The 115,274-nt window shown below is 47.4% G+C and overlaps 6 protein-coding genes across 9 annotated transcripts; 2 read left to right on the top strand and 4 right to left on the bottom strand.

The window, feature by feature from the left end:
- Positions 1-9,393: 9,393 nt before the first annotated feature.
- On the bottom strand, positions 9,394-52,872 carry rhot1a (ras homolog family member T1a). The gene is made up of 19 exons (XM_084438474.1): positions 52,530-52,872; positions 51,333-51,391; positions 51,001-51,082; positions 50,809-50,852; positions 50,665-50,718; positions 50,373-50,425; positions 47,039-47,147; positions 45,238-45,339; positions 43,916-44,014; positions 43,411-43,519; positions 43,149-43,269; positions 42,809-42,893; positions 42,295-42,440; positions 42,032-42,132; positions 41,706-41,836; positions 40,041-40,124; positions 34,017-34,139; positions 33,431-33,633; positions 9,394-10,559 (listed from the first exon to the last, which is right to left on the bottom strand). Exons 1-19 carry the CDS (start codon positions 52,564-52,566, stop codon positions 10,442-10,444), a joined length of 1,860 nt encoding a protein of 619 aa, XP_084294600.1. The 5' UTR covers positions 52,567-52,872; the 3' UTR covers positions 9,394-10,441.
- A 429-nt stretch (positions 52,873-53,301) lies between these two features.
- adap2 (ArfGAP with dual PH domains 2) lies at positions 53,302-57,334 on the bottom strand (the record flags this gene model as incomplete). Its single annotated transcript, XM_084437752.1, has 11 exons — positions 53,302-53,700; positions 53,822-54,050; positions 54,276-54,353; positions 54,468-54,530; positions 55,385-55,468; positions 55,622-55,771; positions 55,944-56,056; positions 56,255-56,343; positions 56,710-56,801; positions 56,926-57,053; positions 57,247-57,334. The coding sequence occupies 11 exons, from the start codon at positions 57,332-57,334 to the stop codon at positions 53,669-53,671; spliced, it is 1,146 nt and encodes a 381-aa protein (XP_084293878.1). The 3' UTR covers positions 53,302-53,668.
- An 814-nt stretch (positions 57,335-58,148) lies between these two features.
- atad5a (ATPase family AAA domain containing 5a) lies at positions 58,149-71,814 on the bottom strand (the record flags this gene model as incomplete). The annotated part of the gene is made up of 23 exons (XM_084438997.1): positions 71,750-71,814; positions 70,260-70,322; positions 68,203-70,034; positions 67,748-67,898; positions 66,382-66,511; positions 66,154-66,223; positions 65,679-65,863; positions 65,398-65,555; positions 65,155-65,305; positions 64,325-64,672; positions 64,123-64,219; positions 63,483-63,562; positions 63,192-63,322; positions 62,648-62,804; positions 62,164-62,331; positions 61,510-61,806; positions 61,318-61,382; positions 60,639-60,828; positions 60,353-60,510; positions 59,087-59,982; positions 58,813-58,971; positions 58,399-58,465; positions 58,149-58,280 (listed from the first exon to the last, which is right to left on the bottom strand). Exons 2-23 carry the CDS (start codon positions 70,308-70,310, stop codon positions 58,149-58,151), a joined length of 5,673 nt encoding a protein of 1,890 aa, XP_084295123.1. The 5' UTR covers positions 70,311-70,322; positions 71,750-71,814.
- LOC311308936 (far upstream element-binding protein 2-like) lies at positions 71,723-80,026 on the top strand. 4 transcript variants are annotated; one of them, XM_084438030.1, is made up of 18 exons: positions 71,723-71,895; positions 72,479-72,584; positions 72,764-72,823; positions 73,016-73,052; positions 73,379-73,437; positions 73,720-73,791; positions 73,920-73,977; positions 74,174-74,345; positions 74,432-74,530; positions 74,796-74,909; positions 75,027-75,129; positions 75,229-75,350; positions 76,127-76,420; positions 76,968-77,080; positions 77,305-77,393; positions 77,813-78,019; positions 78,346-78,521; positions 78,767-80,026. In XM_084438030.1, the coding sequence occupies exons 1-18, from the start codon at positions 71,770-71,772 to the stop codon at positions 78,773-78,775; spliced, it is 2,016 nt and encodes a 671-aa protein (XP_084294156.1). In that variant the 5' UTR covers positions 71,723-71,769; the 3' UTR covers positions 78,776-80,026. The 4 variants fall into 4 exon arrangements, with proteins under 4 accessions (XP_084294156.1, XP_084294157.1, XP_084294159.1 ...); XM_084438031.1 differs by having other exon boundaries at positions 73,385-73,437; XM_084438032.1 differs by lacking the exon at positions 71,723-71,895 and adding an exon at positions 72,027-72,368.
- Positions 80,027-82,709: 2,683 nt separating this feature from the next.
- rfx1a (regulatory factor X, 1a (influences HLA class II expression)) lies at positions 82,710-99,181 on the bottom strand. Its single transcript, XM_084437639.1, has 18 exons — positions 99,077-99,181; positions 97,045-97,408; positions 94,573-94,682; positions 93,604-93,699; positions 92,683-92,771; positions 91,824-92,259; positions 90,904-91,085; positions 90,355-90,474; positions 89,636-89,763; positions 89,298-89,416; positions 88,905-89,014; positions 88,309-88,460; positions 87,507-87,604; positions 87,260-87,409; positions 86,630-86,838; positions 83,635-83,788; positions 83,497-83,542; positions 82,710-83,409 (listed from the first exon to the last, which is right to left on the bottom strand). The coding sequence occupies exons 2-18, from the start codon at positions 97,385-97,387 to the stop codon at positions 83,249-83,251; spliced, it is 2,703 nt and encodes a 900-aa protein (XP_084293765.1). The 5' UTR covers positions 97,388-97,408; positions 99,077-99,181; the 3' UTR covers positions 82,710-83,248.
- A 3,569-nt stretch (positions 99,182-102,750) lies between these two features.
- LOC311309417 (relaxin-3-like) lies at positions 102,751-104,104 on the top strand (the record flags this gene model as incomplete). The annotated part of the gene is made up of 2 exons (XM_084438698.1): positions 102,751-102,913; positions 103,812-104,104. The coding sequence occupies 2 exons, from the start codon at positions 102,751-102,753 to the stop codon at positions 104,102-104,104; spliced, it is 456 nt and encodes a 151-aa protein (XP_084294824.1).
- Positions 104,105-115,274: the final 11,170 nt, after the last annotated feature.

A 115,274-nucleotide genomic window follows, 5' to 3' on the forward strand; every position in this document is an offset into this window, starting at 1 on the left:
GAAATGGCAAGCGGACTTCTGGCGGATTATTAGCGTCAGGGACAGCGGTCCGCTAGTAATCCGAAATGCTCCCGCTATTGCTCCACCACCACCAACTACCACTGGTAGTTTATTGTCTATATCCCAGGCCCATTGGCCCTAGGCTTATGGATTTCTATTGCTAAATTAACTTACTCTGAACATTTTTTTGGTAACCCTTCCTTTCATAGTCCCCCAATTACTAAACATTTACCTGGTAAATACATGCAAAGAATAGCCGAATATATAATGGGTAATTACTGAGACACCTATACTGTAGGTATTATTTCAAAACAGGAGTATTTCAAATGTTCAATTACTGCACATTAATTCAATAACTGACATAGCACCACCAAGTAACCACATTTTTACATAGCTTCTTTAACATCCAGTGACAAACACAAATGACAAATCACAATGCTCATATTTATTAAAATGCTTTGAATTATATTAATTATAACTGGATCCACTCAGGAATCTGGGAGTGGGACCGAGAACAGGAGGAGCAGAAAACAAAGCACAGAGTTGCATACACAGAGAAACATAACAGTATGCACAAGCAAGGCTCCGAACCGGTTCAAGGAACGGAAACGAAAACCAAAAACGAACGGTATTTTACGAGGAACAGAAACAGGAACGAAAACGAAATGGTCTTTAATTGTTCCAGAACAGAAACGTTAATTTGAAATCTTTAAAACCGGTTAACGTTATTTTTTCGTTCTTTGTAGTAGGCCTATATAACTTAAAAAATAATTGTAAAAAAGAAGAAAGCTGAGCCTTTTATGGCCGAATAGGCTAAATTAAATTAATTAAATTTGTAGCCTACATCTTGTCCTGTTTTTGTAATGTAGCCTAGGCCCCTAAATCTGTTATTTCACAGTCAGGATCTTAAATGGTTGCTTAGCGAAATGAAGAGATTTAGATATTACAACAACACACCTAGTTCCGACTATGGATGTGCGCAGTGACTATTTTCACTGATGACTAGACGGTGGTTTTGTAACCGATTACATGACTAGTCTAAAAACAGGATTCCCAAGTTTCTACAACAAGTGCTATTTAGAAAAATTGAGGATGTTTGTCAAACTCTGCAAGCTAAGATGCATGACTATTCTTGATGTTTCCCAACCACTCAGCGGCAGCCAATTTGCACGCGTTGCGCAGGGCTGTCACACACTCTCCTTTGTTTTCCAGTGCAAAACAGTAGTTCAGCCTGTCCTTACAGCTTATTAGTTAGCAAAGATATCAATGTGATTTATTTTGTTTAATTGAAGAAGAGTAGGCTAGCCTATAGCCTGTAATGTTTCAGTAGGCTAAAACTAGATTTCACATAAAGACCGCGGATGTCAGAGAGGGCAATAACGTTCGAAGGCAAATTTATTCCAACATTGGTCCACAAAGAATGATGCAAATAATAAAGTGAAAGAAATAATAGCCTACTGTGCAAATATAATGTTTTATATGGACCTGCCTACTGTGCAAATATAATGTTTTATATGGACCTGCGTGTCTGCAATAAAGTTCCTCTATCTTTATAACCAACATTCAGCGGAAGCCAATTTTCACTCGTTGCGCATCTCGCTCCAAGTATGGTTTGGCTATTTAAAACCGGAGTACAGTTGCTTGGATGTATACTAGTATGCATAAACCTATGTTTTGCGAATTTAATGGTCTGCCTCCTTCAGAGTTCAACTCGGCAATTAGGCTGTGAAAGCGAGCGCGCCTCTTGGAATCTAGTCATATGCCTATTGTTGCACAGATTTCCGTCACGTCTTGACTTTCACAAACCAAATGATTAGGCTACATTAATTAATATGAGCACACTTTAGTGACAATGTGCCGTGCAACCCTGATCATTGAATAGCATAAGTTAAATTACTATAATATTAAAGACCGCGGATGTCAGACGATAGGCTACGTATTACGCGTATAGGCGCCAAATCCGGAGCTCCCATACAAAATGAACGCAGCATAAACAATAGGGATTGTGCAGATGAATGAATGAGGTGACTAATTATTTATAAATAACATAAAACATTCCAAAACGAAATAAAAACAAACAATAGGCCTACAGGCGCAGAATAAAATAGCTTGCAGCAACAGTACAAGAAAATATTTGTACAAGAAATAGGCCTACTGTAGGCCTATAGAGTCATAATAGGCTAACACCCCCGGAACGGTGAACGGAACGTTATTTTTCGTTCTTAACCGGTTCAGGAACGCTATGTTGGTGGCGGAACACGAGAACGGAAACGTTAAATATTCTGGTTCTGCTCAGAGCGAACCGATTGAAAAATAATTTCATTTTTAAGCCCTGTGCACAAGTCTCGTATATCAATGGGACTTGTAATTGGTCACTTAATTGGTCACCCAGTTTCTGCAATCAGTTTCACACAGTTAATTCATCTGCAAAACAGACTGTACATTTACTTAAAAATAAAAATAAACATTTTGTTCCCATGGGATCTCTCCCGTCTGTCTGAAAAAAGGGGGCAGAGAGGAGAGGAAGAAAGGTGGTGGCTAAAGTTAGGAATCAAACAGGTTCATCCTCAACCGGGGATAGAACCCTGATCTCCCGCATGGGAGTCGGACGCTTAATCCACTGCTTAATCCACTACACCACAGAGGAACTTGAAAGTGTGGGATGTCATACTGTCCCCTGTTTCAAAAAAAGGGGAAACAAGAGTGAAAGGACGGAGGGAAAGGGATGGAAAGGCCGAAAGTAAACGTAGGAATAAACCCACAGGCAGAGTTTGTGGGTATGGTTAAGGCAGGGCTCTAAGGTGCGACCATTTTACTCGCATTTGCGACTAAAAATAGTTTTGTGCGATCAGAAAAAATAATTTAGGAGCACACTGTGCGAGTACTGTTTTCAACTATTTCACTCGCATTTTTTGCCTAAAATAAATCCATGCAAATTGGATCAAACTAGAGTCAAAGTTTCGCGCACCCGTATACAAAACTACAAGTATTTAATTTATTTAACTTATTTTATTTTTTATTACTAGTCCCACGACTGCAACCTGCAACGTGCAGAACTCTCATAATGACGCGCGATGACAGCTCAGCTGCCCTCACTCAAAAACGACTGTGCAGCCGAATGCCCCTGCCAGTAACGTTAACAAAATTAAGAAAATGAAGTCGAATCAACTATCACTCAAAAATCGTTGTTAGGTATATTCTATGGAATACCAAATGTGCCAATATTAAATAAATAAATATCCCTTCATTATATAAATAATCATATCTATAAATACAGGAATATAAATAAATAAATAAATAAATAAATAGGTAAATTGTGAAATCGCTAAATAATTAAATAAAATACAAACAATTAATATGAAATATTATTTCATAATGTATGTTTTATTTCATATTTCACATTTTATTTTCAAATTGCACTTTTTATTTATTTCATAATGGTACTTTTCCGAAGGACACTTTATTTCATAATGTCACATTTATTTATTTCATGTTGACTCTTTTCATAATGACTGCTTATTTATTTCATGTTGACTCTTTTCATAATGACTGCTTATTTATTTCATGTTGACTCTTTTCATAATGACAGGACATTTCATAATGTCGTCATGGTTACCTATGGTACAGACCAAAGCAACAGCTCACCGAGACGAGTCGACTTCTGGTAAGCCCCCCCCCCACCCTGCGTGGCCCGCTTGTCGAATAAGCAAGTGAACTGTGTCGGTCTAACATAACTCGGTTAACAAGCAGAATCCTGTGAAATCCCATGGTAAATAATATAACATCGTGTTCAATATGTTGCATCAAATGTTGTATTTTGACTGGATGGTGCATGGGGTTAGAGAGCTAACGTTAGCTAGCTAGGCTAACGTCACTGACGTTTGGGGGGCGAGACTAGCATGGGGTTAAGGGGGTCACAGCCTCTAACGTTAGCTAATTATGATCTAATTTCTAGAATGTACAAATGTTAATAAATGTGTAATTTGCGATCCACCATTACCAGAAGAAGAAAGAGGGGGTATGGCTGCTGAGAAATCAACCCCAGACTTACTGCGGGAATTAGCCAACCGCTTGGAACAGACAACCTCCGCAGCTGTCCCTAGTACGACTGCCGCTGCTGTCCGTAGTCCGACGGCCGCTGCAGCTCCAAGCCCGAGAACCCCTGTTCAAGGTACAGTCTAGCAACAAATACTACTACACCATAGCAATATAATGGTTGGTCTAGACCTGTTCATTGAACATTCGTATCATGTACTTTTTAGAAAGTTAGTCTTGCATAGCCCTGTCTACACTGTGCCAGCATTAGATAGGTCTGGCTTTTGGAGACGAGTTTGACGTGAGGCTGTGCTGTGTGGACCTTGGGCTTGCTAGCTAACACTTTTCAAATGGGATCTTTACATGCCACTATTTGGGCTAATGTATCCATGCATAACTACAGTAGTACTGTACTAACTAACTTTCTAAAAAGTACATGATACAAATGTTCAATGAACAGGTCTAGACCAACCATTATATTGCTATGGTGTAGTAGTATTTGTTGCTAGACTGTACCTTGAACAGGGGTTCTCGGGCTTGGAGCTGCAGCGGCCGTCGGACTACGGACAGCAGCGGCAGTCGTACTAGGGACAGCTGCGGAGGTTGTCTGTTCCAAGCGGTTGGCTAATTCCCGCAGTAAGTCTGGGGTTGATTTCTCAGCAGCCATACCCCCTCTTTCTTCTTCTGGTAATGGTGGATCTCAAATTACACATTTATTAACATTTGTACATTCTAGAAATTAGATCATAATTAGCTAACGTTAGAGGCTGTAACCCCCTTAACCCCATGCTAGTCTCGCCTCCCAAACGTCAGTGACGTTAGCCTAGCTAGCTAACGTTAGCTCTCTAACCCCATGCACCATCCAGTCAAAATACAACATTTGATGCAACATATTGAACACGATGTTATATTATTTACCATGGGATTTCACAGGATGCTTCTTGTTAACTGAGTAATGTTAGACCGACACAGTTCACTTGCTTATTCGACAAGCGGGCCACGCAGGGTGGGGGGGGGGCGGCTTACCAGAAGTCGACTCGTCTCGGTGAGCTGTTGCTTTGGGCTGTACCATAGGTAACCATGACGACATTATGAAATGTCCTGTCATTATGAAAAGAGTCAACATGAAATAAATAAGCAGTCATTATGAAAAGAGTCAACATGAAATAAATAAGCAGTCATTATGAAAAGAGTCAACATGAAATAAATAAGCAGTCATTATGAAAAGAGTCAACATGAAATAATTTTATTTAATTATTTAGCAATTTCACAATTTACCTATTTATTTATTTATATTCCTGTATTTATACATATGATTATTTATATAATGAAGGGATATTTATTTATTTAATATTGGCACATTTGGTATTCCATAATATTCAACATTGCACCGTAGCCTACCAGTAACTTACTGGATCCACATCAAAACGCAATGAAATGCCGTTGACATCGTAAAAAGCAATTTTTTTTCCTGAAATGCGTGTCATAACGATCCAATGACATGTTCCTTTGCATCTACATTAAACTAAGCTTTTCCACAGATTTTACAATTTTTGAATGATTATTTACGAAGATATTGGGCTTTCTTCCCACGTTTTTTCACGGCACCGGCAGCTATGTTTCATATCCCTGCCTAAGTTCGCAAAGCATTGTGTGAATTTTCCTCTAACCCTTGGTTTCAAGTCAGCATCTGAAAACCCTCGTTTTGGAGGGCTGTTTGAACAGTTGAACTGTCCACTAGCCCTCGATAATCGATATGCCCCCTAGCCCTAGAAGCTAAAAGGAATGGGGCACACTAACCTACGCGTGAACGCGCAAAATGTAGGGGTGGGGCCAAGGTCTAGGGCTAAGGCGGGTATTGGGATTGGGCCATAGTCTTCATTAGGACCAATGCACATGATGCAGTGTGTGGGAATAGTATAGTCTTCATTAGGACCAATGCACATGATGAAGTGTGTGGGAATAGTATAGTCTTCATTAGGACCAATGCACCTGATGAAGTGTGTGGGAATAGTATAGCAGGAGAGGATGAGAGCTCCTATGGTGAGCAGGTTATCATTGTTTATTGTTGTTGGCAGTAGGCTTAATGTGTGTGTTGCTAATAAAAATTAGCAAAAAAATACATTTTTTCATTTAGGAGCACATGTGCTCCTAGTGAAAAATGTTAGCTTAGAGCCCTGGGTTAAGGGTAAGTCAATTTCTTTCACCGCTACTCTACTTGTGCAGTGGTGATCGGTGGATTGATTTTGGTGTCCTTTATTTTGGTGTGTTGGGACTACGGCCTCTCCCTCCCTCCCTCCCTCCCTCCGTTGAATGTTGACCTCCATTTCTCTGTTGGCACCACAGCCACACCACAACCGCACCACAACTACACCACAACCACACCACAACCACACCACAGCCAACAGAGAAATGGGGGTCAACATTCAACGGAGGGAGGGAGGGAGGGAGGGAGGGAGGGAGGGAGGGAGGGAGGGAGGGAGGGAGGGAGGGAGGGAGGGAGTGATAACCGGACAAACGCTATACTACTGTAGGTGCGCTGGCTTACAGCCAATTGTTGGTTGGGGTTAGAATAAGGGTTGGGGTTGGGGCTGGATCTGACCTATAAGGCAAGGGGTAAAGGTTGGAGTGAAAGGATGAACATGTGGTGGTTTGGGGTATAGTCCCATAAAATCATCCCCACCGGGGACTTGAACCCAGATCTCCGGCGTGGGAGTCCATTGCTTTCACCGCTACTCTCCTTGTGCAGCGGAGATTGATGGATTGATTTTTGGTGTCCTTTATTTTGGTGTGCTGGGACTACTGCCTCTTGTGGTGCCAACAGAGAAATGCAGGTCAACATTCAACGGAGGGAGGGAGGGAGTGATAACCGGACAAATGCTATACTAGGTGCACTAGCCATGCACAAAAACAAACATAACTTGATTCAAGTTTCCAAGATAAACCCAAATATCCATAGATGCTGCTCTACTCACAGCCCGAGAGGGTGTTCTCGTAGATGGTCTCCTCACTGCTGGGAAAGAGGCTCCGGCCCTTCTGGTCCTGGTCTGGGAGGGCGGAGATGGACTGGTCCCTACCCAGGGACCCTGTCACACTGTCACTGTCAGAGATGCCGTCACTCAACTCCTGCCTGAAACACCATCAACAGACAACATCCTCATACACCATGAGCGGAAAGCAGTGAATACATGTTAGGGCATTAAGACGAAAGAGATTACAGTTATCTTCCACATTACCAATACCAGCCATAACTATGCACAAAACCATGTATCTGCCATAATGATTCAAGAAGCCGGCTACCCCACAAAGGGTTCAGGCCACAGGCAGATAGAACACAGTGACATGGGCCACACTAGGTCTCTTCATGTCATAGCATCCTCACTCACTCCTCAGTATGAATACCGTCCGCCCGCACCATCAAAACGCTAGCTTTTTGGCAGCGTAGCCGACTAAAGCGATGTTTATGCAAGGTTGGCAAGTCAAGAGGACCCGAGACCGAACCTGGCATATGTGGGCAAGTGAGGGCGGAAGCGATACTGGCGAGCGACACAGTGAAACCTGTGACATACACAGTACTAGAGAGTAGGCCTAGCACCATGTTTAAAAGTGTGTTTGCATTAAGAAATTCAGGATCTGGCAGAAAGAGATGGTGTTTAGGTCAAGCTGAGCGGCAGGACTGTGATGCTACCACGTGCTGCCCGGGTCGGAGCCCCCCGGGGAGGTCAGGTGCATGGCCCTCCACAGGTGGTGGACCCAGTCCCTCCTCAGCGCCGCCGTCTCTGCAGCCTGCACACAGGACACAGGGTTTGAACCATTAGGTAGCGTAAGGTCTAAGAGTCCGTAGGGATAGGGGTTAGGCTTAAGGGTAGGGTAAGGGAGTAGGTTACAGGTAGGTGTAGCATAGCGATATAGCTAAAGATAGGGTTAGGTTAGGATTAGGGATAACCCTGATGATTGATTCTAACCCTCACAATAAATCTACCCTACCTTAAACCCGACCTGCATTCATTAAATCAGGTCTGGGCAGTTTCTTCAGGGAATTCCCCTTCTGTCCGAGGTGAAAGCACAACCCCAGGGACAGAGCCCCCCACAGCCCAGGGCCCTCGCAGCGTGCGACTGGAAAACTGAACGGAGAGGGACATGTATGGTAGCGTGTCCGAGAACTCACAAGCACTTTCTTCCTTCCGTTTTTCATGATGATCTCAAACACGTAGCGTTTCATCTCATCCTTCTGGATCTCCCGAACAGACTGCACCTGCACCCACAGGATACAGTCTTTAGATGTCAATCAAAGCAAAAATAGTTTGTAAATAATATATTTGACACTTAGATCTTGTATGAAACGAGATATAAGGTCAAGAGCCAGACCCCGTAGACAGGTAGCCTACAGTACAGCAGATTGAACGGTTTAACTCACAGTGCAGATGTAGTAGTGCCCTCTCAAGTGTATCTGTATTTGGGACAGTGAGGCAGATTTATTGCAAAAACATTACAACCACATATGTCTTTATAACGACCGTGCTGTGTAAACATTATTGCCGTGTAAATCACATTATAGTAGGCTAGTAGTAACTTTCCAGTTGGCTGTTTTAAACTGTTGATTCAGCACGCTCACGCTGGCCAGTTGGATTAGACACGCTCATTCCCCGTTTCTCTCTCTCACTGCCAAGACTACTTACAGCACTTCCATCTTTCTTAGTGTAGAAGAATAGCGTTGTGTTCTGGAGCCTGAACCAGTAGGTTGTCCACGTCATTCTCTAAAGATAGGATCAAAGTGTTTTAAAGGGAAAATCAATAGCCTACCTGATCCTGGATGACCATCAACTAGGCTACGCTCAGTAGGCTATGTCAGTTCCACTTACCGCTTTGACAGACGTTAACGGTAGATTCCAAAACATGAATGTTGCCTTACCATCGTGTCCTTTCTCTTCTTCAGGAAGCCTTCAAAAAGCAGACATTTCCCCTCCATGGATACCGTCCTTTCTTGAGTAAATCCAAATATGTTACGGTTGTGGTTGCTGTATTTGACTTCCCCTCAGAGAGCAGAGACATCACCTAGCCGCATCCTCCAATCACTTCTCTATTCTAACGTATTCACTTCAGCCTCCTCATAAAAACCTACGCCTTATAAGACAAAGGCTGTGTTGGAGTTCTGTATAGTTTGAATGCCAGTCGCTAAATAAAATTAACTTCTGTTGTATGTTGAAGAGGGAATTCGGGACACACTGCATTCGATATCCCTATAGGTGTGAAGGTGGATTATCTTATGAGAAATCAAAGCAAGCTGGTTCAGATACGGTCCATATCAAACCAATAAGAGCCCATAAATGTCGGATCACACAGTTCTTTATTGTAAATGCTGGAAAAGTCAGTTATGAGAAACAGTTCCATGGTTTACGGTGGGAGATGTGCACAGAATGGGAGTTAATAACGATCTTCTAGAAGCCCGATAGTCAGTACTGGATACCACGTGGTATCCAACTTCATAAAAATATTATCAGGGGAAAAGCTCTATTTGAAACAGGAAAAATAAAAGAAACATATAGCGCTGACAATAATAGTAAAGACAGCTTTGATAATACTAGATACAAAAATACAAGGAAAATCCATTGCAGTGCCAGTGCCTACTCCATGTCATGCCGAGCGAACCATTCAGACATACACAAAAAACAAAACCCAAAGGTTAATAAATTAATACCGATGAAACGTGCACGAAACCCATGACCTGTCTGAAGTTCCAAATGTCTTTGATTGGTAGCTCCTCTGGTAGGTACCGTCTACATTATGTGAATTGCTGAACCCTCTATTGACTGTGGGAAGCCTTGTTCTTATGGTGAGCTCATCACCAGGTAGGCTACTCCTACTCTAAGTAGCACCCCAGTAGTATAATATATACACATCTATAAACAACATTGCTCAATCCCTTTTGAAGTGAGTCCTGTGTGTGGCTGCCTTCTGCTTCCTTTGGTCTGGGTCCAACCAGCTAGCTAATACTGACCTGAGAAAAAGGACTGGGTTAACTAGCTACCATTTATTTAGAAAACAGCCAGCAACTACCACTGTCTGACCTGGAGAAAAACCCAAGAACAGACTAGAGCAATAGATCCCAGAATGCCCATGGTGATGGTGATGGTAATGCACACGAGCTGACCCCCCGCCCCCCCCTCAAAACAAATCAAATAAACAAAGTCGCAAAATGACACTCAGTTCAGTTCCAAATATATAAAATGCATCTATGATTTCTCTTGTGTGTCCTCTCCCAGGGGGCCATGGGGCTCGGGTCGGGATGGGGGGCCTTGGGTCAGGTGGGCCGGTCAATGGTGGGATTAGGGCGGGCTGTTGTGTGGTCTTCCAGGGACAGAGGGAGGTCAGAAGGACTGAGGAGGGACCAGGGTGGAGGGGCTGATCATCGCTGTCTGAGGAGAGCTCGGTACATGGCGAAGCCCAACACTGCGAACACGGTGGCGCCCACGCTGGCCCTCAGCCAGAACGTACCGCTCTTCAGGTCCGCCTGAGCCATATGTCTGAGGAGAGATACAGAGAGGAGAGAGAGATACAGAGAGAGAGAGATACAGAGAGAGAGATACAGAGAGAGAGAGATACAGAGAGAGAGAGATACAGAGAGAGAGATACAGAGAGAGGAGAGATACAGAGAGGAGATACAGAGAGAGAGAGAGAGAGATACAGAGAGAGGAGATACAGAGAGAGGAGATACAGAGAGAGGAGAGATACAGAGAGAGGAGAGAGAGATAGAGAGAGGAGAGAGAGATACAGAGAGAGAAATATATATATAGAGAGAGAGATACAGAGAGAGGAGAGATACAGAGAGGATAGAGAGATACAGAGAGAGGAGAGAGAGATACAGAGGAGAGAGATACAGAGAGAGAGAGAGCAGTTAGGACGAGAGAGAGAATGAGAGTTAAGGAAGGGGGGAGAAAGTAGCACAAACGTTGAATCAAACAACAATGTAGCCATTTTTCTATTTGCTAAATGACGACGAGGATCTGTTTGACAGATGACAAACCAAAGTCACACTCTCTTAGCCAGGGAACTTCCTGAAAATGGCTTCCAGAGAGAAACAAAGGAACAATGAGCCACTATTTGCCCCCTAGTGACAAGGAGGCGGGGCCACCTTTGGTTAGTCATGCTGCCCAAACCTGACGTTGACACGATCAAAGCAAACGGCGTGAGGGGAGATGGAGCAACGGACTTTGGAGAGAGCGCCGGGTGGGCAGGGAGAGGGAGAGAGGGGGACTTGACTGCTTAGTTTATCGGGAAATCAGGAAAAAAAAAAGTTTCTAGAAAGGGACTCCCTAGCAGTGAGACAGAGCAGATGCAGGTGGAGGATATGCAGAGAAGCAGGAATTGAGTGACAGAGAGAGAGAGAGAGAGAGAGAGGGGCTGGGAGGAACGCCTCCCATCAGCACCCTAGCCACCAACACCAGTCCTCTCAACAAGCAGGAAGACCAGACCAGACCGGACTGGCCCAGTGGTGAATTCGTGCCCAGACCAGACCTCACACCTCTGTACTTTCGACAGGGACAGCAGCACCTCAGCTGCTAGGAGAGGGCGTGGCCACTCCACCTTATACACTTGGCAGTTGACCTCAAGACAAATACACTGGGGGGAAACCATGAAAATCCCAACATTGAAAAAAGAGTCATAAAACAAACAAAAGAATAAACAAGCTAATGGAATCACTGAGAAGTGCTCCTTGGCCAGCAGTACACACTACAGCCTGGCACACTACCATGCTCTTACTCAATCAACCTCTCACTCTCATTCACACTTTTTGTCTTTCGCTTTCTCTCTCTCTCTCTCTCTCTCACTCACACACACACACACACACACACACACACACACACACACACACACACACACACACACACACACACACACACACACACACACACACACACACACACACACACACACACACACACACACACCTCCTGTGTGTTACCTGTGCGGGGGTTCATATGGGTGTCCAGAAGACTGCATGTGGATGGGCTCTTCTAGGTTAGTGACGGTGTGCACCTGCTGCACGCACACACACACACACACACACACAGAAGGGCCACTTCGGTCGCCACCACCCGGGACCAAAAAGACCAAAACACACCACCCAACCACACCTGGGTGCAATACACACTGCAGGACAAGCCACAAATATACACAAACACACCTCATCTCCCTCTGAAACACACCACACTGAAACAGCCTTGACAGATGGTTGGGTGAACACTGGGGCCCCGTGAGTCATGGCCTCATGTCCCAGAGATGATATTCATTCTGGCAACACATTTCCTATATGTTGACAGAAATAAAATGCTGCCAAAAATTAAATTCTGCTTTAGTAGGCTAAATGTCACATCTTTCTGGACAGCCGAGGCCTAAATCTAAACCCACAGACCCTGCACTCGATGTGGTGTGTGCCACCCCAGCTGTCCAGGTCTAGTTTAATATTTTGACGGCATGCTGTTAATGTGACGTTGTTAACCCTCTCTTAAAAGAAACATCAACAAAAAAGTTAGCTCAGCATGTGATGGGACACGACAGTATTACCCAGGAGTCCCTGCCTGGGTCCCTGCACACCTAGCTCCCAAGCCTTTGTCCAGCTACCTGCCGTTGAAAGCTTGCCCACCAACCAATACACGCATACACACACACACACACACACACACACACACACACACACACACACACACTCACACACACACACACACACACACTATTGTACAACCAAAATGTCATGTCAAAGCTAGAGCAGTGAGCCATTCAAACCATGCACTGAGATACCCCCCCCCCAACACAAACACCAGCCATTGGTTTCCAGTGCTAAAAGCAGCTGAACTGTGGACTGTACTACCCTGTTTCCACAAGGGGGCGATGTTGAGCTGAGCACCAAGGCAGGCTCTGAGGTCAGAGACAGACAGACACAGACAAGCAGGCAGGCACAGACAGACCAATTCATGCATGAGAGAACAGGGAGGGTTAGCAGAATGTAAACACATGCAAAAGGAAGAGAAACAGAGGCAGCCAGATATGAGTATAGGAACGCCTATAGGGTGAAGAAAACAAACGAGAAACAACAACAACACACAACAGAGCACCATGAAATGAACATGTGATTGATAGAGGTAACATGTCAATCTGTAATACCGGTCATAGAACCCTGGTACAACATTTATAAGAGCATTCAACATGTGGTTAGTTGAACTGTCTGAACCCACAAAAGACTGAACCACTACTGTAGATCGATATGAGAAAATAGCCAATAGCTCCAATCAAGGCCACATTGAGACACCTATTTTGGGGGGTAAAGAGGGCAATCAGACTAAAGTTGCCCTTCAGATTGCCGTCTCTTGTGGGTGTAGACATGAGGTTAGAGAATCACGTCACCCTTGCGCTGACATACTGAACACATCATAGACATCAGTCATGCATGTACCCTTTTTTCTCTCCTGATTTTGATCCCATTTTCACCCAATTTGGTAGCCAATCACACCCGACCTATTGTCCATGTGTCCCCTGTCACTGCTTTGGGGGGTCCCGTCGGACAACCCCGCGGTCGGCGATCCGGAAGAAAGAGCCAGCCACCTGACTCTATCAAGCCTGGGACCGTGACTCCCACCAGACCGGGATGAAACTAACCACCCTTTGGAGTGGCAGCCCGATATGCCACTACCCCGTGGGATCCGGCCATATTTGGAGCAGAACCCTGGCCCCCAGTGGGCAGCTGCACCGGAACCCGATGCTTAAACCGCTACACCACCCTAACCCTAACCCCGACATGACGCTGACCTGTTTCAATAACCAAAGAAAAAGAAGAACATGCAAGTAGCTCAAATCTCCACCCGCTAGCTATACAGTATCGGTCATTTTAGTCAAGAGGAGGAGATCTCTGGTCAGACAGCACATGCAGACAGACTTTTGTGAGGTTTGCTGAGGAACAGCTTGAAGGAACAGGGGTGAAACGGAACCACGCTGCTGTCGGAGAGTGTGCTTGTGTTTCTCCCTCACCATGCTAATGATGATTTAGTGCAGATTTACAGTTTGCATATCCACCTCACATGATAGGAAACACCGTTCTGATCCACGGGGGGCAAAGCTTTGGGAAGCTTCCAGATTCCAAGCTTCCCAAAAGCCCCAATGGGAATTTATGGTAATTAATGGTAATTAACAGGAATAAACTGGAAATCTATGGGAATTAACAGGTATAAATTGTTTTACAGTTTATTGCCGTCAATTCCTGTGAATTCCCATAAATATGTACAATACAGTAGGACCCCACTCATCCGAACCCAACGGGACCGAAGGTCGTTCGTATCTCTGAAATGCCCAGATGACTGAAACTTATGTTAAAATGCACCAAATTCAATAAGTGGTACTTGTTTCATATAGACTCATAATAGACCGATAAATACCCTAAATTACTTGTGAAAATGCATCCAAATTGCAATCAAATAGCCAACTAAACTCATATAGCCTAGCCTATAATAGACCTACAGTAGCATATAATAAAATAACCGAATTTCCACTTGAGTGCGTGCTTTGATCAAATACAGTACTTTATTCTCAAATGAGGCGTACGCTGCATCGATAGGCTACTGTATTCGCAGAACAACATGGTATAGCCTAAAAACAACCCAACATTAGAACAATTAGAGCAAATGATAATCAATAAATAAATAAATGAAATGACAGACAAGTTGTCGTGTCTTAGGCTATTGTAGCCTAAAATAAAGTCTCTAAAACAACCTATGTAGGCTAACGTGGCCTAGGCTGTAGGCTATTATTTAACAAATACAGTAGGTCTAGTAGGCTAATCTACATGCCCACAACATGTCTGTGTTCCTGAAGTCCATTAACTGGGAACGAAAAATGACTCGATGCTCCTCTGCTTCAGGTTGCTGACGCACTTTCTGGCTACCAAGGAATGCAGCTCTCGCGCAGCAGACTCGTTTGCGTTTTGCGCTCGACATTAGAGTAACAAAGAAATGAAACGTGACAGTAGGCTACAGCCTACAGGCAACATGTAGGTCTACATACAGTTCTGTTTTTATTCACAGTAGGGTACAGTACTGTAATGAAAATCCCACCAGTAACCAGATAGCAGGCAAAAAAAAACAAACAAAAAAAACGTTTTTTTAAGCCTGTCCGGTAGACTGGGAGGTTCGGATATCTGAAGTTCGGATGAGTGGGGTCCTACTGTATTGGGAATTCCCATGTGAAGTTTGTGAATATTCTCAGAATTTTGCAACCCTAGTCTCAACACCTGCCTCTTATGCAGCATGTGTGTGTGGCGACTTTTTAAAAGCGTCAACCCTGGAGATACCCCATGCGTTAGATACCCCATGCGTTAGTCCCTCACAGTGATCTACATGATGGCCCTCAGCACTCCACCCAATGAGCCACAGATGTTAGTCAGCGTGACAGACGTGCTCCTCGATATCGGCTCAAACGCAACACGAGCACAGCGTGGTGGGCGGGGCCCACGGTTACCTCCCTGGCTAGCAGCACAGGCGTTAGGCGCCGCAGCGAGGCGGAGATTTGGCTGAGCCGCTGCGTCAGGGACGGCTGTGAGGGGCTGGAGCAGAGAGACCGAGAGACAACGTCACAACCCTGACTCTACCTGAACCTCAACCTGACTCTACCTCAACCTGAATCTACCTCAATCTCAACATGACTTTACCTCAACCTTGACTCTACCTGAACCTGAATCTACCTCAATCTCAACATGACTCTATCTCAACCTGACTCTACCTTAACCTCAACATGACTCTACATCAACCTCAACCTGACTCTTCCTCAACCTCAACCTGACTCTTCCTCAACCTCACTCTTCCTCAACCTCAACCTGACTCTTCCTCAACCTCAACCTGACTCTTCCTCAACCTCACTCTTCCTCAACCTCATCCTGACTCTTCCTCAACCTCAACCTAACTCTACCTCAACCTATCTCAACCTGACTCTACACTTTGTGATCATGTCTGAGAAAAGCGCTTCATAAATACATTTTACTTACATCAACCTGACTCTACCTCAACCTGACTCTACCTCAACCTCAACCTGACTCTACCTCAACCCAGACTTGCGAGTCAGTCTCTTAACGCTGCGCACAACTAGAAACTGAGGATATTATCCAGATTTCGTTGCTAAGCATGGGTGGATTTTTTTTTTAGATTAAACAAAATCTGCATTGCATAACCAATCAAACATCTTTAGGGCGGTCCTTCCTCATGGGGCGGTGCAGAATGTTTTGATTCTCCACCATCTGTTTGTTTCACTAGGGATGAAGATAGGGGGAGGACTATTGGTGATGTAGGCAGTGGCTGATTGGCAGCGTTGGTTTTCGCCACTTCTAGCGATAAAGGTTAAAGGTTAAAGTCCCAATGATCGTCACACACCTGAGTGTGTGAAATTTGTTCTCCGCATTTGACCCATCCCCTGGGGGAGCGGTGAGCAGCAGGGGTGCCTCGCTCGAGAGTCATTTGGTGATGTAGCCCCCCAATTCCAACCCTTGAATTGTTGAGATGTCTCCAGATTTTCAGAGGTGGAGATCTCCAAGTCTGGTTTAGCAAGACTAACCTCAACCATACAGAGCTCTTACAGCCTATGAGGCAGCAGCACAGGGTGGAGCTCTTACAGCCTATGAGGCAGCAGCACAGGGTGAAGCTGTTACAGCCTATGAGGCAGCAGCACAGGGTGGAGCTCTTACAGCCTATGAGGCTGCAGCACAGGGTGGAGCCCTCAAGTTTGACTGAAGAGCGGAAGGCTGACTGGACACCATTTGAATCCCACTTCTGGTCCAATTCAAAATCCAATATGCAGGGTCAATGCAAGGTCAACGCAAAGTCAGTAGATGCACAGATCTGAGAGGATTGTCAGAATTGTCCCTGGTCTCTGTCATGGATATGCAGACAGCGTAAAACCTGACTGGGGAGGGCAGCTACAAGGGAAGAGGAGGAGAACCTTCACCAGTGTAAGAAACTAGGGGTAAAGGTCACTCTCAGAGCCCCCCAGAAGGAGAGAGGGAGGGAGAGAGAGAGGGAGAGGGAGATAGACGGGAGTTAGAGAGGACAGTCTAGGTTAAACCGCTACGGTGGAATACAGTAATGTGTAGAACCTGTGTAGAACCACCCTGTAGAGTTTGGCCTTTACAGCCCTCAGTAGCTGGGACCTGGCGGTTCTCTGACCCATGCAGAAGCTGCACTGGTTGCAGGAACACATGCAGCGGAGGCGGGCGTGGCTGCGGAGAGACGCGCGTGCACACACACACACGCACACACACGCACACACACACGCACACACACGCACACACACGCACGCACACGCACGCACACGCACGCACGGGCGCACACACACGCACGCACGGGCGCACACACACACACACACACACACACGAAGAGTGGGGTCAGAGTGTCACACAGGAGGCAAGGTCCCACGGGGCCTAGAAAGTGTGTCTCCAATGCAACCTGATTTGTAAGGAAGAGAGTCGTTGACTACTGACAACATTCTTCATTCAGACAGACCGCTTTTCAAAACTTCATTCTGTTTTCCTTCTCAGTTTCAAAAAAAGGTACAAAAGGAGAAAACTCCTACTGTACTCCGGTACAGTACTGACTACAACTACAGTAGAGCTTTGGGGAAAATGGGGGTGGGACTCACAAAGGAGTGGAAAGAAGAAGGAGAGGCAACGCAGAGGATACTTATTCCATAAATAGATGAATTGCTTGAACCGTCATCACAAAATCGAGCTGTTAGAACACATACTTCTCAAAACACATGACACCTCTCATCTGTTCCCTGCAAGCCTGGGTGAGTCATTCCATGGTTCCGTTTCTGCAGGTTCCTTTCCTGACACCATTAAAACACTGCTACTCCCACCGACACCATTAAAACACTGCTACTCAAACTGACACCATTAAAACACTGCTACTCCCACTAAAACAATTAAAACACTGCTACTCCCACTAACAGCATTAAAACACTGCTACTCCCACTAACACCATTAAAACACTGCTACTCTCACTAACACCATTAAAACACTGCCACTCTCACTAACACCATTAAAACACTGCTACTCCCACCGACACCATTAAAACACTGCTACTCAAACTGACCATTAAAACACTGCTACTCCCACTAACACCATTAAAACACTGCTACTCCCACTAACACCATTAAAACACTGCTACTCCCACTAACACCATTAAAACACTGCCACTCTCACTAACACCATTAAAACACTGCTACTCTCACTAACACCATTAAAACACTGCTACTCTCACTAACACCATTAAAACACTGCTACTCCCACTAACACCATTAAAACACTGCTAATCTCACTAACACCATTAAAACACTGCTACTTTCACTGACACCATTAAAACACTGCTACTCTCACTAACACCATTAAAACACTGCTACTCCCACTAACACCATTAAAACACTGCTACTCTCACTGACACCATTAAAACACTGCTACTCCCACTAACACCATTAAAACACTGCTACTCTCACTGACACCATTAAAACACTGCTACTCCCACTAACACCATTAAAACACTGCTACTTCCACTGACACCATTAAAACACTGCCACTCTCACTGACGATGTTAGTGTGTATTGTTGACGTTAAAGGTACGGTCTGAGCCAGCATTAGCACAGTGCTGGATCTACAGCTGTCACCTCTGGACCACTGGCTTTTCACAAAGACTTGACTCCAATCCCTTCAAGATGGCAAAGCTAAAAGCCCCGGGAGACCTATTGATTTTACTACCAGACTTTAAGATGAGTGATGACTCTGTGCTCTATTGAACAGTCATTAACAGTGATGTGTAATCTGATTAGTAACTCTAGCTCTATTAGCAGTTATTAACCTCCAGTGATGTGTAATCTGATTAGTAACTCTAGCTCTATTAAACAGTCATTAACAGTGATGTGTAATCGGATTAGTAACTCTAGCTCTATTAGACAGTCATTAACAGTGATGTGTAATCTGATTAGTAACTCTAGCTCTATTAAACAGTCATTAACAGTGATGTGTAATCTGATTAGTAACTCTAGCTCTATTAGCAGTCATTAACCTCCAGTGATGTGTAATCTGATTAGTAACTCTAGCTCTATTAGACAGTCATTAACAGTGATGTGTAATCTGATTAGTAACTCTAGCTCTATTAAACAGTAATTAACAGTGATGTGTAATCTGATTAGTAACTCTAGCTCTATTAGGCAGTCATTAACAGTGGTGTGTAATCTGATTAGTAACTCTAGATCTATTAGACAGTCATTAACAGTGATGTGTAATCTGATTAGTAACTCTACCCAGGTGAAAAACTAGTATACTTTAGTATGTTGGAAATATATTTCATGTTGACCAAATTCATTACAAGTATACCTTTCCTTTTTGTACTTAATTTAAAGTATATTTTAAATGTGTTTTTAAACAGTGTGCTTAAAAGGAGTTGTCACTTAGTTCAACTTAAATGTACTAAAAATAAATATACTAATTGTGCAATAATTAAAGTGCCATTTATATATACTTACCAAAAGTATACTTAACTTTAATTATATTTAAAATTTTATGTTTTTGTACTTTAAAAAAGTGTACTAAAAACCATATACTAAAAGAGGTAATTTAGTGTATTTTTGAAAAGTATATTTATTTCAAAGTCCTTTTTAATACACTATTAGTTAGCTTAATGAAAGCACACTTTAATGTAGCTTGATTAGAAGAGTACTTAAGTATACTTTTAAAAAGTATATTATAATTAAAAATACTTAGAATGGTAATGTAGTATACGTATGCAAAGTGTACTTACTTTCATGTTGTTTGGAATACACTATTAGTGTGCTTCATTAAAGTGCACTTTAATTTCACTTCTTTACAAATATATTTTTTACAAGTATATTTAAGTCTCTGTGGCCACTAAAATATTCATGCTCACTTCCAGCCAATCAGAGCTGCCGGTTTGGTACTATTTTCGCGCACCTTTTCTTTGAGTTTAATAAATCTATGCGCGTTGCACTCAACAAGACACGTAGCTCACTCGCGTATGCAGGCTAGGAGGACACGTTGTAGTTCCAATTTGCAATCTATTATTTATTCGACAAAACAATAAAAGTCGAAAGTACATCTCTCATTCTGGGTACAGACCAATTCAGTCAAGTCAAATCCCAGCCTGACCTCGAGGACGACGATAACTGGATCGAAATCAAGTGTCCCACGAGGAAGGATCCAGAAAAAACAGTGGCTGCACAAGTCCTGTTGTTTGGAAGTGAGTGGGACCGAAGAAAACAAAGCTGGTGAGTATCAATTTGAAAAAGTCATATTTTGACCTAGAGAACAAATGCGTAGCCGACATGCTAGCTCAAGTATTCACGTTCACTAATGTTAGCTAGCTGCCTTACCATGGTGGCTACAGTAGCTAGGTAACTAGCTAACGTTAGGTAACTAGCTAACGTTAGGTAACTAGCTAACTTTAGCTAGCTTGACATTACAATGCAGTGCAGGGACAGGACAGGGCCTCGTTTCCCAGAGCCATCATAGCGCCATCGTAAGAGCGTTGTTAGCTCCCCCTTTAAGATGGCGCACTGTTTCCCAGAGCCATATCGTAGCCAAGTTATACCTTGGCTAAGGAGACTCTGGGAAACAGCGCTTCAGAAGGTACATCGCTAATCGAGCAAACGATGATCTTGCGAAGATGCATCGTTAGCTCCCCTTCGAGCCGAAGAAGTGTTTCCCAGAGCCTCCTTGGCCAAGTTATACCTTAGCCAAGAGACACTTGGCGAAGGGCGGTCTAAACCGTCCCTTGGTGTTGCGCTCCGCTCACCCCGTTATAGTTTGGCTACCGATTACAGTAAAATTATACTTTTAAAAAGGAGAGTTGCAACATAGCGCACATCTATCTAATGTTACCCTACTACCTGCGCGAATTACATCACGAGTGCACAATGAAGTTAATGAAAATGTATGTTTTTTGTAGCCTATATAACACATCACCCCAGTTCTGGCAGTAACCGTGTATAGGCCTCCCAAACAATGCTCTGCCTTCTCTACAGAATTTTCAGAACTCCTGTCCATCATCCAAACAAATTATGATAAGATTATCATCACTGGAGATTTCAACATACACGTAGACACTGAGGCGGACTCGAAAGCTAGGGACTTTATCAACCTCCTAAACTCCATGGATTTTACCCAACATATCTCTGAGCCAACCCACAACCGCGGCCACACCCTTGATCTAGTTATTACTAAGGGCCTGACTATCACTGTTTCCTCTATTAGTGACCTCGCTCTCTCCGACCATTTCTGTATCTTCTTCACTGCATTGGTTCCTAAAGTCAAAAGTAGTACTGAGCGCTTTATCAAGAAACGTTATCTTACCTCCGCAGTAGCCGATAGTTTTAGAGAAATAATGACCACAAACAATTTATCAACTCCAGAAGTGGGGCCCTTAGGAAATATTTAGACTATATATTAGACTTGGCAACCACCTTTAACACCAGAGTAAGGGCAGCCTTGGATTCTGTAGCACCTATTAAACTGAAGAGGATCACAACCAATAATAAAGCTCCATGGCGAAATGAGGAAACATATCAACTAAAGAGAACCTGCAGAAGTTCTGAGCGTATATGGCGAAAAACCAAGCTACAGGTCCACCATAATATTCTCAAAGAACATCTCTCTGCTTTTAATAAAGCAATAAGAAATGCAAGGAAAGACCACTTCTCAAAATTGATATCTATCAACCGAAATAATTCAAGAGTGCTCTTCTCAACAATTGATAGCCTAATAAACCCTGCCGTAAAAACACCTGATAACCTGCTCTCTACCTCTAAATGTGAGGAATTTGCAGCTTACTTCAGAGATAAGATTATGAATATTAGGAGAAATATCACTCAGGAAAGGCCATGCATCCCGTTTACAGATCCTCTCCCTCCATGCAATGGACATATGAGCCTGTTTACTCTGATTGACACAGAAATGTTGAGAAAAGTAGTATCCAAACTCAAAACCTCCATATGCCTGCTGGATCCCATCCCCACCGATTTTTTCAAAACTATTTTTGACTCTGTATCCTATGACATTTTATCCATTGTTAATGACTCCCTATCTACAGGTGTCTTCCCACCAATACTTAAAACTGCTCTGGTGAGACCCGTACTGAAGAAAAACAACTTAGACACTTCAGTTTTTAGCAATTTTAGACCAATCTCCAACCTTCCCTTTTTGAGTAAAATTCTGGAAAAAATAGTTTTCAAACAGATTAATGATTTCCTAGCTACAAGTTGTACCCTTGACCTTTTCCAGTCCGGCTTTCGCGCCCACCATAGCACAGAGACGGCATTAGTCAAAGTTGTAAATGACCTCAGAATTAATGCTGACTCCAAAGAGCTTTCTGTTCTCGTCCTCCTGGACCTGAGTGCAGCCTTTGATACTATAGATCATGCAATCCTCATCGAAAGACTGGAAAAGTGGGTTGGCCTCTCTGGTCCAGTCCTAAATTGGCTTAAGACCTAACTAACCGCTCGGGATTTCTTCGTCGCCCTCGGGGATTATAGCTCAGGAAAGATCCCTATGACCTGTGGGGTGCCCCAAGGATCGATCCTAGGACCTCTACTCTTCAGCCTGTACATGCTGCCCCTTGGCAGTGTCATCAGGAGGCACAACATTAGCTACCATAGCTACGCAGATGATACCCAACTCTATATTTCTGTAACACCCAGTAACTACAGCTTGGTTGACTGCCTTGTCAAGTGTACTACAGATATAAATGTATGGATGTCACATAATTTCCTCCAACTAAACCAGGACAAAACAGAAGTACTGATCATTGGAGAAAAAGCTGAAAGAGAGAAACTAGCTGCACACTTAAAAACTCTGGAAATTGACACCAATTGCCAGGCTAAAAACCTAGGTGTCATACTTGACTCAGATCTTAATTTCGAAAACCACATAAAGAATATTACAAAGACATCTTTCTACCACCTAAGGAACATTGCCAAGGTGCAACCCTTTCTCTCTCAGGCTGACACCGAAAGATTAATGCATGCTTTCATCACAAGCAGGCTGGACTACTGCAATGCTCTACTATCAGGCCTACCAAAGAAAGCAATCTCTAAGCTACAAATGATACAGAATGCTGCAGCACGAGTCCTCACTAAGACTAGACGAAGGGCACACATCACACCAGCCTTAAAATCACTACACTGGCTACCAGTCAACTCTAGAATAGACTTTAAAATACTACTACTAGTCTATAAATCTCTCCACAATCACTCACCAGAATATATTTCAAACATGCTTGTTAAGTACATGCCCAACAGACCACACAGATCCTCAGGTACTGAACTTTTAACAGTTCCAAAAGCCAGGACCAAGAAACACGGAGAGGCAGCTTTTAGTTTCTATGCCCCCAACCTCTGGAACACCCTACCAGAGTGCCTAAGAAGGGCCGAAACAACGGAGGTTTTCAAGCGAGACCTCAAGACATACCTTTTCGACCTAGCCTACAATCACTAGCTAGGAACTTGAGACACAGAAAGGCAGCCTCAAACCTACCTGTGAATCCTCTGTATACATTGGTCCAGTAGATGCCCCACTGTCGCCCGCAGACAATAGATACCCCCGTGTCAGCTGTGGATGTTGTAGTACTTAGTTAACACACACACGTACACACAGACACACACCAGTCCACATCCAGCTTAGGCCTGGACCTGGGCCCAGTTCCCTTTCCCCTCACCCTACCCCGGGTCCGTATCCTTTTCCCAACCCTACCCCCGACCCCTGCCTCTAACTGGACCCAGGCACACCTACACTCACGCTCACACACATACAGACATACACCAGTCCTGGGCCCAGATCCCCTCCCCCTCACCCTAACCCGGGTCCGTATCCTTTTCCTACCCCCCACCCTACCGCAACCCCTGCCTCTATCTGGGCCCAGGCACGCACACACACACAGACACACATCAGTGTTTGCCACACCTCTCCCATGATGCTCTTATCCTTTCTTGCTCTGAAAATGTAGTTTGACGTAATGTATTGCTCTATATATGGCTCTGTGTGCTACTAACCCTGTTCTGCCTCCCCTCTCCCTAGTGCCTCTCTCTCTCCCTCCTATCTTCTAACCAGGTCCAGTGGATGCCCCACTGTCACCAGCAGACCACCCTGAGTCCGATGGATACCCCTGTGTCTGCTGCAGATGTCGTAGCAAATTAGTTAACACACACACACGTACACACAGACATACAACAGTCCACTTCCGGCTTTAGGCCTGGGCCCAGTACCCCCTACCCCTCACCCTAACCCGGGTCCGTATCCTCTTCCTACCCCCACCCTACCCCTGACCCTGCCTCTACCTGGACCCAGGCACACTCACACACACACTGACATACACCAGTCCTGGGCTCAGATCCCCTTCCCCTCACCCTAACCCGAGTCCGTATCCTTTTCCTACCCCCCACCCTACCCCAACCCCTGCCTCTATCTGGGCCCAGGCACGCACACACACACAGACACACATTAGTGTTTGCCACACCTCTCCCATGATGCTCTTAGCCTTTCTTGCTCTGAAAATGTAGTTTGACGTAATGTATTGCTCTATATATGGCTCCGTGTGCTACTAACCCTGTTCTGCCTCCCCTCTCCCTAGTGCCTCTCTCTCTCCCTCCTATCTTCTAACCAGGTCCAGTGGATGCCCCACTGTCATCAGCAGACCACCCTGAGTCCGATAGATACCCCTGTGTCTGCTGCAGATGTCGTAGCAAATTAGTTAACACACACACACACGTACACACAGACATACAACAGTCCACTTCCGGCCTTAGGCCTGGGCCCAGTACCCCCTTCCCCTTCCCCTCACCCTAACCCGGGTCCGTATCCTCTTCCTACCCCCACCCTACCCCTGAACCCTGCCTCTACCTGGACCCAGGCACACTCACACACACACTGACATACACCAGTCCTGGGCTCAGATCCCCTTCCCCTCACCCTAACCCGGGTCCGTATCCTTTTCCTACCCCGATCCTACCCCTGACCCCTGCCTCTATCTGGGCCCAGGCACATTTATGCACACACAGACATACACCAATGTTTGCCATGTCTCTCCTATGATGTTATTAGCCTCTCTTACTCTGAAAATGTAATTTAATGTTATTAATTGCTCTATAAATGTTCTTAGCCGGTAGACAAACATACTCCAGGAGCTTGCTCGATCGCCTCGTTGAGAGGGGTCAGGGAAGAATTTTTACAGCTCACTTATCTGGCCCCCGGGTGATTACTATATTTTTTGCTTCCCTCTGGGATATGTAGGGGTGGGATGTCTGCCCACCTCCCTTGTTCTCTGTAAAGCGCATTGTGTTGCCTCTGGGTATGAAATGCGCTATATAAATAAAGCTTGATTGATTGATTGATCATGGGAATGTTGTGTTTTACAATTATCTGCACTATTATCCTTCTACCACTGGCCATCTTTCACATTTTATTCATCGGTCCTGTCCCACTGACACAGCTCATACACTAACTATATCAAACAAACCTAACTTTGTTTTCCCACATGTTATTTAATTCACCTAGACCTTCCGGAAATGATGAAGTTAATGAAGGAGTGTGTACAGTGTGTCCGGGCATTGATGCCCTCGCCTGGAACCCCTTCATCTGCAATGTCATCATCTCTTTCTGTGGACAGTGAAATTGAAATGGTACAGTATGTTATAATTAAGGGATGAATGTATCTATGTATTACCTAACAGTCATATTTCATTTGTGGATGTTTAGAATGTTACATTTGAACTATGTACCTTTTGTGTTTGCCAGCATCATCTGGTGTTCGTGTTAAAATGGGTCATTGATAAAGTGTACATCCGTCATGCAAATTATTTTGCTGTCAGTGGGAACCTCTAACCTGACTCAGCCAGCCTGACTCAACTAACCAGATAGTTGTTACACATTGTTACTCAACCATCTGGGAACTCTACATTGGAAACAGGCAGGCACTTTCAAAAAACCCTAGCAGGTGATGAATCTGTCTGTCTATCACAGGCTGTTGACACACCTACTGTAAACCACGCCCATAGCTGACGCGGACGCTAATTGGCCCTATCATTTTCTGATCGGAGAAAACTGGTTCCTAGTGAGCGTAGCCAGACTGATATGCAGAGTGAACAGAATGTGAGATCACAAGATCAGGATGGTTTCACCGGGCTAGGGAACCTCCACACCATTGTCATACCACTCCACAGTGTTATACAGACTTGTAGCAGTGTTTTCCAAAGTAAAGGTGGAATTACGCACACTGTTTTCCTATTTAGATAATGTATTAATTCCTCATAGGTATGGATCTCACAACTAATTAATTTGTTCAATTGATAATCCCCCCACAACCCCCTACCCCCCTTATATACAGCACCACTTGGCTGGCAGCGGAGTGACTGTTCCAAAGAGGGCCTTCCAGAGGCTTAACAGGTCACGGATGTCCATTTTTGCCCAGGAGCTGGCTGTCCTGGGGTTCACTAAGGAAGCCCTTGCAGAGTTCACCCTGACTGGGAAGACGGGGAAAGGAGCCCTCCCAAAAAAGCAGTTGGACGTTGCCAAAGTGCAGGCCATAACAGGTATGTTTTGTTACTCTTCTGTGATTTTTATAGCAGAAGGATCACATGGCCATCGGAAAAAAATCACAAGTAATTATTGAATATATGTTGGACAGTGGAGGGATAGCAATATTCACATACAAACTGATTCAACTCCTCACTACTAATCCTGATTTAGTATTAGTTCAATACAGGATTTCCCACTAGTCAAAATAAAAGAAAATGTATGAATATACTGCGTGACCTTCCCTGGTGAAAATAATTATGCTATAAGTATCTTAAAGTGGTAGTCTTGAGGATTTTCATATGTCCCTTTAACCACTATCTATCAGCGATTATTCCCCATTCATGTAATCCTTTCCATTTGCTGCATTCTCAGATTTTATGAATTGGGTGTCTAGTGATATTCAGCAGAGGTTGAGTGGGTCGTGTTTGGTTTCGAATTTTCAATTTCAAACCTTTATTTAAATTCGGAAGCCCAACTGAGGGAGACCCTCATTTTTGGTGGGGCCGAGTGCACAACACATACAACACAAAGGCAATAATATAAAAAAAAACACAGTCATAGCTAATTAAAACATATACATGAGGACACACAAGAGTCTCTGATCATGGCCTTAAACTGATTCAAAGTGGGGAGAGTGCTAAATTTCAAAGAGCTTTGCAACAAGTTCCAATTCTGAACTCTGGAAAAAAACTCAGTTTTGCCGTTTGTTGCCAACAGGTGGAGCCAAAGAATTGATAGATTGATGGATTTTATTGATGGATTTAAAAGACACAACTAGGATCCAGAGGATCCAAAGAATAACGTGAGAAAGTGTAAACACTTATTTCCGTCATGGTCCCAGGGCTGTAATCCACAAACAAAAAACACATTACAATTACACAAACACATCCACTGCAAATTGCCCGTCTCTATCCACCCGCAGGCATTCATGGTGGCTCTCCTTTGTGTATAAAGCTTTGATTGGACTGGTACCCTCTTATCTAGGTGTTTTCATGTGCATTAAGCAACATCATCATGGCCTACGATCCCAAGATACTGTTCAGCTGGTGATTCCCAGAGCAAGAACTGAATTGGGAAATAAGGCTTTTAAATATGCTGCTCCAACGGCTTGGAACGAATTACAGAAGGACCTGAAATTGCCAGGATTAATTACACTGGATGAATTTAAATCCATTTTAAAAGACAATGAATCTAGGTCACACCTGTGTCTGACATCTTGTAACTTGCTTTGAAAGTATGTCTATCTGTATTGTCTGTTATGTTATATTTTATTTTAATTGTTTTAACTGTTTCTACTGCCTTCTTGGCCAGATCGCTCTTGGAAAAGAGATTTCAATCTCAATGATGCCTATCTGGTAAAATAAAGGATTTGACATCAAATTAAAGAATTAGAATAAAAAGCTAACAGAGCTAAAACCTGATATCAGGTTTGAGGAAATCCTTGAGATTGCCACTTTGAAGGGTCCATTCATACTCGACGCAAGCTACATAAGCGCAAGCTCTGCAAGGCTACGCAAGGTTTCTTTGTGTCCTTGCGTGTGTCATGCCAAAATTTTTCACTTGACGCTAGCACAAGTGCAATTCCTCGCGTTTCCGATAGAGAAGCTAAATGGTTTTCACCCAGAACAAGATGGAAGAAGAAAAGCAACGGAATTCTTCCGGCCAAATGGTTTTGTCCATAGACCTATTTGCCCTGTTGAACTTCAGATGTATTACATCTGACAATACACAAGGACGCAAGCTCTGTGTCGCATTGCAGAACTTGCGTCATAACATAGCTTGCGTTGCTAACGTCAAGTATGAAACGGGCCTAAATCTTAGTATATTTGTGTGTACTCTCAATCAAGTGTACTTGAAGCATGTACTTATATTGCTTGTCTGTTCTGTTCACAGATGCAGCTATTCAATTATCCCCACAACATACTGTGTCTGATGTGCGAGCGGCCATCCGGAGAAAGTGTAACAACGAGCACTTCTCCAAAACACAATGTGTAGTGTACTGTAAGTGGGTGGGAGTGAAATAGGCGCATGTTGTTGTTTTTGTGTTCTTTTGGCTTGGGGTGTTATAATAATGGGAGGTGGGGGGCGTTCATCAGAATTTATTCAGAAAAGTTTGAAGAAAGTCTTCTGACACTTTTGGTGTAATACAAAATGTAGCGGAAGCTGTTTAGTTTTAGCGTTTGTCCGCATTTATCTTAGCACCTGCAGAATTTTGTTTGTGATGTGCGTTTTAAATTGTGAATTTATTTTTTGTTTTGTGTCATAAATAAATTATTTTGACACAAACAGAATCTGCATATTTTTTCCCTTGGAAAGTGCATTCAGTATTGGCAAGTAGTCCCATAAGTAATTCAGCCTTTAGTGTACTGATAATCAATTTGCAGTATAACCTTATTTAAGTAGTATTAGCAAAGTATATTGATTGTTAACAGCAAAGTGTACTTTTTTATTAATTGGAATATGCCAAAAGTGTAACTGAGCATATTATTACTATAATAATAATGTATTATTGGTGTGTTACCTGTATATTTTTCAGACATTCTCAATACATTTTTAATGTACTTCAAACACAAATGAGGTACACTTTATTTACACTAATCAAGCATGTATATTAGTATATATACAGCCATATACTTAAAGTATATTTAGTAAGAATTAAGTTGTTCCACTTTAGTACATGAAAATACACTAAATATATTTCAAATTGTGCTTTTCTGCAATTTAATTACAACTCTAATATACTTATTATAAAAATAGTAGTCCCAAAAAGTCACACTTTAAGTTAACTAATCATTAACCTACTTCAAGTATACTGATGATTAGTCTGACTGCAAGTACACTCAAGTATGCCAAAGTTTAATATACTTAAGTATATTTATTTTTCACCAGGGTAGCTCTATTACAGTCATTAACAGTGATGTGTAATCTGATTAGTAAATCTAGCTCTATTAGACAGTCATTAACAGTGATGTGTAATCTGATTAGTAACTCTAGCTCTATTAGACAGTCATTAACAGTGATGTGTAATCTGATTAGTAAATCTAGCTCTATTAGACAGTCATTAACATTGATGTGTAATCTGATTAGTAACTCTAGCTCTATTAGACAGTCATTAACAGTGATGTGTAATCTGATTAGTAACTCTAGCTCTATTAGACAGTCATTAACGGTGATGTGTAATCTGATTAGCAACTCTAGCTCTATTAGACAGTCATTAACAGTGATGTGTAATCTGATTAGTAACTCTAGCTCTATTAAACCGTCATTAACAGTGATGTGTAATCTGATTAGTAACTCTAGCTCTATTAGACAGTCATTAACAATGATGTGTAATCTGATTAGTAACTAGCTCTATTAGACAGTCATTAACAGTGATGTGTAATCTGATTAGTTATGGTGCGCTCGTTTGTGGTCGGACGTGGCAAGTCGCAAGTGGCAAAATACCTACCTCCGACCTGTGTGCATTCGAGCTATAGCGAATGATATATGATATTGACACCAGCCGGCAACTGGGGGCAGAGAAACATATCCGAATTTGCGACGAGGAAGTGCGAGTTCATGCAGCGTTTTATTTAATCATTCCTGGTAGCAAGTCGCAATTTGCCACCTCCCAGTAATAAACGAACGCACCATAACTCTAGCTCTATTAGACAGTCATTAACAGTGATGTGTAATCTGATTAGTAAATCTAGCTCTATTAGACAGTCATTAACAGTGATGTGTAATCTGATTAGTAACTCTAGCTCTATTAGGCAGTCATTAACAGTGATGTGTAATCTGATTAGTAACTCTAGCTCTATTAGACAGTCATTAACGGTGATGTGTAATCTGATTAGCAACTCTAGCTCTATTAGACAGTCATTAACAGTGATGTGTAATCTGATTAGTAACTCTAGCTCTATTAAACCGTCATTAACAGTGATGTGTAATCTGATTAGTAACTCTAGCTCTATTAGACAGTCATTAACAATGATGTGTAATCTGATTAGTAACTAGCTCTATTAGACAGTCATTAACAGTGATGTGTAATCTGATTAGTTATGGTGCACTCGTTTGTGGTCGGACGTGGCAAGTCGCAAGTGGCAAAATACCTACCTCCGACCTGTGTGCATTCGAGCTATAGCGAATGATATGATATGATATTGACACCAGCCGGCAACTGGGGGCAGAGAAACATATCCGAATTTGCGACGAGGAAGTGCGAGTTCATGCAGCGTTTTATTTCATCATTCCTGGTAGCAAGTCGCAATTTGCCACCTCCCAGTAATAAACGAACGCACCATAACTCTAGCTCTATTAGACAGTCATTAACAGTGATGTGTAATCTGATTAGTAACTCTAGCTCTATTAGACAGTCATTAACAGTGATGTGTAATCTGATTAGTAACTCTAGCTCTATTAGACAGTCATTAACCTCCATTGATGTGTAATCTGATTAGTAACTCTAGCTCTATTAGACAGTCATTAACAGTGATGTGTAATCTGATTAGTAACTCTAGCTCTATTAAACAGTCATTAACAGTGATGTGTAATCTGATTAGTAACTCTAGCTCTATTAGACAGTCATTAACCTCCATTGATGTGTAATCTGATTAGTAACTCTAGCTCTATTAGACAGTCATTAACAGTGATGTGTAATCTGATTAGTAACTCTAGCTCTATTAAACAGTCATTAACAGTGATGTGTAATCTGATTAGTAACTCTAGCTCTATTAGACAGTCATTAACAGTGATGTGTAATTTCCTGATTAGCAGGTCTATCTTCCAGTCCAGGTGTGTAGGAGAAGAGCACTGGCGGCTAGTCAACAACACAGTGCTACACAGTAGACTGCAGGGCTTTGACTCTAAACAAACAACACAGCGCTACACAGTAGACTGCAAGCCTTTGACTCTAAACAAACAACAACACAGTGCTACACAGTAGTCTGCAGGGCTTTGACTCTAAACAAACAACAACACAGTGCTACACAGTAGACTGCAGGGCTTTGACTCTAAAACAAAACAAAACCATCAACTTGTACTGTGAATCAGCTGTCATATTCCTCTCCTTCAATTAACACAATTAATTAGGCTTAGAACCACAAATATTAACATTAATAATAACATTTCTGTCCCAAAAGGGTCAGAGCTGACACAGCTAAATACGTCAAACATTAGTATGTCTCTAGCCAGTAACTGAGGCTGAGCCAAGCCTTGTAGCCAGAGAGACACAAGGAGAGAACGTGGGAGGTCTAACCTGCACAGGAGGGTGGGAGAGGCGCTTAATGGGGCATTTGGGACACGTCATGCTGGGGGGGGGGCAACATGGGACCATGAGGGGCGAGAGGCCGGGGGGGTGGTCTGAGGTAGCCTGGAAGCCAGACTCGTCGCGATAAAAAAAAGGACTTTTCAGGATAGTTCAAGATAAGATGGTTAAGTCCAGCCGCCCAGAACGATTTGAGTTTTCCCAGAAAGAGGGGCACCAATCAGGAGACTGTATTTAACTACTGTTCCGCCCCCAGTCCATGATTGGTTCCCGTAGATAATGACGGGAAATACAACAGGAGTCCACTAGTAGAATGAGGCAACAAGAGTCCGCTAGTCCACAGGAGTCTGCTAGTAGAATAAACACAGCCATAAGTGCAGTTATTGCAGAAATAGACTCAATAGCAACAATTAAAGAAAAACAAGAGTATGCACTAGTGGAGTTTCTCAGCAGAAAAGATTTTTTCGCCATTTTTCTGACTGGATCAGACAAAAGTTTGATTTATGTTTTGTTAGGCTGATTGGATGAAGGAGTTCGTCTGGCAAGGCAAGTACTCCCGCCCACTCAAATCATTCTGGGAGGCTGGAAGTTCACTCATGAAAACAAAAAATGTTGTTGTCTGGCTTCCAGGCTAGGTCTGGGTGGGCAGGAGCAGGCGGGTGGGGGCTGGAGAGGTGGGTGGGGGCCGGAGAGGCGGGTGGGGGCTGCAGAGGTGGGTGGGGTCTGGAGAGATGGGTGGGGTCTGGAGAGGTGGGTGGGCAGGAGCAGGCGGGTGGGGGCTGGAGAGGTGGGTGGGGTCTGGAGAGGTGGGTGGGCAGGAGCAGGCGGGTGGGAGCTGGAGAGGTGGGTGGGAGCTGGAGAGGTGGGTGGGGGCTGGAGAGGCGGGTGGGGGCTGGAGAGGGGGGTGGGGGCTGGAGAGGCGGGTGGGGGCTGGAGAGGTGGGTGGGGTCTGGAGAGGTGGGTGGGCAGGAGCAGGCGGATGGGAGCTGGAGAGGTGGGTGGGGGCTGGAGAGGCGGGTGGGGGCTATAGAGGGGGGTGGGGGCTGGAGAGGCGGGTGGGGGCTGGAGAGGTGGGTGGGCAGGAGCAGGCGGGTGGGGTCTGGAGAGGCGGGTGGGGGCTGGAAAGGTGGGTGGGGGCTGGAGAGGTGGGTGGGGTCTGTACTCACGATAGTCTCAACGCCAGACCCATGAGAGCTCTTTCGCTGATACACTACGTAAGCTACGCTAACTACGTTACTGCATGCTGCAGATCTCTCTATGGGTCTGGGACACTTCGTGCTAAAATCTGGTGTTCAGATCCTGGCAATTAATTGCTAGTGACAGAATCCCGGCAACACCAATCAGTAACGACTTCCGTGATCAGGCGTTCTCACCTAATCTAACCTGGGCTAGCGTCTCTCATTTGCTGCTACGACCTGTCACTTTCAACTTGGACCCATCGATGCGCCCTCAGAACACCAGCTTGGGCGGAGTGGGCAAAGTGGCACAGACTCTATTATGTAGTAGGTCTATGCGGAGTGCTGGGGAGAGACGGTACTCACGGATACATGGCCATGGTGGTGAGTTTGGTGTAGATGTCTCTGCTGGGCGCCTCGGCCGTGCTGCAGGTGAAGGGCTGTGGGGGGTGGAGCTTGTGCTTGCGGCAGAACTCCAGCGGCGTCAGGCCATAGTGCTGGCGAGCCTCGTGCAGGTCTGACTTGGCGGCGATCACCATGCATGGCGTCTTGCTGTCCATGAAGTATTGCTGCCGGAGGCCACAGAGAGGTCAAAGGTTGGTTCTAAAAACACGTGGATTAGGGCTCCACGAAGACGACAAAAATTAATAATTGCGATTATTTTGCCTGATATTGTAATCGCGATGATTAACTGTGGTGCCACTTTCACATAAAACAAGAAGATTCAAGGTGCCGCAACAATAACTCTACACTGTTTGCACAGTATCTGTGCTTCAAGGTCCACCGACAGATTTTTGCAGCCCTAATATGGACTGGTGTAAAAACACTGACTCTTGACATACTGTTGTGGAGAGAGGGAAGGGCTAGTATAATAGCCTTACTATCTCCTTACTCTAATACAGCCAATCCAAAAGTCACCGCTTAAATATGAGGGCCGTCAAAATCCACACACCTTATAGACCTTGGCGCAGTACTCAAAAGAGCGTGGGTTGTTAACGTCATACACCAGGCACACGACATCACACGCCAGGTCCGTCTCTGAAAGGCAGTCGAAATCTGGCATGACCTCGTGGAGCTATGTGAGAGAGAGAGAGAGAGAGAGAGGGAGTTGAGAGAGATACCAGATGTAAGGATTATAGACCGCTAAAGCTAATACAACGGTAGTGACTATATTTACAGCGGCCGGAAATAACGATTTCAAGCATTTTAGTCATAAATACCTCATATTTAGGTTATGGTTAGAGTTATGATTAGGTAAGAGTTGGTTAGGTTTTGAAAGCAGAATTTCCCAAAACAAGATTCAGCGCCGTAAGAATAGTGGCTTCTATTCTTACGGCCGCTGTGATTGGGAGGCGGTAGATAGGGCGCCGTATGGACAGACTGTGCCTAATACAACAGCACAGCGCTTATAAGAGAGTAATCCCTGCTGTGTGCAGACAGAGGAGCTGCCTCCCAGCCATGGGTAGTGGGCGGGTTGTCCAGGAATTTACATCCAAACACCTTAAACCTTTGTCCTGGTAATTATCACCTCCCCCCCAAGTCCCCTGCAAACCCCAGTTTCAGTCTAATGTAAAACACCAACTCTCCCCCCTTTGTAATTGTAAACACACTCTGCATAGCTCTTCCTCATCTCTTTGTTTAAGTCAGAAGGGCCCCACCTTAGTCTTCCTCGTCCTGATTCAGACCTTTGTTTTCTTTGTTTTCTCATGTCACATGTCTTTACTCTTGGCCACGCCTGCCATTCATGTACAATGCAGTAGCCAATCACATCCTGGAAACACTGTACCTTTGTTTGGACTGTACATAAGCCACAGCTAGAAGAGGCTGACTTCACTTCTCTGACTTAACCACCCTTGCTGTGTTTTGCAGGAAGTCCTTGCGCAAGTATTGTGTTTCACAATAAATCAGATTTAACCTTTTGAACGAATCTTGGTAAATCCTTTAAAATCCACTACAGTTTGGCGACGCGGATGATCTGGGAGGACTACCTGCGTGTTGCCGGGATTCCAGTGGATGAACTGATCGACAGACGTGTCGGTCCATATGGGCTTGGAAAATCAATTTTCTCTCTTGCGCCAGAGCGCTAGCCGAGATTATTTCCTCAGTTCTGCCACTGGATTCCTGAGGCTCACAGGTACGTTTAAACGAACCCTCTTATGGTTCTGAGTTGTATTTGCCTTGATTTGGTTCAGTTGTGTTGGTCTGGATTGGTGAAAACAGGAACCCCAGCGTGGGTATTTAGTCCTACCGACGGTAGGAAGAGCATGGTTGATGTTTCGTTTCAAGAACGATACCAACTAGCTTAAGCCTCATTGTTGATGTTTCGTTTTCAGAACGATACCAACTAGCTTAAGCCCCGTTGTTGATGTTCGTGTTAGCACGATTGCCAACTAGCTTCGAAGTGATTGTTGATGTTCGTTGAAGAACGATTACCAACAAGATGGTAGCTACGGGAGTGATTGGTGTTTCCAATCCGCGTTTCTTGGAGAAACGTTGTCCCTTTGTTCCCGGGTGACTTGGTAAACCTAACGAGCGTTAGTTTTCACCAAGTGGCTGTACAATTTGGTAGGATCTAAACGGAAGGTTTAGCCTGGACCAAATTGCTAGTGCAGCCGAGCATGCTTGTTGTTTGTAACGTGGGCCTTTGTTTTCGTCTTGTTCGTCTTATGTGTTCACTGTTTGAGCCTCGGCTCTTGATTATTGTTTGTTATGCGCGCCATGGATCCAGGTAAAGTATTGTTTTGTACATTTTTACACTGTTAAAAATTCTGCTAGATTCCCAGTAGGCTAGCTAACTGGTTGCCTAGGAGACGCAGGAAAACTCTCGCGGTGTTCTGCCATTGAGCCAGAAGAGAACAAAGCACTTCGCTGACTAGGTGAGTACTAAGCGAATTTAATGTGTCTTAATGTGTGCTTTACCGCCGTGAGTTAACCATAAGGTTTCCTTTCATTGCTGTTTTGGGGTTAGGCTGCGTCGTAGTTATTAGGGATTTTGTTTCTTTAAATTTCCCCGCGCTGCCAAAGACAACTTCCGGGTCATACATGCAACATTTTGGGATCACCACTAGGTGTCAATGTAACCCCGGCTAATAAGATATGGCTAGAGAATGTAACAGAATTCTACTGCTAGCCTGATGAGATTGATGTGCTAAAGCATTTTCGATTTCTTACATCCACATCTGACATTTTAGTGTTAAATTCTAAGATTCGGGCTCAGCTAGAGGGTTGGGGGAGAAGCCTGTTGATTCTCTAGACTGGTCTGTTTTTAAGATTTGGGAGAGTAGAACGAGAGTTTTTTTTTTTTTTTTTAGGTCAGGAAGGAAAGATAAGGAGATTCAGCAAACAGTCTCTCCGCCATTTCCCCAGCAGAATAACTCTGATTTAAAATTAGATTCCCCCCTCGACTTGTTGCGCCATTAGCCACGCCCCTTCTTTCTACGAGGTATTTGTCCGAACAGGGCCGGAAGGAAGAGCCTCCGATTTTGGGGTCGAGCGCCACCTGCTGGAGTTCCCTTGAACAACCCATAAGGGAGATTTTAACTAGCCAAGATTGAGAGATTTTTTTTTTAAGATAATGGTGGCAGGATGAAATAGATGTAGAGCCTTTGAGTCTTAAGTTGCTGTTAATGTTTCTGAGCAGATCTTTTAGGTAATAGTGGAGAACTCAAAAGTCTGACAGGGTTTTGAATGTGTGTTTGATTCAGGAGTTGTTTCAATAGTCAATGAATGGCCATAAGCTGTTCGTGTTATGCATTCTACTGTATGAATTTTCATTCATATAATGATAATGTGTTTTGAGGAGTTGGCTCTAGGCCTTCTCCTCTGCTATTGAACCCAGTCTGTGTTTTGAGTCTTAATTTTCAGGTGCTATGGACCCTGGGCGGCAGGTCTTTGAGGAGCCTGGATCATGCCTTCCTGGGGACATTGGAACCTGCTGTTGGTCTGTTTAACTGTTGTTTGTTTTGTCTCTCTTTCTGATATGTAGCTTAAAACATAAGGTTTGTGCATAATAGTGGGGGGAATAGATAAGGGTTGCCAGTGTCTTAATCTGAATGCAGCATCTCATAACCCAATTTATATATATTTTAAATGAGTATGTTAAATATCTCATGTTTATAGTTTGAGGCACATTCATCGGGCCTGAGTGTTTTTTCTGAGTGGTTTTTTACAGACAACTGTCGTTCCGGGAGTGATGGGTGAATGCCGAACCAGGAGACGGGCACGTACACCGGAGGTTACTGGCCTGTTTCCCTACAGATGGGCGATCTGGGGTTCGTGAGATGCAGACCAACGCCATGTCACCAACTCACTGTGAGCGATAGATAAGTATGAAACAGGAGCAGTGCCCAAATACTCTGTCCTCAAATGCAGAAGAGGGAGGCTTTAGATATACAAATTTTAGCTATACAAATGAAGCTTTGCTGGAGTTTTTTGATTAGTTAATTGTAAATGAAGCCAGTTCATTTTAGTGTCATTTTCTTTGCCCCATCTCTATTTTTATCCTGACTTCAGGAAATTTTTGCTTTCACCCTTAGGGGGTGTTGTTTTGTTGAGACGAGAATATGGTTATTTTATTTTCATAAAATCGCGAGAGAAATGCTAGAGCCAAACCCAATTGCCTTGATCATGACTGGGGACTGGGCGTGTTAAAGTCATTCTAACACTGCCCTTGATGTCACTATAGGCTACTGCAGACTGGCTCTAAATGACACTTGAACAGTCACCCTGTTTAAGTTTTCCTGACAGAATAACAACATTTTTCCCCAAAGCAGGAGCTTGCGCTTAACCATATTTCTGAGAATCTCCAACAGATTTTGAATAACCGTTCCTGACCAAAGAGGGGAACAGGGAGACCAGACCAGAGGACTCTCTTTTTGCTCTTCTGTTTTGTCTCTGTTTGTCTCTCTCATCTGTGGATCCACAGACGGAGCCCTTCATCAGCCTGTGCTGGGGGAGCGGGAGCGCCGAGGTGAGCCCTCCAGCAGCACGACCCGGGCCGACCCTACGTGGAGCAGTACAGGGATGGACCGGGTTCAGTTCAAGAGCCTGTACGTGCTGCTGGCGCCCTGGCTGTGTGGTGTCCCACCGCACCTTCACCCTGCTGAACCAGGACAGGGACTCCCTCCTCACCCTCCGAGAGCTCGCTGCAAAAGCTGCGGCTGTCTCTGCTTCCTCCCCTGTGCTTTCTATACTCTCTACCATCCACAGACCCTGACAAGATTCCTCCACTGTCCCCGGCAGACATTTCTGACCTACAAGCATCTGCTCCACCTGCGGAGAAAAAGAAATGAAGGACTAAGTGCACATTTCCACCACCAAACTAACCTGTATCTAGGGCCTAATGACAAACCTGTACTACCTCGTTCATGTTTTCATTATGCTTTCAAACTAGCCCACGGGCCAGATCATGTTTCAAAAACAGGGGTGGCGGAGGATGTTAACAGATGTCTCCAACAGAGTGAGGACCGCCATTTCCTGAGGCTAAGGAGGGGTTCCTGCATCACATCTCTCCTGGGGATTGGGTCCTGGTCCACAACCACAGACGAAGGAGCTGGAACTCGCCGAGGTGGCTCGGGCCGTACCAGGTTCTACTCACCACGCAGACAGCGATCTGAAGAGGACTTCGTGGACCCATGCAAGCCATTGCCGACGGGTCCAAGCAGCAGAGGACGGTCCACCAGGGGATCGCAAACACCAGGAGATCAGAATGCAGCTGAACCAGAGGGCTCAGAGGCCAAAACCATGGGCCATCACACTGTCCTCTCCTCTGACGAGAAATCGGAGGAAAAATGACCTTGCTGGTCACCTCCTCACAAGATGCACCACACACGCACACACACCTGCACACACTAACATTGAACATAACTGATTTCAAGCAACGCGACATTGAAGTTGCGATCTAGAAGAGAAGACGCCTTGCATTCCCCAGATGACATTCTCCTCTGATGAGCAATCGGACTGCACCTCTAATCGCACACACTGGAACCTACATTAAACATTCAGAGACGCACACATGGAATCTATGTTCCATGGGACATCACATGCGATTATTCACAAGAGTGAATGAACTTTGAAATAATCTGAAAAATATCATATTTGTTTACAAGAGTTACAATGGTTGAAACATGAGTTGATAAATAAGTTTGGGTTTTTCCTCTAAATTGACCAAGAGGTTTTTTGCCCCTCTTACACTGGTAACCATTTTATCTTTTTTGCCTTGTAAAATCAAGTTTTTTGGTGAATGGTTGTCCACTCTTAGACTATTAATAGTATATAATCATGTCATTTTTTTTATCTTGTTTCCTGTCAAATTTCTGAAGCAAGGGGTTTTGGTGTGTGATTTTGCACGTTGAGAGAAAATAATTAAAGTTTCCACCTAGTGGAGAGATTATTTCCTTTCCACATGTATAGCATAGCTGACTGTTTACACTGTGTTTGGATTTTATATTTTATTTTTGTGTGCCTGTTCAGGCACAAATGAGGGATTGTCCAGGAATTTACATCCAAACACCTTAAACCTTTGTCCTGGTAATTATCACCTCCCCCCCAAGTCCCCTGCAAACCCCAGTTTCAGTCTAATGTAAAACACCAACTCTCCCCCCTTTGTAATTGTAAACACACTCTGCATAGCTCTTCCTCATCTCTTTGTTTAAGTCAGAAGGGCCCCACCTTAGTCTTCCTCGTCCTGATTCAGACCTTTGTTTTCTTTGTTTTCTCATGTCACATGTCTTTACTCTTGGCCACGCCTGCCATTCATGTACAATGCAGTAGCCAATCACATCCTGGAAACACTGTACCTTTGTTTGGACTGTACATAAGCCACAGCTAGAAGAGGCTGACTTCACTTCTCTGACTTAACCACCCTTGCTGTGTTTTGCAGGAAGTCCTTGCGCAAGTATTGTGTTTCACAATAAATCAGATTTAACCTTTTGAACGAATCTTGGTAAATCCTTTAAAATCCACTACAGGGTCTCACCAGCAGGTATTTCTCCTGGCCGTAGACGTAGGTGGTGCTGATGGCGTAGAACGACTTGTGTTCTTCCCTGATCTTCCTCTGTTTCTGTGGGGAGGGAGGGAGAAACATAACTCCTAAATCAGGATTATTTCACGGATGATAACGTTAAAGACTCAAAGTCTGGCTTGCTGGCCTGGTTTTGCTCTAGACAGATTTGCAGCTACCTCTGTTCTCTGCCTGCCCTAAGACACTAACTGATGTATAACGTGGGTTGACAGCTCTCACACATTTGTCATGACTCTTGAAGTGTATAAATTCTGGATCTCAAGATGTCCCTCTAGGTTAGGTAGGGGGGGGGAGTCTAGTCTGTGTTGTATTTGTACTGTATTTTGTATTGCATGTCATGTCTTTGCGCTCTCCTGTCCTGCACCCTGTCTATGTCGTCTTCATCAGCGTATGCCTTAAACCTAGTCACATTTCTAGTATGTGTAAACCATATACATGGCTAATAAAGGTAAATAAATCTTGAATCTCTTGAATCTAGTCCAGTCCCCAGGAAACTGGAGGGTCAAAAGTGCAGTAGTGAGTCAGACAGTTCTCTTTTTCTATTGCCAAGTAAACAACTCTTGGGGTGTGCACGTGCGTTTCCTTATCTTGGCGCGGCGGAGCGTCCCTCTATCACCTCTGTTTGGCACACTGCCCATTCTGCTACAGCGAGTCTGTGGTTTTCCGCTCTCTGTCTCAGACTTGTTGCTTTTTCTTGGTGTTATCTGTCTTGAACTTTCTGAGACCTTACTTGTGCCTTCACCCACACCCCTCCCATCCTTGCATGAGCAACTCCTAGTTTTATCTTAACCTGTCTTAGGCACACGCAGGCCTCTATCAATTCTATGCAGCAAAAACAAATGTTACAGATACATTTATAGCCCTATCTTCTTCATACTCCTGCTTTGGGCCTCCTTAATTAGTCTGTCAGATATTAATAGTCTAGTTATTTATAAATGCATGCGCGAGTGTGCGCCCAAAATGTCTCTTGGTCAACAGTTGGCAGCCATGGCATCAAAGTTTCACACCCACACTATGAATGCAGTGAGCGAGTTAGCGGTAGCCGGCGGAGGTGACAAAGATGATGTCATAGGGAGCCATTAGTGGCAGAGCCCCAGAATATGAACGAGGGAGGGGGAGAGAGAGAGAGAGGAAAGGGAGAGAGACAGAAAGAGAGAGATACAAAGAGAGCAAGACAGAAAGGGAAATACAGAAAGAGAGAGATATACCAAGAGACAAGGGGATACAAAGAGAGAGAGAGAGAGATACAAAGAGAGAGAGAGATACAAAGAGAGCGATACAAAGGGAGAAGGAGGGATAGAGAGAGAGAGAGAGAGAGAGAGATACAAAAGGAGAAGGAGGGATACAGAGAGAGAGAGAGAGAGATACAAAGGGAGAAGGAGGGATACAGAGAGAGAGAGAGATACAAAGAGAGAGAGAGATACAAAGAGAGAGAGCGATACAAAGGGAGAAGGAGGGATAGAGAGAGAGAGAGAGAGAGCGATACAAAGAGAGAAGGAGGGATACAGAGAGAGAGAGAGAGAGAGAGAGAGATACAAAGAGAGAAGGAGTGATACAGAGAGAGAGAGAGAGAGAGAGATACAGAAAGAAGGAGAACGTTCTCTGGTAGTGTGAGCTCACCTGCAGGTTCCTGCCCAGGAAGGCTTGCAGGAAGCCACTCTTGCCGCTGCCCCTGGCTCCCAGGATGTTGCACTGGAACACGCTGCGCTGCGTCTGCTTCTTCTGCAGGTCGATGCGCTTGTTACGCGTCACTGAGGAGGGAGGATGAGGAGTGAGGTGACGTCCGGGGGGGGGGGGGCACACACTGCTGAGCCAGCCAGTCACGTTAACACTAGGGGTCGACCCATTAATCAGTTTTGCCGATTAATCTGCACAGATAGTACTTTTAAAACTATGGTTATGGACTGAGCAGTCACGTTAACACACCACTAGGGACAGTCACTCACCTGTGATGGCTGCTGCCTGGGACTCGTGCTCACAGATGATGGAGTAGCCCAGGTAGCCCAGGTACTCCAGACAACGCTGCACGTCCAGGTATGTCGTTAACCTGGCGAGAGATACACACATCAGTGTGTGTGTGTGTGTGTGTGTGTGCGTGTGTGTGTGCGTGTCTGTGTAGGACTCACATCCACTGAGACAGGTACAGTGTTTTTGGTCATTCTGTGTGTGTGTCTGTGTGTGTGTGTGCGTGTGCGTGTGTAGGACTCACGTCCACTGGGACAGGTAGCCCTGGTAGGTGATCCAGCCCTGGTCGTTGGTGCACACTGTGTTGTTGACGTCGGGGCCCCAGGGCATGTAGGGAAAGACTTTGAACAGGTCTTTGACCTCATCTGGAGACAGGGCGCAGTCTCTGTCCTGGGACACATGGGACACCAAAAGAAATCAGACGTGCGCGCACAAACCCGCACGCACACACACACACAATTTAGCATTTATATCCTTGTGGGGTCCCTAAACGTAAACATAGCCCTAAAATGTAAACCTAACCCTAAATTGTAACCCAAGCCCTAAACCCTAACCTTTTACCCTAAAATGAACCCTAACTTAATGGGGCCAAGCAAAATGGCCCCAAAAGGACAATTTTTGTCTTGTTTTACTATCCTTGTGTGGACATCTGGGCCCCACAAGGATAGTTTTACAAGCAGACACATAAACACACACACACACACACACAGAGTGAGATGCAACAGAAGGGCACAGAAGCGCTCATTCCGGGTACTGACTTTGTCATGCTTGTCGAAGACACTCTGGAGGAAGAGGTAGGCATTGTGGTTGAGCTCTGTGGTGCAGTCAGGAGGGATCTTCATCCTGGAACAGTCAGTCACACAACAGTCAGGAATCATCTATTAACCATGACTGAGGCTACACATGCACCGAGGTCACTACTATACTCCTAGCAAAAGAGAAGGACCATAATGCAAAATTGATGTCTATAATGAGTCCTACAATTGCAGCGTTTCTCCTAAAAAGTATCCCCTCAATGCCAAGGTTCAATTCAACTGAAAGAAAAATGTATTTATCTGCTAGGCAGGTGTGTGTGTTGGCTGGGGATCCCGCACTCACAGGGGGAACAGGTAGTCCTGTGTGAGCTCCAGGTCGTCGTCATAGCCGAACCTCCGCAGGACCGTCCAGGTGGTCTCGTGTCGGCCCCTCTGGATGAAGAGCGTGTGTAGGAACAAGAACCCTGGGGGTGAAGGGGGGCGCACATTAGTGTGTGTGTGTGAGAGAGAGAGAGAGAGAGAGAGAGAGAGAGAGAGAGAGAGAGAGAGAGAGAGAGAGAGAAAGGAGGGTGATGAAAGAGAGCTGACATGAGGAGATGTTCCACCTTTGAGTGTGAGGCCGTTGTCCTGGACGCCGTCCGCCATGTTCTTTCTCACCACGTTCTTCACGTCCTCCAAGGCCTGGGGCGCCAGCGGCGTGTTGAAACACGTCCTCTGTGACACACACACACACACAACACACACACCTTGATTCTCACATACCGGGCGAGCAATTATACCTTGTGACACCCATCTGCTGCTGCACTGACGGTGCCGATCCAGTTTCTGTTAGATAAAGGACCTCTTGAAAGAGGTGCAGAACAGCAAGCGTTGCAGAATGAACTGGAGCTACATATACTGAGTCCCTCTCCAGGGTTTTCAATCCCACAACAGCACTAGATCTGCAGTGCTGGCAGGAAACCTGAACCTCGAGCGGTAGCCGACTGTGCTGTGAAGCATGAAGCAAATCAGGTTCTTTGGTGATGTTTGTGTCGGGGCTTGTAGTCAGCAGTTTTCACTAGAGAGAAGTCGTTCCATGTTCCCGACGCAACGCGGCCCGTTGTGGCACACCTGGAAGAAGTTGAGTTCTTTGTCGTTGAGGATCCCGTCGTTGTCGAGGTCCGACACTTTGAAGATGCGAGTTAGAGACTTGATGCAAGCAGGCTTCATCTGTAGGACAAAGGACAGCACACGACAGTAAGATACTAAAGAACCTTCTCTGGGCCCAGTCCCAATGTCCACTCTTACGGACTCACAGACTTTGAGGCGCGTTCCCGCTAAGTGCGTGAGGGCTTAGGGCTGTCTCATTGTCAAATCATCAAGTGCATTTCTCTCAGAGGTTTCTCTGGCAGACATTTTGAGCCCTTTATGCCCCCTTACAGTAAGTCTGCACTTCTGCAAACTTTGCCTAAGGGAATTACCCACAGTTCATATCATTGTGATGTGAAACACAGGGTTACCTGAAGAACGGCCAATAAACTAACACGGACGAACCAACCAACCCTAACGTTCACGTTACTAAACAAAATGTATTTTCAGCTGGACTTGCTTATCTGCACAAGTAGTCTTCGGTTTCAATATTTTGACATACTGTATAGGTTATCAACCCCATGGATTTCTATAATTTGATTTGTTTGAAAATACGAAGGCTATGGTTAGAAATTAGGCTACGTAGATTTCTGTTGCCATAAATCATGATTCCCCAGTTAAAAGCTGCATGACTTCAATCTCAATGCAGTGTTCTTTGAATTGAGATTTCCAACATGAATATGGAAAGAGTTGTGAACTGCAGAAAAGCCTACTTTTGGATTCATCCCAAACAAGAATCACAGGCAGTAATGTAGTGAGCTTATGACCACAAAATGAAATGATTTCAACAAGTTGAAAATAAATATTTTCGATGGTAACACAGAGGGTTGTGATAATGTAAAGGGGATTTAACTCAGCCCAAAATTAATTTACATGTAGACCTACAAGAAAAACATTACGTAAAATTTAAACCTAAAATAAAAAGTCCCAAACCCACAATAGGAAGAAATATGTTTTGGTGTCAATGTAACGTGATGTCGTTAAGTGCTGTCCCATTCTTTTTTATACCATTTGGAACCCTTGCAGTCTCTCGCACTCAACCACTTTATCAAGTGACGTCACTAAATCTGTGGGGGTTCAGGGCTTGAGGGTTTAGGGGGGACATTGGGACTGGGCCATGGTGTTGCCTGTGGTGTGGCAGGCAGGTATGCCCCCTGGGCGGGGCCGTGGTGTGGCAGGCAGGTATGCCCCCTGGGCGGGGCTGTGGTGTGGCAGGCAGGTATGCCCCCTGGGCGGGGCCGTGGTGTGGCAGGCAGGTATGCCCCCTGGGCGGGGCCGTGGTGTGGCAGGCCAGTGGTCCTCACCTCCTTCTCCTCTGGGCAGTACAGGGGTCCTGTGGGGTGGAGAACGGCCTTCTGGGCGTAGTAGAACAACTCAGAGATGTTCTTCAGGTTCTTGGCTGAGCACTGAGAAACACAGACACAGACGTCTTTATAGCCAGACAAGGGCAATATCAGGGAGAACATTTCATTTGCAGTCAGTCAGTCAGTAAACCTGTCAGTTACTCAGTACACCATTAACTTCTCTGTCTAGACTTTCAACTGGGTAAGTTAGAGATATGCTGGTTGTTGTATGAGGTTGAGTAGGATTCTCATAGCGCAGCCGGACCGACCTCTTTGGAGGTCACGGAAAACACAAAATGTCAACCCTCAAATATAAGTCACGGTGCAATGAGGACGACGGTACGTGGAACGGAGACTAACTAGGCTAAATACTGAAACAGCTCTGCAACCACATGCCCCTCGTACAGTACAGTGTAGTACAGTACACGCACGCAGACACGTATACGCCCTGAAGTCTCTCACACACCTCCAGCTCTCCTCTGTACAGTGTGCATCTGTCGCCTAGCAGCACGTCGCCACTCTGTGTGTGTGTGTGTTCTGCCACACGTCGCACCTCTCCTCCTTAATTTAGCCTGTAACTGATCCAGCCGGAGAGGCCATGACTGGGCGCTCACAAGCCTCTCAGAGAGTGACGCCAGCTTCCTCCATGGCACTCGTGGGTCTCTGCTCACGCTCAGTCCAGCAGGCAAACAGAGACATTAGGTTAGTCCAGCAGGCCAACAGAGACATTAGCTCAGTCCACCAGGCCCACAGAGACATGAGCTCAGTCCAGCAGGCCAACAGAGACATTAGGTTAGTCCAGCAGGCCAACAGAGACATTTGGTAAGTCCAGCAGGCCAACAGAGACATTAGGTTAGTCCAGCAGGCCAACAGAGACATTAGGTTAGTCCAGCAGGCCAACAGAGACATTAGGTTAGTCCAGCAGGCCAACAGAGACATGAGCTCAGTCCGGTAGGCCGGCAGAGACATTGGCTCAGACCGGTAGGCCCACAGAGACATGAGCTCAGTCCAGCAGGCCAACAGAGACATTAGGTTAGTCCAGCAGGCCAACAGAGACATTAGGTTAGTCCAGCAGGCCAACAGAGACATTAGGTTAGTCCAGCAGGCCAACAGAGACATGAGCTCAGTCCGGTAGGCCGGCAGAGACATTGGCTCAGTCCGGTAGGCCGGCAGAGACATGAGCTCGATCAGTCATTCAGTTCTAACTGGGAGTCAGGAGAAGCTGGTGGAAACCTAAGGAGCTGGCTTGCCACCCGTTTGTCCAGCAGACCACATGCTAGCAGTCTGGGCAGAGAACGGATGCATCACTTGGATTCTCAACGGTATCGATTTCACAAGCAGGGTAGAATGGCAGATCTTTGAGCTGTGTGAATGTGATCAATATGTGGTCTAGTGGCTACAATTGCTTTTGCACACATTTCTCTGGATGATTACTGCAGTAGTACATCCCCAGATAAGTCTGTGTGCCATTCCCAGGTACAGAACCTGGGAAGGCATCGTTTGAAACTTTTTGGAAAAGGGCAGGTACTTTCAAAAAATACTTGGCAGGTGATTGGATGAACCATCTGTCTATCACAGACTAACAGTCCTGTCATAACACCTGAACCACGCCCATAGATGCCAGTAGTTAAACCTCATAGGACGCTGAATGGCACAAACAGATTTATGTTGAGCCTGGCCAGACTGATCTGTATGAGAACCTGAATGCGAGCTGGTGAGGTCAGGATGGTGTGACAAGGATAAGGGTGGACAGGTGTCTCACCTCCACGCAGGTCTCGATGTCAGAGTACTGGTTCATGATTGGCAGGATGGTCTCCATGCTGCTGTGCTCCACCAGGTCTGACTTGTTCCCCACCAGTATCAGAGGCACCCTGCAGCAGACAGCAGCACGTTAGCATCCCGGCTAACGCAGCACGTTAGCATCCCGGCTAACGCAGTACGTTAACATCCGGGGATAACACAGCCGAGTACATGAAGCAAACAGCAGACGTACAGAGGTACAATAAGGCATTCAAAAGGCACACTCAATACTGTTAATAGTATTGAGTGTGCCTTTTTATTGCCTTGCTATGCCTTTGCTGTTTTTATCATGCTTATGTGTTTTTATGCACTGCTACAGGGAAGGAATTTCTACTCAGGGATTATTAAAAGTATCTATCAATCAATCCATCCATATATCCATCTATTTATCTATTCAGTCATACATATTTCCTTGAAAGAGTTATGGGGAAGGCGACCAGCCGACCGTGATCTGCTGGAGCGTATCAACTATCCGATCGTCATTCATCGCAGCAGACTAGACAGCTGGTAAAACCATCCAGGGTCAAGTGAGGTGAAGTTCTCTCTCAGCTTCATACTTCTGCTGCTGTACACACTGACATTGACCTACATCATTAACCCAGTACCAGAACGGGATCTACATCATTAACCCAGTACCAGGACGGGAGATGGAGAGGGTGGTGCCCTGCTACTTGCAACTAGGCACTAGCTAACAGCATATGACTGTTGCCTTCTGTTAGCCAACACATGATTCACATCCCCCATTCAAACTTCAATATGCAATAGCAAGTACAGATGAACATGCTTGACGCTCTGCTTGTCAGGCACTTTTCAACCCATGAAACGCAGCTACAGTAATATGGTGGGTCAAACATAATCCGTTCAGCTCCTTGCTGCTGTTACACTTCTCAAACCGGGGCAGACCTCCGGACACGACCCAGCAGCTGTACTCAGCACAGAAGCACCTTACATTCATGAGTCTAGTGGTGAGAATAAGCATGTACATATACAGTACATAGCATATATTTTATACACAATGTACATAGAGTATACTTAACTCAACTGCATCTTTGTATTCCTATAGATTTAACATCCCCATATAGATTTAACCCACCTGCAAATTATCCCATGCATATCTTTTCAGCTTTCAATTCTTGTACATGGTATATTTTGTGTTATGTTCTGTAATGTTACTTGATTTTCTTATTTACTTTTTTTACTCTATTATTAAAGTCCAGGTTAACACAGTTCAAATTTTTGTTATGAGCTTCATACACCACAGGAAAACATGTCATTAACCACCCAGCCAAATCTGAGTGATTAAAAATGTCGCTAAGTATATAAAATAAGGCTTCAAAATCGGTTAAAAATCAGCAGCATTCTCTGGTCTGAGACGGTGGGGGCGTGTCTGCTGAAGGCACCGAAGCCACACCCAATTGCGTGGAGAGGGGGTGTGGAGGGAAGAACCTGTCAAATAGTACCGTTCTCTGGTCTGCATATTGTCACACTGGCACGCCGTCTCTTTTGTGGTAGGAAGGCACAGCTTTGTGAAAACAGAGAGGAGTTGAAATTACACTTGTCTAATGAGTCAAAGCACAGATGCTTCCTCCTAACCTACCTCCTGACAAACAACACAGGTAAAACTGTAGCTACTCTATACCAACGCGCCAGTGTTACTGCCCTTAGATGCAAAATACAAGAACAGGCAACGCGGAATGTATGAGTCTGTCCCTATTTTCTCCCTGCCACCTCCGGACCCATTCCTATCCCTCCCAGGCGATCCTGTCGTCCCTTGGGATCAATGGAAAAAGTTTAGTTTAAAATGTACCTTTTAGTCACTGGCTTGAACAGCGCTGATATAGCGCGAAGAAGCGTACACTACCGGAGTTGATAATCGGGACAGACTCATCCACTCTCGTTGGCAATGTTATGTGTGAGAATAACGAGCACTCGGCTTCAACTTTCCCGCAACATATCCAACAGAACTGGAATGTTCAGCCAGTAGCCGCCGAGCACCGCTTCACTGGGAGAGGGTGCGTCTTTCTCCAGCTGCAGCTGGTCTACCTAACCATCCCCCTCGCTCCCGCCTCCCGGTCTCCCGCTGGAGAAATATATTGTTACCATTACCGGTGAACCCATACGCACATCAGGTGCCACAAATATGGCAGGAAGTTTCTGTATAGTTAACGCTTATAGTCATAATATATCATCCGTAACGTTATTTGGTGGGTGGTCGCCTGGTCGGTGCTGCTAGCTATGTTAGCTAGACTAAGGTTATATACACACTCCCATCTGCAACAAACTACATAGCTAATGTTAGCTAGAATTCCTCCTAAGATTACATATAATTCATCATAGCTGACATTACCACATAAATGTCAAGACACATATTTTGTAGATTAACGTAGCAGTGTATTTTCCTATTGCTTACGTTACCTAGCTAACGTTATAACGTTAATTAGCTATAAGCACACAAGGCAGCGGTGTCGGCACCAAAGGTTGATGCGACAGGAGGAGAATGGAGGCCGGGGAGGGAGATAGTTGGCTCCGCCGAATTCACCAGGACCAGTCGTGAGTCCGTGAAACCCCAAAGCCTCATATTATAATTGCAGAAGCTTTCGGGAGTGAAATGTTTGCTGCAGAGGCGGGCGCTAGCGGTGACAGACTCCTCTGTAACACCATGGCTCTTCAAAAATGCTAACCATTTGCTTCTCATTTCAGCTTTACTCGGGAGTTGAAAGAAGGAGACCTTATCGTCCCATTCCTGCTGGCATCCAGGAAGGATGCATTTTCGTTTAGTTTTATGCATAGGCATTGCTAATTAAGAAAAACTAGCTAATTCTAGACTGCTGGTTAAAACTAGCTAATTCTAGACTCAAGATTGAGCAGGAGAACCGAAGATTCAAATCCGTTCTAGCTTTATATAGTGTTAGGGCGGGGATATGCTAAGAACACCGCTCTACGTCAACAAGTACCATTTTAAGCCCGCCCAGAAAATCCAGAAATCAAAACTGTTCAAAAAACACAAAACTGGTCTAACTTCACAATTCAGTACTACACATGGTTCATCCCATTTTTACATGTTATCAGCAATGCATCACTAACACATAGAATGTGTTTTCAAGCAAATCTCTGATTTTGGTTAACTGGGACTTTAAGCACACTTAGGAGCTGGCAATTACATTTCACTGCATTTTGTGTATGTGGCAAATACATCTGACGACTTTCTGAGCCTGAGGCTCGCTACCAGACTTAAAAACAGGCCAGACAGACAGACACACACACACACACACACACACACACAAACAAACACACACCTGCTATCCTTGTCCGTCCTGTCATTTATGAGGGGAATCCAGTGGCTTGTCACCTAGGAGAGAGATAGAGAGAGCGAGAGAGAGAGGGGGGACACACAGATCAAACAGTGCAGCAAGGCAGAGGATGAACACACTGGCACTCTCATTCATTTGTATGACATGCAGAGTGAACTAGAGTTGACAATGGCCAGAGTGCTGTGTTACTAAATCACCACCCAGCAACATTAAACATCTACTGAGACCTTTTCTCAGTGATTCGTCTTGATTCCCACCCTGATAAAACTGAACTGACCTTCTCAATGGATTTCTTGTTGTTGACAGAGTAGACTATGCAGATGACATTTGCCTGTAACGACGAAAGGAACATTTGACTACTTTGGTAGCTACTTTTTCCTAATTTAGGACTGGTAAAGAGTTTCAGTGACGTCTAACCCACCTTCGATATTTCCTGGTACAGCTGCTCATCTGACTGCTCAGCTTCTGCAGAGACAAAACAAGTCAAAACACATTTGCAGTTTACCAGTAATGGCTCTTTACGTCATGCTGTCATGTCTCTAACTCTGTAACTGCGAGAACTCTGGTTCATTAAAGGCACTGATGAGTGGGCTGTGTGGTCAGGGGGTGTTACCTGAGTAGTCCACTATGTGTGTGGGGACTCTCTCTGGGGTGACGTCTGCAGGGATGGTGATCTCCTCAGCTCGGAGGGGAACCTGGCACACAGACACAGCGAGACGGTCTCACATGACTAGGGGCTCAAGAGGTGGACCGCTTTGTTTGGTGTTCTGCAGACCAACTGTCCATCTTAACCGTTACGTCATAAACCAGTCCGAGAGGACAGGAGGTTAGTATGCCGTAAGGGGGAACAAAATAAAAAGCAGAGGACAGACTGAAGTCTCTTGGCACACATCAAAACCGGCAAACAATCCTGACAAATCATTGGTGAGCGAGCCTGTACTATACCTCATCAGGAAACTCCTCGCTGACCAATGACATGATCAGGGACGTCTTCCCCACCTTGGCTGATGGAGACAGGGGAGGAGAGTTGGTATATCAGTATGACAGAGCTTTTACAGACTGGAAGACATTAATCTATTGACCTCACCTATCGCCTCTTGACATTACTACAGAGCAACAAAGTTTGTGGAAATAATTGCTCTCTAATTGAAGTGAGAGGTCCTCCTTTCCTTCCTACAACCCTTTCTCTCTTCCATAAATCATTCATATAGCTAAAATCATTGATATAGCTAGGCTAACAAAATGAGTGGCCAAGCATGAAATCCACATTATCAACTCATCTATATCCAGTCAAACTAGTTAATTTACAGAGGGCACTTTTAAGAACTTAATTTCAACACACACACTCGCCAGAAGAAATAGACCCTTCCTTATAACCTCCTTGGAAAAGATCCACTTTAGTTAACATATTATACAGGTAGTATTTTGGCTGCCCTCTCATAAGAACTGTCCGTGCCAAAGAGAATGAGACTATGTAGGCCAGTCAGCATCGCAGCATAACTGCTATATAAATAGTCTTGATAAACACTGTGAGAGAGGCAAGCCAGACAAATAGGACAACCATCTGTAACTTTTAATATTTTCCAAATTCACCGCCCTAATTTCCAACTATCAGAGGAGTCACTCATTTAGGTTTAATTTTGAGGTTGTAGGGGAAAATACTTGCATACTTGCAAAAGAGGGGAAGGTCACAACAGACACAATTCGCTTCAGTAAGTTGCAACATTGTGATTGTAAATAGCTCTATGGAACGCGACGTTTGTTGGAGTGGAATGTTCTCACAGAATAGAATGACTGAGCAAAGCTTAGACAAAATATCGTGAGCTTGATGCAGAAATCAATCATTTTCCCCATAATCATTTATGTCGGTCAATGATTTATAGGAATAGAAAAATGCGGCACAACAAGACAGGTCAGGACAGGTGCAGTGAATACCCCTCATTTGCTGCCATTCTCCAGTTAACGTTAGCTTACTAGGCTATCAAGGGAATACAAGTAGCTAGATAACGTTAGTTCACCGTTATATGATTGATTCATGCAGCTAGCGAGCTTGTTAGTGTGACAGTGTGCGTGCTAGCAGCTAGGCTAGCTAACGTTACTGAACCCAACCGGCTTGCAAGATTTGCCCGATAAACCACTTACGCTCCCCGACGAGTAATATTCTGACGTCCTTTCTCATGTTTGCAACTGTTCCTTTATTCAGAAGTCAAAGTCAGCGTTATTTCATAAAAATCTCATGTATTATTCCAGGTACCGTCCGACACACAGTACCCAGCTAGCTGAAGCAGGCCTGCGCAGTGTCAGTGTGTTCTGCTCTCTGTCAGTCGGCGCCTGTTTGTAGGACAAAACGGACGGAGATTTTTCCCAGCTCCTTCGTGGGCTCGGTTCTTCTTCCTCGCACAATTCCAGTTCCCCGCTCAACAGCCGCACATGGTAAACCGTCGGTTAGAGGACATCGTTCTTGAAGTTACTGTTAATCCCTCACTTTCCATTACTTTCATGACATGTCGTGGTGGATGCTTGAAGTGCACGCCTCTTCCACTGCCTGACCTCCAGTACCCGGTATCTACGGCAAGGCGGAGCGGTCAAAATGTAGCCTGCAAATGCGGTCTGCTGCCGCCTGGGCTCATGTTGTGGAATAGCTCAGGGTAAAACAATAATATCCATTCATTCCTACTTCTTTTTGTATACAAAATTTAAAAAAAGTGAGATAATGTGGCATTGTGAGTAACTCAACAATAAGTGATTGACTGCTTTATTGATTTTAATTGCAGACAGACACCAAGTGTCAATGTGGTGGATACAAAAAGTAAGAATTATGATTTAGCTTTTCAGGTACTGTACAATATGTGTGCAGCATATGAATACAATACTGTCATATTCTTCACCATCACAATACTAATTGCATGCACTGGTATTATCAATAATATCACACCATAACTCCCCCCAGCAGAACATTCCCACCAGTCCCACCATCCTCCGAAGGGCCTGTGATATCAGCGCTCCACTGTCCTTGGTGAATAATAGCACCGGTGGGGGGAAATTATGCTGTCAGCTTTCTATCCAATTTGTGGATGATGACTATCCAATTGTTCAATGCTACAGATAAGTGTGTTTCTTCCATTTCAAGGCAGGTTGAGGAGCTGGTTTGCAGTGGCTCAGTCAGGAGAGGCATTGGTAGGAGGAACTATCCTTGAAGTGGTGGCCATCATGGACCACTTTCGCTCGCTTAAGTCCTCCTTGCTGCCAAAGTTGGTGGAAGGCATTTTCTTCTATCTCTGTCAGTTTTTTGCCGCTCGTATGTTGGCTTCAGCTGAAACCAGATCAGTTAGGTTAGGAAAGGTTAGGTTGGCGTATATGTACAGTTTATAACTCACGACTATGTGTGTCACACACGACTATGTGTGTCAGTGTGCTAGTGGGCTGGCTCTTACTGGTGTACTCCTGGGGCTGCATCGGTTTACCAATGATCTGTTTGAGGGCTTCCACCCAATCTCGCTGTTCCTTCTCCTGTTCACACATGAAGACAAACTGCCGGTCTGGGGTGACTAGCGTGATGCCGCACTTCCAGTTGCTCTTCCTGGTCCCCTTGGGAATGCTGTCCATCACAGAGTAACCGTTGCTCTCCATGCCGATGAACACCACCCCCTGCTCCGTAGCATCCTGGACACACACACACACACACACACACACACACACACACACACACACACACACACACACACACACACACACAGAGTTGACATAAATACTGGGACCCCCTCGAAAATTTGATGATTCATCTCAAGGTGTTTCTCTTTACTGTTTGGATACTTTTTAATTGAATAACATTTGATGTAAGAGTTTTCAGCAAGAAGGACTTTGAGACGATAAGGAGGTTTCTCTTACTAGTTGGCCTTTGAAGTAGAAGAGCTTTCTGTCCTGGCCGTCCAAGATGAACCATCTCTTTTTGAATGCTTCCTTTAGCTATCCAAACATACAAATACAGATGTTTTAACACATACTGTGTTTGCATTGTACATCATAGGTACAGGAGACAGTTTATTAGAGGTATGTGTGTGACATAGTTAAACTGCTTACCATAGGGCCTGTCTTTTCCATATATCCCTGTTTAAGGTAGTTTCTGGTAATCTTGGGTAGCAGCTGTCAAATTTAAGATAATTAGAAATAATGCATAACTGTTAGCTATATAGCCTACTGCTGAATACTATTTTTGAAAATGTCGTTGTTTGTACATTCTAAATTCAGCAAAACTCTTAATTTGCATGAGCAAACCAACAGTTACTGGAAGACCGTTGCGTGTCAGCAGAAAGCATAACTTCCTTCAAATGCATTTACAAGGTGGAGACACAAGAAATCAAGACCTTTTTGCATGGAATTGGAGCAGTTAACTTAAGCAATAATTCCAGAGAGCGTGTGATTTATCAGCTTATAACTGTTGCTGTTATGTGGCATCGTTAGGCCTGAAGTACAGCAGAAGAAATTACCTGTTTTTAAAATGTGTGGTGACACAGGTGAACTACCTGTTTTATAAATAAGGATGTAGCGATAACCGACATAATCTTGGAGCCGGCAACATTTCACTGTGACTGTACACAGTACATTACGAATAAAAGGAATCTTGAATATTGATAAACCACGATAAAATCTTCATTAAATTGTTTGCGAAAAAACGTGTTTGATTTCGGCTCCTTGAAAAACTCACTGTAAATACTGTCCAGCATCAACCAAAGTTAGCAACAGTCTCCAAGGCCCATTATTTTAATGTTTATGCAATCAAAAAGTGCATAGTGCTGCTAATTGTATTTGTGGTTTTCAATATAGAACTTAGTGAAATTATTTCAGTGTGTATCAGTAGTTTTTGAACATTTTCAGCACCATGTTAACCGTGATAATTTTGGTCACTGTAATCATGATGTGAAATTTTCATACAGCCCGTCAGGATATGGGCTAAAATGCCCGTTAGAACCTTTCTGTTTTTGTACAAGGGCACTTACTTCTTTGTCACTTCCTGTGGGGTAGGCTGTTTTTAGGTAGGCAAAGCGAGCAGCTCGAATGGCGTTAAACCAAGTGACAATCTCCTAAGGGGACAGGCCACAAGATTACGCTTCCATAACCAGATATACTGTATGTATGCAGCTGTTGTTCAGGCCACAGCACCCATCTGGCAGCCCAGAGCAAAATGTCCATAAGAGAAGACTAGGGGAGAGCAAGGTTGTGGAGACGGGACCCACCTCAGCGCTCTTGTGGTAGACGTACATGTTCCTGGTGTGGTTGTCCTCCAGGTAGCTGAGCTGCAGTCCGTGGGTGTGGCCGATCTTCTTCGGCTGGAAGGTCACGTTCAGATCTTTGATCGGGATGCGCCCTTTAGGGCCTCTGGACTCCTGAGGATGAATTGTGATGATGCACATGTTCTTTTGTTACAAATATTCACCACCCTTGGACTCCCTCAATGCAAGCGACAAGACATTCAACAGGAAGCCGTTGAGCCAGTCAAGCAGGAGAGTGACCCATGTTGCCTATGCCTAAGAGGAGGGGCCACAGGGCCTCACTTACATCGTCCTTGTTGTAGTAGACCAAGGTGAACTCCCTCTCTGACAGAACAAACTTCCTCTTTAGAAACTGTCCACTGTTCTTCTTCTTCTTCCACAGTATCCCTTCATAGAAACCTGGAACAGAACCAAGAAACATTCACCCTGTCACATTTTCTCTCCGACACATGGATGGGTCTGTCAGGTTTTTCTTGTATGAGGTATGAGGAAAACACAAATTTCAGAGCTGAAAGTGCGTCACTATCAGATATTGTTGGTGGGAATCAGAGTCGGTATACAGGAACAGAAGGAAACACGAGAGAGAGAGACAGTCACCCGTAGTGTAGCCCAGAGGTGGATACTTGGTGTGTCCGTTGAATTCCATCCTCTCATATTTAGCGTGTATCCATTGCTCCCTCAAGACACTAGAGAACAAGAGGAGTTGAGAGGTTATTATATCAAGTGTATGGCAATATGAAACCGATAAAGGCTCACTCTGTTCATGATGATGACGATAAAAACCTAAGGTTACGTTACCAAACAACAACCGGAAAAAATTGAGAAAAACTGAAACCAAACTAGGCTTATACAACGAACAGTCGATATCAGACAAAAAGCTGTAATTTACTGAAACGACGATTATACCCTGTCAATTCAACAAGCCGCTACCTCCCAACGATACATTAATTTCCAACACTGGTCGGTGGGCGAATTAAATGACGTCCAAGTGTTCGGTCCCAAAACCACCAGCCTCCATTGCGGGAGCGGTGATCTCTCCAGGTAACACTTACGCACAGTCGTCTTGCTGGGGCCGGTAGTAGTACACTGGGACTGCTTTCTCATACACCGCTCTGGCGGGAGCATTCCCCTTGGCTTTCATGAACTTAGGTTGGAACCCCATACATAGGCATAAACAGGGATAGAAGACAGAACATACAAAAGATGACACCTAGTTCCAAACTAAGAGATCCCAGAGAAATGAAGGGGAGGAAAACAGTAGTCCATACCTCTACCAGATCATCCTCCCAGAAGTCCAGACGTATGGATTTGATACGACCTGAGGAGAGGTTGCGGTGGGCACCAGAGCAGTTCAGACACACAAACACCCCCAGCTTGGAGCAGGCCCAGTCAGGCTCTGGAACATGCAAACGGACCAAGGAGTTTACCCATATACAATGTAGACTTGGAACTTTAATTGATCCTTCTCTCTTAAATTGGCACACAGGCACCACCATTATTAGGTTAAAACTCTTATTATAGCCTAGTTACGTTTGCTTTTAAAATCGTATACATTCCAATTATCAACTAAACTGCAGTTTTACACTCACCAGGCGCGCCACAGTCAGCGCAGTGATTGTTGTCCGGCCGTTTCACCAATTCGAGTAAAATCTTTTTGTTTCTATCCAGGTTTGCCATAATGGTGCGTAAAAAGAGCTTACTATATATAATATTGAAAATCCTAAAAGCATAGTGTTTTATATCATCTCATTTGAGATAAATAAAAACGCGCGATTATTCTATAACAGGTGGCCGATACGGAACTCGTGTGCGCTGTGCCGCTGTTACAATGAAGTGATAACATGTTTGTTCTGTTATGTGACCTCCCACTAGAATAACATGACGCGATATTATCAGAATAAAAGAAAAGAAATGCACTACATAAAACACGCTAAAACGTGATAAAGCCTTTATTTACTCAAAGTAAGTTAACATGGTGATTCGTGTGGAAATTATAAAGGTGCCAAGAGCTTATAGGATTTATTTGAACATTAGAAAAGTGAGGTCCAGAGGGCATCAACAGGATTAAGTTATAACTAGCCTATAGCCTAGTCTTCTGAAGTTGGACAGGGACATATACAATTCATCCATTTATACAAGTGTACTTTACAGGTGTTAATTAAAATCTTACACATGGTCATAAAAACAGATAAAGCCTACACATTTACTTTCCAAGAGCAAATTCTAATTTATTACTTGATGAAACGCTTTGCAAAATACAAAGCACTGCAAGCAGACACAGGCCCGTCTGCATAAAAACCACAACACCCATAAACACAACACACAACACAACCATATTTACACCAGACATGTCAAATCACACTCCTATACTGTTTTTATCATTACTGTACAAATGCATGATGAGAGTTTAGAGCCATTTTAGGAGACATGTTGGGGAACCAGCTGCTCCAACTCATGTTCTGAGTGATCCTGGGTCAGGACTCCCCCCGGGTCAGGACTCCCCCCAGCCGGCTGTCTGAATAGTCCATTCTGATATCCCGCCCTTCTGCATCGACTGGGCACTTGCAGACAGCCCTTTCTGAATTTCAGAGGACAACACCGGGGCAGGTTCTGGTCTCTGGGTCTGCATGACGAGGAGAGCGCAGGACAGAGAACGGAGACACCTGCCAGGGTGAAAACGAGCTGCGTGTCTCTCAGCTCCCGTTCCAGAGCCGGCAGCGGTCCCTCGCTCAGGGGAAGGCCTCGGCCAGGCTCTGCAAGGTGCTCTTCGGCAGGCCGAAGGAGACGGACATGAGGTAGTGCAGGAATCTGAGGAGAACAAGAAACGTGTCTGTGAGATGTCAAACCTTCTGCATTTGTACATTGCACTGTACTTTGTTCACTGTTTTTTGTATTTGCACAGTTTTCTATACCGTTTTGCACTGTCATGTCTTTGCACTGTCCTGTCCCATTTCGTCTCCAACAGCGTATGCCTTAATCCTAGTCAAATTCCTAGTAGCGTGAACCCCATACATGGAAATAAAGAGATCTTGAATCTTGATATAAAATGTCATAAACAGTACATTGAGCTCTGCGCTGACCTTGTTCTCAGTTTAGTCAATACAATAAACAACAGTCACGGAACAAATCCCACAGCTGTAGATCTATGAACTCGCCTGCGTTTGGTCTTGCCCTGCTCCTTCAGCTGCTCTGTCCTGCAGATGGCTCGCAGGGTGGGCAGGTAGTCCAGGGCGGCTGCTCGCCGGCTCCCCAGCGTGCCGCACGCCCGGCTGGACAGCACAGTGTTCATGACGTCCCTCCTCCTCTGGACCGTCCTGGACAGATGGGCGGTGAACACCAGTTAAGAGTCAGGTCTGGGGTATCTGGTAAGGTGGATTACAGGCACTGACATTCGTATGCATGGTGGAAGTGATTTAATGTGAGACTTACTTGGGCTGGCAGGGGCTGTCCCTAGTGAGGCTGAAGCCCCGTCTATGAGGGGCCACGGGGAGGGAGAGCTCCTCCTCCGGCCCCCCCCCCAGAGCCTGGGCCCCGGCCCACGCCGCCTCCGCCCTGGCCCTGCACCTCTGGAAGCTCAGCGCCTCCAGCGCCGCCTGGATCTCCAGCCCCCTCTCTCGCTCCGCCCATCGCCCCCCGTCACACTCCGCCCCCTCCCGGGGCTCGTCCGTCATCCCGTCCTTCACCTCGACCCCGCCGGAAAGGCTGAGCGACGTCCACGGCTCTCTGGCGGCACCCCCCGGACACAGCGGCGGCAGGAGCAGCGTGGCGTCCAGCACGGACATGTGGTCCAGGAACTCAGCCAGGGATTCGAGGCAGCGGGACACGGGCTTGCTCTTCATCCTCTGTTCCGGAGTCAGCGGCGCCCTCCTCATCCTCGCCGGAGCGGCGGCGGATGACGGCGTAGCCGTGCTCCCCTCGCCAACCGGGCTCCCCTCTACGACGTGGTCCGTGGCGGCGCCGGGCGGCCGACAGAGAGAGAGGAAGGCGTCGTCCGAGTCGGAGTGGAACGGGTCCTGGTCGTCCGGGCCGCCGCGCTGCCTCCTCTTCCTCCGCCTCATCCCGGAGGACAGCTTCAGCGGACTGCCGTCGTCCGAGCCCTCAGCCGCCCGCAGCTGCCTGTTGTGGGGCGGGGCGTCTCCGGCGGTCTCCTCCTCCTCCCCCCCCGGTGCTCTGGCGGCGACCGCTTCCTGCGTCACAGGCGTGGCGGCGAGGGTGGTGACGGGCAGGGGCAGGAGGGCCTCCATGTTGGAGTAGAGCAGGTCCACCCCCCTCCTCCTGCTGGCACTCAGCAGGTCCCAGCAGCCGGGGTCGGCCGTGGAGCAGCTCTGGACACACGCAGACACACGCGCACACGCACACTTAAAGCCATGATGCTCTGATGAAGGCCAAGACGATGCTAGTCAACAAAAAATGGTGTAAAAGAGGCCCTTCCCCTTCTTTGTCTAATTTATTTTATTAATATATTTTATGCTAGCTATGGTTTCGCTCGATACAGCACAGCCACACTTCGGTATTTATTGCGCTTTACACCTTGGGAGGAACTGAAATCTGCTCAGAATTTCGCCTCCGTGTCTTTGATATGCATTTAAACAGCCACAATAAAAACATCAACTATTTTGTACCTGGCAGCGGTGACCGTTATGTTGGAGGTTATAAACGTGCGATGGTGAAGGAGGGGGAAGGCGGCGGACTAACCTTGAGCAAGTCCAGCACGTCCCTCTCTGGCTCCGCGTTCAGCAATCCCAGCATGCTCTCTGTGCAGGCCGTATCACAGGGGGGCAGGGTGGGCGTGGCCTCCACCTCGCACACAGATGCGTCCGCTGCCTCTACAGACTCCTCCTTCTTTAGTGTCTCTGAGAACGAAGTCATACAGAATCAAAATGGAACACGAGAAGACGGACAATGGGAGTAATTTATATCGTCTGCACTCATTTTATTCACGTGTGTGTGGACCCAACTCTCCTATACCCATCCCCCCTACCTGCATCGACCAAGGGTGGGAGCGGACGTGGGGTCTGGCGCCCCCCGGAGCTGCGCGTCCAGAACTGCAGGTGCAGGAGGCTCTGTCTGATGTTGCAGCCGGTGAGGCTGAGCAGGGAGGAGATGTCTCCGGCGTCGGTCCGCATGTTCTCAGCCAGGCACACCAGCTGCAGGTAGCTGCCCACATTGACCTGGGGGAGGGCAGGGAGGGTGTGACCCACTACACTACAGCCATGACAGGCTCGCTTGGATCAGTCAAGGTTTAGTGAGTGCATATAGGTAGGTAGGTAGGTTTAGTGAGTGCATATATATAGGTAGGTAGGTAGGTAAGTTTAGTGAGTGCATATAGGTAGGTAGGTAAGTTTAGTGAGTGCATATAGGTAGGTAGGTAGGTAAGTTTAGTGAGTGCATATAGGTAGGTAGGTAAGTTTAGTGAGTGCATATAGGTAGGTAGGTAGGTAGGTAAGTTTAGTGAGTGCATGTAGGTAGGTAGGTAGGTAAGTTTAGTGAGTGCATGTAGGTAGGTAGGTAGGTTTAGTGAGTGCATGTAGGTAGGTAGGTACTTTATTAACCCTTGAGGGGAAATTGCACAATGTGAATAATGAGGTAAGTTACTGGTTGGTGTTTGTGAGCCGTGATCATTCAACAGAACAAATGTCACAAACAACCGGTTTTCTCACCACTGACGGAGTTCTGAAAGGGATTTCTTCAAAGTAACCATCAAACATGGCACTGAAGGTGGGATCTTAAGGAAGAGATGGAAAACGTGTATTTGTTATTAGATGATGCTCCAACAGTCACTCATAGCGGGCATTGTAATGTGTGTACTGTGATCATGTGACACGAGGACCGCAGCCAGGCCCGGGACTGACCGCTGGTGGTGAGGACCACCGGCCTCTTGGTGGTGGCCATGAAGGTTTTGATGGCAGCCAGGAACCCCCAGTCGTCGTCGAAGATGACGTCCACCTCCTCGAACAGGATGAGCGATGTGGCCGCCTTCTTGCTCTGCTCCTGGCTGGAGGGTGCCTTGACGCCGACGGACGATTTGGGAGGCGGGTCTTTAGTCTTACTGCTGCTAGTCTCTTTAGCTCTGGCGGCTGGTTTGGGAGGGAGGTCCTTGTTCTTAGTGGTGCTACTCTCCTTTGCTTTCGTTGTTTTCTTGGGAGCAACTGTGTTGAGGAGGTGGAAGAGGAGGGTGGGGGGGGGGTTGAGGCAATGGCGTTAAAACTGGCATTGCGTCTGCTGTCTACGCAGTGTGTACACATCTCACTCCTGTAATTCAGCCCCACCGCCACTCATAGGTCGGCAGACAGACAAGTTATGGCAGTCTGCCAGGAGTGTTCAACGATGCCTCCTGGTGGTCAGTGCACAACTAATTAAAAAAACAACAACGGTGTTACAATGCTCATATAACTCTTTGCCGCCGTTCCCGGTGCGTAGAAATTAGCCGAGCGACGTCTGTAGGTCGGGTGTCACCTACACAGGGCTGGGAGAGAACGTCTGACCATCTACGTGGGATCAGGTACCTGTTTGTTGAGCCTTGTCGGGGTTGGCGCGCTCTCTGCCCGGGGGTCGTCCCATCTTGAAGAAGCTGGCCAGGGAGGTGGGGGCCAGGCCTCCTCTCCTGGGGCCGCGGGGGGACTGGGGAGCTTTCCTAGGGGAGGAGGCTGCCCTGCGAGGGGAGTTCACCCTCCCTGGGAGCACAAGAACCGTTCACTCACACAGCTGTGGATATCCTAATGCATACACACATGTGGAGCTGACTCACAGCCAGGGATGAAAATTAACACCTGCCACCGGCCAAATGCAGGTAAAATTTCCAATTGGCGACTAGATTTCGGAAGGCTAGTCGGTACATTTTTTCATCTACAGTCCCCTTGGCAGGTGACTCACCGTGGGCCAAAAAGTTAATTTTCACCCCTGCACACAGCTGTTCCATTCATGACTGAAACATTAATTCTGGTCTATGCGTGTGTGTACGTGTGTGCGTGTGTTCTCAGCTCCACTCACTGGGTGAGGAGCCCATCCTGGCGGAGCTGCTGTTGAAGTAGGCGGGCTTGTGGGCACTGAGCCCCTGGACGTCCACCTGGTGGGACTGGGTGGCCTCCTTCAGCTGGGACAGGATCTGCCGGCCGCTACGCTGGGAGGACGCGTTGACCTCAAACACCTGGAGGGGGGGGGGGGGGGGGGAGAGGAGGGGGGTTAGCTGTACACCACACAGGCACGCAGAAGTCTCGGACCTCGGGCAGGAAAACATGCGCGATAGAACGAGTGTATCCGTCTTTTAAAACATGAGCGTATCGTGGCTTCAGATGGAAACACGCATTCCCCTCGGCCGTGTGTGGGGGTTCAGATTCAGAACACCTTATCTGTCATGACAGAAAATCATCAGACGTGGCTCGATAATCAACATACGTACAAAACACAACTCAGACAAATAGTCCATGGTAGAACATGATGCCACTGTGTGCAAAGCGGTGCAGTGCGTGTGTAAGGAGTTATTTGTGGTTGTGTGTTTATAGCGTTCATGGCGGCGGCGGTAGAAGGGAGGGACCTTGAAGCCGAGCTCCAGGGCGCAGGCGTAGACGGCGGCGGTCTTGCCTGCCCCCGGGGGTCCGGTGATCAGCAGCGTGTTACACATCAGCTCCTCCTCCTCTCCTCCTCCTTCCCCGCAGTCCCACGAGTCTGTGTGGACCCCGCACACACACACACACACACACACACACACACACACACACACACACACACACACAAGCACAATGTCACCGCCTGCTCACAGAGACGACCTATCTACTGTGAATGAGGGGGAGTCCTAGTCAGGCTGTAGAGGGGATAGTTGTCTCACCGCTGCTGTCCTCCTCCTGCTTCCTGTCCTGCTGCTGCTTCTCCTCACGATCGACCCGCAGCTTCCACTCCTTCAGCCAGCTGCAAATCAAGTTTCATCTCCAACATTTAGAACACATCTGGACACAGATGGGTATTGTGTTAAATGTTCTAGAAGTCCAGGGTGATTAAAAAAAATAAAAAATAAAATAGGTTTGGAACCATTGCCAATTGTATTATTGCGTAACCTGTGCGAACATACGAAGACAGGATTTTGGTGCTTTGTGATATTGAATTGGTAAAAAATATATATATTTAAAGTAATATTTGTATTTCTTATCTTTATCTTCTTTTATTGTGTTTTATCTTCCATCTTCTTTTTCCTGCTTTTTGTTCATTTTATGTCTATTTATGTGAAGCACTCCGTGCGTGTACATTCTCTGTTGTAAAGCACTTTGAACTGCATTTATTTGTATGAAAGCTATACAAATAAGGTTTTATTATTATTATTATTATTATTATTATTATTACGGGGGATCTCAATGAATGGATGAAACCTAACAGAACGTCCCATCAAAGCTAGCTGACAGAGCCGCTGATTGGTGGGTCAATCTGTTCCAACTGTAGCCCAGTCAGTTCCGGTCAGAGCGGAGAGATCAGACCTGTGCAGTCTCCTGACTGATGCGGTGTTCCCGATGACGTCTCCAGAGTGCTGTGGCTGGTACTTCTCTGTCCACAACATGTCCTCTCTCACCAGGTCTGTAGACACAGCAGCAGATGGCGGCGGTTGAGCAGGCTGGACACCAGCATACAGGGAGTGAGGGACTGTCCAGTAAACAGCTGTGGCTGTCGTTAGCCTCTGACCTGGCGAGTCCCCCAGCACGGCCGCAGGTGAGTCCCCACGCGAGGAGAGTGGCGTGGTCTGCACTGCGGGTTCGGCCACCACCTCCATCTCCTCCTCCTGCAGCTGCTGGTTCTGTCTCTGGGCCCGGCCGGGGCGGCCCCTCCTCCTCCTGGGCTCTGGGCTGGGGGTGGCGGCCGGGGAGGGGTCGTCTAGGACCACCACCACCTCAGGCTTCTCTTCCTCAGACCTGCTGGACCTCGGCTTCTTGGCCACCTTCGCAGCTTCGCCCTCGTCCACCCTCTTCCTCTTCCCCCCCGCCCCTTCCACCGACGCTGGGGCAGCGGGGGCCTCGGGGGAGGGGTCTGGTTCTAGACAACGTAGAGACAGGAGGGTTTAAAGAGGTAGTACCGTACCGTACGTGAGAGCAATGGTCACGGCAGTTAACCGCTGAAGTGGGATTTAATCAAGCGGTTCCTAGACGGATCGGGGGAGTCCGTAATTAAAAGTGTAGTATGTGGTTTGTGATTTCCTGTTAAGACTTGGTGGCAAATTTCAAAAGATTTTGAAAAATGCAACCGACACAAAATCCCTGCCCCTCCCTTCAGGCCTCCCTCCAAAGCCACTCCTCCAAACTGGAGGAAAACAAATAACACTCTCTAGGCAGGTAGGTTCACAGGCAGGTGAGCCATCCGATCATTTCAAGTTGGCAACTCAAAATGATTAGACGCACTTATTACAGTCCTGCGACCTCCAGGCGCTCTCTCTCCGTCTCTCTCTCCATATCTCTCTCTCCGTCTCTCTCTCTCCGTCTCTCTCTCTCCGTCTCTCTCTCTCCGTCTCTCTCTCTCACCTGAGGCGGTGCACTGCAGGAGGTGGTCGGCGCGTCTCTTCAGGAAGCGCGTGAGGAACCTCTGGGCGGGGAACGCGGGATTAGAGCTGCTGATCTCCTGGGCCAACAGCCCGCGGACCTCATCAGAGAACTCCTCCCTCCAGCCAGAGCCCTGAGACAAGAGCCAATCACAGTCACTGAGGATCACCTGAATACAGCAGCAGAGAATTCTGTCACTGAATCAAACATAAAAGCTGAACTCACCCTCTCGCTGTGGACTCTAGTCGCTGGCACAGTCTTACAGCTGGTTGAGAGACCCGAATCCTTGAGAGAAGGAAGTGGGTTTGGTGCCAAGCTCCTGAACTCCTTCAGGCATTGTAGGAGAGGACTGACAGGCCATGGGAGAGTCCAGAAAGGACAATCTGACAAATCAAAAAGAAAACGACACCTATCAACCATTACATAAAGTATATGATGTGAGCTGTTTCTTTCCTCTTCTGGTGGTGAGAGGTAATAGTCTAGAGGGGTGTGAGCTGTGTGTTTACCCTGTGCTGTCTGTAAAACATGTAGAACAGGCTGGAAGGAGGAGCAGGACAGAGAGTAGGCCTCCTTGACGGCCACGGTTTTGGCGATCTGCTTCTTGAAGGACTCGGGAAGGCCACTCTTCAGGAACTCCCTGCGTGCTCTGGACTGCTCTGAACCGTCCTGGGAGTTCTCAGAGCCTTCGAGGCTAGACGAGAGAGAGTATGACGTCAAATAGGAGGAGATGGAAATGGTCTAATAGTACCATAACATATGCAGCAGCACACAGAGGCAGCTTGTTAAACACATAATGAGAAACATACTGTAGATATTGAAAGATGGTCTAAGATGGTAATTTGGTCAATAGAAGCACCCATTTCGCATACAACAAACATTAGAACAGTCTAACAAGAACTTCATGTGACACACAAATTCCCCACTTGCAGGTAAATAAAGTTGACCCTGAGAAAAAAACACAGACTAGAGATATATATTCACCTGCTTTCATCAAAGATGGATATGACTGATGGTGTCCTCTGTGCTTTTTTCCCCAGGAACATGGGTGTCACTTTGGAACCTGGCAAAAAAAAAAAAATATATATATATATATATGTGTGTAAACAAAGTCACACAGCTTCTTTGAAGCGGAGCATGGTGAAACAGTGACTGAATACGTGGAGGTGAAACAGTGACTGAATACGTGGAGATGAAGCAGTGACTGAACACCTGCGGAGTTCTTGGCCTCTTTGCTCACAGCAGCAGGTTTCCCCAGGACATCGTTCAGACTTCGTAGCCCTTTCTGAGCTTTGCTCTTCTCCTGCGCTGTCTGGTCTTCCTCCAGGAAAACCACAGAGTCCTGCACAGACAGCAGTCCGTGGGTTAAACACACTACACAGCCTATAGAGGGGGTTAAACACACTACACAGCCTATAGAGGCCTGAGAGGAAGCAGGAAGAGGTTAAACACACTACACAGCCTATAGAGGCCTGAGAGGAAGCAGGAAGAGGTTAAACACACTACACAGCCTATAGAGGCCTGAGAGGAAGCAGGAAGAGGTTAAACACACTACACAGCCTATAGAGGGGGTTAAACACACTACACAGCCTATAGAGGCCTGAGAGGAAGCAGGAAGAGGTTAAACACACTACACAGCCTATAGAGGCCTGAGAGGAAGCAGGAAGAGGTTAAACACACTACACAGCCTATAGAGGGCCTAAGAGGAAGCAGGAAGAGGTTAAACACACTACACAGCCTATAGAGAGCCTGAGAGGAAGCAGGAAGAGGTTAAACACACTACACAGCCTATAGAGAGCCTGAGAGGAAGCAGGAAGAGACGTCCCATGGGACCTTATTTCGGAAAAAATATGTACAGTAGTCAATGGCGATAAACAAATGATTTCTTGATCCCATTTGAATTGTGCCATGACCATACACATATGTTTGTCAATTTAAAACATAATTTTGTAAATCAAGAAATGTGCAGTTTGTCACATTTCAGTTATTCCAGAACAAGTTTACAATGTGAAAATCACTATTTAGTCTAGCCATGTTGAGAGCTGCAGCTATGCAAAAGGAGAGTTAGTCAGTTCTGTAAGAGTTGGCATGCGAGACTGGCTTTACAAGGTTTTGGTGAGTGTTAAATGAGTGTAATGTCAGATAGCTAATATCAGCTAACTTGCGAGTTAACCGAGATGAGTAAAATGCATGTTTTTGAATTTATTTGAATTTATTTATTGAGGATAGCCTCAATAGATGTTTTAAATGGATAAATATCATACGCTGTATGTGATGGTCATGGCACAATTCATTCGGGATCAATAAATTATTCTTCTCATGCCGTTCACTACTGTATTTTTTTTTTTTTTTTTTTCAGATTTAAGGTCCCATGGGGGTTCTCTTCCTGCTTCCGCTTAGGCATCAATCAATCAATCAATCAATCAAAGCTTTATTTGTATAGTGCATTTCATACCCAGAGGCAACACAATGCGCTTTACAGAGAACAAGGGAGGTGGGCATACAACCCACCCCTACAAATTCCAGAGGGCATTCTATATACATATATCCCAATGTTAGTTTAAGGGCGATACTGTACCTCATCTTCGCAGTAGCTGGTCTTGGTGGAGGGCTGACTCCGTGACGACCTTCGTAAGGAGCCCTTCTCCTCAGTGGCAGCCTTCTTGTTCTGCTGTATGGCTCTGGCTTTCTCCACCAACTTCTTGGCTTGCTTTCTCTTCTTGGAAGTATTCGATCCCGGAATGAGAAAAAACAGCAATGGCAAATAACAGCAATTGCATTAGTAGAACACACTGAACGTTTGTGCTAAAATAAATTAATATAGCACATGCGATTTACCTTAGTAGCAGGAACAGAACTCGGTAAGTCGCTTGCAGCTTCAGACTTTGATGTGGAACTTGGAAAGACCCGTGTGAATTTCATTCTTAGAATAAACAAAACGTACATGAAGGATATTACAAGACATTTCCAACCAGCAGCAACGAATACAATTTACAGTCGCTACAAACAGCCACACGTGGGGTTAAGCCTCACCTGATGGGACTTTCGCTCTCGTCAGGAGGAGCGAGCATGTGAGCCCGGAACACTCCGTGTTTGGACCCGGGGGTCTTTGGGGGGGACAACATGACCGGCTGGCCGTCCTGGGGGGCCACAGCGTCTTCTCTCCTCCTCCTCCTCCTCATCTTCCGGGGAACCGGGGTCATGGTCTCTGCCTCGTCCTCGACGGCCATGGGTGCCCGTCTGGGGGTGAGCTCTCTTCTGGACCTCCTGACTGCCGGTGTGGTGCTGGTGGGATCCTCTGCCGGTGTGGTGCTGGTGGGATCCTCTGCCGGTTTAGCAGCCGACTCCTCAGTTCCTGTTTCCGTGACTGGTTCTTCCTGTGTTCCGGGTGACGGGGCCGGCTGTTCCCGCTGGGCCTTCTTCCTGCCTCTTCTTCTGGGTTTCTTCGTACCCATTTCTCCGGCGCCGGGCTGCTCCACGGCCGGATCGCCAGAGTTTTCCCCGGCCTCGCCAGCCTCCTCCTCATCCGGGGCCTTCTTCTCCGCTGCAGGCTGCTTCTGTTTGCCCGGGACTTTCTCCGGCTTGGCTTTGGCCCCGGCCTCCAGACTGGGCTGCTTGAAGGCACTCATGAACTGCTTCCGCTCCGCCTGGCTGCACTTGTGCGCGGATTCAGACTCCACCACCACCGCCAGCTCCAGGTCTTCCTCCTGGAGAACCACGTTGGACTTCCGCTTGGCGGCGGACAGCACCTCAGCGGGTCCGGCCTGGGGACGAGGACAGGAGGCGGGCTTTGCTTCCGCCGAGCTCCCCTCCTCTTTCCGCCTGACGAAGATGGAGGCAACCTTCTTCTCCCTGGCCGGTTTGCGGTCGGGGGAGATGGCGTGCACCTCCGCCTGGATGGTGAGGGTCCTGGGGGACACCTGAGGAGCCCCACCGGGCTCGCTGGCTTTGGGCATGTCCAGGACGTCCGCCTCCCTCTCCTTTGGCTCCATGCCGACTCTGCTCTCCTCCTCTTCATCCTCCCCTCCCTGGCTCTGTAGGAAGTCCTCAAAGGAGATGGTGACGGTGCTGCCGTTCGGACAAGACGCCTCATCCAGGCTGACGTCACACAAGGTCTGCTCAGCCTCCCCCCCCTCAGGCCCACAGCGCCCCTCCTCCTCCTCCTCCTGTGCCTGCTTAGCTTTACCTCTCCTGGGCTTTGTTGCGGCAGGTTTGGCCCGTTTGATTCTGCCGCTCTGAGCTACCTTCGAAGTGGGGCCGCCCAATGTTTCCCCTCGCTTTCCCTCGGTCGAAGGCACACCTTTTGAGACTTCCTCGCGCCGTTCGTCCTCATCGTCCTGTTCGACGGCGACGGTCGTCCCGGAAGCGTTCTTTTCTGAGCTCTCATCGGCCATGCGAGCGTCTGCGCTGATCTGAGCCAGCAGGGCGGCGGTGTCGCTCCCCAGGATGCCAGAGCCAGTCACTGCAGTCTCCCCAGACACTGCCGCCTCCTCCTTCTCCTCAACCTCTCCAGGGCCTTCTTCTACGGCCATCATGCACTCCTCTGCCGAGGCCTCTGCCCCCTGCAGCCGCTGGGCGGCTTTGCTGGGCTTCCTGCTCCGTCTCTGGGGCGGCTTCGCTGGCTGCCGAGCGGCGTTCTCCAGGGCACCAGGAGTCTCTGGAGGCCCCTGGTGGTTGTCCTTTGACTGCTCGGGGCTGCTGCCTTTCTCCCGGGCAGGTGGGGTTTTCCGACTGAAGTAGTCCATGATGTTGTTAGACCTGGGCGGAGAGAAAGGCTTCTCCATGGGCTTAGGCACAGGAGAGAAGTAGTTTGTGATGGTCTTGGCAGCTGGACCCTCTGAATCTTTGCGTGATTTTTTACATGGCTGTGGAAAAAAAACAGCAACAAGATTACCATCTAGGCTTCAAACTCCACAAATTACACATTCACAAGTCAATGTGTTGACATATGCTGTCTCTCACACACACACACACACACACACACACACACACACACACACACACACACACACACACACACACACACACAAAACAATGTCTGCAGACTGTACATGTGCTAAGTGTAGGTTTTTATGACATGTGAACACTACCTGTGTCTCAAAGTCTTCAATGACAGATGCCATTGCAACGACGCCAGCCATAGTTAACGAGTCCTGCGAGAATGAAGAACAAGGTTTTGTTTAACCTGACATTGACTGGAGACATGGCATTTCGTCAGGGAACTGACTTTATTTCAGACAACGTTACGTCGGTAGTCCTCCTACATAGCTAGCTAGCTCCACAAATATCCATAATAACAAGGGAACTCGCAGCAGCTCAGAACCGTCGAGGCAAATTACAGTTAAACCTCAAACAACGTAACCTCCAAACAAAGGGCACTTACCAAGTTGTGATGTCGGCGCACATATACAGTGAATAGCTATTCAATACTCCCTCTAAAATGCTCTAGACAAAGCCACAACATGTACTGCCATTGTGTACAGCGTAGCTATGTAGCTGCCAAGAAAACTATGATATAGCTAAACGTTAGCTAGCTAATACAGACCAATTCTATGGATGACATGGTTCACTTTAGTAGACGGTCGGCTTGAATCACACAGCGTAACGTTAGTCACAATACACTACAAGCCTATTTACAGCATATAGCTACAAGATATTGCTGCCATTATGCAATAAATTGCATGCATTTGTAACGAACTATCCCTAACACATACGTATAATTGTAAGCTGGACTGGCTACCTAGCTATCAAACCCCGCCTTGCTATGCGTCTCAAAAAACCCGCCTGTCTCTTCTGCACAAAGAGCGCCAAATACAGGGGATAAACGCTTTGTCCGCCGGGGCGCGCCGCAAGTCCGTCTCGAGAGGGCTCATCACATTGAGTTCACACAGAGCTAATCGTTCACGACAGCAGACAAAAAATATGCAATCCCACCGCTGTCGTTTCTCAACCAATGCGTGGACCTGTATTGATCTATAATCGGACTGAGGCATCGTCTGATAAGGTCCTTCCACCGTGTGCACTATACAGTATAAGCTCCGCTCACGCAAGCCGAGAACGGGGTGACGCTGGAAATTATAACATGTAAACCCATGGCAGGCTGGCTAACCTTTAACATTACGGACTCTACCAATCAAGAGAGCAGAAAAAATGACGACATAAACAGATGTTTTTTTGTTTTTTTTTAACAATGCTGTTGGATGATAGCCTAATAAGAATTGTCAAACAAATAAATATTTCCAAAGTTCTGAATTTCACTGTGCGTCCCTGGCAAAGATGTATCAAAGAGTTATCTAACTTGTGTGTTAGATGGCTATGCTATGCCTCTAATAATTTTGCACTGATTGAAAATCATTGTTTGATTCATATGAGGATGACGGAATTTCTGAGGAATTTCTCATACATTTGGGAGACTTCAGATCAGGGTAAAACCATGGGTAAAACCCTGAGTGAATCTTCTAGCCTCCGGTTCCTCTCCTAGCCCCGCCCCGCTCGAGGCTCCGCCGTCTGACTTCCCGCTTCTGCGCAGCTCTGCCCTGGCCTAAACGCCGCTTTAACTTTCGTCTTTTCACCACCGTACCGTTTCTCTCGTGGGCGAACATGTCCGAGTACGGTTCGGTACCGCCGCCCGGCGCTGGAGCACCTCTTGGCGGACAGGCAGCTATCGGAAACGGTGGAGCGATCAAGAAAGATGCGTTTGCCGACGCCGTTCAACGGGCCCGGCAGGTGAGAGACACCGGGGAGGGGGAGTGGAGCTATGCGCGTGAGTGCAATTCTGTGACAAGGGGAGGAGAGTGTTGCTAGGCTAGTTGGCTCACTGGCTAGCTATGCTAGCAAGGCTAGCTACTAATCAACTCAATTATCTCACCAGCGAAAATGTGATCTAGCATTATTGTGTTGGCATGTCAGTGTGTTGGTAGTGTGAATACATTTTTCAAAGGCATGGGTAACAAGCTGCCAGCTAACATTAATTAACGTCAGATAAGTAACGTAACTGGCCAGTAGCTAGCTAGCTTGTTTGCTAACGTTAGGCAATGCAATGTCTCGGCTAGGTAACGTTAGCTGTAGGCTTCTTTTATTGCGATATTCGCCATTAGTTAACGTTAACCAACCAGTACATGGATGATTCATAGACGGGCCTCGAGTCGACAACCAACGCGGCGAGTCCATATAACGCTAATTGAGACTACACTCAGACAGTTATGTCAAGCTTATAACTTAACGTACTAATTAATTCTGTCAGAGTGGGGTTTCGCTAGCTAGGTTGGCCATGTCTCCAAAATAAAGACATTTTGCATTTGTCTACCAGATTGCAGCAAAAATTGGTGGCGATGCTGGGGTGCCCCCTATGAACAACAGCAACGCGTCAGATGACTTCCCATTCTCTGCACAGAAACGACAGCTGGAAGACCCAGGTAACACGGATTCATTCCTACTCACAGACATGCACACAGATATAGGACAAGCTTTCTGCCCCTGCTTTATATGCACAATGGCAAATAGTTCACACACACACACACACACACACACACACACACACACACACACACACCTTTGCCAACTTTGTGACTAGTAACTTGTTTATTTGTGACAGATCAACCAGAGAGTAAGAAAATGGCCACGCAGAGTGACCTGGACTCAGCCACAGCACTATGTAAGTATTTACCTCACCATATTATCAATCAATCAATCAAAGCTTTATCCATGCCACAGACCTTCAATCAAACAGTCTCTCTAAAATATAATTGGCATCGATTATGTCACTTTGTGGCCTTGTGTCATGTTCTGGTCTTGCAGTGTGTCAGTAATCTGAACCCTCTCCCTTTCTCCCTCTTCCTTCACACAGCTATTGGAGCCCAGCTGGCTGCTCTTGCCCAGCAGAGGTAACAGCAGAAATAATTTCACCCAAATAATATATGATGGTGTTAGTGTGTGGCTCTGACCCCGCCTACTCCTCTCTGATCCCCGTCTACTCCTCTCTGATCCCCGCCTACTCCTCTCTGATCCCCGCCTACTCCTCTCTGATCCCCGCCTACTCCCCTCTGACCCCCGCCTACTCCCCTCTGACCCCCGCCTACTCCTCTCTGACCCCCGCCTACTCCTCTCTGACCCCCGCCTACTCCTCTCTGACCCCCGCCTACTCCTCTCTGACCCCCGCCTGCTCCTCTCTGACCCCGCCTGCTCCTCTCTGGCTCTCTCTCCCTGGCAGTGGCAGGCCCTCATCCACCTCCGAGGACTACAGTGTCCCTGACAGCATGGTGGGACTCAGTGAGTACATCGCTAACAACATGAGAGAATTTCCCTAAGGGATAAATAAAGATCGAGGGATCGATCTCTATCTATCTATCTATCTATCTATCTATCTATCTATCTATCTATCTATCTATCTATCTATCTATCTATCTATCTGTCTACCTCTCTATCTCTCTATCTATCTCTCTATCTATCTATTGCTGCCTGTATTATCTATATTACATGACTCCTGACCATGAACAGCCGACTAGAGAGAGAGCTGACCCTCTCTCTTCTCCTTTCTCTCCTCCCTCCCAGTCATCGGTCGTGGAGGAGAACAGATCAATAAGATCCAGCAGGAGTCGGGCTGTAAGGTTCAGATAGCTCCAGGTACGTGCTTCTGTCGGAGGGCTCTCCCCATGCGTGCCGAGGATTACTGTTGGAACTTGTTAAAAAACATTTTGAATAAGTTGTGCAGGTTGGCCCGGTGTGTTAGTGACTGTGTGGTCTGTGTTCAGACAGTGGAGGCCAACCAGAGAGGAGCGTGTCTCTCACAGGATCCCCAGACTCCATACAGTGAGTGTCAGACCACAACCACATACCTAGAATAATTATGCCCATTATTCCTTGCTTGCTGAATATAGTAAGCCTGCGGAGGAGAGATGGAGCGTAATCATTTGTTTGTGTGAGTTTGTTTGTATTCGCGCACCTGCTCGTTTGTAACTGCGTTCCAAACGGTCACCGCCATTCTATTGTCTTCCTCCCTCATAAGGAAAGCCAAGATGCTATTGGACGAGATAGTGTCTCGAGGGAGGGGCACGCCCCCCTCTTCCTTCCACGAGGCCACCAACGGCCAGAGCGGCTCGGTGCAGGAGATGATGATCCCTGCCGGCAAGGCCGGCCTCATCATCGGCAAGGGAGGGGAGACCATCAAACAGCTGCAGGTACACAGCCAGAGAGGCCAGAGGTGTGTGTGTATGTTGTGTGTGTGGGTTGAGCAGAACTGAACATGCCGTCTGTGGCGCCACAGGAGCGAGCCGGAGTGAAGATGATCCTAATCCAGGACGCGTCTCAGGGTCCCAACATGGACAAGCCGCTGCGCATCATCGGGGAGCCGTACAAAGTCCAGGTACTCCGCTGTGGATGACAGGTAGCTGGAGACGGGAGGTCCACCTATAGGTTTTCAAAGAAACATTTCCTCATTAACCCAGTTTTCAAATCACAGTTGGTTTTTGACAGTCTAAAGATGGCGCTAGTACAATCCCATCTGGCACCGCCATTGTTCCTCTGTCAAGCCGTGGCTGGGACGCGGTACTGCTGACGCGGGTCTTTTGTAGCAGGTGTTTGTGTGTGTGTGTCTGACGCGTCCTCTTTTTCTGTGGGACCTCCCTCAGCAAGCCCAGGAGCTGGTGCAGGAGATCCTGAGGGAGAGAGACCACCCTGGCTACGGAGACCGCAGCGAGTACGGCTCCCGCATGGGTGGAGGAGGAGGAGGAGGCGGAATGGACGTAAGTCTGAGAGTGTGTGTGTCTGTGTCCGGCAGCTTCTTTCAAGCACACGGGTAAATCCTTCATTTAGAAAAAAAGAAGAAGAAAAAAGGCAGTTATTGTTGTCTGATTGGCTAGGTTCCAGTGCCTCGACATTCTGTTGGCGTGGTGATTGGTCGCAGTGGGGAGATGATCAAGAAGATTCAAAACGACGCCGGAGTCAGGATACAGTTCAAACCAGGTCAGGATATAGTTCAAACCAGGTCGGAAACTGATAGTTCACAACTCTGCGTGCAAAGAGTTTTACATGCGCTTTAACCTGATCGGTCTGTCCTTTCAGACGACGGCACCGGCCCTGAGAAGATGGCCCACATCATGGGCCCTCCTGACCGCTGTGATCACGCAGCCCAGATCATCAACCAACTGCTGCAGAGCATCCGAGTCAGGGAAGAGGAACAAGGGGTATGTAGTACCAGCTGCTGATGTCAAATCAAGATGGCTGCTCTGTGAATCAACAATAAGTGAAAGCTGAAACGAGACTGTTTATTAGTGCTTCTGTTTTATTTGTGTCTCATTAAATCAGTCGTACACACAGCACTGTCCAACGTCTATCAGTGGACAATGTTGCTACGGTGTTCGTATGCGCAAAATGGCGCATACATCAACTGGTATTGCTAACTGGCTGACTTGGCTAGAACTAAAAAGATCAGGCTAAAGAAGAGTTTTTGCCTTTTGTTTCTGGAACGTGGTCAACTCGGGAGTGACGTCAATCACAACTTCAAATTCCTACTTCCCAATTCCTACTTCCCAATTCCTACTTCCCAGGCGACTGGAACGCAGCATCAGATTGACCCGTGTACGTTAGAGCGTACAGCACCGTTTGTCCGTCACACATGTACCAGAGTCAGGGGAATCTCGCCAACTACATTTCGCTCTTTACATTAAACTACTACTTTCATTAAATCTACTTTCTAAATCCACAGACTTCAGAGCTTGAGGTATAAGATCTGATCGAAGCAGTCACTGCCCACAAACAACCATAAATAGCTTAGCCATGAAGCTTTTGAAAACCTTTTAGAATATTCAATATTTTCAGCTAATCACATCACGCTGTCCAGAGAAAATGGATGCAAAACACCTCAACAGCGAAGCCCTGTAAACTGGGGTTTAATAATGAATACTGGGCATTCAGGAACTACTGTATAATCTAAAACTCTTAACTTCCCTGTCCTTGTCAGGGACCCCCTGGTCCACCAGGCATGCCCCCAGGCAACCGGGGCCGCGGCCGAGGCCAGGGCAGCTGGGGGCCTCCCGGAGGGGAGATGACCTTCTCTATCCCAGCCCACAAGTGCGGCCTGGTGATCGGCAGGGGCGGGGAGAACGTCAAGTCCATCAACCAGCAGACGGGGGCCTTTGTGGAGATCTCCCGCCAGCCGCCCCCCAACGGAGACCCCAACTTCAAGCTGTTCGTCATCCGGGGCTCCCCCCAGCAGATTGACCATGCTAAGCAGCTCATCGAAGACAAGATCGAGGTACAGAGTCCCACTGCATTCCTCTAAAACTGATACGTTTTTGATGGAGAACACCACGAAATTCAGACGAATGTGCCATATTTTATGGTGAGAGTAGAGACAGAACAAATGACTTGTGTGGGTCAGTGTGTTGCTCAATGTACATTATAAAATGTTATATACATTATAATACATTATAAAATGTATTATTATTGTTTTTAGAACCATTGTCATTGGTGGGGGATGAAAGATCTCTAATCTGGCAACCTTAACTGACGTTGCCAGTTGTATCACTTGCTCCCGCTAGCATGAATGGTCAGCCCAAACAATTATGAGTAGACTACTAGTAATATTTATTGGTGTAACAAGAATGTTTAAATATAAACAAGTATATATTTATATTTTTCTAGTTTAAATTAAATATAAATAAAAGGTAGTCTACAAGTAATACTCAATATTACCAGTACCAATCCTTGAACATCGTTCAACACTTCACATGTTACTGCCCAGCTCTGGTCCCCAGTGGTCAGGTTAGGATCTAATGGCTGGTTCCTGCTGTGTGTCGCAGGGTCCTCTGTGTCCTGTAGGTCCAGGTCTGGGTGGGCCGGGCCCTGCTGGTCCCATGGGGCCCTATAATCCTAATCCCTACAACCCTGGACTGCCCGGGGCCCCAGGCCCACAGTGAGTTCTGATATTTACACACACACACACACACACACAGAATGACCACCAAAAACTGTGTATCCAACATAGTATGCTATTCAAGATTTTCATGATGAATTCAGTTTCATATTTGTTCTTCAGAGACCTGCTATTGTGTGTCCGATGATGGTTAGTGGATGAGTAAACACGTCCAGTAACTGATTGATAATGGGGTCTGTCTGGGTCCTCTTCTCTCCTTCCAGCGGGGGTCCCCCAGGCCCTCACCAGTACCCCCCACAAGGCTGGGGCAACACCTACCAGCAGTGGCAGCCACAGGCACCCCATGACCCCAGTGAGTCACGCATGACCTTCTACCTGACTACTGTTAACGCTGACATGGTAGACCTGCAACTCCAGTTTAATTAGGCCAATAGATTTTTCCCTGTGTCCTCTCCGTTGTGACCACTGACTTAAAACAGCTGGGTAGAGGAACCAGAGTCAAACGCCACCCCCACATAATCCTTGGTCTTGGTCTTAGAATGCGCCTCAGTCAATTAAGATCAGTGGTCACAATAGGGAGGCTTTTTGCCCAGTGACTGTTATCGCCTGTGGAAAAGCAATGTTGGGAGAATGACCATCTTGTCTGTGTCGGCCAGGTATTGATAACCCTGTCTCTGTTTCCCTCCTCCCTGGTTTCCAAGGCACAGGCCACTAGCAGGGAAAGCCCTCACCCCTATGAGGACCTCACTCCCAACTGCCATCTTTTTTTAGGCAAGGCAGCTGCCGCCGACCCCAATGCGGCCTGGGCTGCCTACTACGCCCAGTACTACCAGCAGCCAGCGGGCGGCGCTGTCCCCGCCCAGCACCAGGCCAACCCGGCGGCCGCCTCCGCGCCCGGAGAGCAGGCCCCGGCCGGCCAGGCCCCCGGGGGCCAGCCCGACTACACCAAGGCCTGGGAGGAGTACTACAAGAAGATGGGTGAGTCCTGCCGTCCAGCATGGTCAGCTAATACATTACTTCAGTCATTTAGCCAACGCTTTTATCCAAAAGCGACTTAGAATAATTGCATTTAACGTAGGTATGCTGCTACACGCCAGAACTCAGAAGTGCATTTCCTTTCTAAAACAAGTGACTAAGAGCATCATCTAGTGCTGGAGCCAAAGTGGAAGAGCAGCAAAATATAAAAATGAACCTGGCAAGGATCCCAGCCTGTGCACGGGGATGTGGATGACATATGTCAGGCTGCTAGTGTAACAGCGCCGTGTCGGTAAGCACACCCCCCCTGCTCTGCCCTCTCCTCCCAGCCCAGGCCGGGGGCCCGGCGGCAGGGGCCGGAGCAGGAGCCCCAGGGGTCGCGGCCCCAGCGGGAGGCCAGCAGGACTACAGCGCCGCCTGGGCTGAGTACTACCGACAGCAGGCCGCCTACTACGGCCAGCCAGGACAGGCCCCGGGCCAGCCGGCAGCCCCACAGCCAGGACAGGTACGAGTGAATACGCCGCGGCGCCGACATCGCACAGGTGTTGACGTAACCCCAACACATACATGTGTCGTGCCCTGCGCACTGTATGCATGTGATGTTATGTTCAAATTAATTAGTGTGTGAGACTGTTTCTTGCGCCACTGTTAATATGTGTGTTTTAAGGGGGAATCCTCACGGGTTTGCCAGTTTGTCACAGCGCGTCCAAATCGAGGTGGTCTCAGTTTGTGACGATTCTTTTGTTTCAGACGCAGTGAGAAACTCGGAGACGTCCAAGGTTGAACGTGAGAGAAAGAGAGAAGGAAAAAGACAGAAGATGACTTAACCCAGACAGCTAGCTAAGAAGCTAGCTAGACAGAAGCGAACAGCAGCTGGGCATTTTTAAAAATTAGTTTCAATTTTTTGTTTTTTTCTTCTGAGGGATGCTGTGCTACAATGGCAAAGTTCCTTCCCCATTATCCACCTCCTCAACACTTTTTAAAAAAAATAAAAATGTGAAAAGAATGAAGACACTGGTGGAATAACAGGACTGATTTTGGGGTCGAGCTACTCTTCCATTTTTACCCTCTGAAACCTTCCCTCACTTCTCTCCATCTGCCAATCAAAGGAAATGAACATGGAGGCTAGAAAAAGCTAACCTGATGAAGCCCAGATTCTCCTCATCCTTCACCTAATCTCCCCATTGTTAACTGCAAAGAAACCTCTTTATGAAAACAACTTCTAATCCTACTACTGCTTACAGCAATTCACATAAATTTATAAAGATTATTATAAAGTAGTGAATGAATGGAATTCACTTTTAATAGCTGAAATCATTTTGATTTTGCTTCCCAGCTGTTTCTATTTTAATTTGGAACATTCCCTAACCCAGATTGCTTGTTCTCAATCCTATATATGACCAGAGTCACATAGAATTTTCTTAATCTCACTGTTAATCTAGTCTCCCTTTGTGTGTTCGTGAGACCAACTGTGTACAGTGTCTGAATGTGTCTGTATGAAAGGTTCATTTGTGTGCGTGTGATCACACAGGAGGAGACTTTGTTGATTGTAGAAAGCTAGTTAATAGCCACGGGTACATCTACAATGGGAAATCCACTCCTGGAAGCACCACACAACCCTGTTTTGTGACAGATGTTAACCTATATGTGAGGCTACCAGTGTCATATTTCTTCTTGGTCAGCAAACTCGTTTTATTGACTGCTTGATTTTTTTTTTATGGCTCGTTTTTAAAAACATCACAATAAAAGATGTCCTTACCTGCCATCCTGTCATTTAAATCACTTTCTGATTAATGTGGTCCGTCGATGTCAAACAGCTGCACTGAAAATGGCAAATTATGGACTTGTTATACTGCATCCCTTCATAGAGTAGTTCTCTATTGGTGTTGACTTTGTCAGACTTGCAGACGTATCACTGGGGATGAATGGCAGCTAGGCACTGAGGAGCCTGTATTTGACACCACAGTGTGTATTGAGCATAAATGACCACCAGCAGCAATACTGAATTAAAAAGGGCAAACGTCAACATATTCTTAAACTTGTGTGTCCATTTCTTTTGTGACTGCTTCCTGTGTGTGCACATCTCCCTCTCTTGTGTCGGCACATCAGCGAGGGTTTTGGTCAAGCGTCGTGGGAGTGATAGGAAATCGATTTTGACAAAATATAACTAGTTATGTGACGTTAAACCTCTTAGAAGATACTTCCACATTGCAGTAGAACATTTCATAGTTGTAGTTTTGGTTTGAGTGCAAGTCAGTGTGATTAGTACAGGATGTGGAAGACATGCACCCCAGACAAGCTAAATGTGGCAGATTATCCCCATATCTGCACCATGGTCAATACACTTCTGTAGGCTTCATTTGAGACAATAAGGCCATGGGACTCATTGACAATTTTATAAATTCTTAATTTATTTATATCTTTAAAATTAAAAACATCTGAATTGCATTCTACAACCTCCAAAGGCACAGTCATTCTTGTAGCCGACCAGATTCATAAAACACTGCCACACACACCGTTTTGTTTTTGTACATTAGAAACTGAACACTATAAAAAAAGACTATTTTAATCTGGAAAAGAATGACCGTTGTAGAACCCCAGAACATGGAAGTGATATGTCACAGCTGTGGTAGCAGTAGACTCCCGGGTAAAAACACGCTGGTCTGAAGTTCACAATGCATGTCTCAAGACTCCGCATTGCAATCACTGATAAATTCGCAATGGGACATCAAACGGGGAGGTGGTGTGTGGGTTGGTAGACAATGTTTTATGAATATGGCTGTTTGGAAGAAAACAGAAACACTGACAGGAAGGACAGGTGGTTGAGATAGAAGAGAAGAGAGGGAATGGGTGGAGGACTGCAGAAGAAGAGAGGAATGGGTGGAGGACTGCAGAAGAGGGAATGGGTGGAGGACTGCAGAAGAGGAGAGGGAATGGGTTGAGGACTGGGCAGAAGAAGAGAGGGAATGGGTGGAGGACTGCAGAAGAAGAGAGGGAATGGGTGGAGGACTGCAGAAGAGGGAATGGGTGGAGGACTGGGCAGAAGAAGAGGGAATGGGTGGAGGACTGGGCATTAGAAGAGAGGGAATGGGTGGAGGACTGCAGAAGAAGAGAGGGAATGGGTGGAGGACTGCAGAAGAAGAGAGGGAATGGGTGGAGGACTGCAGAAGAGAGGGAATGGGTGGAGGACTGGGCAGAAGAAGAGGGAATGGGTGGAGGACTGGGCATTAGAAGAGAGGGAATGGGTGGAGGACTGCAGAAGAGGAGAGGGAATGGGTGGAGGACTGCAGAAGAGGAGAGGGACTGGGCAGAAGAAGCGATCCTCTCATTTCACATCAGTCTCTTTAACCACAACACAATGGCACCTGCAGAAAGGGCCTCTCACATGCAATCTGACACGTGTGCTGGCATGTCTGACACTGATACTGTACATCGGAGAGTGCTATACTGTATAGGGATTCTTTAGACAAAGAAAGTTCAGCTTGTGACAGATAATCTCATATATGAAAACCTAGAGGACAGTCATCGAGAGGGACTGTGCAAAGAAGCAGGGGCTTACAGCCGGTGTATGTACATGTATATATGCACTAGATCAGAAGGAACTGAAAAATAAATCAAACAGACTCGCACTCAATTACACAATAAATACACAGGATACTGGAGAGTGTGTGACACCCACATCACCATACATACACCAGACAAAAGGTTCACTTGGTAACAAGAACAGAATTATAAAGAGTGGACACGTGTTCTGGTGGAACTCCCGTCGAGCAGTCCTCCTCGGAACACGGAAACACAGAGAAGGGAGAACCAGGGACGTTTGGCACGGAAATGAACAACACTAAGAAATAAGGCAGAGACGATGAAATGTCTGGACAGAGAGAGGCAACTTGGGGACCAATAAAGTAGACGGGTCTTCAACACGAACACAAATATTGAACAAATATGTTCTTTCGAGAGCTACCTTGTCGCCTGCAGCAAGAGGGTGCTGTTTTGTGCAGTTAAGAAAATTGGGAATACTTTTCCACAGCTATAGGGTTGAAAATAAAACACCTTTTCAAAGACTTTTTCTTTTGAGTGTGTATGTGTGTGAGGCTGGGTCAAGGACTCCAAGACTCTTAAACACTCTAACAGGAAATAAAGGCAAACCAAATGAACCATGTTCAACACGAAATCTAAAAACACTCTCCCAAACTCATATTGAATGCCTTTGAAAATATCCACCACAGTCAACACTTCTTATGAAGTACAGACTTTGTTATAATCATACAACCAGACACACTCACGGGACACACATACACACACGATCACAAAAACCACACACATTCAAATACAGCACAGCAGTGAGACCCCAGTGCACACACGAGCACACAGATGACACTACGGGGGATTAAACAAAAACAAAAACAAAAAAATACACACGCACGCGCGCGCACACACACACAACACACAGAGAGAGTGAGAGAGACTCCATTACAGTCTGCTGTCACCCGCAGGCCCATCTCTCTCTGATTGGGTCGGGGCTATGATTGACATGGGAGTGACAGCGAAATGGGCCACTTAGAGCAGCCGCTTACTCTAGACATCTTCCCTCTGCCCATGCTTAAACCTCCATATATCTATGACCACTTTGTGACGGCAGGGACAGATTTCTTTTCTGGAGGGGGGGGGGGGGGGGGGCCTGGCTTGTGTCTGTACTGTACACTGTTCTGAACACAGTCAGCTCTTACTGAGCAACCTGGCAGGTTCTTTGACGCTGTAGCAGGTCCATCCGTCTTAGCTCCCGCCCGACAGAGAGACGCCCAGGGGGATTCCTCTGGTCTTCCTGGGTGAGGCGCCGGGGGGGGGGGTCAGTGTGCGGGTCGCTGGTGGCGAGGCACCATGTTGCCAACGCTGATCATGCCGTCCATCCGTCTGTGTGCAAGAGTCTGTGCTTAAAGCAGTGACGGTGGGCATCCGGGACTGTTTGTGTGTGTGTGTGTGTGTGTGTGCACCGGTGGATCAGTTTTTGCATGTTAGTAACTGCAGCAGTGTTCTCTCTTAGTGTTTGTGTGCGTGCGCGCGTGCACGTGTGTGTGTGTGTGTGTGTTTACAGCCTCTGCATGTGAGTGTATATGTATGTATAAATCAGTGTACATCAGTGTGTTGAGTTTTGTTTAACTACATTAAAGTGAGTGTGCAAGTGTTAGTGTTAATCAAAGAGAGAGAAAGGGTGTGAGTGTGTGTGTGTGTTCAGTTATCGGACGAGCCTGTGGAGAAGAGCACTCTCTGGTCGGTTCTGGCCAGCTTGGCGGGGGGCTCCAGTGACTCCTCCCCTAGCCCCGCCCCATCCGAGGGAAGTGACAGCTCCTGGCTCTCGTCATCGCTCTCCTCTTCCTCCTCCTCTTCCTCTTCTGAAACACACACACACACACCCAGAGGGTTAGCCAGGGCGACTATCAGTGATAACATAGCGGTATTATGGGGAAGGAGCTAGTTGCCTTTGTCGGGGTCCAGTGAGTTCAGACTCCTGCCCAGACTGGCAAACTGTGGAGGAGAGAAGCACAGTGTTAGTATCTCATCAGAACTATCCAGTGAGCGAGCTATTTTCGTTCGTTCGTTCGTGTGTGTGTGTGTACCTCTCCCATGACGGCGATGGGCGTCTCCCCCTTGGCCTGGGCGACGCGGTGCTCTATCAGGTAGTACATGTACTCGTCGTAGAGCAGGCGGATCAGGTGGAAGGACCCGAAGCTGGCGGCGCTGCGCAGGGTCAGGTCTCTGATCACCATGGAGCTGGGGGGGGGGGGGGGGGGGTAGCACAGAGGGAGAGGAGGAGGAGAGAGCGTGAGGGAGAGGAGGAGCACAGAGCGTGAGGGAGAGGAGGAGAGAGCGTGAGGGAGAGGAGGAGAGAGCGTGAGGGAGAGGAAGAGGAGAGAGTGTGAGGGAGAGGAGGAGCACAGAGAGCGTGAGGGAGAGGAGGAGAGAGCGTGAGGGAGAGGAGGAGAGCGTGAGGGAGAGGAGGAGCACAGAGAGCGTGAGGGAGAGGAGGAGCACAGAGCGTGAGGGAGAGGAGGAGAGAGCGTGAGGGAGAGGAGGAGAGAGCGTGAGGGAGAGGAAGAGGAGAGAGTGTGAGGGAGAGGAGGAGAGAGCGTGAGGGAGAGGAGGAGAGCGCGTGAGGGAGAGGAGGAGAGCGTGAGGGAGAGGAGGAGCACAGAGAGCGTGAGGGAGAGGAGGAGCACAGAGCGTGAGGGAGAGGAGGAGAGAGCGTGAGGGAGAGGAGGAGCACAGAGAGTGAGGGAGAGGAGGAGGAGAGAGCGTGAGGGAGAGGAGGAGCACAGAGTGTGAGGGAGAGGAGGAGGAGAGAGCGTGAGGGAGAGGAGGAGCACAGAGTGTGAGGGAGAGGAGGAGAGAGCGTGAGGGAGAGGAGGAGAGAGCGTGATGGAGAGGAGGAGGAGAGAGTGTGAGGGAGAGGAGGAGAGAGCGTGAGGGAGAGGAGGAGCACAGAGAGCGTGAGGGAGAGGAGGAGAGAGCGTGAGGGAGAGGAGGAGAGAGCGTGAGGGAGAGGAGGAGCACAGAGAGCGTGTGGGAGAGGAGGAGAGAGCGTGAGGGAGAGGAGGAGCACAGAGCGTGAGGGAGAGGAGGAGCACAGAGAGCGTGAGGGAGAGGAGGAGAGAGCGTGAGGGAGAGGAGGAGGTGAGAGTGAGGGAGAGGAGGAGAGAGCGTGAGGGAGAGGAGGAGCACAGAGAGCGTGAGGGAGAGGAGGAGAGAGCGTGAGGGAGAGGAGGAGCACAGAGAGTGTGAGGGAGAGGAGGAGAGAGCGTGAGGGAGAGGAGGAGCACAGAGAGTGAGGGAGAGGAGGAGGAGAGAGCGTGAGGGAGAGGAGGAGAGAGCGTGAGGGAGAGGAGGAGAGAGCGTGAGGGAGAGGAGGAGAGCGTGAGGGAGAGGAGGAGCACAGAGAGCGTGAGGGAGAGGAGGAGCACAGAGCGTGAGGGAGAGGAGGAGAGAGCGTGAGGGAGAGGAGGAGCACAGAGAGTGAGGGAGAGGAGGAGGAGAGAGCGTGAGGGAGAGGAGGAGCACAGAGTGTGAGGGAGAGGAGGAGAGAGCGTGAGGGAGAGGAGGAGGAGAGAGTGTGAGGGAGAGGAGGAGAGAGCGTGAGGGAGAGGAGGAGCACAGAGAGCGTGAGGGAGAGGAGGAGAGAGCGTGAGGGAGAGGAGGAGAGAGCGTGAGGGAGAGGAGGAGCACAGAGAGCGTGTGGGAGAGGAGGAGAGAGCGTGAGGGAGAGGAGGAGCACAGAGCGTGAGGGAGAGGAGGAGCACAGAGAGCGTGAGGGAGAGGAGGAGAGAGCGTGAGGGAGAGGAGGAGGTGAGAGTGAGGGAGAGGAGGAGAGAGCGTGAGGGAGAGGAGGAGCACAGAGAGCGTGAGGGAGAGGAGGAGAGAGCGTGAGGGAGAGGAGGAGCACAGAGAGTGTGAGGGAGAGGAGGAGAGAGCGTGAGGGAGAGGAGGAGCACAGAGAGCGTGAGGGAGAGGAGGAGCACAGAGAGCGTGAGGGAGAGGAGGAGCACAGAGAGCGTGAGGGAGAGGAGGAGCACAGAGAGCGTGAGGGAGAGGAGGACAGAGAGCGTGAGGGAGAGGAGGAGCACAGAGAGAATCAACCACACATGCGCATGCGCCCCCCCTCCCTCCCTCCCTTTTTTTTAAATACATTTATTTTGGGATTTTATCCCATTTTAATCCAATTTGGTAGCTAATTGACCCTGAACTAGTGTCCAATTACTCCCTAACAAATTATCCCCTCCTTTGTAACCCCCCCTATTTTGTACTAGGGGGTGATTACCCCCAAGTGTTCGGCGATTCGTCACACAACCCCACCGGTCGGCTGTGCGAAGGGGAGAGACGACTCCTGGACTTGCCTCTCATCCTTTAACCAGAAGGGGTCGCTGTGGCGCGTAGAACCCTCGAGATCAAACCAGCCGCCCTCAGGGGGCGGCCGCCCAATATGCCGCTTCCTCCAGGATCCGGCTCTGCTCAGATACACGGACCTGAGCAGCCGCGCCCAAACATGACGCTTTAGGCCGCATCACCGCCGTGGTCCCCCCCGCGCCATCCTTGAGCTCATCTCTATCCCATTCAAGGTGACTGAAAATGTGACAAATGCTTCTCGACACAGCTGTTCCCACTACATCCACTCTGGGATTTCTCCAAGAAAGGGAGATAAGAATGTTGCATTTTAGAGAATTTGAACTTCCACTTCCATTCTCCATATTACCCAAGACGTGTGCTTGTCAACCACAGTGTTTCCCAAACATAGACCAGCTGTGGCCGCGCCAGACCACAATGAACAATTTCCTGCCACAGTTTCGTAATGAAGCCTTCCTCTTCCCAAATCTGATCGCATCAAATCTTGACATCATGTGCTCTGCAGCGCCCGTCTCCTCCCCCTAGCACTGACGGCCTCGTTAGCCCCACTTGCTGCTAGCTAGCTTCCCGTTGTCTCATTTTGACTTACCATACGGATAGCTAGCGCACGTTATCCTACATCAGACACTTCTTGCCTTGTCACCCACAGCCACACCCACAGCTACACCCCCATCCCCGTGGGATACAACCCCCCCGGAACCAGCCAGACCCCCTCACCTGTAGAAGGACCACTTCAGCAGGAAGAGCTTGGCGGCCTTGGGGAAGGCGGCGCTGTGCTGGTAGGGCTTTAGGACCTGGGAGACCACGCCGTCCAGCCAGGCCGCCCACTGCTCCAGGGAGCTCTGCTGCTGCAGGGTCAGCTTGAAGTCCTGCTCCAGCCGCTGCACAACGCGGTCCTCGCACCTGCAAACCCACGACGCCTGCTCCTGGAGGGGGGAGGGAGATGCGGGTCGGGAGGAACGAATGAGGCCCACAGACCAATAACCTGCGTTTGTTTTGCGGGAGAGCTTCATCATTAACAGATGTACAGACCATCCTAACCAGATTTTGTGCGCATGATGTACATCACTTGCAAGTTACACAACGTCATCTATGTAGTGCTGTGGATTCAACCCTCTTTTGATGTAAAAGTCATGAAACACAGTCATAAAACAGAGATTACAAAACAGTGACACATCTGTAAATGTAAATGTCACATACTGTATATGGTTATTTGTCTGTAGGATGTTAAACCGCGTCCTAAAATCAACCAGGTTCCAGCCCTGGGAGACGGCAGTGTGCCCTCTGGTTGTAGTGAACGAGCTGAAGATGAGGAAGTGGAGACACGGCCGGCGTGGGCTAACCAACCTGCACGTTGGCGAAGTCCACGCGGTTGAGGTCGCTGAGCATCTGGTTGATCTGGGCGGTGTTCTGGAGGACGGCGCGCGCCGCCTGGGCCAGGTGGTTGAGGGAGGTGTACCTCCGCAGGGTCTGGGCGAACGCGCTGGCAGACGTCACCTGGAGATGGTGGGGGGAGGGGGGGGGGGGGGGGGTGAGGAGGATGGAGACACCCGGCAGGCCGTACAAAATGGGACACACACACACACGCGCGCACCTTAATGCGGACCATCTCCTCTGGGATGTTCATCATGGCGTTGGTCAGCCAGCTCTCTAGGCTCTTGGCAAAGTTGCGGATGGCTTGGGTTAAGGCACCTGTGGAGAAGGAGCGGAGTCTCAACGCAGGACACGTGGTGGATGTCCTCTACACTGTCCGGGCTAGAGGAGCTTCCACCTTCCTCTTACTGTACTGGGTTTGTTTTTAGCTGTTCTTGTTGAGCTCTTAGATGGGACAAGCGCGTGTTTTGCGGCGTGTTAATTTTGGCGTGCCTGCACAGCCGACCGCAGCCGACGCCCCAAAGAACGCAGGAGACGCGTAGTAGACATGCACGAGTAGTTAGAAACAAGTATATCTCAGGCTTAAGTCGCTTTGGATAAAAGCGTCTGCTAAATGACTGTAATGTTAAATGTAATGTCTACAAGATGTAATGTTACAGTGCTAAGTACTGTTATTTAATATAGTGTTATGCTGTGTTATGTAATGCAGTTTAATATAGTGTTAGGTATTGTGATATAGTGCTGTGTAGCCTTCGAGTGTGTGGTCTGTTAGTGTCAGCGTCAACCCTCGCCCATCAGACGCCCAGGAACTGAATCCATCGTCATCAACGCCAGCGGCTCCACTGCAGCCGTTGCATCACGTCCCGACCTCTAGAGGATCGCCCAGGTTCATTTCTTGATTTTTTGGGACGGACGGCGATGGCGGAGGGTGCCGACCCACGCAGTGGAGCTGAGGGGGTAACGCGGCATGGCGAAGCGTGGTGCGCTATGATGTGATGTTGCTTGGCGGCGGTGTGACTCACTGGGGATGGGCCGCAGCACGTCGGGGATGAGGATCTCCACCAGCGCCTGGTACAGGGCGTTGTCACAGTCACGGGTCCAGCGCAGCACCGGATCGTACTTACACAGGATCACCAGGCAGGACTTGGGCAGACGCTTCTCCGACTCATCGTGCCTGGGGGGGGGGGGGGGGGGGGTACGAGTGTGTGAAAGAAGCGTACTTTGTATTTGAGTATATATTGGTGTGTAACCATTTAATAGTGTGTCTGTGTGCGCGCCTGTGTGTGTGTGCGAAAGAAAGAAGCGTACTATGTATTTGAGTACATATTATGCTGTGTTCACACGGGGTGCGGCGAGAAAATCCGCGCCGCCCAGTTCGCCGCGGGATCAATAGGTTGCCGTGCGGGTCGGCCGCAGAAAGTTACAAAACTTGAACTTTTGCAACCCTGGCTGCCGCGCCGCCGGGTTCGGCGATTCGCGCCGCCTGCCGCCCAGGTTGCGCAAATTGTATTGACTTTCTATATAAACTCGCCGCGCTGCAGGAAAAATCTGCGCCCGGTGTGAACACAGCATTAGTGTGTAACCATGTAGCAGTGTGTGTGTGTATGTGTTGACTCACACGGCCAGAGTGCCCGTGTCCCCAGCCTGGTTCTGGCTGAACCTCCAGAAGGTCTTCCATAGCGTCTCCACCAGGGTGAACTGCAGGTTGATCATCACATCCAGAATGGCCTGTGACAGAGGAGACAGAAGTCTCAGTATATCTCTCTCTCACACACGCGCACACACACACACGGATGTGGTTTAACAGTCAGACAAACACAAAGTGGGTCAACCGGTTTCACAAGTCACACACAAAACAGACAAGGGTGCTGTGTATTCTTGTAATGTCTAACAGATAATCGGTCTCACGGTGATATGCCTCGACCAACCAACCAGCCAGCCATATAAACAAACAGTCAGTCAGTCCGTCAGACAAACAGAGGAACGAACAGTGCGACATACAGACAGGCACCTCACAGTGTTCCCGATAGAGCAGCTGGAAGTTCTTGATGTGCTCTGGCTCTATGTCCTCGGGCAGAGCTTTCCCCTGCAGGTCGATGTCCGGGAACTCTGGGAGCGCCCGCGACGCGTCTGCCAGCCACGGGAGACGAGGTGTCACTAACACACACTGAGAACATCCCCTCAACGCACATTCCACATCTGGTCATAGTTGAAAAAGTCGTAGTAGAACACGGGAAAACTGGTTCTAAAGCAAAATGTACAGTTTGGCGATGCTCTGGAATGGAGGTAGAGGTTGCTTATTGTCTAGGTCGTGTCTCTCTATGGACTAGCGCAGCTCCGCCCCCTCACCCAGGAACTGCTGGTACTGCTGCACTTGAGCGCTGATGTCGGAGAGCCCCGCCCCCTGCTGCTGCTGCTGGCCCGAGCCCGCCGCCGTGCCATTGGTCATGCCCTCCACCTTCTGCACAGGCTTCAACCTGGAGCAGGGGCGGAGTTCACACACTAGGTCAGGGGTCACAGAGGGAGGTACAGGCGGGGTCACAGTTGTCTGAGGTAACAGAGAGTGGTGGAAAACAGGAGGGAGAGAGAGGGAGCCGAGAAGGAGTGAGAGAGGACAGAGAGGTAAAGAGAACAGAGAGAGAGAAGAGAGAGAGGGAGAGAGAGAGAAGCAGAGAGAGAGGGATGGAGGGAGGGAGAGAGAGAAGCAGAGAGAGAGGGAGGGAGAGAAGCAGAGAGAGAGGGAGAGAGAGAGGGAGAGAGAGAGAAGCAGAGAGAGAGGGAGAGAGAGAGAAGCAGAGAGATAGAAGAGAGAGGGAGAGAAAAGCAGAGAGAGAGGGAGAGAGAGAGAAGCAGAGAGAGAGAAGAGGGAAGGAGGGAGAGAGAGAAGCAGAGAGAGAGGAGGGAAGGAGGGAGAGAGAGAAGCAGAGAGAGAGGGAGGGAGAGAAGCAGAGAGAGAGGGAGGGAGAGAAGCAGAGAGAGACAGAGAGAGAGAGGGAGAGAGAGAGAGAAGCAGAGAGAGAGGGAGAGAGAGAGGGAGAGAGAGAAGCAGAGAGAGAGGGAGAGAGCACCTCTGTTTCTGGGAGAAGGGCTGCTGCCTCATGGCCAGGTGCTGCTGGTCTTCCATCAGTCTGATGAGGGAGGAGCTGGCCTTGATCCTCAGGCCGTAGTAGTGGTACTTAGAGTTGCCCCTGGAACGAACACACACACACACACACACACACACACACACACACACACACACCTGGGATTAACTACCTGCCTATGTGTTTGGTGAGGCCTAACTTGTGTGTTTATGTGCATCATATTTTTCTGTGTGTGTGTGTGTGTGTGTGTGCGTGCCTGCAGCTCTGCGTACAGTATAAGTTTTGTGTGTGTGTGTGTGTGTGTGCGTGCAGCTCTGCATACAGTATACGTTTTGTGTGTGTGTGCGTGTGTGTGTGTGCGGCTCTGCGTACAGTATACGTTTTCTGTGTGTGTGTGTGTGTGCGTGCAACTCTGCGTACAGTATACGTTTTCTGTGTGTGTGTGTGTGTGTGTGTGTGTGTGTGTGTGTGTATGTGTATATGTGTGTGTGTGTGTGTGTGTGCGTGCGTGTGTCTCGTCCCCCCCCGCCTCACCGTGTGCCCAGGCGGCGCGTCCGCAGGCCCATGAAGACGGAGCGGATGAGCTTGCCGAAGGAGGCGGCGTTGACGGGCTCCAGCTTCTGGTCCTGACAGTGCAGCAGGTAGTGGCAGTACAGCGTGGAGCGAGGCAGACTCACACCCTCCGCCGTCTCATAGTTCTCCAGTAACCACTGCACCTGGCCAGGAGGCACACACACACCAGGACTGGAGGGGTTAGTCACTACACACACGCATGCACACACACGCGCACGCACACGCACGCACACGCACGCACACACACACACACACACACACACACACACACACACACAGTACACAAGCACGCAATCACACAACGCACAGGCGCATTAGTGATTATACTACTTTCCTTTGTATAAATAACACGTACTGTATGTACAAACATGATACATGTCATATCATGTGACAATCACAATTCACGTACTGCACACATGAAATAACGTGAGAAAACACACACACACACACACTGACATACACTGCGTGCCGTGGCATACAATCTGGGTATGCAATGAATCATGACTTGAAATACTGATGGGATGCTTGGTCTATCAACAACTATAAAAAATGGGGCAATACGATGAATTCGGGGCAAAGCAAGTAGAGAAGATGACCTCCCCGTTCCAGATGCTCCACTGTCACATGCAACCTTATGATATGAGACACGGTGAAGCCATGGCTTTCTTTTAAAAACTGTCTATGAAGACGAAATCACAGTTAAAGTTTCTCTCTGTGAAATGGAATGCTAATGCTAATGCTAATGGGGCTCGTTTGGTCATGATCACGAAGCATCCATTCTGATAGCTTGTTACTTTAACTGTGCTTTCCCCAATGGCAAAACTCAACAATGACTTCATCAATGTGCGGCGTAGTTTGGGTAGATTGGCGTCTCTGCATACCTTTTTGTCTGCCGACGGCACGCTACTCTCCTCTCCCTCTGTAATACTCACGGTGGCCGGAGACGCGCGGGCGTTGTGCGAGTAGCTCTGACTGTTGCCGCCCCCTCCACCGCCCGCCCCCAGCATATACCCCCCCTGGATCACGTAGCTGCCCCCGCCGCCGCCGTTGGCCCCCGCCCCTTCCCCGGCGGCTCCGTTGGCCGCACCGCTCGCCGCTGCCACCACCGTGGCCCCTCCCCCCGCGGCGGCGGCTGGGTTGGCCACGATCTGACCCGTCCCCGCAACGAACATGGACACACCGGCGGAGCCCGTGGTCACGGAGACGGTCAGCGGGGTCCCCGGGGCGGTGACCGAGGCGGGAGGGGCTTCGTAGTAGGGGGCGGCGCTGGTCTGCGTATACAGGGGGGCGTCTGTGTAGGAGAAGCTGCCGGAGCGACTGGAACCAAGGGGAGAGTAGAGAACGGTCTGGAGACTACGTCTCACTACGTCTTTTTCACTTTTCAGACACTTAGGCTATTGATGAACACACAGGCTATTGACCAGAGAGGGAGAGGGAGTGACAGAGAGAGAGAGAGAAGCAGATTAACTTACATAGTACTAGTGGTGTAGTTGAGGGAGAGAGAGAGAGAGAGAAAGAGAAAGAGACTTACATAGTACTAGTGGTGTAGTTGAGGGAGAGAGAGAGAGAGAGAGAGAGAGAGAGAGAGAGAGAGACTTACATAGTACTAGTGGTGTAGTTGAGGGAGAGAGAGAGAGAGAGAGAGAGAGAGAGAGAGAGACTCACATAGTACTAGTGGTGTAGATGAGAGAGAGAGAGAGAGAGAGAGAGAGAGAGAGAGAGAGAGAGAGAGAGACTTACATAGTACTAGTGGTGTAGTTGGCCTCTCCCCCTTCCACATACTGCACCTGGTTGGTGTAAACATGCTGCACAGGCACCTGCTGCAGCACCTGAGCACACACACACACACACACACACACACATGCGCACACACAGGCACATGCGCACATAAACGCACCCACACTAGATCAAATCTTATCCCAGCATCCTCCACAACAGTCTCTTTCCATATATTTTCAACGTGTTAATCCACAACAAGCTCAATTATATCAGTGGAAAATGACCTTCCAGCTTGATAATTAATTACCAGATAGACAGAGAGACAGACAGACAGACAGACAGATGATAGACAAATAGTCAGATAGATGGAGGAAATTTTAAAGTATGTACAGTAGCTTCTGTGCTATGAGCCTATTAGCAGCTAGCTAGCTATGGGGCTTGGCTTGTGCGTCCTTCTATCCCTCAACAGCTCTCCACCAACATCCCCCCCTAGGCTGCCTTACTGCTACACCTACTCTGAGGGCTGAGGTCGGGTCCAGCAGAAGTGTCTGGCCCGGGCTGGAGGCCACCGTAGCCGGGTAGGGGCCCGGCCCCGTCTCCCAGCCCAGGGCCAGCAGGGGCAGGGTGAAGGCGAAGGCGGGGTACACCAGGGGGAGGTATGGGGAGTACTCCAGGCCGCGGAGCTCTGCCTGGATGACGTCCGGGTGTCTGTCCAGCGCCCACACCAGGTACTCTGTCCTGCTCTCTGTCCAATCCGCTAGCTCCTCTCTGTCTCTCCTTGAGTTTGGGTCTGACTCCCTGTCTCTCTGCTCGCTAGCCTGGGACCCACCAGGGAAGGATGAGCTTTGTCTTGTTTCACAGAATCAGAGGGCTATACAGGCGGTTGAGTAGGACAATAGCATAACCAAAGCGTGTGTGTGTGTGTGTGTGTGTGTGTCTTACCTCTTGGGTCAGGTGGACAGGCTGCAGGCTGGTGACATTCAGCTGAGCGCCAGGTTCAGTCTTGGTTATCTGGGAGGTGGGCTGTACCACTGACCTCTGGTGACAGGAGGCAGGGCACAGGGGGAGAGAGCTTCGCATGAATCACTGGACCATCTGAGCGTCCGCTAAGCTAAGCTAAACTAGGCTAAGCTAGGCTAGGCTAAGCTAGGCAAACCTAAGAAGCACTAAGCTTGACTCACTAGGAAGACTACGGCTGTGTTCGCATACTGCTACTTTTTACTACCGGTACGTGGGACATACATCCTTTTTTGGCATACTATATAGTATGGAAGTAGTAGATTCCGAACGCAGCTTAGGAAAAATAAGCTAAGATCAACTAAGCAAAGATGGGCACACCTAAGCTAAGCTATGCCAACGGCCTTGTATTACTGTGTGCTCAGACTGGGGATGACCAGAGTTGTATTACTGTGTGCTCAGACTGGGGATGACCAGAGTTGTATTACTGTGTGCTCAGACTGGGGATGACCAGAGTTGTATTACTGTGTGCTCAGACTGGGGATGACCAGAGTTGTATTACTGTGTGCTCAGACTGGGGATGACCAGAGGTGCCGGCCTGCCGCAGATCCTTATTCAATTTAATTCAATTTAAAAAAACAACAACTTTATTATACCCCTCATACCTCCCATTATTCCCGTGCCCTGACTTGCAGTCAGTCTGACCACCACCTTGGGCTCATTTGGTGACATCAAACCATTTCCTCCTTGCCTTATTTCTTTGCTAATAAAGGCCCATAATACCGAATAGTTTTCTTTTCAACCACCGACACACCAAACTGAGAAGTTTGGCCTCACGGTTGATATCATGTGGAACGTGAGGGTAGGATGTGTGGTGTCTGGTTAAGTAGTGGCGCGCTGCCTGGTTCTCTATGTGTAACGGGCATGGGTGAGGGGAAGAGGTGGGGGTCGTACCTGCTGGGCTGTCTGCACCTGCTGCACCACCTGTGTGGGCACGCCGGTCTGCACCACCGCTGGAGGGGGGCTGGAGTCCGACACGGAGTCACTGGAGTGCAGGGAGCCCTCTGGAGGGGAGAGGGAGGAGAGGGGAGAGAGAAGAGAGGAGAGAGCAAGAGAGAACAGTCAACAGTAGAATACCAGTTGACTATGAGTCATACCCAAACATGACCTTTATAGTAAGCTCGCTCACAGGGAAGGAGTTGACATGTTTGCCTACTCATTTGCACCCTGCCTGCCCACGCTCACTGGAGCTGCACAGTGAATGACTGCTTCTTGCTTAACGCCTGGGCTTGAACTAGAAGATGACTCATCACTTCCGCTTATCCCCCACAGGCCTTCCTAGAATGACACACCAGTGTTGCTCGTTTGAAACAGATGATGGTCTTCTTTTTGTGCATGGCTGTAAGCCAGCGCACCAAAGATAGCAAATGTCTGGTTGTCACTCCCTCTCTCCCTCCCTCCCTCCCTCCCCCCTTCCCTCCCTTCCTCCGTTGTGTTGTTGACCTGCAGTTCTATGTTGCTACCATAAGAGGCAGTGGTCCCAGAACATCAAAACAAAAACACTATGACACCGCACATTTTCCAGATCCTCTGTGCCACAGAGTCTGTGGAGTAGTGGATAGGGTGTCCACCTCCCATGCCGAAGGTCATGCCTCGTGGGTTCAAGCCTCGATGTGGACAATATTTTGTCACTGGATGTAATAGAAGCTATGTAAAAATTGGTTACCCGGTGGTGCCATGTCAGTTATTGAATTTATGTGTAGTAATTGAACATTTGAAATACTCCTGTTTTGAAATTATACCTACAGTATAGGTGTCTCAGTAATTACCCATTATATATTAGGCTATACTTTGCATGTATTTACCAGGTAAATGTTTAGTTTGTAGACGGACAGGAGAGATCCCATAGGAACAAAACATTTTTTTTTTTTTATCTTTAAGGAAATGTACAGTCTGTTTTGCAGATTAATTAACTGTGTCCAACTGATTGTGCCACCACAAGACACAGTGATCCCAGAACATCAAAACAAAAACACTATAGCTGTCTTTCCACTGTCGGGCTGAACGGTTACTAGGAAGTTTTGTTCGGCTCCGTTCTGTCCCGGACTCGTGAGAACCGTTACCATCTGTTTTTCCACTGTCGGGCCGCTAAGAGTATGGAGGAGGATTTGGTTTATTTTGGACTATTTCTGGTTTTTCTTTTTATGCGCCTACATGAGCACACAAACCGTACCTGGCGTGATGGTGTTGAAAGAAGGAGAAAGAGAAGAAAGAGAGAGGAAGATGCCTACAAGTCCAAGTAGGCACAGGAGGAAGACACAAATCAAAGTAGGTAACAACTAACGTTACACACCAACTACAAAAAGTAAACCTGTTGCGTTCTTGTGATTGAAACAAGTTTAGGTAGGCTACAGTAACATTATATTACACAGGCTAGCAGCAGTGTTTCCCCTACGATACAGTTGTAAAATAAGCAACAGCTACGGTTAAATAAAGAGACTTGACTTGATTAGCCTCAGAATCCTTTGGTGCCCCTCTTACCCTGACCTCCTCTTCCCCTCTAACCTCTAGTGTAATAATGTTATCCCAGGCACGATCTAGAAGAGGGAGAGGAGAGTACAGGGGGGGTGGGAGACCATTTGGGGGAATAGGGGGCACTAAGGATGGGGTAAGTAATGGCAGAGAGGCCATTGTGCTGTGGAGCTGACAGCTGCTCATTTTTTATCTTTGCGTGAGAACATGTAGTTCAGCCAAGCATGTTGACTGGCAGTAAATCGTTTCGTCATTCCAAGGAAGTTCTGAACGACCCGACCACAAAATAATAATCTAAAAATAAACTACATACAAGAAACGACATTTGTCGAAAATGGACACATAAACAAGTGTGGGTAATGTAGATTCACCCACATTAAAATGAGACTGATTCATAACCAAAATAAACTCCTCGGGGTCCCTTTAATGTTATAGAAGCTGCTGCTAGTTGTTGTGAGTTCATGAGCTAACTGGCTATCCCGCTCTTATTGTGCTGGATTAGCATTGGAAGCATTGGAACTGATGTGTCCAGGCGACAAGACCTATTTTAATTTATCAGACATAATTTCATGTTATTTCAATTCACAGCTATTTCAGTGGCATGACTAGCTTCCGTCCTACCTGTCCTGAACAGAAATAAGACAGCCACGCGAGGCTGGACCTGGCCTGGTTAATGAACTATTTTGAAATGGGACCAATTATATGATTGTGCATTTAAAACTACTCCGGTTTCTGAATGGCAATGGATGGAACAGAGTAGAGTGCAGCTACAAGACTGCTGAAGGAAAAAAACTGACATACCAAAATAATGCACGTATTAAGAAAAACTTCAGACAAAGTCAACCTGAAAGGTGTGTGTACAGGCAGGAGTGTGATGTGACGTTGGACCCTCACCTGTGACCGTGACGACGATGTACTGGGGCGTGGCCTGGGCGTTGCCAGACTGCGTGGGGGAGCTCTGGATTTCTGCCGTCACGTACTGCGTCTGAGCGGGCGGAGCCTGTGCGGGCGGCGCCTGGGCGCCTGTCGTGGTCTTCTGAGCGGGTGTGGGAGGGGCCTGGTCAGTGGGAGTGGTTTGCCCGGCAGACGATGCAGCAGTGGGCACCGCGGTCTGAATCTCGGCCAGGAACTGCGGCGTGGAGGGGTCCGAGGCCGTCTGTCCGGCCGCCACGCTCACACCTGCCCCTTGAGGCTGGCTCGTTGCCTGCAACTCCCCCACGTAGCCTGATGTGGCCATCACGGATGCTCGGACTCACCACTGGTGACAAGGAGGGAAAGCATAAACGTATTAACAAAGATTTTCAAATACAAGCGGATAAACCACAAGCTATTGCCAAATGAGACACATCAACTAAACGGTATCACTGTGACACGATAACAGCCATGCCCAACTGTAGCCTGATATCAGACAAGAATTGTCAACTCGTTACACTCTGTTGTGAACTTCAAGAGTCAGTCAACTTTGGAGTGGGCAGATTTGAACGTCTGGACCCAGGCTAGCCTAACTGAAACCATGGGGACTTTCAAGCACATGTATATGACACCTTCACAGATCGTTGGCATACTGAGTATGCATTTTATTTGTAGTCTTTATTTTGAGGCAAATCAACTCACTTGACATCCACCCATTCTTTAGTTTTTTTTTGGAACCGAACCAAGAGCAACTTGAATGGGAAAGCTTCAGCCTCAACTGTCAGTACTGCAGCTAGAGAAGAGATGTGGGGGAGGAGGGCTGACGGGAAAAGGCATCTGGTGTCCTATTCCCTGTAATGTGATCGCAGAGCGCCACAGGCTACGGTTCTTCATTAACACTCTGAAAGTAAAGGAGGTTACCCCCCTCACCAGAGTTTCATTAGGCCTACTGCAGTCGCCTTTCACTATGTAGAAGCCTTGCTGTATTTTGTACCACTGCGACCAAAACACAGACATAGGTTGATAATGGTATTTCATCAGAATGTAGGTCACTCTTTTAATAGAATAGACTGCCTCTAGCCTTGACACCCTCTACTAACCCTTAGCGGCAAGTGCTCCTCTTTATTCTCGCGTGTTTTTCCTCATACACGCTCACTCTCTCATACACACACGACACATTCAATGGGAGGAAGTCGGAGATACTGTAAGAATAAGTTATCGGTGGTATGCAGAAACTATCCCAGCCAGATCGGTGGTAGCAAAGGTTGAAATGCGAAGCAAAGATCTCCCGTCCAAACATTCTCATCCACCACCACTGTAACTAACGTTAGTGTAACAGTGAAATATGTCGCATTATTCGTATAGTTGATACACCTGCCGTAGATCTAAAAAGTCACAGCTATCACTGCCACGCCCCTCTCGCCTTTCTCCACACCCCACCGACAGTTCGTCTTTGCCTTCGTGGCTTTCACGAGTTCCAAGACTAAACTTTCTGAAGTCCTGTGTGGGCAAAGCCAACAGGCTGCCTCGCCGTCAACGGTCTCTGTGGCTAGTGAGGTCAACGACAGAGTCCTCATAGCTAGTAAACAGTTACCTGGTAAAGTACATAATTGTTAGCTAGCTATGTATAGCTAACAGGCTAACGCTAGTAAGTGGGAGGCAAGTTATGTGCAAACGGCTAGCTAGCTAGCTTGTCCCATAGCTACTATACACACCCGCCATTTTGTACCCCTATCGTGCATTTGACATCGTCATAACAACGGCCTGGGCATTTACTGTGGCTGGCTCCAGCGTCATGGCAGTCAATGTACTCCGGCACAACAGCTATGCGTTTCTAAACACTTTCAACATAATATGCCACCAAGCACGCTAGCTAGCTAGCTAACGTTGGCAGCCAGTTTGCTATTAATGGCTACTGAAACAACAGGCAAAAAAACAACAGCAGCCTTCAAAAATCATTTTCATGTGATACATTTCTCCATACGAAAGCTATCTACTATGTTTAGAGTTTCACCTCTGATTCCGAGTGAATTTCCCACCGGTATTTTTGTTTTTTTATTTTTTCAAGGATTCGGGCTGTTGTTGTTGATTCTCGTTGCTGGGTTCTTGTCGCCAGGGCTACCGTGGCTATGGCGCCTCGTCCTCACCGGGGCAACTGTTGCTACCCACCCGCTTTGATCCCGCCCTCTTTATCGTTCTGATTGGCGGACAATTCCCAACTTGTCTAACGGCCATAGGACCACCGACGTCGTCGATACAAAGCATCTCCTACTGATTTGTGCAATATCCTTGTCAATCAAAGGTAAAAAAAAATACAACTGAGGCGGATCCCATATCCTTGAAAGCTATTGGAGTATAGCACTGTCAAGTACATTCAGTGGACAATGATTTGGTGGTTACTCTCTCTGTGTCCTTTTTATTCGGATTGATATAATGATACAATTATGCTGTCACTTTCAATGATTCAAATTGCCGATGAAAGCCATGTATATCAAAAACGGATCACATGCTGGATCTGTGAGCGTAAGGTTCAATGTCACAGTCTGTTTTTTGGGCGGCTATTCATGCATGTAAACAAATGATAATGAAATGTCTATTTTGGTTATTCAAAGCATTGTTGCACTTGTTATACCAATGAGAGGCATATCGACCAGAACACAGACACACAATCATAAGAGAAACGGTTCCCATTCTGTTAGCTATTTTGACCTCACCAGGCCAATACTCAGTGCAAATGAGTCTCATGCTTCATATCCCCCAGAAATGCCAAGTTGTTTGCATTGTTATCCACATATTAATTACAAAGCCATTATCGAAACGAGGGACCTTTGACTATGCGGATAGACCGATAGGGCCTGGCCTTTGTTTGGCTCCTATGATGACTTACATGTTATCTGACTTTAGAAATGTCACTGGCCCTGTGTCATTCCCTCAGCAGCCCCCCCCCCTGCATGCCCCGGTTCAGAGGGGGACAGTGAAGTGAGAGACAAGAGCCAGTCACAGAAGGGTAAAGCAGCTGTGGTTGCAAAGGGTCAGTGGTGAGAATGAGAACATGGGGGATTTAACAAAAGGTAGAAAATGTGAAATTGGTATAAAAAAAGAGATTGTGAGAAGAGAAGTTGAAGTTTGGGGTGTCCATGTGTGTCTTTTTTGTTTTATTTCAGGGTACAAAACGTTTGTCATCCATAGAGGGTCCTCCGTATCTGCCCCAATGGTCATGTCCTGACGTGAATGACCATCAGGGCAGTGTGAATACTCACTCATTATTATGATGACGACTTTCTGTTTGACACCAGTCAACAAGTGGTCAGACGCAAAAACAGCAAGTCCACGGCACTCTGCTTTAGATTAAAAATCTGAATCAGAATTTGTTTTATTGCCATGCAGTTTTTCAAACGTACTAGGAATTTGCTTTTGGTCGTGGTGCATAACATGGAGACAACACTGGACTGGGTGCAGGGACGAGACAGAACAATGCAAAGACAGGACAGTGCAAAGAGCAAGTACAAATGCTAGTGCAAAAAAGGAGAAGCTAAGAAAAAGAAAAGAAAAATATGATATGGGTTATTGCAACCGGCCCACCTTTCCAGGTACTCTGCCCTGCATCATCTGAGCCAGTGGCATCACTCTCTCTCCTCCTCTTCTTTCCCTCCTTCATAGCACCAGCGAACCATGGATGGCAGGGGCCTCATCCTCCCTGGGCCAGGACCAGGGCTACAGGAGCTGGGTGGCTACAGCAGGTTATCAAATGGGCTTTAAAAAGCTTTAATTCACAGCTAGTTTACGATAGAACGATTCAAAGCATTTCAACATGCTTCGGCCATACATGGCCTTCATCAGGGCTCAACAATGAAGCGTTCACGTGGGTCAGAAGCACTTGGCTGACTGTCGGGTTGGTGTATTTTCAGGAGGAAGCTGCCTGACCCCTCTTCATATAGTGCAGGGGTGGCCAACCCGCGGCTCGCGAGCCGCAAGCGGCTCTTTGCCCGTCAATGTGCGGCTCATCCATTCATTGATTAAAAGAAAAGTTGGCTTGCGGCTCTTCCATCCTTTCATTAAAAAAATTAATTAATTAATTCCTTAAGAACGTTTCTCTCTCTCTCTCTCTCTAGTTTCGCTGTGCATTTCTTCCTGCCCATTTTAGTTTATTGCAGATGTGTCATAAAATCATATGATTCGTTTCGCTAGGTCGCGAGGAAGTCGCGTGAGAACCACTTCAAACCATATAGGTAGCAAATCACCTTGGTAACAAAATAATTGTAAACAAAATAATTTGCTTTGCGTGGGGCATTCTCTTTTACGACAAAAGCTAACGTAGCCTAGGCTACTGTACACAACCAAAGAATGGCTGGAAAGAAATACGCAGCGAAAAGAAAATTTGAAGACGAACACAGGACATTTTTTACTCGAGTGGGATAGTCATTTTTTCTTCATAGAACGTAATGGTAAGTCATTCTGTCTGATATGCCAGACATCATTGGGACATTTCAAAGCCTCAAATCTCCAGCCCAGTCCAGTCCAACCCAGCCCAGTCCAACCTAACCCAGCCCAGTCCAGCCTCACCCAGCCCAGTCCAGTCCAGCCTAACCAAGCCCAGTCCAGCCTAACCAAGCCCAGCCCAGCCTAGCCCAGCCCAGTCCAGCCTAACCCAGCCCAGTCCAGCCTAATCCAGCCCAGCCCAACCCATCCCAGTCCAGCCTAACCCAGCCCAGTCCAGCCTAGCCTAGCAGCCTAGTCCAGCCTAGTCCAGCCTAGCCAGCCCAGCCCAGCCCATCCCAGTCCAGCCTAACCCAGCCCAGCCCAGCCCAGTCCAGTCCAGCCCAGTCCATCCTAACCCAGCCCAGCCCAGCCCAGCCTAACCCAGCCCAGCCCAGCCCAGCCCAGCCCAGCCTAACCCAGCCCAGTCCAGCCCAGCGTAACCCAACCCAGTCCAAAATATATTATGTCAGAAAATATCTTGCTGTATGTATTAATTTTAAATAAATTAACTTTAAATGTATATTTAATGGACAATAACGTTTTTCTTCTTATTTTAGACTGGGGTGCCTTGGAATTTTAAGTAGGCTACTTATGAAGGGTGCGGTGACTGAAAAAAAGGTTGAGAAACGCTGGTATATATGGTGTGGCTCTGGGTGGTACCACAGTAATTTTTGTGGCTCTTAGTCTCTGACTGGTTGGCCACCCCTGATATAGTGCATATACATTTGTCATCTTCATAGTTGATTATAACAGCACTGCCTAATGGAAAATGTTGTGCGTAAGCATAATGATTTTTAAGGTAGATTTGATGGTCACTAAATGAGTATCTGAAATAAAAGGCGTGATTGACATCCCAAAATGCTTATTTCCCCCTAATCAGATTACAGAGGACTCTGACATCATATCTTGTTTGGGCTGTTTTGGTTAATTATACCACCTTTGGTTCAGGCTTTGTCTCCATAAAGGTCTCTGTCTCTATCTGTCGAACCCATCTCTGATTCTCTTGGGGAGGGCCCGTGTACGCAGGTTGTGCGTCTACCTCCCAGCTGACCAGAGAATCCCTTTATAAGCCAACCTGGGTCAATGGGAGAGTCACATCACTCACCAACCTAGAGAGAGACCCAGAGACAAACACCTGCAACCTAAGGCTAACCTAATCAACTGAAGACTCTCTTCCGTCGTCTCTTTCTCTTTGGTTTCCTTCTCGATATGATGTGGAAAGCTGTGGTCCTGGCTGTGTGTCTGCTGGTGGCGGGGGTGCAGGCGATGGAGGGCCCCACATATGGGGTGAAGCTGTGCGGCCGGGAGTTCATCCGGGCAGTCATATTCACCTGCGGAGGCTCTCGCTGGAGAAGGTCCATCGGGAGTGCAGGTGAGACTCGGACGATTGTCTGAACGAAAATAATGGCTATATTGTTCACGTTTGTGAATTGACATCCTCTTGCCACTTGTGTTTATGTGTGACTGTTCATTCCCTGTTCCACTGGCTATAGCTCAGGAGGTAGAGCGGCCGGCTGGGGATCGCAAGGTCTCTGGTTCGATCTCAGCTCCCGTTGTGCCGAAGTGTCCTTGAGCAACACACTGAACCCCGAAATTGCTCACGCACGTCATTGTGGTGGATTACCTAGTACTGTCACCTCACAGCAAGAAGGTCTCTGGGCCTTTCTGTGCGGAGTTTGCATGTTCTCCCTGTATTTGCAAGGGATTCCTCCCAAAGAAGCCAATACAAAAAACATGCAGAGGAGCAGATGCTCTTCACTCCGTTCTCTGACCAGGATCTGGACTGAGCAGTTGGACTTGGTCCCAGGGCTGCCCACTGCTCCTGGCTGCCCCTGGAGGAGGGACAGCTTGGATGGGAGAAATGCAAGAAACTATTTCCACCGGCGACACCTGAAAACTGCATGTGCATGTGTGTGTTGTGTGCCATGTTGCCTCTCACTGTGTGTGCAATGTGTGCGTGTCACTGTGTGGCCCAATAAAGACCCACCCCCTTGCGTCTTGTAATTTTACATTTTAGTGGTTCCAGACAGTAGAGGCAACATGTTCTCTCTCCCTTCCTCACCCCTCCAATGCTGCGCCATTGTAATTGCAGGGATGTTCTGTAGAGCTTGAGCCAGAGCCCTTCTTAACACAAACCCTCGGAGTTGTGGAGCGAGCGGTGGTCTAAAATTCCACCAAACTGCTGACTTCAGATCTACAAAGCATGTGAATCACCGTGATGATCAAGGTCGTAGTCCAGCTGCCTGATCCTGTTTTACATTGTTCTCCAGGAGACCTCTCTGAGGATCCATTCAGCTCCCGTGACGACGAGTCCCCCGAAGGCTGGAGCCCAGACTCTATGGCCGAGGGCTCCTTCCAGCAGACCAGCGACCCGGGGGTCCAGAGCCCGGCCAGAGAGGGCCAGGACGGCGTGTTCAGGAGGCAGGCCCGCTCCCTTATCTCAGACGAGATCCTGGAGGCCCTGCGCACCGCTGACCGCAAAGGCCGTGACGTGGTGGTGGGCCTGTCCAACGCCTGCTGTAAGTGGGGCTGCAGCAAGAGCGAAATCAGCTCCCTCTGTTGAGAGTTCCTGCTGGCGCCACACACACATTCTGATCAGCTAACTAGATCTTTTGTAGTCTTCCTCCGCTAAAATATGATGTTTACTTTCCTGAGACACTCATTATGATGTTGTATTCTCAGATGGAAATGATATGCTGTTCACAAATCACGTTTCCCATCATCCAACCCTTTGTCTTGGGATGATATTTTGGTATACTCTGTATTTTTTTTAATTGTTATGATTGATATCCGTCTCCCTTTGAATCTAAATCCAAGCTGTTATATTTGAATTTTTTATGTGTCATAAACATTTTAATAAATATTTGATTTGCATTAGACAACATCCAGGCTTTTTGGGGTGTTTTCTCAGTTTCCAACCATCTTGCACTGTGGAACAGGGCTGTCCACCTAGTGCCATATTAAATAAAATGCATGTTAATTAACATTTTGCTTGCGGCTAACAAGAAATGAAATGTTTAATAAGAATAAAGCCATGGTAGGAGGGCAGGGGCGTAATCAGGGTAAAACATTTACAAAGGTCATGTATGAGGGTCCAGTTTTATATTTCATTTTTATAATCAGCATACAATTATGCTAAGTAGAGTAGCCTTGCCTACAATGGTCCTAGATCTCCGACTCGGTCCTGAGAGCTACCCAGTACCGGAGGCTTTCTCTCCAGGTAGTTGTAATCAGTTTAGTCATTCATTTCCCAAGTCCTGACAAGATCAGGATATAGGCTACTATAACTTCCAGCCGTCGGAAGATTGGTGGGATTGGTAAACATAGGGTTTACTTTGCAAACAACCTGACATATACAGTGAGCTTCCCGACTCGGAAAAGGCTACACATTTTCACTTTCTCCTGTCCCTGTCCACTTCCATTGAGAAGAGAGTTGGGCGAAAATGTCGATCTAGCTCAATAGAGCGATCAGTAAATATGGTTTCTGTTTCAGGTTCATGATACTGAAAATAGGGCTAAATGTCCAAAATAGCACACAATGCGGGACTCTTGGCTACCCCATCAACAGGCACGCCTGCAGAATAGCGTAGCCTACAGCCACAGACAGCGGGTGGGGCTTGAACTTGAAGGTAAACCCAGTTATTTAATTAGCCTAGAGATGATAGCCAAAACTGTTCTCATGCAGATTATGAACAGCTAGGCTTCCAGTCGTGGCTGGATGTACTGTAGGCTAGTCGTAACCTCACACGCCAGAAGAGAGAAACAAAGTATTAGCTCATGTAAGAATAGTTTTATGATTGTTAGTCTCAATAAATAACCTAGTTTTTTTCAAATTAAACGTTTACGCCTATTTCTCTTGGTTATATGACTCACGTACGATAATTTTCCTCAAAATACGATAAATTTAAACCTCTGGTACGATACTTCAACATCTCCCATCTGGCAACGTTTCTCTCCAACCCACACCTGATTCTACTACTGCTGCCGGCCAGAGGGGTGTTCCCAAGATGCTGGATAGAAAGCCTGTATACGGCTCTCCAGACCGGAGTTGGACACCCATAGGTTACGTGATAGAAGCACATTTATATGCAAAATTTAGAATATATTAAAGTGCATTTACTACCATAGGACAAAAGTGGAAATCTAAATGCTGAGTCACGGGTTCCGTTATCACCCCTCTCAAGAGGGGCTGTCTTAGCGCCCGACAAGACTGATTTCCGCCTTTGTGCTAGCGAAATTTTAAACTGCAACAGAAAAGTAAGTGCCTCTCCTACAATTACATTCCATAGACGGTCTAAATTTCACCTATGTATGTGCACATTTAGCTGTATAAAAACGACCTCAAATTATCAATATGTGTTTTGCGAAGCGTCATACTGAGATTCTTGCCTGGCGATGAGGGTGAGATTGGCTCACGAGGTAGCTAGCCAGAATTCTGATCTCATACAGCTCGTGGTCTCCTGTTGTTGACATCCATGGTTGACACTCCCCAAATGAGGTCTGACGTAACTTTGTAGGCTGAAAAGTTAGCATTTCCGACTTTTGCACATTATCGCATTTTTGCATTTTCATATTGACTCAAATAATGCAGGAAAAAGTGGATAATTAAAATGCATTCCCAATTGCATAAACATTTCAATAAAGTTACACACAAAGTGGGAGATGTCTTTGAAAATGAAATGTCAAATGGCTTTTCATTACATGTTAATATTGAAGGTGAATGTGCATACCAATACATGAAAATTCAAATGCAAATCACATGATTGCATTTTAATTTTCATATTGACTCAAATAATGCAAGCTAAAGTGCAAATTTGCATTAGCATGTTGAATGATGTTGCCTATAGAGGGCTATAGCCTCGTGAGACCATCCTGATTTAGCTCACATTCTGTTTTAGTCGCAAATCAGTCTGGACACTCCTTAGAGATCCATTTATGCCAGATCAGAAAACAATCTTCCCAATCAGCATTGGTTCTGAGGAATTTCAAATACAAACAGCTATGCTGGGAGGCTTTAGGTTTGAAGGAGCGGTTGAAGTTACCTAACCAGTATGAATATTACTTTAGGCTATCGAATAACATTACGAATCATTCATCCATGATCTGGTTCAGTGACACAGCGCATCTAGGCTGATCATGCACTGAGAGAGAGAGAGGTAGGCCTATCAAAATAGTAGCTTAGAAAGGATTAAAGCCGAAAAAAGTTATTTCAACCTTTATTTTCACTTTGTGTAAAAAATATTTGAACAAATCAGTTCTGCATGTAAAAAATGAATCAGGTAGACAACATTGTCCCTTAAATCATTGGGATATGTTAAAGTCGCACTGAAATGGACGTTTGAGATCATCTAACTTCCGTAGTTTGACAAGTGGACGGGTTTTAAGAACTTTAGTCAGATTCGATAGAAGGATAGCGTTGATTGACGGGTGGATGTCGTGAGATTATTGGCCTAAAATCTAAGGTACCTGTTAGATTAACGTCTAAGGTACCTGTTAACGTCATTGCACGTGACCTACCGTTTTCCAGGAAGTAAGAAATTATATATTTTGATATACGATTAGGCTACAACAAAAGTAGAATTTTGATTTTTTTTTGGCATACAACGTTGAATAGGTGAACACTATGACCAATTATGTGAACCAAAATGGGACAGAATGCTTTTTTCATTTCAGTGCGACGTTAAGATGTAAAAAAAAGCAAAAAGTTTTAAGAATAGTAGAATCCACACACACATTCACACCCCTAACATATAATGTTTAAAATTTTACAAATAATTCTGCAAGAAAGAAAGAAAGTCACAGTTTGTTGTATAACTGTAAAGCAGTTATTCCAGAACGAGTTTAAAAGTATTAAAAAAAGTGGTGAAAATCACTATCAGTCTGGCTATGTTGAGAGCTGCAGCTATGCTAAAGGAGAGTTATACAGTTCTGTAATTGCTGTCATGCGGGATCAGCTTTGCAAAGTTTTGTTGAGTGTTAAATGAGTGTAATGTCCGCTAGCTAATATTAGCTAACTTGCGAGTTAACAGAAATGAGTAAAATGTATGTTTTAAATTGACAAACTTCATATGCAGGGCCGTGCTGGCCATCTGTAGGTTTTGGAGAATCACAGAATGGCCGCTGGTGATAACGGATGCAGGCTTCCAGGTGGCTGCTAGGCTGACTGGCCTGGCCCGCAGTAAACTCGCTCATGCACCTCGCGTTTTTCACTGAACGAATGTGAGATTAGTCATACACAGCTGTAAAAACCTAGCCTCATGAGACCATCCTGATCTTGCGAGCTCACTTTCAATTTGTCTCCGCAGATCAGTCTGGCCTTCCCCCTATCTCCAACGATTATTCTCAAAATTACATTTTGGCAAAACAGTCTCCCGAAGCAACAATAAGTAGGAATAAGCACAGCCATAAGTGCAGTATTGCAGAAAAAGACTCTTAAATAATTACAATTAAACAGGAAGAAGAATAGGCTATGCACAGTTTCTTGGAGGAAAATGCCGTTTCGCCGTTCTTCTGGCTGGATTTGGCAAATGTTGTGTAACGTGGATTGGCTGAAGGAGTTAGTCTGTCAAGGCAAGTGCTCCCACCCACAATAATCGTTGGAGATAGAGGGAAGGCCAGACTGATCTGTGGAGTGCGACCGAATGTGCGCTCTCTAGATCAGGATGGTCTCATGAGGCTAGTAAAAACCAGCTAGCTAGCTAGCTATATCTTATCCACATTGCAGCCTTATATCTCTATGAACCAAGTTATTTTATGAGCATATATTTTCGTGTCATGTTGGCTTTGGGTCGCCAGTGGAATATCAGGTAGGCTACTCGAATTCCTCCATGTACACACTCAGTAAGGACACTTCAAATCAAACTGTGGTGTATTATCAGAAGGGATGAGACGGTATACCGTAAATCCGTGAACCACGTATAAAATGTCCACGGTATTAGAACCGTGACATACACAGTATTACATTTACGGTATTACACAATAATGCACTGCTGAAACTTTACATTTCACACTGCACAGGCACGCACACTAATGTTCAATAAAGCTGTTTTCCTTCAAAGTAAAATACTGTTTTTTTTTATGTGTGTTGGGGAGGTGAAATGCCGTATACTGTGAAATACCGTAAACCGTACCGTGTAAGTAGATACCGTACCGTAATGCAAAAATCCATACCGTCTCATCCCTAGTTATCAGCACATATTTTCTTTGATTGAGTTTGGCAGAGTTTTCTGCTTTTAAAAACACCAACGAGTTAATCCACAGAAATATTACTGTAGTCAAGCCAGCCGGCATGTTATGTCCTTCTGCATGGGAGGTTTTTCAGCGGTTATGATTCGGGAGAAATCAGTGTTATTTTAGAATAAAGGCCTTTCAAATATATTGTGTACTAAAACACAAGGTGTACTACTCACAATTCTATTAAAACAAAGCCGTTTCCAATTACTACTGCAGGCCTAATTCCATTTCAGACACATTCTACAGGTCCCCAGGTAGATGCAAGTGTGTCATGGCAGGTGCATTTTGGACGGGCATAAATCTAAATAGATCAATTGGTACGTTCATTTCGGTTCCTGGCACAATAGAAAAAAGATTGTTGTACACCGGAGGATATTTGAATGGTGAATTTTAACTGTAGACAGGTTGAGCAAACTCCCAAGCCTCCTACAAGAACCTTGCGAGGGTGAAGAGCTAGTCGGTGGTTCCATGACCAAGACGGAATCCGCATTGTTCCTCTTCAATCTGAGGTTCGACTATCGGCCGGATCCTTTCCAGCACCTTAGAGTACACTTTCCCTTGGAGGCTGAGTAATGTGATGCCTCTGTAGTTTGCACACATCCTGTGGGACCACCACCCAAGTCTGCCACTCCTTTGGCACTGACCCGGACTTCCACGCAATGTTAAAGAGGCGTGTCAACCAAGACAGCCCCTCAACACCCAGCGCCTTCAGCATTTCTGGACGGATGTCATCAGTCCCTGGGGCTTTGCCACTGTGGAGTTGTTTGACTACCTCAGTGACCTCCTCCAGGGAAATTGACGATGACCCCCCTTCATCTTCTGGCTCTGCCTTGATTGTAGAGGGTGGGTTAGTCAGGTTCAGGAGTTCCTCAAAGTGCTCCTTCCAATGCTCAACGACCTCCTCAGTTGAGGTCAGCAGTGTCCCATCCTTGCTGTACACAGCTTGGATGGTCCCCCGCTTTCCCTTCCTGAGGTGTCGGATGGTCTTCCAGAAACACCTTGGTGCCGACCGAAAGTCCTTCTCCATGGTTTCTCTGAACTCCTCCCACACCCGCTGCTTTGCCTTGGTCACGGCCAAAGCTGCAGCCCTCCGGGCCCGTCGATACCCTGCAACTGCTTCTGGGGTCTTCCCGTCTAACATGTCCCAGAAGGCCTCCTTCAGTCAAACGGCTTCCATGACCACCGGTGTCCACCACGGTGTCCAAGGGTTACCGCCCCTTGAGGTACATATGGCCCTCAGGCCACAGCTCCCAGCCGCAGCTTCAGCAATGGAGGCTTTGAACACCGACCACTCATGCTCGATGTCCCCAACCTCCATGTGGATGCCTGAGAAGCTGCGGAGGTGGCAGTTGAATTCTCTCCGGACAGGCTCTTCCTCCAGACGTTCCCAGTTCACCCTCACTACACGCTTGGGTTTTATAGATCTGTCCAGAGGCTTCCCCCGCCATCGAACCCAGCTCACCACCAGATGGTGATCAGTGGACAGCTCTGCCCCTCTCTTCACCCGAGTGTCCAAAACACATGACCTCAGATCAGATGATACGATAACAAAATCGATCATCGACCTTCGGCCTAAGGTGTTCTGATGCCAAGTGTACTTGTGGGCATCCTTGTGTTCGAACATGGTGTTTGTTATGGACAAACCGTGACAAGCACAGAAGTCCAACAGCCCTGGTGGATTTGGAGAAGGCTTATGACCGGGTCCCTCGAGAGGTCTTGTGGAGGGTTATGCGGGAGTATGGGGTGAGGGGGTCCCTACTTAGGGCCATCCAATCCCTGTACAACCAGAGCGAGAGCTGTGTCTGTGTCCTCGGCAGTAAGTCATTTTCCTTTCCGATGGGGTTGGCCTCCGCCAGGGCTGCACTTTGTCACCAATCCTGTTTGTGATTTTCATGGACAGGATATTGAGGCGTAGCCGTGGGGAGCATCATCGGCCTGCGACCTCCAGCACTCTCTGGATAGGTTCGCAACTGAGTGAAGCTGCTGGGATGAGAATCAGCACCTCTAAATCTGAGGCCATGGTTCTCTGCAGGAAACCGGTGGTCTGTCTGCTCCGAGTAGGAAATGAGTCCTTACCCCAAGTGAAGGAGTTCAAGTATCTGAGGGTCTTGTTCACGAGTGAGGGAACCATGGAGAAGGAGTTTGGCCGGAGAATCGGAGCAGCTGGTGCGGTTCTGCAATCGCTTTACTGCACTGTTGTGACGAAAAGAGAGCTGAGCCAAAAGGCAAAGGGGTCTATCTTCGTCCCCACCCTCACCTATGATCATGAAGGGTGGGTCATGACCGAAAGAACGAGATCATGGATACAAATGAGTTTTCTCCGGAGGGTGGCTGGGGTCTCCCTGAGATCGGGTGAGAAGTTCAGTCATCCGGGAGAGACTCTGAGTAGAGACACTGCTCCTTTGCGTCGAAAGGAGCCAGTTGAGGTGGTTCAGGGATCTACTGTAGTCAGAATGCTTCCTGGGCGCCTCCCTAGGGAGGTGTTCCAGGCGTGTCCGGCTGGGAGGAGGCCGCGGGGTAGACCCAGGACCAGGTGGCGGGACTACATCTCTGCCCTGGCCTGTGAGCGGCTAAAGATTCCCCAGGCAGAGCTGGTTGATGCTGCTAGGGAAAGGGATGTCTGGGGCCCCCTGCTGGAACTGCTGCCTCCGCGACCCGACCCCGGATAAGGGCGATGGATGGATGGATGGAATTTTAACTACAGTTGATTTATCTGACCATGGTGTTGTAATGCTTTCTATAGCCTACATGTGCAGCCCCACAGAGTTTGCTATATGGGTCATGGATTTAATCACTGATATTTAATAGGTAATAGATAGATCTGATCGATCGATTTGCAAACCACAACGGGACCACGGGCACTGTGGACTACTGCAGTCCGATTTCAATGTTCACATTTCACAACATCGACATCAGAAGCTTCCTAATTCACAAAACTCATTTTCAGTGATGTATTTTAACTTTTACAACAAAACATACTCTATTCTGTGAGTCTCTACACAGACCTAATTTTAGGCATTTTTTGCAAATTCCGTTCATTTTTCCTATAGGGATTCTGGACTACACTCCAAATGTCAGAAATGCTAACTTAAAGCCTAAAAATGTATGACATCATCTGTCATCACAGCATGATGCCAAGAAAAAGCAATTTTGAACCTGCAACATTTTTGCAATGATCCTACCTACTGCAATTGAGTTGTGCATGCATTCATGCATTCCCTCACTGAATAAATGATTGTGGAAAATGCATCCTATAAAGTGCACAAGATGATATTGTTTGAGGCTGGTCCTGATAGATGTTGATGGTTTCACAAATGTTTAATCTACAGTAACTGGATGATATAAAGAGTGGCACTATGTCGCACTACATATCAATTCCACAACACAGTTGTTAAGGTTTTTTGTTCTGAAGATTTGACAGTCTAACCCTGTGTAGGCTAGAAATCATTGAGAGCTGAAATGATAGTGGGCGTATGGATGTGTGATTTAGATGAGTCAGAAGAAGAGGCGGAAGCTGTGGAGGGAGGAGGACATGCTCATGGCCATGCGCGCGGTCATGGAGGAGGGCGTCACCGTGAGGCAGGCGGTGAGGCAGTACGGGGTGCCGCGCACCACACTGAGGGACCGCGTGGACGGCAAGGTGACACACGGATGCCAGACCGGATCAGGGCCCCTTCTGTCGGGGGAGGAAGAGAAGACCCTGGTCCAGTACTGCCTCTACTCGGCAGGCCACGGGTTCCCCCTCACCAAGGCCCACCTCCTGGCTTATGCCACCGCCGTCAGGTAGCTATGTTCTGTATGGGTCATGTTTAACACAGAAGGTAGTCTCAACGCCAGACCCATGAGAGTTCTTACGCTGATGCACGACGTAAGCTACGTTAACTACGTTACTGCATGCTGCAGATCTTCCTATGGGTCTGGGACACTTCATCCTAAAAACTTGTTTTCAAATCCTGGGCAATGATTGGTTACCCCCAAAATCCTGGGGGCACCAATCAGTAATGACTGAGGCCACGGCACAGCCCACTTTTCAAAGTAATCACTCTCTCATTTGCTGCTGCAACCTGTCACACTTTCAATTTTGACCCCTAGACCCGCCCTCAGAAAACCAGCCGAGATGCCGAAGTGGCACAGACTCTATAATATAGCATGTGGAGCGCAGCGACTCAACATAATATCTGAGTCTGAAGAGAGACTACACAGAATGACAAGTTCACTTCGCAGAGCGTGCCATCTCACTTTTGTGTTGCGTTCCAGGAAGAAGAGGGACCCCAGCACCAAGCCCCTCGGCCGGACCTGGTGGCGCAACTTCCGCCAGCGCCACTGCGACGAGCTGACCATGAGGGACCACACCAACAGAAGCCGAGCGGCGTGCGCCAGGGAACAGAATGTGGGCCACTTCTATGAGCTCCTGGAGAAGACCCTGGATGAGAACGGGCTGAGGGAGAAGCCCCGGCAGATTTACAACTGCAACGAGACCGGCTTCCAGATGGGCAAGAGCCGGGCCCGGGTGCTGGTGAAGAAGGGGTGCAAGCACCCGTACATCCAGGCGCTTGGCACCCAGGAGAACGTGACGGTGCTGGCGTGCCTGAACGCGGCCGGCGAGGACGTTCCGCCCTTCATCATCTATGAGAAGGGCTTCCCCGGGGGAAGCTACAAGACAGGGGCGCCCAAAGGGACCATGTTCGCCAAGAGCCCTTCGGGGTACATCGACACGCAGCTGTTCCGGCGGTGGTTCCAGGACCACTTCCTGAGGCACGCCGCGGAGGAGCGCCCCCTGCTGCTGATCTTCGACGGACACAAGAGCCACCTGGACCCGGAGGTGATCGCCACGGCGGTGAAGGAGCACGTCGTGCTCATGTGCCTGCCGCCTCACATGTCCCACGTCCTGCAGCCGCTCGACGTGGTTTTTTTCCCCCTGCTCAAGTCCGAGTTCCATAAGGTTGCCAGCAGTCTCTGCCAGTACAATCGCTCGTTGGTCGTTTCCAAAAGCAATTTTGCTCTAACTCTAGCCGGCCCGTATGAGCACTGCATGGCGAGGGGACATGGGGTCGCTGGCTTCAGGAAGTGCGGTATCTTCCCCTTCAACCCGGCGGCGGTCGACATCACGCGCCTCCTCCCGTCGCGGCCGTCCCCGGGTCCCGCCGCCCCCGGAGGGTGCCGCCGGACTGCTGCCGCCACCTCCTCCGCCGTCGCGGCCATGCCGGGACCCCCTACCGCCTGCCTCACCCCCCCGGACCCCGCCCCTGCACCTCTGACGCCTCCTGAGGCCACCAACCCCCACGCGCATCCCCTGGTGGCGGCCGGGCTCATCCCTCCGGACCTGGCGGAGATCCTGGCGCCCGTCACCTACATCAGGAAGACCAAGCGGCGGCTGACGGTGGCGGCCAGGGTGATCACGGGCTACGAGTACCAGCACCTCATCCGGGAGCGCGACGAGAAGGAGCGGAGGGCAGCCGCTCTGAAAGAGCGGAGGGCGTCCCAGCGCGCCAGGGGGAGGCGGCGGCCCAGCCCGCCGGGGGGAGGAACCTCACCGCACCCCGAAGAAGAGGAGGTGGCGAGGAGCCCTCCAACGCGGCAGCGGGCCGGTCGAGGAGGAGTAGGAGGATCCGGTGTCCTCCCGCACGCCCGCCCGCCTGGGAATACCTCGCCCTCCCCTCCGTCAAAAAAAAGAAAAAGAACGTCAGGTAATAATATCTCATATAACATTTGGATGTATATATCCAATGTATATCCGATGTATATATGTATATACATATACATATAATAAATGTTTGCAGCCAAGACACCTGCATCCCAGTCTCCCTCCACAGCATCCTCGAGGGCCTTAACTCACTTCTCTGGTGAGAGTTAACCTCTCTTGACGTTCACTGAAGGAGTTGCGTGCATTAACTGAAAGTGAATTGCTCATTAAGCACCTGTGGTGTCTTTACCCTGACAGAGCCAAGCACCCTCTCCTCCCCCTTCTCCACCCGCTCCTCAGCGCTCGCCAGCGCCATGACCCCACCCACAGGTAACCATATAGCTTTCAGGGCAGCTGCCCTGCGTTCCTTCTCCTCTGTCTGTATCTGTGTGTTTGTATTTGTGTATTTGTAGTGTATGTTATGTTGTTTTGTCTGTATGTCTTCATAATTTTGTATTTGTGTTTATAGGACCCCCTCGTAAATGAGATGTTGCATCTCAAGCGGCTGTCATTCCAATAAATTCAAATTCCATAGCAAGCACATCAACCTAGTATAAGCCTAGCCTGTGCAGCGATGTGAATGTGAACTTTTTTGTAGTGTTTATACAATTAGCTAACCCTTGCTTTTCCTGTCCCCCTGTCTGGACCGGCAGCGGGAGCAGGGGAGGGGGTCAGCCTCTGCGGGTCGTGTTTGGAGGCTGACCCCCCTCACAAGTCGGAGGAGGTGGTGGTGTCATGGGTCGAATGTGAGTTTTGCGAGCGCTGGTTCCACTCCTCCTGTGTGAGCTGGGAGGAGGAGGAGGAGGATTGACAGTTT

The sequence above is a fragment of the Borostomias antarcticus genome, assembly GCF_949987555.1.
Source record: "Borostomias antarcticus genome assembly, chromosome: 5".
NCBI classification, from domain to species: Eukaryota; Metazoa; Chordata; class Actinopteri; order Stomiiformes; family Stomiidae; genus Borostomias; species Borostomias antarcticus.

Excerpts from the sequence above, each read along its gene's own strand:
- rhot1a (XM_084438474.1), bottom strand. The coding sequence starts at position 52,566 with ATGAGAAAGGACGTCAGAATATTACTCGTCGGGGAGC. Across the intron at positions 40,125-41,705 it reads TCCTGGGCAGGAACCTGCAG|AAACAGAGGAAGATCAGGGA; the intron begins GTGAGCTCACAC and ends CCCTCCCCACAG. Across the intron at positions 10,560-33,430 it reads ACCACCATGGCCATGTATCC|ACATATGGCTCAGGCGGACC; the intron begins GTGAGTACCGTC and ends ATCTCTCCTCAG.
- LOC311308936 (XM_084438030.1), top strand. The coding sequence starts at position 71,770 with ATGTCCGAGTACGGTTCGGTACCGCCGCCCGGCGCTGGAGCACCTCTT. Across the intron at positions 72,824-73,015 it reads GGACTCAGCCACAGCACTAT|CTATTGGAGCCCAGCTGGCT; the intron begins GTAAGTATTTAC and ends TCCTTCACACAG. Across the intron at positions 75,130-75,228 it reads CAGGATACAGTTCAAACCAG|ACGACGGCACCGGCCCTGAG; the intron begins GTCAGGATATAG and ends CTGTCCTTTCAG.
- rfx1a (XM_084437639.1), bottom strand. The coding sequence starts at position 97,387 with ATGGCCACATCAGGCTACGTGGGGGAGTTGCAGGCAACGAGCCAGCCT. Across the intron at positions 93,700-94,572 it reads AGGTGCAGACAGCCCAGCAG|AGGTCAGTGGTACAGCCCAC; the intron begins GTACGACCCCCA and ends TCCTGTCACCAG. Across the intron at positions 90,475-90,903 it reads ACGCGCCGCCTGGGCACACG|GGGCAACTCTAAGTACCACT; the intron begins GTGAGGCGGGGG and ends TGTTCGTTCCAG.